The sequence below is a fragment of the Manis pentadactyla genome, chromosome X (genome assembly GCF_030020395.1).
Source record: "Manis pentadactyla isolate mManPen7 chromosome X, mManPen7.hap1, whole genome shotgun sequence".
NCBI classification, from domain to species: Eukaryota; Metazoa; Chordata; class Mammalia; order Pholidota; family Manidae; genus Manis; species Manis pentadactyla.
This window is the reverse complement of record NC_080038.1, coordinates 107,819,174-107,963,352: the sequence shown is the minus strand read 5'-3', so window position 1 is coordinate 107,963,352 and position 144,179 is coordinate 107,819,174. Positions and strand designations below refer to the sequence as shown.

The window sequence follows — 144,179 nt, the reverse complement described above, 5'->3', positions numbered from 1 at the left end:
CCTTCTCAGGATTGCTTTGGCTATTCAAGGTCTTCTGTGGTTCCATATGAATTTTAGGATGATTTTCTCTAGTTTGTTGAAGAACACTGTTGGTATTTTAATAGGAATTGCATTGAATCTATAGATTGCTTTAGGCAGGATGGCCATTTTGACAATAATAATTCTTCCTATCCATGAGCACAGGATGTGTTTCCATTTATTGGTATATTCTTTAATTTCTCTCATGAATATCTTGTAGTTTTACAGGCCACACTGGGGAATTGAAAGGACCATGGGTGGGCTTTATAATACCCACTTTTCCAGCTCCTGGAGAGTTTCTCCAATCTCTTTCTGCCCTCCAGGAAGTTTGTATTGTTTGGTATTAGTCACCCACCGAGGCACAGGCAAAGCTATGGGTGGGTGCCTAGCGTGTCCCCTCAGAACTGCCTTCACCACATGTACCCTCAGTCTGAACTCACCTGCAGTGGTCTGCAACCATACACCCTGCAGGATATCAATCCCCCAAATATACTCAGGAATAGGAGATATATACACAATACACTCTTCTGGGGTAGATGCCCTATTCCCAAAGGGATCTAGGCTTTTTTCACTCTGATAGCCTTCCCCCCGTATCCATCTATGACAGTGGGGGTCACAGAGAACTGCTCAGGGTTACCATGAATCAGTGACCATTCAGCCCCTGCATCCACCAGAGCCAGGACACATTGTATGTTCACTGGGGACCAATGGATAGCTATTTCAACATGTGGCCTCCAGTAGCCCCCTGGTCCCTCAGGGCAGATACCTTGACCTTTCCCTCAGTCAAACCGTGTTCCCCAATCACCTTCCTGTGTGGGGTCAAGTGAGGTTGACTCGTTCTCCAGCAGGAAGTCTTGCAAAGACAGAGGCCAGACTCGTGGCTCTGTCTCTGACCTCTGCCTCTTTGGTCTTAATGGCTGGAACTGCTGCTCTGGTTTCAGCTGTTGCCATAGCTATAGTAAGATCCTATTGGACTTTCCATCCAATTTCCTTCCATGTGCTCCTGCCCATATTAAATCAACCCACATCTGGGTCCTTGTAACATTCATAGGGCCCTATAAGTTCTTCTTGTGAGTTAGAGGTCTTATTTCTTTCTGGATTCTCTTTGCTTCTGCCTCTCCTAAGTCTGCTACTGTACATGTCACCTTGCTTATGGGCTGCCCTAAGTGAGGGGAAAGAATGGCCACTAGAGACCCAAAGAGGGATGTAGGAGCCATTTGAAGTACAATATTTCTCATCCCAGTAGTGAAAATCTCTTCATCTGGGCCACAATTCTCTGGACTATAGATGGCATTTCTTATGCCTAACTCTCATAGCACCTGTTGGACTTCAGCATATGTCTGCCATCTAACAGGAGAGGATGGCAGATCACCTGGACTGGGCCACAAAGCACGAAGTGCAGCCATAAGCCAATTGAGGAGGGAGTGACTCCCTGGGGTCTGATGTGCATTTTGTAATCGCTGTCTCAAGGCGGGTGCACTGTCAGGGAAGACAGCTTTCCCATCTCTGATCCCAACAGAACAATTCCATCCACCCCTAAGTCCCACAGACACAGGAGCCAAGCTGACATTGACTCTGAGGGCTTCTGCCTAAACCAGGAGCCCAAATCCACCAGCTCAGCCTGAGGATAGGGGCGGAGCATAGAGTGCTCCACGACCTGGGGAGGGGGCTGCCCCTCTCCTTGGGGAACTTTCAGCTGCAGGGTCTTCATTTTCTTTACAATCACTGGGTGTGCTTTCAGTACAGGAGGAGCCAGTGCCTCCGGCACCACCCCTTCATCCTTCCCCAGCTCCTCCATTTCTGGGGCTGATGGCACCTTTCTGTCCACTCCCCCGAGTGCCTCCTCTGCTACAATCTTTACCTTTTCTACTGTGCCTCGCAGCAATGCTACCTCTGTCTTCAGAAGGTCTCTTACCTTCAGCTCAATGCTTTGCAGCTGACGTTCTCGTGCTACCTCCGCCTGTGCTTCCCTCAGGAGTTCGTCTTTTTCCTTGATGGCCTCTTCCTCCTTCAGAATACCTGGCAGCACTGCCGTCTCATCTCCAATGGCACCTTACTGCCAGTGCTCTCCTGCTGCCTCCTCCTGCATCAAGGCCATCTCCTTCCTCAGGGCATCCACAGAGGTTTGCAGCTCACATTCTCATGCCACCTCTTGCATCAACGCCATTTCGCTTCTCAGGGAATCTACTTAAGTTTGCAGCTCGTGTTCTCGTGCCGCCATTTCTTGGGTTTCCTCTGTAGACCTTTTTAATACTGTGAGAAACAGCCAACCCACAGTCCCTGCTGCCTCACGGGCACTCTGCTTCTCAAAGGATCTGCTTACTATACCAAGAGCCACCCCTACAGCCTCAGGTGTCACCTCCACTTACCTCCAGTCCTGGGGTGGGGCCCAGTCCTCTAGGAGACAAGCCACCTCAGACCATATACCCATTGGGGGATTATCCACTGTTTCCCCATTCACAGGGGCAGCCCGCTGAAGCACCCCTCCCATAAAGGCAGCCTGTCTTTTTCCTTGCTCAACAGTGAATCCTGCCAACTTTCGCCAATTGTCTTGCCAATGGGTTTCAGCCCCAGGCAAGTTTGCTATGGATTCAGTGTGACCAAAGAAATTGACAGCAAAACGTTCTTTGGGGTGAAAGGGTTTATTACCCGGCTTGTTCTCCAGCGGTAGGTCAAGCACTAGTGGCTCTGCCTCTGCCCAGGGCACTGGGCCAAGCTCTCTATATAGCACAATAAGGAAGCGGCAGCTCAGCAACAGGCCAGTTATATCATCAGGTGGTTTAAGTTCAGTGAGGATCCTGGCCATAGGAACCCCACTTCCCCATATCTATTTACTACTGCAATAATTTCTATAAATGTTCCAAGTAGTAAAATGGCAAGGTTCTTCCAATGGGCACTGTGAATCAATTGTAGCTGCCTGGAAATACTTTTTCTCCCTCTGCTATGGTGGGCTAAGATCTCTGTAGGGCAGCATTTCCCAAACTGTAGTCCACACAACACTGTCTTCCAGAATGTTAATAAATATTCCTCACTAACAATGAAAAAGAGTTCTGTTGTCAAATGAGCTTGGGAAATGGTGGGCTAAAGAAACATAAATAAGTTTCATTATTGGAGTGATTCTCAACACAAACAGTATACTAATATTCAGGGCAAATGCCCAAAAGAATATTCAGTCTACAGTATTTCCAAAATTAATTATTTATTATAGAAAAAACACAATAAAATTTACCATCATAACCACATTTAAGTGAACAGTACAGTAGTGTTAACCATATGTCCACTGTTGTGCAACAGGTCTCCAGAATTTTTTCATCTTGCAAAACTAAAATTCTATAGCTTTGTAATTCCCCTTTTCCTCTGCCCCTTAGCCCCTAGCAACTACATTATGTTTTCTGTTTCTAAGAATTTGACCACTTTAGATACTTCATATAAGTGTATATGCACTATTTGTCTTTTTGTAGCATAATGTCCTCAAGGTTCATCCATGTTGTAGCATGACAGGGTTTCCTTCTTTTTTAAAGGCTGAATAATATTCCATTATGTGCATATACCACATCTCCTTTACCGATTCATTCACTGATGGACATGTAGATTGCTTTCATGTCTTGGCTGTTGTGAAGAGTATTGTTATGAACATAGGAGTACAGGTACCTCTTTGAGATCCTGATTTTGATTCCTTCAGATAAGTACCCAGTGGTGGGATTGGTGGACCATATGGTTGTTCTATTTTTAATGTTTTGAGGAAACTCCATATTGTTTTTTATAGTGACTACACTGTATACTCTTTTTCCCAAATTAATTTTGAACATGCTAATATTTTCTCTTGAAATGTTTATTAGCTTGTCATGGAAAAATGGAAAATCAAAATACCATTTTTAGAGACACTATTATTGGGCATCCTGGATTTTGACAAGGAAAATAATGAGTTCTGGGCTGAGTGCTACCTCAAAAACTATTGTTCCATCATGCTAGATATATTCTGTGTTTTGCTACCAGACATCCTGACCTTGGGAAACTCACAATAATATAGGGGTGACAGAACTCATTCACATTAAAGAATTAGAACAATAAAAGTATATACTCAAGGCTTATACTTAAGAGATAAGTACTTTTTTTTCATAGTGAAATAGAGAAAAACTGCTTTTAGGACAAGTAATACTGATCTCATTTGAAGGCTCTAAATTCACTTTGGTTTGTAGGAAACACAAGAACAGGTGGTCTTTATCATCTAAGTATCCATTATCCATGTTCCTGAAATTTAAAGAATATGAAGAGAAGTACCTATGAATTTAGTCTCTACTCAGGCATTTCTTCCTGCTTAGTATGAGCCTATGTTGATTACTGTCTGACAGATTTTTTGATATTGTCAAACAACACAATGCAAACCAGTTTCAAAGTGAAAGTGTGAATCTTGCAAGACATTCAGGATTGCATGCAGATGATGACAGTTATAATGAAGAACTGCCCCAATCACATGCAACATCATTGACAACTAAAACTAGTACAAGACTAATCAACAAATGAGGAAAATAAAACTAACAAGGATAACACCAAGGTACGCTGAAGAGAAAGTGAAGGCTCCTATGGCCAGTATTCTCACCTGGCCCTGGTCGGCTTGCCCACTGCACATGTGTGGGCAATACATTATTATTGACTCTATATAAAGATCTCCACCCAGTGCTCTGGGCTGCATGGCTGCAGGAGAGCAGAGACTGGAGTAGTGGCAGTGCCAAGGACAGAGACTGAGATGGCTGCAGGTACAGAGAGGCCCAGGGGCAGAGACCTTCTTGTTGCATGCTGAGGCAGATAGAATTCTAGTGCTTGACGTGCCATTGTGGGAATAAAGTTGGGTATAAACCCTTTCATCCCAAGAACATTCCATTGTCATTTTTTGGTCTCATCAAATCCATAGTGAACTTGTCCAGGGCTGAAACCCACTGGCAAGATATGGGCATATAAAAAAATTATTTGAATATCAAAGGTTTAAGTCCTTGGAAAATTAATTAAGTCCTTGACTATTTCAGTCTTTCAAGCATTTTGTTCTATTAATAGGGCAAAACTGCAAGTTTTGCCCAACTTTTGATATGTTTTGGTGAAAATAAATATTATTTTCATATTTTTTGTTTCCATTTTGTGAAAATTGGAATATGCTGTTACTATCAAGGTTTGACTTGTATAGTCATCATCAGTCAAAAAGAATAGTCCTTTATTCTGCCTGGAAAACTAGCCAAACACATTGCATCGTCTCAGTTATTTTGGGAAAGAATGGTTACACTTGGAGGCTTCTTTATTTACTTCAGTTTGCAAATATTCTAGATATTTGGCAGGTGCCAAATATCTGTGCTCTAAATAAACAGGGTGGCATTCTCCTTTATCTCCCATTTCAGATGCAGTATCTGGCATAGTACTGAGCATTTAGTTGGTGCAAAAAAAGCAAAACAAAACATTAACTTGAACACCTTCCCTGAAGATTCACAGTCAAGGAAGTTTAGCCACTTTGATTTCCCAAGCTTGAAAAGCAAGTCCCAAAGCACTTACTTACAACTGGATACCTGTTTAACAAAGAACAGCTAGGCTTTCTTTCAAGATGCATTGATTATGAGGACTTTGTGGATGCTACAACCTATAAGGACAGAATCAGTGATTCCTAGACACTGTGACAGTTTGCATATGTAGATGAGTATGTAGATACTATTTAATTCCCTCAGATTTATCAAGGACCAAAGCATTTAATTTCTTAATTAAGATTAACATTATGCAGACATGACCTAAATTGGAAAGAGCCAAAGGGTTTTAATTTCCTTTCTATCTTCTCACAACAGTCATGTCTTTACAAATACATGGTATTTAGATGTACTCTTAGTGAAGTAAATTACTTAGTTTCATAGAGGATAGCAAATGTATTAATGCATTTTAGAAAATGAATTATGTTTAGATTTATTTTATTCTTCTCAATGAAATGCCTGAAAGGAATTGTTGACTAGCAAATTTAGCTCAGAGATTCACGATTACCATATTTACTTAAAAATCTCTCCCTTTGAGGTGGGAAGGCAAATTCTGAAATGATTGCTATTCCTAGAAGTATTTCCTCAATGGATAAGTTTTTGAAGGCATGATCAAGGCAACTGAAGAGGCCTAAACAATTTTTCGGTTATCTTCCCTTTACATTCTGCAGTTGCTTATACCTTCTCAACTGCTCTGACCAAGCCAAGTGGGGTTACTGCTAGTAAACATGGTACTTACCCAGGAGGGAAAGCAGACAAAATAATTCGTATATTTCTCCTCATCACTGGGGAAGGGAAGTTATGAGGGAAGAGATTTCTATGAGAAAAAGAAATAAGGATCAAAATTGCTTCTGCCTTTGGTAAATAATTGATGCCTCCCTTCATTAAATGTATGGAACATTTAGGGATATTGATAACTATGCCAGAAAGTTCTATTAAATATATTAATTCTCAAATATTCTCATCCTTCCAGAAAAAAAATAAGCAAACAATTCTTCAAGCAAAATTAAAGTTGCACCATCCCTACCCTACCACTCTCATCACTTCTGCATTCCCTTCAACTGGTCTATTTACCTATTTATGTAACCAGTGTCATTTATTGACCAGCTTACTATTTACCTACTATCTTAAACTGGAATTTTGAAATGGTTTAAAGATAAATCAGTATCCAGAAAATGTCAGGTTCTCTGAGATATTCAAAGGCCTTATGATAGCCGGAAAGTTCTTAGAGGTATTTCTTTCACAGAAGTTTCCTAATGCCTTTTATTTCAGTTCATGTTATACTTATTCAGAAGACATTCATAGTAAATGCTAATTAAAGAAAAAAAGCATTAGACTCATACCTCTTTTCGGCTTTGCTATAAAAATATAATCCTCAAAAGACTATATGCTCAGTGTGCCACATGCATAGGAAAAGGAACATTCATCAAGCTCATTTCCTGCAAAGCAAACCCTCCTACATCATTCAAACCAGCCACAACATCTGGATAATTGGCCCCAGCCTGGTGGGACCCCACCCCCACAGGATTTCTGGATAATTCTCGATCGTTAAGCTTGCAAACTCTCTTCATTAAATGTCTTTTCTCTCTTCTCTCTCATCCACTGTCTGTAGTTTCAGCTGCTCACCATGTATCAAAGCATCTGAAGAAATTAAAGATAATGCTGTTTGAAGTAAGTTCTTTTTAATTTAGGAAAATCCTAGAAGAGATATGAAAGTTTCTTTTCCTATGATGATGCACATGATATTCTCTCTCCTTTCTAGACACTACTCTTAAGGGTTTAGTTAACTCTTCCTGTACAGCCTTTTGGGTTCCAGAATGGAGAAAAAAATCCTAAATCCTTTTCCTAGTGATATTATGAAAAGGAAAACCCAGCGCTTATCATTTTTAAATTGTCCAAATCATTAGGATCAGAATTTCCCATCAGCGCAGAATATTTATCTTTCAAGATTTAACAGGAAATTTAAATTAGTTTCCGACCCACATATTATTCTAGGATTAGCTTGTAAAATTCCTTTAACTCATAGGTCTTATTATAACCAGTTCTTTGCCTGGTGTGTGACATATAGCAGGTTTGCAATAAATATTTATTGAATGAATAAATGAATTATTTTGCTTGTAAAATGCTCTAGGATTAATCTGGTCTAAATATTATGGCCAAGGCTGATATTCAGCTAATATGCATAGTTACAGCCTTAAAAGTTTTAGGATCTGGAGAGTCACCTTTGACTGTAGGTGCTTATTATGTTCTGGTTACCAAACATTTTTAATATCTCTCTTAGCAACAGAATGCCATAGTAAAAGAGAATTATACATTTTTTACTATAGACATGTTTTCATAGAGTGTTTAGGACCCAGGCCCTACCTTCTGAGTAACAGTGGCTGGGTTTATCTGAGCTTGAAAGAGGTCAAATTAGTAGAGAGCAAAACTATCAGGATAAAAAGGGTGGAGAGCAAGGGGAGAAGGGAGTGAAATTATTGTATCATGCCTGGACCTTTAAAATGGAGATTAGGATGTAGAGTTATGGTTTTCCAAAGGTGAAAGTGTCAGGGACACAGGAAGTCAGAGTTAGATTGCTATTTATAGGTTAAGACTAGGGGAGGTCAGATATCTCTTCCAAATCCTGTTTTCATTTCCTTTGGGTAAATACCCAGACGTGGGACTGCTGGATCATACGGTAATTTCCATTTTTAATTTTTTGAGGAACATACATATTGTTTTCCTTCCAGACTGGCTGACCAATTCACATTCCCATCAACAATGTGTAAGTGTTACCTTTTCACCAATTCTCACCAGCACCTTTTTTCTCTTGTCTTCTTGATAATAGCCACTCTAACAAGTGCAAGGGATTATCTCATTGTGGTCTTGATTTGCATTTCCCTGATGATTGATGATGTTGAGCATCTTGTCATGTGCCTGTTGACCATTTTGATATCCTTTTGGAAAAACATCTATTTTGTTCTGTCCATTTTTAAATCAGATTGCTGTATGTTCATCAGTGGATGAATGAATAAAAAGATGTTGTAAATATACACAATAGAACGTTATTTACTCAGCCATGAAAAAGGAGGATATCCTGCCATCTATGACAATGTGGGTGGGCCTTGAGCACATTATGCAAAGTGAGATAAGTCAGAGAAAGTACTGTATAATATCACTTAGATGTGGGATATAAAAAAGTCAAACCCATAAAAAACAGAGTAAATGTCGGTTACCAGGGGAGATGAGGGAAGGGATAAGATTGATGTTGTTTAAGGGTACAACTTGCAATAAGTAGTAAATAAGCCCTAGAGATCTAATGCACAGTATAATGAAAATAGACAACAATATTGTACTATAATTATGTGATAAATATTGCTACAATGGCAATCATATTGTAATAGATAAAGGTATCAAAGTCAAAGTAACAGCTTCAATGTAATGTTGTACAGCTTCAAATTACACAATGTTATATGTCAAACTTTTTCAGTAAAAAAAATTACAAGGGAGGTGTGGATAAAATGAGAGTGCCTGTGGCCAGGACTCTCACCTGGCTGTGGCTGACTAGCTCACTGCACACCTGTGGGCAATACATGGCTGTTGACTCTATAAAAAGAGCTCCACCCAGTGCTCTGGGCATGACACGGTGGCAGGGCTGCGAGGCTGCAGGAGAGCAGAGTCTGGAGTGGTGGCAGTGCCAAGGACAGAGGCCCAGAGGGCAGCTGTGTGGGACGACTGTGCAGAGAGGCCTAGAGGACAGCTGTGCAGACAGAGGGGCCCAGATGATGGCTGTGCAGGACGGCTGTGTGGACAGAGGGGCCCATAGGCGCAGAGACTGGCTTGCTGCATACAGATTTGCTCTGAGTGAATGGGATTCTAGTGACTGACCTGCCACCTGGAAATAAAGTTGGGTATAACCCTTTCACCCCAAAGAGCATTCTGCTGTCAATTTTCTTCGGTCACATTGAATCCATAGGGAACTTGCCTGGGGCTGAAATCCATTGGCAAGACAGGTCAGAAGTACAGTCTAAAACAGGCTAGATCACAATAGGTTCATCCTGTCCCCAGCAGAAAGTTCAGCTATGTGACACCCAGCACCCACTCTTTATCAGCCTAGGTCAGGTTAACCACTTGTTGCCCCATCAGCCTACCGCCACTTGGCCTTTAATAACATCTCCAATCTAGACTGCCAGCTAAAGAGAAAGTTTCAGCTTGTGTCCTTCAGGGGCTACCAAATTTTCCTCTTCCAGGATACAAGGCAATAGTTTGTATAATGTGTGTATGTTGGGGAGAAGGGATGGTACTGTGGTGCCAGGTTAGTGGTGTTTCTTTGCATTCTCAGTGAAGTCAAGTGTGCCGAGATACTCCATTCTATCTTAAAATAGATTTCTTAAATGCTAGACAGAATCATGCAGTGTTTTTACCATGTAATCCAGGACTGGAGGCAAGTGGAGGTGACACCTGAGGCTGTAGAGGTGGTTCTTGATATAGTAAGCAGATCCTTTGAGAAGCAGAGTGCCCGGAGGCAGTGGGGACTGTGGGTTGGCTGCTTCTCACAGTCTTAAAAAGGTGTACAGAGGAGACCCAAGAAATGGTGGCATGAGAATGCGAGCTGCAAACTTCAGTAGATTCCCTGAGGAGAGAAGTGGCATTGTTGCAAGAGGCAGCACGAGAACGCGAGCTGCAGACTTTTGTGGATGCCCTGAGGAGGGAAATGGTATTGATGTGGGAGGAGGTGGCACGAGAATGAGAGCTGCAAACCTCTGCGGATTCCCTGAGGAAGGAGATGGCATTGATGCAGAAGGAGGCGGCCCGAGAGTGCCGGCAGCAAGGTGCCATTGGAGACAAGACGGCAGGGCTGCCAGGTGTTCTGAAGGAGGAAGAGGCCATCAAGGAAAAAGACAAACTCCTAAGGGAAGCACAGGCAGAGGTGGCATGAGAACGTCAGCTGCAAAGCATTGAGCTGAAGGTAAGAGACCTTCTGAAGACTGAGCTGGCATTGTTGCGAGGCACAGTAGAAAAGGTAAAGGTTGTAGCAGAGGAGGCACTCGGGGGAGTGGACAGAAAGGTGCCATCAGCCCCAGAAATGGAGGAGCTGAGGAAGGATGAAGGGGTGGTGCTGGAGGCACTGGCCCCTCCTGTATTGAAAGCACGCCCAGTGGTTGTAAAGAAAATGAAGACCCTGCAGCTGAAAGTTCCCCAAGGAGAGGAGCAGCCCTCTTCCCAGGTCATGGAGCCCTCTATGCTCTGCTTCTATACTCAGGCTAAGCCAGTGGATTTGGGCTCCTGGTTTAGGCAGAAGCCCTCCAAGTCAATATCAGCTTGGCTCCTGCATCTGTGGGACGTAGGGATGGATGGAATTGTTCTGTCGGGATCAGAGATGGGAAAGCTGTCTTCCCTGACAGTGCAGCCTGTCTTGACGCAGCGATTACAGAATGTGAGATGACACGTACAGTAGCTGAAGCACCAAGAACCCAGAAAAAAATGAGACCTGTTACTCACAGTAGGAATTTGAGGGGCCCCATGAGGGTTACGAGGATCCAGATGTGGGTTGATTTGATACGGGCAGGAGTAGATGGAAGGAAATTAGATGGGAGGCCAAATAGGATCTTACTGGAGCTATGGCAACAGCTGAAACCAGAGCAGCAGTTCCAGTCATTAAGACCAAAGAGGCAGAGGTCAGAGACAGAGCCACAAGTCTGGCCTGTGTGTCTGCAAGACTGCCTGCTGGAGAGGCTGGAGAACAGTGTTCGAGCTTCCTTGCACAGGGACCATTGAAGAGGACTAAGGGCACATAGATTGAGAGGACAGAATCCTGGAGGCGTGGAGTGTGGATAAAATGAGAATTCCTGTGGCCAGGATTCTCACCTGGCCCTGGTTGACTAGCTCATTGCACACCTGTGGGCAGTACGTGGCTGTTGACTATATATAAAAAGCTCCGCCCAGTGCTCTGGGCGCAACAAGGTGGCAGGGCTGCAAGGCTGCAGGAGAGTAGAGCAGAGCAGAGCAGAGGCTGGAGTTGTGGCGGTGCCGAGGACAGAGGCCCAGACGGTGGCTGTGCGGGATACTGAGTCCATAGCGAACTTGCCTGGGGCTGAAACCCATTGGCAAGACACATGGTCTTAGCTTGTAGACACTTTCCACAGCTCTGCTTCAAAGGACCATTCTCCAAGGTCAATGACTCTTCAGGAGTGAAACAGTAATAGAGCTGATATGGCTGGAAGCTTCCGCAGATAATATGCAGTGTGACCTCCACAGTAGAGAAGGTGGTACAGAATCTCTTAGGAAGTTACAAGGAAAACATCCATATGTTTAGAGGGCTGGTTATAGGAGGTGACAACAAATTTCCTAAAGTGTCTGCCAGAAAACTGGGAGGTTACTGGAAATTTGAGCTATAGAGACCATTTATATGTATTTATTATCCACTTCTCCCTGCCAAGGACTTGAAGTCATAAGCATGCATAAAAGAAGAAAAACAAATAGTAATAGTTTAAAGAAACAAGGCAAATGGAAAATAAAATCAAGGTGAAGATCAGCAAGCAGAAATGTATACCTATGGTCATGTGAAGTTACTGAAAGTGGGCTTCAAATCTGGTTTTAAGCTATGTACTGGGTGAAGTGAAGAAAGAAATTTGATCCATTTTGAAACTGGGAGGAAATAACCATTTGAATGCAGCCTTGGCATTGAAAGTGCTTGAAAGTTAAGATTGTGTCATTATGTTAATAAAATGTGGTAGCCTCTTAGCCTCAGGAATGCATACCCAAAGGATTATAATAATGTCCATCTTAAATATACTAAACAGAAAGGACAAAGATGTCAAAAAGTAACTTAAGATCCATAAAAAATAAGCTTGATAGTTGATGAACAAATTCTCAAAATCACGTCTTGCCGTACCAAAACAAGAAGCAAAAAACCTTGAAATTTTCAGCAACTGAAATTCAGACTTTAAGCCAAAAAAATCAAGAATTTTTAAAGAATTCTCTTATTGCCATAGAGCAGAACGTAAGGGAAATATCATGAAACACTGCAATGAAAAAAAATTAGCTTTTGTCATTAACTAGCCAATACAAAAGCTACAGGCTATTACAGAACTGAAAGACGCCCCAAGTATTAAACTTGATCCAGACCTAAAATAGCAGGACTCATGAATTGCGCCATGAAGCAAAATAAAAGAGATCTTGAGGATAAAACTTAGTGGTTAAAAGCTATTTAACTCTCTTAATACTTCCTGAAAATCCTCCAATCCCACCAAAAGAGAAAAAAAAGTAATATTTCTCATATGGCTACTACAGCTGCGGAAATAGAAACACCAAGAAATTTCTAAGCAACCTCTTCTAACAGAAACATTCCAGGGTACTTCCCCCAACACACACACATTCTTGCTGATTATAAAACAGTGTTGTCAGGGTGGGATGAGTGGTGTGTATTTTAGAAGACTAGCATAATTGATGTGTCTGCTAGAGGAGATGGGAACTACATGATTGTGTAGTTCTTAGCTGCACTTGAGTTCTAGTGCCAAAACCAGCTCAGCTTCTTTCTATTAATCCCCAAACTCTAAGGAAACGGACCAAATCAAGTTATAACTTTTGGTTCAAGATTTAGCCCCATTGCTCCCATGCAGCCCTACACTAAATCCTTTCCTCCTGAAAAAAGAAATGATGAAGCAAAAAAAATTAAAACACAAAAACAAAAAAACTTATCAAAAAACTGTTGAACAAAGGCTGATTAAATTCAAAGCCTGGAATCCACAGGACTACAAATGTGATAGTGACTTTTGCAAGGTGTGTGCCTATAAACCAGTAATGTACACATTTGAATTACTGTCATGAAAATATTAAACTCTCGCTTCTCCTAGATTTAAAAATTGCCTTAGTGTTGAGAGAGTAAATGAAATAAAATTAAGTATGCTCTGCCGAAGTGACCGTTGATAATAATGAACCTTCTTGGAACTCGACGTGATTTTACACTATTTTTTAAAAGCGCTGCTTGGTTCTTAAGAGACTTATCTGTATTTTCTCCAGCTTTACTATTAATGACTTAAATTATTACAAGTGTACAAAATAGCCTTAGGAAAAATTTCAGAACCCAGGGAATACATGAAAGCCTTAGCAAAAAAAGGCTCAAGCCAACTATCCCCATACTCCTCCAACCCATAGATCAGAGATAGTGTTCTGTAGAGTTCTCAATCTTTCCCATTCAAATTCCTAGCCCCACCCATCCTCTCCAACACCAAGAATGCTTAGATCACCTGAAGTGAGATCTCTCATGGCCTCTCCTAGCTCCAAACATCTCCTTTGCCACACCTTCCTTTCCTAAATCACAATATTTTTATATCGCCACCATCCTCTCTTCCTCCTTCCTAGAGGATGAGGTGCTGCACTTGTGCTCTCTTCTCCCAGTCCTATTTCTCCAGCCATCCTTGTTCCAACATTCACCTCTTCTTTTACAGCATCTTCAATCTCTTCCTCCCCACTGATAAAAACATGCCTGGTTGCCCATCACCTTCACACTTTTTTAAAAGTCTTTTATTTACCCTGTGACTTCTCCCAATTACCATCCTAATTCTGCCACCTATGATATAACTGATATAACCATTTTCCCAAGTGGTATGTTCCATCTTCTCATTATACAATTTACTCTTTACCTTTCACAATCTGATTTATCATGAAAACTCCATGGAAATTCCTCTTTCTAACATCCTTTTCATTCACCTATTTAATAAATATACATTGACCACCTACCATAAGCCAGGCAACTATGCTGGTAAAATGAATGTTAAGTATTGATAATACTCAATCCTTGCTATTGAGAAGCAGTCTAACAAAAATGAATAGGCTTCTCAGCCTAATCATCCTTGATTCCTCTGCCCAAGAATTTGAGACTGTTGACTATCCTTCCTAAAAGGTATCTTCTCCCTTGTACTTCTCTGACCCCTCTACTGGCTTTGCTGTCTTTTTCTCTGACTCCATAAATGTGAGTTCTCTCCAAGGTTCAGGCCCGATGCCCTTTCTCTTTCTGCATTCTCTCTTAAGGTATTCTCTTCCTCTTTTAGCTTCAGCTCTCTCCTCTGTAGAGCTTTCTCCTTTGTCCTTTCCTTATAATTCAGTTATTATCCAAAGACACCGTTGTATGTTTAAAAGAAACTGCTGGATGTCACTACAACACATTAAACTCACCAGCACTTTTTTTTTACCAGCATATTAAACTCAATGTACCAAAAACAGACCCATCATCTTCCCTAACAAAGCAGCAGCACTTCTTCTAGACTTCATCCATTGCCTAATAAAACTCTTTTAAAACAATAATAATGGAAAAAATAATAACAGAAAACATTTACTGAGCACTTTTGATGTGCCAAGCACTACTATAAAATGATTTATGCTTAACATCATACACACCTCATAATAGCCTTACAGAATAGACACCATTATTTTCATAATATTAAAGAAAAGGAAACTGAAACACTAAACAACTTGCACAAAGTTAATAGCAATTAAGTGAGGGAGGCTGACTTCAAACCCAAAAAAGGCAGGCAGAAGTATTAACCACCAGTAATCCAAGCAGCAAGAATTTGGATTTTTAAAAAATTAGTGCTCTGCAGTGATTCATTTTCAAACAGTCTATTTTGCTGAATGCCAAGGACATCATGACCCAGCAGCTGGGGTTATAAATTGACCACAGAAAAGAAGATTATGATAATGTTTTCTTTCTTTAATCGGTGCATTATCCTTTATTGTACAATATAATTGCCTCTGAGTTCATCCATTCATTCATTTATTTACTATACATTTCTTAAGTAGCTGCTAAGAGCCTAATTGAACTAGAATTTGGGGTCAACCTGCAATTTGCCATGAAAACACAGAGAAACAATTGAGGGGGTGGAAGACTCTATTATGAATAGGATGCTTTTGAATTTTCATGACCAATAAAGACTTTGGCATGGTAACTCAGTGACTCTGCTTGTACCCTTTGATCAGAAGGGCGGTAAATACTCCCTTTTTATGTAAATACAAGTAGTGACATATGAGCCTAATAAGAAATGTCTTCACGTTAGTTCTTTTCATATGGGGAAGAGAAGAAATACACTAAGATTTATCCAGTCTATGTATATCCCACACCCATTCTGTACTCATAGAAGCCCTGAGGGAATAGATCAGGAACAACAAACATATCTTGACTCAAGGTGCACAATGATAATAATAATTCATATTTACATTGACACTCCAAACTTCAAAGTATGCTTACAAAGAGACATCGTCTCATTTTATATAAAAGGAAACACAAAGTTTGCCTTCGGCAGAATAATAAACTATTCTAAATCAATCTTTTAGGCATCTGTCCTGGTCCCCCAAGTTACACCCTCAAACTCATCCCCACACCCCTCTGCCATATGTTCTTCTCATTCTATATATCCTCTGGATTTTTTTCTCTGTCCCTACCCAACTCAGGAGAGCAGGTCTTTAAGTGAGAATATGGGAATAAAATTGTTTGCAGAAACGTATAGTGCCTTTCTTAATTGGCGCTTGCTCTACCACCAACACAAAACTCTACAAATTGTCCAGGAGATAAGTGTCCTGGCTCTTTCATTGGTTCTCATGCCAGATTTGTCCCTTCCAACTCTGGTTTTTGTTTGTTTTTGCTTAGGCCAGGAGAGTCACTTTCTTGACTTGGGTATCTGAGCTTGATTCATCGGCAATTCTACTTTTACAGTATATCCAGTCTTTGGTACCCTCTATCCTGTCCATAATATTCATGGGCTCTGCCAATCTGGTTTTGCTATTTCTACCTCAGCAGCAAGAGCTCAACTAGTCAGCAAGCCCATTATGAAAACTAAAATAAAATCCTTATCTCCTTTCTTTAAATTCTTGCTTTGGCATCTCTTTTGTTCTACTTTCATCCATATTGGTTTCATCTTCCCCTTCCATCCCTCTTGCTCCACCCTCTTTGTCTGCTGGCCTGCACCCTTTAAAACCCTGGCAGTCTCCTGTGTGACTCTATGATAAAGCATGGAAACTCATAACACATTTCTTAATGGACTGTGCATATTTTCAGGCTTTCTGGATCCCAAGGCTAACATAGCTGTCATAGAAGCCAGTTTGCCCAACCAACCAAACCTACTTCAGTGAAGTCATCAGTCTCTCAAAGCCACCCGACCTTCCCTGGAAGGTGGGAATCTTCTTCAGCAGTCAACCTTCTTAAAACATCATCATCTGGGTCATTTGCTCTTCATTATTTGGTCACCATTATCGTTGGGCAAATATCCAAGCTTCCTGGTTTGGTAGAGATAAGGCTTTGGATGTTGGTCCTCTCCAAGAGGTTTTAAAACCTCCCAAATTTCATGGCATAAGAGGATGTTTACATTGCCTTTGAGGGAGGCTGGACTCTAGTCCTCAAATATCCCCTGGAAACATGGTAATGCAGTAGAATGAACACTGGATTGGATATCCAAAAATCTGGCTTCTCCTCCTTGCTATGCCACTGATTTACTTAGAGACTCTGGATAAGTCCTTTGCAGCAGGCTTCTGGTAACTCATTTGCAGAATGTGGAGGCCATTCTTGGTCATACTCATTCTAGGTCACACTCATGAGCTCCACAAATCTATTTTGCAGCCTCTGTAACCAAAAAGATAGATGTCTATAGCCATTTTATTCTATTTGAAAAGCCACATAATGTTTATGCTTTCCTTGACCATTGTGGCTGTTCTGAGTAGAGCTTCATAAAAACAAATAAAAGAGGTAAAATGCTGGCTGCAGGTGCTTCTGTTTTACATTCAGATACAGTGGAATTCCAGAGTAACAGAGTTCACAGTGGTCAGTGTCCTGGAAACTGCCACCTGGGAGTGTTCCAAGAATCACCAGTAAACCAAAAGCACCATTGCTAGTTGGGGAGATAGAAGTGGAGAGACCTCTGTGCCCACAAGTTTCTTCCTTTAACGGAACCACTCCAGTAGCAGGAAACAAACTGCAACTCCCTTAGACATCTAAATGATGTTCATATTTTAGTGCCTGAACATCAGCTCTGTGAATACCTAAAATGGGGCTAAGTGAAAATTGGATAACATTTACCTGACATTGTCACTGGCCTTTCTCTAATGTCAAAGATGGATTTGCATAATTATGCTGAAAGCTAGGAAACTGCACACAGCAGGAGGTTTCCTGACTTGTGTTAGGTTTTAGTCATGCTCCAGCTGTGACTCTCAAGATGAAGAAAATCTCCTTTCAGAAATGAACAGAGTGCACACTTTCTAAGACAGTATAGTCACAGTTTACCACCAATTTAACTTGCATACTGATTTCCAAGGTATAATTAAGATAAGTCTGATAAGCAACTGTCTGAACAACCTTTTGCTTGGTATCAAAAGGGCTTCAGAGAAGAGAGTCCAAGTGATGTTACCTCATAAACCTCTTCTCGATTAAAATTCCTTTAAGCTGGCCGGTTGCCTGACGGAAACTTCTAAAGACTTTCACTGTACCAGGTGTGTGTAATTGTGCAATCCTGTCTTTCCAAGGTCACTGCAGCCATAAAATGTCTCCTCTGACTACGTCTGCAAGGGAAAAATGCTCAAGTAGGGGAGGCTTCCTTCGTCTCCACCTTTCACCCCTGCCATGGGGGCACTCAATAACCTCAGGCTCTCCTTCCCCAAGTGCTTTTTCATGATCTAACTCTGCTCTCTCACAAAAGGAGCTGAGGCCCCTAAGCCTAGAGGATCAATTCTCTTTGTCAAAACATCACCTTATTTCTTTACTTTCAGTTGTAAATAACAGGTCCATTTTGTATGATTTTAATTAACATACAAGTACTTACAATACATTAATAAGAGAAATTATGGGAAGAGTAAAATCCCTAAAGTACTGAATGAAACTCTAACCAAAAGGGAACATTCAGATTGCAGTCAACTCGTGAACAAACACATTTGTGAGGGCAGCAAGCTCCGTTGGTGCCTGGGAAATCATAGCATTTGAATCAGCTATAAGATCAGCTTGCCAAAAGAATATGCTCAAGCAGACCTCACAATACATTGCACATTCCACAACTTAGAAAGCCTATGCCTTTCATATATTGTTTGTTTCTCATGTCCCATTGATTAAAAGGACTTCTCCACAATGTTTGGGTTTCACTACAGAATTGATAAATATATAGGATTATTTCATGGGGAGAAGCAAAGATGACAAGTAACCCTTTTTCATTCACCCACACTACTTGCTGGGTTCAAAACGTGACTTTCTTTTTGCTTATATGGCTCAATGAAACAGAATCTGCATGTGTAGTTCTGCTCTGACCATGTTATCCTGTCCTGTATAGAAAGAACTTCTACCAGACTTCAAACGCCACAGAGCATACCTTCCAGTTTATTTGTTTTGAACCGGAGGCTGCAGCTTGTGCAATTTGCTAAACAGCAGTTCTCCTTGGAACAACCTCATAAACACAGAGTAGGCAGGTAGATTGACTCAGAATTTCTGATTTTTTAAAGGGCAAGAGGGCTCATGTCTAGCTTCTCTAAGGCAAAAAAGGAAGGCAGCAGCAGAAACAAAAGCCACATCCATTATTTAATAGATGATGATTATTATTATTAAAACATTGCACTTGTACAGCACTTGACAATTTACAAAGCCCTTTTACAACCATTCTCATTTGATACTCACACCAACCCTGTGGGACAGATGTTGGTTAATATAGGCATTCGACAGATGAAAAAATTCAGGCACATAAAGGTTAAGTGACTTACTCAAGGTTGCACTATCAGGTGGTATGCACAAGAATCAGTTGCCTTTTGTGCTAGATAAGAGGTATCTGAAGAACTCAGTTCTGTCCCCTTTGAGTTCTGATTGAGAGGAAAGCTCACAGCAATGTGTGGCATGCTCATCTTTATTTCAACTAGTGTTTTCGGTATGTTAACATGCAGAAGAAGCAGACATGCAGGTTGCTCAGTGAAATTGGCATGATGCAGATATGACCACTAATGTTCAATAATGAGCTGATGTTCAACATGATGTGCCAAATAATCAATGTGCAGTGTACCCTAAGCACCACAAAATACCCTGATTAAGGTGTGAATTCATGTGGATTTCATGATTGTTTATTTTCCTATTAACCTGGTAAATTAAAATCTACCCCTCAAGCAAGTCAGGGAGTAATTTTTTATGGCTTGATTATTATTAACTATCAGCCAACCTACCTAACAAACGTTGCACGTTAGCCTGTTGTTGACTACTCACTGTGAAAGACACATCTCAAAACTGAGATAGTCTGTGAGCTCTATAGGGACCAATTCCAAGACCTAAAAAAGCCATGTTCCCCAATCTCACTGGAGTCTAACAACAAATACCAATTAACGATAATACAGGGATAACTTCCGCCTCCCCTCCTGCTAAATTTTTTTCCAAAAAGGAAAAAATTATGAAATGGAGGTTCCAGCATATTGACAAAGGCAGGCTTTCAGAAATAAAAAATGGGAAGTTTGCAACATTCGTCACAAACTTTGTTTTCCTTAGAGATGTTGTTAAGGTAACTTGATAATCTGTATTTTAAAGTCTATTTCTATGGGGAAAATGAGGTTTATTCGTCAAATTTTATTGTTGAAAAATAACTACTAAACTTGCTAGCTGAAATTTGTTTATGTGAAAAGCTATGCTTTGAAGAGGGTAATTACTACTTTTATGTTTCCATTGCCACTGCTTAATTCTCATTTTCATAGTTTAGAAAGAAAAACAGGTTTAAATAATGCAACGCTTATTAATGTATGAATATGGACCTAATTGTCCCTTTTTGACTCTCTGAAGTAATTGGCAATGTCTTCTCTGTAAGTGGGTTAAGGAACGTGCCATGTATGCAATTATAACTAAAAACTTTCATTTGGAAAATTGCAACCTTATCTTCATTGTCTTTTAGCAGCACAATAGCTGCCTGTCACGCTGCACTGTGCTTAGATCTGTTCTAAGACTATGTGTAGAGCAGTAAAAACAAGTATACCCAGTGTACTGAATTATAGCCGTCATTCTACAACTTGTAGCACTCTGTAATACCGCACATACTCAGGTTGCACTGAACAAAGCCAAAAGGATAGTTGAAAAATAAAAGCAAAATTATTTGGCATGAAGTAGACCTTCAGATAACTTCCAGTTTTTTTTTTTATTGGATTCAGTTTCCTTTTCAACTGGACAAACCAATTCAGGAAGTAGCATAGTCTGAATGTTCTAGAATTTTCTCAGAAATCTTTTCAGTGACCTTTTCTAAGACAACAAAAAATGTTTCCGCCTAACACTGCAGGTTTCTTTTTCCTAACAGCTTAGAAAATCCCTGTCACATTTCAAAACATGTGCTAGAAATTGATGAGAGTTTAGTTAAATTTGCTTTATGATTATAAGCACTCATTTTAAAAATACTAGGCTTATTTCTACATATGACTTTTTTTACCTGTAAATGTGAAAATTTCAAATAACTAGATTTCTTTTTGGCTGCATATTGCCAAATACTGGTTTGGCTCATTGTGTTTGTTGGTTTGGCTGGGATGATCATCCAGAATGACTAATCAAATTGCCATGTCACAGACCTCCATACATATGAATTTCAAAATATCCTTGCTATGCACACTTTATATCCCATAAAGCCAGTTTTCAGTGTATTTGTTTTATGTTATACTGACATCTATGGTCTCCATAAGAGAAATTCAGCTTTTCAGAAAAAATTTTATCAGCTGCTTGTAAGCAACTTAAAATGTGACTCAACTATGCAAATGAAGGATCTCTGAATCTACTGTAAGGCATTGGTTGACCTTTGAACCTTATCACTTAGATCAAAATCATTACAAAACTCTTCCCCCTACCTGCAATCAAAACTTGAGGGAGATGCACACTGAGTCTCCATTAGTGAAGAATTAGCATCTCCTTTTTAATGAAGTGTGGTCATTATTAGTGAGACAATACGGGGGATCCCATTTGTGCATATATATACACTTATTGTATTCTTACAGTAATATCCAGCATTGTAATTACTGTGTGCTAAACACTGCACTAAACAGTAGGGTTACAATGCTAAATAAATAGACATGGGCCCTGCTCTCAAAGAACTCACAGTCTAATGGAGGAGACAAATAAAATGAAATTTACAATACAGTATGTAAATACTATGATGGGATGTATTTTTCAGGATAGGCTAAATGCTACAACAAATCTCAAGGTATCAGTGCCTTAACTCAGTAAAGGCTTTTTTTTTTTTTTTGCTTATTCAAATCAAAGTCTGATGTGGTCAGAAGGAGAAAGAGGGACCTTTACCCCAGCCAGTCATTCAGGGACCCAGGCTATTCAATCTTGTAATACAAGCCTCTTCAACACATGGTATCTAAGATCGTCATGGAGTGGGGAAGAAAGAGAGTGTGGAGAAAGCACATTCACTCTTACCTGCCTCTGCCCAGAAAAACACTTCTGCTCACATTCCCTAGGGGAGAAGCAGTCAATGGCCCCACTTAGACAACGGAGGACTGGAAAACGTAGTTCCCCTGTGTCCCTAAGAAAAGAAAACAAACTTGGTGAACAACTATTGAAAAGTGGGTATAACTAGTGGCAACTAGGTAATATGTTAGCTAGAGGTAACTAGAGATAACTACATAACTAGAGGAAGCTAAGAAACTAAAAAAAATATCCTCTCAAATCTAACCTCATTTTTTGTTAGAATAAATGAGAACTATAGAATAGAGAAAATAGAAGAGAAAGTTAACTAGTAACTAGCTAACTAGAAAAACTTTAGTAAACCAAGAGGCTCAGAAATAAACATTCCACTTAATTCTAATGTCCCATTTCTTATTTGAATAACTATGGATTACTAGGTATAAGTAGTGCTAACTATGTAAATAGTTAACCAGCAATAACTAGAATAACTCAAGGACAAAAGACTGAAAACCATATTCCTCTCAACTTTAACTTATTAATTTCTGAATTAAATTCATGTTCTGAATATTGTCCACTTCTATATTTCCTCATTATTGTAATGTGCCTGCTATTAGGATATCCTGCTGTTCCATTGCAAACAGCTCCTACTTCAAACTATCCTAATGTCAAAGACCAATTTCTTGACTGAATGATTACTTCCAAATTGTCTGCTCCATTACCACTTAGAGTCTAATATGACTGGATTGGTGCTCAGAGGTAGTGGGCCACAAAAACCCGGTATACAGTGAGGTTCTGTGTACACAGCAGAAGGAGTTGCTGGAGTACAGAATATATCTGAGGGATGGAGAGAGCCAGGCAAACAGGTAGACAATGGCAGTTATAGAAAAATACACTTGCAAATGACATAATCCCAAATCAAAGTTACTTGAAGAGAAAAAGGAAATGTGAATGGCTTATACAATTGAGAAATCTGAGGTAGATCTGGAATATCTGGACCAGACACTCAAATGATGCCATCAGGAATATGTCTGTCCATCTTTTGCCTTTGCTTTCCTTTGTTGACATCATTCTCTTCTAATAAGGCAGGTTTACCTTATGGCAAGGATTATTACTACTTAAAGCTCCCTTTCTTCTAGATTTATGACCTATGAAGCAAGGCCATTTTTCTTTAGCTCAAAATGGAAAACCTTAAGGAAGTTCTTGAACTGGCTCAGTTTGGTCACATACTCAACTCAGAACAATCAATATGGTTAGAGGAATGGAGTTTTATGTTTGGAGGGTGCTAGACCAAAAGCCAACCCCTGTGGCCAGTGAGGTAGGGTTGATTAGCAGCTGCCTCACCAGAATCATATGATTGGACAGGAGGAGGAGCAGTTGCGCAAAATAGAACCACTACAGAGTCCACGCACTTATAGCCCAATTTTCTGAGCGGAAGTGTCCAAATTCGGACTTCTGTTCAGCTGTTCTCCTGAACATCTCCAAGTTTGACACGGGTGGAACTAAGTTTATCCTAGGATGTTGCTTGCTGAAGAATATTTGTACTGTTAGAATCTTTGTCAGGTAATCGCATCTAATGAAGACAGCAGAGGGCATGGCTGGAATTAGAAGATACAAATGTGATACACATGTGGTGTATAATGGAGTATTCCTGATAGATATGTAATCTTACTAGAAGACCAGTGAGAGTGGTAAGGCAATCTGCATATTTGCTATATAACAGGTATAGAAATGGAGTCATTGATCAAAGATCTGGGGATGATGTACAGAAGAGAAGTGTAATATAACATGTAAGATATCAAAGATGAACCCACCACATCCAAGAGATGAATCTGGGCCACAGTTGGAGATTTAATAGCCAAGGAAAGAGAGGAACAGGATGTTTGCCTAAGGATGCCTTTATTTGTGCATATTTTTAAAAGAATCCAGTTTCAAAACAATGAATGCCATCATCGCTCCAAAGTGGTGACACATCCACTGATCAAATCCAGAATTATGAAGGCCCATACACAAAACAGTGTTGGGTATATTAAATTATATAATACATATAATGTACTTAGCAAAATGAATATATATTAGGTAATTAGGTATGCAGCCAATGATTCTGTTATCATAATATGTATGATATTATGCTGGGTATTTTATATACATTATGTGACAATAACCATATTTAGATATGGATTGCTACTCTATTTTCAATAATTTGCCAAGATAACAGAAATGTTCATTTGCAAAGTTGGAATTTAAATCAAGTCTATCTGACTCCAAGGTTTGTGTTCCTACCATTATGCCACAGGGCACCCATGGAATGCTGGTGATATCCCATGAAACCTAGAAAGACTAGGCAATTTATGGTGTACTTTTGATGCTTAGAGCATGGTGTGGACCTTGGTAGGTAGTACCTTTCTTCTTTATAGGATGAAAAACCTGATGTTTAGAAAGGTGAACTGACATTTCTGGAGTTTCTCCATAGAACTGATGCTGCTGCTAAATCTATTCAGAATGAGGTGTTCTGTTCACTAAAGCAAAGAAAGACATTAGTGTACATCACATTATTGCTAAAGCAGACTGATAACTCCATGCTGTTCTAGTCCACAATGATATATAATGTTCATAATCACTGGGAGACTTCAGGGCTGTTAAAAAAGGAAGGTGAACTGGTACTCACATCTGTATTCAATTGGAAGGTGGCTTTCTCCTCATCTTCCTTCTCAATTTATCAATTTGTATGTCTTTAAAGACCTAGGAAAAAGAAAATGTAGCCTAGGAAGTATGGGTATGAAGGTTCAGTCATCAATCCTTCACTGAAAGAGGTTTCAGAGAAGGCGCTGAAGCCTCAATTACAGTTACAGAACTGGAGTCGGGTATAGGAAGTGGTAGGTTGGCTCTGTGTAAGCAGTTTTAAAGAACTTGACTTTATAGATTTGAAATTTAATTAAACCTTTTAGCAGAAATCATCACCCCAAGCATTTTGGAGTTAGTCTAATCACACTTGAAGTTGAGGATACCTCCTTGACTTCTTGCTTATTGAACCCAGTTCTGAATCCTGCATATCTGGGATGCTGCTTCAGGGCAGCCTTTTTAAAATTCCTGGATGGCTGATAAAGCCTAGCCAAGATGCTACCTACTCACTGTGCATGTGGGCTCCATAGAAAATTAAGGTCCTACTACATAGATATTGATGCTGCTAGGGAGAAAAGTAAAAAGAAGTATGGCAGTCAAAATGTTTGGGAAATAGTGGTTTAAATATTCGATTAGTTTATTATTTCTTACAGGACTTCTCAGAGGTTTTAGTAAGCTCACATACACTGAATCTTTAAGAGAAGCATCTAGTATGAACTGTTTTCCAAATGTGTTTGACTAGGGATGTTCTGTTTGTTTATTTTCAATGACTACATACTAACATGTTATAGAAAACTAGTAGGTTTCCAGGAAATGTGTTTTAAGGAATGCTAGTCTAGGCTAATGTAGCATTAGGTATAATATATATCAATTGGTATCTATACTGGAGGATCAAGATGCTGTCAGAAGTTTCTGGCAGTCAACATAAAAGTTTGTAAGGCAACCCAGAGAAGGCTTTGTAAGAGCCCTGTCCCCACCAGGCAGCATGTCTGACAAGTCTTTTCAGCTCAGGAACCAGGGTTTCTGAGGAGGGTCCTGTAAGTTCCAGGCCCACCTGGCTATATACCCACTCCCTGCCTTGCTCTGCTCTGTTCAGTGTTGAAGGCTGGGCTTTCTTGACTACTGGAGTATATTCCAGTTCTCTCACTGGCATGGAAGCTCTTCTCTACATTCCAGTCTTTATGGCATTAACCCTGACTGCTTGCCTAGTTCTCATCAGACCCCTCACCCTGGGGATTGTAAATGATTAAATTGATAAAGTATGATGAGTAAATGAAGTCACATATGTCTTAAGGGGTAAATTAAGTTACATATGTAAAGCACTCAACACAGTGTTATATGGTATACACGTGACAAATGTTAGATCCCAAGTGAAAACTCTAACAAAATCTACCATCCATTCCATGCTTTTACTTCCCATTTTGCGTATTTTGATATTATTTGGATTTTTTAAACCAAAAACATGACTTACCCTTATTTTTAGAATTACAATAACTAAATGAAACCTTTTCTCTCCCTCTTGTCCTTCTTAAAAGAACTCTCCCCCTCTTTTGTCTCCCATTAACCTATTTACCATGCTTCACTAGAATGGTAAATCTGACCACAATACTCCTCATTAACCACTATAGGATAAAATGCAGTCTTCAGCTTGACATATAAGGCTGTTCACTTAAAGCCCCTGCTAGCGCCATCTCCTAACACTACCCTATTTTGTATCTCTGTTCAAGCCATACCAAATTTCTCTTATTTTTCCACACATGTGGTATTTCATAACTTCTTGATTTTGCCTAAAATGTCATCTCAGAGTTCCTTATCAGCCTGAGGAACACCTCATCGTTCAGACCAGGCTTAGTGTCTGCTTTGTGGAGCCTTCTTTAATGCACACCCGCCCTCCCAGGCCAAAACACTCCCTCCTTTCTACCGCCAATCTACCTAGTAGAGCATTCTTTCACTGCCGGTAGCACACTGCATTGCAATGGTTTGTTTATATGTCTGTATCCCCCACTGCACTGGGAGGACCTCACGGTCTCATTTATGTTGGTCTCCCCCAAGGTTTAGAGCACAATGCCTGCTACATAGGAATTGCTTCATGCATTGTTGAGTGAATGAATATAGAGAAGTGGAAGCACAGGTCTGTTCATTTGTATCCCTGTTTCCATCACCATCAATAAAAATCCTAAAACAGAAACCGTTGGGAAGACTGTGTTGTCAAGACAACAGACAGGCCAATACCTGATGATGGAAAAGAAAAGGGGTGGCCAGCCCCTAACACCTAGAAGTCTCTACCTTCCTTCTTCTTTCCCGCCCCTAAAGAAACTACATCAGTCTTGGGGCCATGAGTGTTTCCCTTTCACACTGCCTGACTGATTAAGTATTCAGAGTTGGGGTCAGGGACAGAAGGGAGTCACTGAAGGAAAGGGAAATTGATTCTGGTCTTCCCATGTTGGAACAGAACTTCGTTTTTCACAGAAATGTTATTATATATGATGTAGACTACTTCAAGTACATTATGGGTTAAGATGTGCGTGGACTGGTTCGGAAATGTGCTCATAATTTATAACAACATTGTTTATATGGGAAAATTGTTTCAGAGTTCAAAAAAGCAAACCTTTGGAACTTGGAGACTTCCGGAATTCTTGGAAGTACAGCAAGTATATCAATGAGAATCTAGAGACGTATGAAAATGAAGAGTTTTAATCAAGTGAAAAGTGATCATGACTATATTTAACTGTACCATTACAGGTATTATGACCAAATTATACCAACTCTATTCTGTAGTTCTCAAATTACCCATTATTGCAACTGGTATATTCTGTTACAAGGTAATTGAAGTAAAGTTAAAAAATGAAAGTTTCCATTTTAACCCAGTCTCATAAAGGTCCACAATCCAATATAATCTGTGAATGTCATACATGATGCCTGCAACTTTGCTCCAGGACACAAGCAGCCCGTGAAAGTGACGTACCCCCTCTCCAGCACTTTTACAGCAAAATGTCAGGCCATGAAAATGATTCACTGACTTACAGTTTGTCATCAGGGTAAAACATTCCTGAAATAAAACAGTCTTCTGTAGGGACCCTCTGTACATAAACAGATGCATTTGAAAGCCCATATGACCTAAATGGTTATTTCTGGCCATTCCCCTTCCCACATCCAAATGTTTGTGATATATTACTACGCAGTTGAAGGTTGCAAGGCAATATGCATGATTTGAGAGGAAACAGTTCATCTACTGACACTGCACAGAAAAGCTGAAGTAAGAGGCTTTCTTCTCAAAAAAAAAAAAAGGATCAGGACTCTAAAACTGCTTTTAAGAATCACCATTTTGCTGTTGGAAAAAACAATCATGGATACCTGTCAAATATTAATGACAGTCTGTCGATCACACCCCAGCCCCACCCCTCCTTATTTCTAAGAGCTTCTTTCTTATTGTAAAACTAGCTTTTACCTATTTCCAAAGCAACAAAATTATATTGCTGCTATGTGTGACTGAAATGTGTGACAGATTGTTTGGATTGTAATTCCAAGGCCCCCGTTATGACCCTAGCAGTGAACACACTTTCCTCATTCAACAGAGCCTTGTGTCTACATAATGTCAAACAAACGGTAGGGCACTAAACAAATAATGAGCTGATTCAGTGACCTGTGGTGTGTCTCAGGTTGTGCCTACACCATGGGTTGGCAACTTGAAATTATTCTGAAAGGCACAGTCAAGCCAGTCAAGCCTGCCCTGTGAAGCTGTGGAATTGTCTGGGCTATCCTCCCACATCTTGTCTTCATATACTGTACTGAACACAGAACACACTGACTCACTTAATACTTAAATGGTGAACCATAAGGGAAAACTTTCAGGTCGTTCTGAGATTAACTGAAGTCCCTAATTTTTTTTTCCTAATTCAGCCATCTGATTCATACTCATTTAAAGGAATCACCTGCTTAGACATGCAATATTTTTTTAGATGTTTCCCCAGGGACATCTTAAGCTAAGGCAAATTAAGGGGATTGCTTAGGTTGTCTGCTGACTCAGAGCAAGGCTGGATTCAAAGGAAGCCATACATTAAGGGTGGGGCCTGTGGAGGGTAGAAGAAGTAGGCAATGGGCTGAAGTGTTATGGGGTGATAACCAAGAAGATATGGACCTTGGGTCCTTCCATTTAAGAGTAAACTCATTCTATCTCTGAATTCATCTTTTCATCCTTCCCTCCAATCTCAAAACAAGACGTGCACACCCAACCATTGATCAGGTTCCACCTTCAGACCTTTCCAATGAACATTTCTAGCACTTATTGTCATATTTCAGATGTATAGATCTACTGACTAATACAGGCAGTACCATGGTTTGTCTATACAACTGGATTATAATCTGTCTGAGGAGAGGGGCCTTGACTTCTACTTATTAGGATAGCTATATAGGGCTATGCATCTCTGCTCTTCCTGCTCCTGCTAGATGTTGTAACTTGCTTTTCTTTGCTTCCCAAAATACACAGGACCTTCTGACTGATAAAAACAACAGAAACATGACTCTGCCTTCCCTAAGATTGTATCATCAACCTGCTTCTCTTCTTACTATATTCTCTTCCCTGGGTGATATCCACTCTCAGGATTTCAACTATCAACCATGAAGATGGTTTCTAAGGGGCAGTCTTCGGCTCTGATTTTGCCTTAGACTTCCAGTCCTACCTCTCAAAAGTGACTGATGACTTGCATAACTTGCTGTCATCTCACACTTGGCCTAGAAACAAAATGCCCCTCTTCCTCTCAAAATGACTTTTCTTCCCTGACATACAAATTTCTCCTAGTGGAGCTTGAGTTCCCAAGTTATTCTATTAAGTTCAGTTTATTTCAACAAATATTAATTAGGTGATTACCATGAAGAAGACATTGAAATCATGCTGGCATGTTTAAACCTTCCCTCTCATTCTCTGTCTTTATTCTATCCTGAAGTTCAGCAATTTCCTCCTTTGAAATGTCACCCATATCCCAACCTTCTTCTCTATTCCCTTTACCACCCACTCCAGCAGTTGCAGGACTCAGGATCTTAAGTTTGTATTATAATAGCCTTCTAGCTGGTCTCCATACTAGTATTTCTTCTTCCTCCATTGCTGTGGTTCTCAAGCTTTGCCACACATTAGGAATACCTGAGAATATTCTTTAAATCCTGAGACTCAGGCTATGTCCCATACCATTAAATCAGAATCTCTGGTATTAGGACCAAGGCATCAGCACTTTGTAAAGCCCCAGTTGATTTTAATGTGTATCCAAGACTGAGAACCAGTGTTTATTTTGTTGTACTCACTACTGTCATTCTACAAACACTGCTTTAATTATGTAAATTCCTTGCTCAAAACCTTCAATAACACTCCATTGACCAACTTCAAGGCTCCTTAAAATCTATTCAATTCTATCTCATGAAAGCTATGCCTTTCCATCTTCATGACCATCTGCTGAAATGCTTTTCCTCTGCCTATCCAAATCTTACTCATCCTTCAAAGTCCAGTTCCCCCAAGAAGAAGCTTTCCCTAAGGAATCCAGACCACAGTGATCATCTACCTGCTATGTACTTACAGCACTTTTGGCCTATATAGTCATTTCCTAAACATCACCTTGTATTATAGTAATAGTTTCTGTTTTTATGTCTTATTTTCTGAATTAGTTTCTAAGTCCTGGGGACATAGTCTATATCAACCATATGCCCCTACTGTATTGAGTCCAATGCCATGAACACTCTAGACATTCAATAAATATGATGATTGGTTTATGACTATCCTATCATAAATGTTTCTATCAACATAAACTAACTTTATACGTTTGTACCACATTGTAATATTATAAAGTTAAATAGTATGGTTAATTTCTATTCTTACCAGTAGAGAGAATGACAGAAAACAGAACAGCATCACTTTCAGATGGGACTGCTTGTCTTGACTACCTCCTGGGTATAGCTAAGGCATGTAAATATACTGTATATAATAAACCGAAGGGAGGCTATTAACAATTCAACATTTCCTGTTCATGTGGGAATGCTAATTCCATTTATCAAACAAGAACAGAAACATTGTTCCTTTAGACTGATCCTCCCTTTTTGGCTTCTCAGGGCCTGAGGCTATAATCACTAGTGAAGCCAGAGAAGGGAGAAAACCCTCCCACTGACCTTCTGACCGCTGGGTCAGAAATTCATGCTGACAATAGTTCAAGATTTCTGTGTTCAGAAATGTTGAAATGAGCCATTTGTAATTGGAGATAGCTGGGGAGTATTGTAAAAAGCACTAGATCTGGGGTCAGAGGAGGTGGGTTCTGTCACATAATTGCCTTGTGACTTTAAGCTCATCACTGGGCCTCTATGGACCTGTTTCTATATCAGTAAAATGGGATTAATAATACAAAGCATGGTGTTTTGGAGATTATTAAATAACACAATATGTGTAACCATCCCTCACACATAATAGACACTCAATAAATGTTATAATAATGTTATATTTAAATAATAATGCAAAAATATGCTATTTGCTTGTTTAGAATGAAATGCAAATACTTTAACAAAGGGGAGCCATCCAGTTCCCCAATGACTGTTCCATACATTTAAAAAAATAGCGTTTTATTTGGAAAAAAATCAAACTGAGAAAAGTTGCAAGAATGAACTGGCACAAAGAACATCCAGATTCACCTATTATTAGCATTTTACCCCGTTTTCTTTAAATTATCTATCTAATCTATCTGTTACTGAACCATTTGAGAATAAAGTACATGCATCATGACCCTTTGCCCTTAAATGCTTTGGTGTGTATTTCCTAGGTGTAAGTATGTTCTCTTACATATCACATGTATAGTTAACAACTTCAGTGAAACTTCTGTTGTTTTAAGTCAGGAAGTTTGGGCAATTTGTTACTTCAGCTGCTACAGAAAACTAATAGAAACATACATATTCACTCACAATCTTGTAGATTTCAGGTAGCCTGTGAACCTCAGTTTGAGAAGCCCTGGTCTCATCCTACCTACCTCCTATTTACTGATTAGGACCTGAAGCTAGGTTTTGAACTAGGGAAGGCTGATTGTGGCAACTCAAAAGCTCTGATGTGGGATAGGATATAGAAGAATCTCAGGGAACACAGCAATGCTAGCTGGGCCTAACAAATCAAGACATAGGACTGGAACATTTTTCCGTGGGTTTCATCAGCATCTCAGTCCTTCCTGCTTCTTTAAGAGCCGTTCTTTCCCCACTTCCAATATTTGCAAACCAAAGAAAAGAAGCATATTGTCACACTGAAAGAATGTGGACAAAGAGCACTTAAAAATGAAAGAAAGCAAAGTTAATACAATGGGGGTGGGCATACCGTTTGCCCAAGTAAATGAAGATATTAAAAACATGGCTGTTTAAAAAAGGTTGTGCATAAAATTTTCCCAAAAATGAATGTTAAGGAGAGAAAATGGGAGCTTGACCTTGGTAGAGATCAAGCCTGAAGCTAGGTTTGGAGAAAGATTCTGTTCTCCAAACTTAATAAACAGGAAATGCTATTAGGAACCTGAGCTCATTTGTGCCCTGTTGTGAGATGAATTGTGTCTCCGAAAAGATATGTTGAAGTCCTAACCTCCAATACTTGTGAATGTGACCTTAGAAATGGGGTCTGTGCAGATGTAATCAAGTTAAAATGAGATCATTAGGGTGGGCCCTAATCCAGTTTGACTGTGTCCTTACAAGAGGAGGAGACAGACACACAGAGGAAAACACTATGTGGAGACACAGCAGCACACAGAAGGAAGATGGTCCTGTCAAGATGGAGGCAGGGACTGAATTTATGTGGCCTGAAGTCAAGAAACATCTGGGGCTACCAAAAGCAAGAAGAGGCAAGGAAAGACCCTCTCCTAGGAGCTTCAGACAGCACATACTCCTCTGAATACCAATCCACACTTTGATTTTGGACTTTTGGCCGTCAGAACTGTGAGATAATCAATTTCTGTTCTTTCAAGCCACCCAGTTTGTGGCACTTTGTTACAGCAGCTCTAGGAAACTAATACATGCCCTTATTTGAGTATCCATGAAATATTTATGAATAGCTACTATGTGCCAAGTACTATGCTAGGCACTGGGGAAATACAAAGACAAGACAGGCCCAATTCTTGCTTTAAAGCAGACTTCAGTTTTCTATAATGGATGAGGTCATTTCCAAGGCCTTACTGATGACTTTCCCTACCCTGTGACCTGAAAAACACATATTTTTGTTTTATTTGCTCATGTGAGTAGCGTATGTGGGTGCTCTAAAGATAACATTTCTCCTGGCATTTCTGACTATTCCATTTATCCCGGGACACAGTCATTCACACAGCTCTGTCTCCCACTGAGGTGGCTATGGTAGGAGAGTGCGGGAGTTTCTAGGACAGCTTTCTTGTTTTTCCTGCCCATATCTTTCCGATAAATCTATATTCCCAGTGACATTTCTCTCACTCTAAAATAAGGAGCTCTTCACACATTTTAGGAAACACTGTGCAGAGACCACACTGTGGCACTGTTTCATTCCCAAAATTTAACAAAATACACAGTTGCTTTTGTGTCACAAAATGATGCCTTCACCCCAGGGTTTATGGTATGTGGCAGGGGAAACTATATATCTAATTAAATGTCAAACTCAGTAATGGAGCCCAGACCTTCTCTCTTGGACCTGGCTGACACCATGGTAAGCCCTCGGAAAATTGGTGAAGTTGGAAGAATTTGTCTTTATTTCACCCCCACATGGGTTAGAGACCACATTTTCTATCATGCCCCACCTTCTCCCCTCTTCCTACTCCAAGTAAGGTGCCCTTACTTGTGTCCTTGTCATATGCTTGCTTTGGCTGGCTGTGGTAACTTGTCCTGCTAAGGTGTCAGCTTGAGCTGTGACCCTCAGAGACATATTTTATTTTTAAAGGGGGGTATCTTAGAGAGCAAAAGCCCTCAAAAACAAAAGGAATGTAGCTCTAATGATGGACTGACATACAGTGGATATAAATCTTTAGGGGAAGGGGTCCTGTACACTGTCATATTGATTCATTCAGTTCCAACTGACATGTATTGAGCACGTACTCTTTGCCCTATCATGCCACAGACTTTCTTTCAGTTACTCAGCTCATTGTATTATTCACAACCTTGTAATGTAGGTATTGAAATAGTAATTTAAAGAAAAAGGAAACTGAGGGACAGATAATTGAAATGACTTCCATGGTCAGACAGTCTAGACTAGTTCCTCGTGTCTCTCTGACTCCTATCCAATACTCTCTCTTCTATACCACACTGCCTCATTAAACATGTTGTAATCTAAAGAATGCCTCCTTATGTGCAAGATTCTGCCTTGAGCCTTATGGGATGATGCAGAAATAAGTACAACATGCCTGTGCCCTCTAAGAATTTAGTATCTATTTCCTTCAAGTCATACAATGTAGTCGGTGCCTCCAGGCCAGTCCTGTATCCCCTAGAATAGCTCATAGACCTGTTGTACACAGGTCGAAGGAATGTCCATTCAGAGAGTCACTCAGGGTTGGGGGTGACAGGGGAGGAGGCTGATGATGCTTTCATTTAGATGCTTTCTCATGACTGAAAGTTTGAAAGTCTTCTTCCTTCTATAAGCGCTGTCTACTTATTCTGGGTAAGAAATAGCCTCCCATTAACCTCCAGCATCCTGCTAACTGCCTGTCTCTCAGGAAGTCAGTGGTCTCTCCTAACTAAGCTGCACTTCTTCTCTGTTGGAACAGAAATTGTTGTATGGCCAAGGCCTTCTCTGATGATGGGAGTTTCTGTGGGCCCTTCAGTGTGACTTTCTCTGCTAAGGAAATCCCTTAATACTTCACGTACCAACATCCCCCCACCCCCATATTTCAAACCTTCTGTCACAATCATGCTTTTCCTGCTCTATACCAATCAAACCCGCTCTCCAGAAGAGATAGTAAGATGGCACAGAGTCACTATTTGCCTTCTCTGTGCTACACTGTTTTCCCCATGATCCCCCCCAACACCATTTGTATCAATCACAACACCCCTGAATCCCCTTCTCTCTCCCTCCCCACCCGCCCTCCCCCATCCCTCCACTTTGGTAACTGCTAGTCCCTTCCTGGAGTGTGTGAGTCTGTTGCTGTTTTGTTCCTTCAGTTTTGGTTCATTGTTATGCTCCACAAATTAGATAAATCATTTGGTACTTGTCTTTCTTCGCCTGGCTTATTTCACTGAGCATAATATCCTCCAGCTCCATCCATGTTGTTGCAAATTGCAGAATTTGTTTCTTTCTTATGGCTGAGTAGTATTCTATTCTGTATATGTACCACCTCTTCTTTATCCATTCAACTCTTGATGGACACTTAGGTTGTTTCCATATCTTAGTTACTGTAAATAGTGCTGCAATAAACATAGGGGTACGTATGTCTTCTTGTATCTGAGAAATTATATTCTTTGGGTAAATTCCAAGGAGTGGAACTTCCAGCTCAAATGGTATTTCTATTTTTAGTTTTCTGAGGAACCTCCATATTGCTTTCAACAATGGCTGAATTAGCTTACATTCCCACCAGCAGTGTAGGAGCGTTCCCCTTTCTCTTCATCCTCATCAGCATTTGTTGTTCTTAGTCTTTTTGATACTGGCCATCCTAACTGATGTGAGGTGATATCTCATTCTGGTTTTATTTGCATTTCCCTGATAATTAGTGATGTGGAGCATATTTTCATGTACCTGTTGGCTATCTGAATTTCTTTGGAGAATTGTCTGTTCATATCCTCCACCCATTTTTTAATCGGGTTATTTGTTTTTTGGGTGTTGAGACATGTGAGTTCTTTATATATTTTGGATGTTAACCCCTTGTCGGATATGTCATTTACAAATATATTCTCCCATACTGTAGGATGCCTTTTTGTTCTGTTGATGGTGTCTTTTGCTGTACAGAAGATTTTAAGTTTGATATAGTCCTATGTGTTCATTTTTGCTTTTGTTTCCCTTTCTCAAGGAGATGCATTCAGAAAAAAGTTGCTCATGTTTATATTCAGGAGATTTTTGCCTATGTTATCTTCTAAGAGTCTTATGGTTTCATGACTCACATGCAGGTCTTTGATCCATCTCAAGTTTACTTTTGTGTATGGGGTTTTACAATAATCCAGTTTCATTCTCTTCCATGTAGCTGTCCTGTTTTTCCAACATCATTTTTTGAAGAGGCTGTCATTTCCCCATTCTATGTCTATGGCTCCGTTTATTGTATATTAATTGACCATATATACTTGGGTTTATATCTGGGCTCTCTAGTCTGTTCCTTTGTTCTATGGCGCTGTTCTTCTACCAGTACCAAATTGTCTTGATTACTGTGGCTTTTTAGTAGAGCTTGAAGTGGGGGAGCGTAATCCCCTCATCTTTATTCTTCCTTATCAGGTTTGATTTGGCTATTTGGGGTCTTTTGTGGTTCCATATGAATTTTAGAACTATTTGTTCTAGTTCATTGAAGAATGCTGTTGGTATTTTGATAGGGATTGCATTGAATGTGTAGATTTCTTTAGATAGGATGGCCATTTTGAAAATATTAATTCTTCCAATCCATGAGCTCAGGATCTGTATCCATTTATTGGTATCTTCTTTAATTTCTCTCATGAGTGTCTTTTAGATTTCAAAGTATAGGTCTTTCACTTCCTTGGTTAGGTTTATTCCTAGGTATTTTATTCTTTTTGATACAATTATGAGGAATTGTTTTCCTGATTTCTCTTTCTGTTAGTTCATCATTAGTGTATAGGAGTACAACAGATTTCTGTGTATTCATTTTCTATCCTGCAACATTGCTGAATTCAGATATTAGTTCTAGTAGTTTTGGAGTGGATTCTTTAGGGTTTTTTATGTATAATATCATGTCATCTGCAAACAGTGACAATTTAACTTCTTCTTTACTAATCTGGATGCCTTTTATTTATTTGTGTTGTCTGATTGCCATGGAAAGGACCTCCAGGACTATGTTGAATAACAGTGGGGAGAGTGGGCATCCATGTCTTGTTCCCGATCTTACAGGAAAGGCTTTCAGCTTATCACTATTAAGTATGATGTTGGCTGTACATTTGTCATATATGGCCTTTATTATGTTGAGGTACTTGCCCTCTATATCCATTTTGTTTAGAGTTTTTATCATGAATGGATGTTGAATTTTGTCAAATGCTTTTTTGGCATCTTTGGAGATGATCATGTGGTTTTTGTCCTTTTTGTTGATGTGGTGGATGATGTTGATGGATTTTCGAATGTTGTACCATCCTTGCATACCTGGAATAAATCCTACTTGATCATGATGAATGATCTTTTTGATGTATTTTTTAATTCAGTTTGCTAATATTTTATTGAGTATTTTTGCATCTATCTTCATCAGGGATATTGGTCTGTAATTTTCTTTTTTTGTGGTGTCTTTGCCTGGTTTTTGTATTTGGGTGATACAGGCCTCAGAATGAGTTTGGAAGTATTCCTTCCTCTTCTACTTTTTGCAAAACTTTAAGGAGGACGGGTATTAAATCTTCACTAAATGTTTGATAAAATTCAGTGGTAAAGCCATCTGGTCCAGGCATTTTGTTCTTAGGTAGCTTTTTGATTACCGATTCAATTTCATTGCTAGTAATTGGTCTGTTAAGATTTTCTGTTTCTTTCTGGGTCAGCCTTGGAAGGTTGTACTTTTCTAGAAAATTGTCCATTTCTTCTAGGTTATCCAGTTTGTTAGCATATAATTTTTCATAGTATTCTCTAATAATTCTATTTATTTCTGTGGTGTCTGTAGTGATTTTTCCTTTCTCATTTCTGATTCTGTTTATGTGTGTAGACTCCTTTTTTCTTGATAAGTCTGGCTAGGGTTTATCTATTTTGTTTATTTTCTCAAAGAACCAGCTCCTTCTATCTCTGATTCTTTCTATTATTTTATTCTTCTCGATTTTATTTATTTCTGCTCTAATCTTTATTATGTCCCTCCTTCTACTGACTTTGGGCCTCATTTGTTCTTTTTCTAGTTTCGTTAATTTTGAGTTTAGACTGTTCATATGATATTGTTCTTCTTTCCTGAGGTAGGCCTGTATTGCAATATACTTCCCTCTTAGCACCACCTTTGCTGCGTCCCACAGATTTTTGCGGTGTTGAATTATTGTTGTCATTTGTCTCCATATATTGCTTGATCTCTATTTTTATTTGGTCATTGATCCATTGCTTATTTAAGAGCATGTTGTTAAGCCTCCATGTGTTTGTAGGCTTTTTTATTTTCCTTGTGTTATTTATTTCTAGTTTCATACCCTTGTGGTCTGAGAAACTAGTTGGTACAATTTCAATCTTTTTGAGTTTACCGAGGCTTTTTTTGTGGCCTAGTATATGATCTATTCTTGAAAATGTTCCATGTGCACTTGAGAAGAATGTGTATCCTGTTGCTTTTGGGTGTAGAGTTCTGTAGACGTCTGTTAGGTCCATGTGTTCTAATGTATTGTTCAATGCTTCTGTCTCCTGTCTTATTTTCTGTCTAGTTGATCTGTCCTTCAGAGTGAGTAGAGTTTTGAAGTATCCTAGAATAAATGCATTGCATTGTGTTTCCCCTTTTAATTTTGTTAGTATTTGTTTCACATATGTAGGTGCTCCTGTGTTGGGTGCATAGATATTTATAATAGTTCTATCCTCTTGTTGGATTGACCCCTTTTTTATTATGTAATGTCCATCTTTGTCTCTTGTGACTTTCTTTGTTTTGAAGTCTATTTTGTCTGATACAAGTACTGCAATGCCTGCTTTTTATTCCCTATTAGTTGCATGAGATATATTTTTCCATCCCTTCACTTTTAGTCTGTCCATGTCTTTGGGTTTGAAGTGAGTCTCTTGTAGGCAGTATATAGTTGGGTCTTGTTTTTTTATCCATTCAGTGACTCTATGTCTTTTGATTGGTGCATTAAGACCATTTACATTTAGGGTGATTATTGATAGGTATGTACTTATTGTCATTGCCGGCTTTAGATTCCTGATTAACAAAGGTTCAAGGGGAACTTCCTTACTATCTAAGAGTCTAACTTAACTCACTTAGTATGCTGTTACAAACACAATCTAATGGTTCTTTTTTTCCCCCTTCTTTTTTTCTTTCTCCATTCTTTATATATTAGGTATCATATTCTGTATTATTTGTATATCCCTTTTTATTACCTCTGATGACAGCTATTTAACCTTAGGAACACTTCTGCCTATAGCAGTCCCTCCACAATACACTGTAGAGATGGTTTGTGGGAGCTGAATTCTCTCAGCTTTTGCTTATCTGGAAATTGTTTAATCCCTCCTTCTAATTTAAATGATAATCTTGCCAGATAAAGTATTCTTGGCTCGAGGCCCTTCTGCTTCACTACATTAAATATATCATTCTACTCCCTTCTGGCCTGTAAGGTTTCTGCTGAGAAGTCTGATGATAGCCTGATGCATTTTCCTTTGTATGTGATCTTATTTCTCTCTCTGGCTGCTTTTAATAGTCTATCCTTATCCTTGATATTTGCCATTTTAATTATTATAGGTCTTGGTGTTGTCCTCCTTGGGTTCCTTTTCATGGGAGATCTGTGTACCTCCATGGCCTGAGAGACTATCTCCTTCCCCAGATTGGGGAAGTTTTCAGCAATTACTTCCTCAAAGACACTTTCTATCCCTTTTCCTCTCTCTTCTTCTTCTGGTACCCCTATAATATGAATATTGTTCCTTTTGGATTGGTCATACAGTTCTCTCTGTATTCTTTCATTCCTAGAGATCCTTTTTTCTCTCTGTGCCTCAGCTTCTTTGTATTTTTCTTTCCTAGTTTCTATTTCATTTATTGTCTCCTCCACTGTATCTAATCTGCTTTTAATACCATCCATTGTGCTCTTCAATGATTGGATCTCCATCCTAAATTCGTTCCTGAGTTCTTGAATAGTTTTCTGTACATCCATGAGCATGTTTATGATTTTTATTTTGAAATCTCTTTCAGGAAGATTTATTAATTCAGTCTCATTCAGTCCTTTCTCTTGTGTTGAGATTTTGCTTTGAACCAGGTTCCTTTGATGTTTCATATTTGTATGTGATGGCCTCTAGTGCCCATAAGCTCTAGTCTTGGAGCTGCTCAGCCCCTGGAGTGATGTCAGGGGTCGCAGTGGAGTGGTGCTGGTGCCTGGGGGGAGGAAAGAGCTGTTTTCTGCTTCCCGGCTGCTATGCCTGTCTCCACTGACAGAACCAGTGGGCTGAACACACAGGTGTAAGCCTCTGTGCTTTGTGTTTATAGCTTCCATAGGCAAGGCTTCCCTCTGGCTGGCCTGATGGCAGGGCAGGGGTTGCCGGTTTGTGAGCCAGGCGCAGGATAGCTGAGAGGAAGACACAGCAGGCTGCATATCATGGTTGGGGGCCTTGGAGCTGTGTAGCCAGCCAGGGGGATGGATCACCTGAAGATTGTGAAAGCTCCCAACCTGCTGGGCAGAGTGCACCCAGACAATTTTGTCTACCTATCTTTTCTCCTGAGCAGTAAGCTCTGTGCAATCCTTGCTCCTTTGCAGCCCTCTTGCTGTTAGGAAGTCTCTCAGACTGCCCACCCAGATCAGCCATATATGAATTCCTGTTTTCCACAAGCAGGTGGAATCTCTGTCTCTCCAGGTATTTCACCTGTCTTAACTTTCCAACTCCACTAATCACCAGAGCACCATGCAATGTATGTTCATGCTCCCAGAGCAGATCTCCAGGGCTAGTTTCTCAGCAGTCCCAGGCCTCCACTCCCTCCCCACTCTGTTTCTCTTCCTCCCACTGGTGAGTTGGGGTGGGGGAAGGGCTTGGGTCCCTCCAGGTCACAGCTTTGGTATGTTACCCTGTTTTGTGAGGTCTGCTCTTTTCTCCAGGTGTATGCAGTCTGGTGCAGCCTTCTTTCCTGTTGCTCTTTCAGGATTAGTTGTATAAATTATATTTTTGTATTATATGTGGTTTTAGGAGGAGGTCTCTGTCTCACCTCTCATGCCACTATCTTTAATCCAATCTTCTAAGTCAGCACATGTTTTTATTATGCTAATCATTTGTAATCATGTGTAAGATTCACTTTAGTATCCTAAAAGGCCTAGGCCTATGTGCTCTCTTTCCTCCTGTAGAGCTGATGAGGTGATTTGCAAATTGAGCAGCTAATTTAGCATGCAGGCCCAGCCATAAATAACATAGTAATAGGCAGGAAGGATTCCACATTAAAGATAAGATTGCATTTTAACACCCAGGAAGTTAAGAAGTAAGATTCTTAACTTGGTCTTTATCAAACAATATCTCAGCCCACCTTGGGGGTTGGGCAGGTGGCCTTGTTTGATATGCTCCCAGACCAAGATGCTGCTATCTCAGGGAGAAATAATCAAAGCAGGAAGTTGCTTGTGTTAAATTAATTCTAAATATTCAGGGACCACTTAACAAGTCCACACCCCTAAACCCTTTATGTGGTACCCCAAAATCCTCAACTGCCTATAAAACCCCTAGACAACACACCACTACCGGCTCTCTTGCTCTCTCCTGGCATGAACCAGGAGCTCTGTCCTCTCACTGTATCTCTCAACAAAAGCCTCTCCCTGGCTCTCCCACCTTGGGTGTTTGCGAAATTCATTCTTTGACTCCACAAACAAGAACCCCGGCATCAATTGTTTAAGCATTTTTCTTGCCAGCTACACAAGAGTTATTGGAGGCTGAGTCCAAGTTTAGACTTCTTTGTACCCACATGGCACCAATTCTATGCTAGATATCTAATAGTCATTCAGTATGTTTTTGTGTTTGGTCTAACCTCTGATATTCTTTGAGACTGGCAACATTCTTTAGGTGTAGCCCACCCTCAGTAACTATGAAGGTAGTGCCCAAGGAAAACCAGAGAGTAAGATTAAATTCGGCAGAAAATACATGCTAACAGAGGAGATTAGCCCCTCTGCTGAGTAAGCTGAGCCCTAGTAAACTGATCCTGCCTTCATCCAAAGAGCTATGGAAATAAATCACCTTGTGCGTGAAACAGAGTTAGTCTCCATTTGCAGGGGGATTTTAAGTGTCTCCATGGTTTTAGTCCTCCCCAAAAATATCCCCATATTTAACATCTGCTCTGTCTTCAAATTACCTTTGGCATTTTTCTAAGACTCTGTGAAAATGAGCAAGGAGCTCTTACTTTCCAAAGTGTCCACCAAAGCCAGAGGGATATTAATTAGAGGCAGGAGGGGAGGGAACAGGGAACTGGTCTTACCAAAGGAAGTTCGTTTATTCCTGGGAAAGAAATGAAATGTGAGTTCAGGAGGTAGAACAGAGACCTTTTAAACTCTCCACAGCTAGACTAGAAATTGAATGGAAGAGATAGATGAGATGGGAAAATGTGGCAATAAATAAGTCAGAAATTTCCTGTAACCTTGGGAGAGAAGGTGATAAGGTCAAACTGCTTCAAACTTTGTTTGGGGATATCGAGAAAAGCTGTGGTGGGAGTCAGCAGTTTTTCTGTGAAAGGTCAGATAGTAAATATTTTAGTCTTTGCTAGGTAGAAACCTCTAGCCTCAGCCACACATTCTCCTTTGTTTCTTTTAACAACCCTTTACTGGGCAGTTTGCCTGCCCTTGCTCTAGAAGATAAGAGAGTGTGTAAATTTCAATTTGATTTCAATGTGAATAATTCTCATTGTGGTAAGATCAACTCTGCCAAATCAGCCATGGAAATAGGGTAAATGTGAAGAGGATTCTGAATGAGAGAAAGACTAAACCCAAGAGTAGCTAACCAGGGATCTTCAGTCTACAAACACGGCAACTACCCCCATCACAAAGAACTAGCTGGAGGTAGTGAGCAGGTTTGGATGAATCTAACGGTCTGTGCAAAAGCTATTCAAAGTGAAAAAGAAATGTCAGTGTGTGTGATCTGAGCAAGACACTGAACATCTGCTCATATTAAAGCTGGGGAATTCCCCCAGGAGCTTTCAGAGCAGACCCAAATACAGTCTGGAAGCTGGGGTCAAGGAGAGGCAAGCGCTCAGGGTGTGTTTTCACCGCAAAGGAGGGGGAAGTTCTGGGCTTTGTAATTACCAAGCAGCTGAGACTGCACTTGGGGAATAAGTAAAATCTCTGTAAAATGTAACTTACCTGCCTGGGATCAGTCTAAAATACCTTATGGGGTAGACCCTGATGAATATAAAGAAATTATGCCTGAAAAATTGGAGTCTGGAGACCCCAGGAGTTCTGGGGCAAGAGGTTAGAAGTCTTCCCTTTCCCCTTCCCCCATAGGAACCACTTTTCAGTAGGGAGGACAGAGCCTGCCTAAAGGTAGAAACTATGGAGTATCTAAAGAGCACCTGACAAATAGGCTTCTGAGAAACCAAGAGAGGGGCTTCCCTCAGATGCTGACTGAAAAGACCTGAGGGCAGCAAGTCTTAAGCCCAGATCAACTTGTCAAGAAGATAGGAAGAACAATGCTTCCCCCACCCAGCTATAGCCCATGGCTAGCACGTTTAAGACTGAACAGATGCTTGGTGCCTAATTGGGGGAGGAAGGGTTAGTGTGGGTGTGGGTGGTAACCAAACTAACCACAGGTGTACTAAATATAACCTTATATTTCAGTTTCCAAGGTGTTTTCACAACCAATGTTTGATCTGAAGCTCACAACAAGTCAGTGTGATCCTAAGACATGACAGAGATTGCTCTCAATTTTTACAGATGAGAAAGCTACGGCTCAGAAGGATTGAGCTTTGTGCCCAGGATCACACAGCTTGTAAGCAGCATAGCCACACTCAAATCTCTCAAGATTCCAAATCTGATGCTGCTTTTTACACTGCTGCCCATGTTATTGGTGAGAAAACACCAGGTGGGGAAATGGCTGGCAAAAAAGGACATCCCTGGGAGAGGTGACTCACTTGGGGAGCTGGAGAGGGTGGGACAGAAATGAAACATTAGGAGAGGATGGTGGACTTATGAAAAAAGTTAAGGCTTTTGGAAGGCTGAGGATTGAAAAGGCATTTAAACAGTTCTGAATCCAGTCTGCATTCCGAGGAAGATAAGCTTTTAAAATGCTGTGGTAACCTGGTGTCTTGCCAATGGGTTTCAGCCCCAGGCAAGTTCGCTGTGGATTCAGTGTGACCAAAGAAATCGACAGCAAAATGTTCTTGGGTTGAAAGGGTTATACCCAACTTTATTTCCAGGTGGCAGGTCAGTCACTAAAATCCCATTCACTCAGAGCGAATCTGCATGCAGCAAGCTGGTCTCTGCCTCTGGGCCCCTCTGTCCACACAGCCATCCCGCACAGCTGTCCTCCAGGCCTCTCTGCACAGTCGTCCCACACAGCCATCCTCTGGGCCTCTGTCCTCAGTGCTGCCACCACTCCAGCCTCTGCTCTCCTGCAGCCTTGCAGCCCTGCCACCGTGTCATGCCTCGAGTACTGGACAGAGCTCTTTTTATAGAGTCAACAGCCATGTATTGCCCACAGGTGTGCAGTGAGCTAGTCAACCAGAGCCAGGTGAGAATCCTGGCCACAGGAACCTTCATTTTATCCACACCTGGGAAGGCCACTGCAATGGAGTTGAGATGGCTTAGAGATGTTTTCACCTGGTGGAAGCAATGACTTGCCTGCCTGGGTGATCACAGGTGCTGAGCATAAGGGCTTGGATTTTGGTTTTAAACACAAAGTAGCATGGAGAATTGAAAGGCTCATAAAGGACTCCTTTACACAAAGACGTTTCATGAAACACATTATTTCCTTCACACAAAAAATGTTACCTGAGTACCCCCCATGTGCCAGATACAGCATGTGCTGGGTATTGGAGATAGAGCAATGAATAAGATGCTGTACATGACTTCTGGGAAACATAACATCTAGTTGGTGATGCCGGGGTTCTTGTTCACAAAGCCAAAGAATGAGCTTCACAAACACTCAAGGTAGGAGAGCAAGGTACAGGCTTATCTTTAAAGATAAAGTGAAAGGACAGCTCTCCCAGGTCATGCCAGAAGGGGACAAGAGAGTCTGTAGTGGTGTGTTGTCTAGGGGGTTTTGTAGGCAGTTGAGGATTTTTCGAGAACATGAAAAAAAGCTTAGGGGTGTGGACTTATTAAGTGGTCCCAGGATACTTACAATTAACTTGATACAAGTAACCTCCTGCTCTGTTGCCAGCATCTTGGTCTGGGGGCATATGAAACAAGGCCACCTGCTCAGCCTGACCCCAAAGTGGGCTGACACATTGTTTCTTAAAGAGTAAGTTAAATGCAATCTTATCTTTAAGGTGGAATCCTTCTTGCCTTTTACTGTGTTAAATTAATTTGCCCAGTTTGCAAAATCACTTCATCAGATCTGAAGGAGGAAAGACAGCACATAGGCTTGGGCCTTTTAGCATGTTAAAGTGAATGTTACACATGATTACAAATGATTAGCATAAAATAAACATGTACTACTCTTCTTTATCTGGGGTACACTAACTGATCTCACTGAACAATGACTCTAGAGCTGAATGTTTAACACAGAGTTTTAGTAGGGGGTTTCCTTGCATGTAGTTACATTGCTCTAACTGCAAATATCCTGCCTTGCTCTTTCTGGAGGCCCTTACCCTACTCTGACTACACCCACGGTCTCTATCTCATTGGGATTCCAGAGAATAAATAGCTACAAAACAATGTGACAAGTAATCTGATGAAGTGAGGAACTAGGATGAGACCTGAAGCCTAGGGAAAGGGGGAGGAGGCTTGAGACGTAGGCGGGTGATGCTAGCCTGCCATGCACCATGCTCCCCTAACACCCTGAATCAATGCCTGAACCAATCCAGTGGGAGGGGAGTGGTAACTGAAATGCTGGAAACGTGATAGCACATGAAAACATGACACCTCCTGAAATGCACTACATAAATTGTGAAACTTAAGTCATGGTTCTATTGCTCTGCAACAAGATAAAAATTGCTATGTTCTATCAAGCTGTAAACTATGCACCATGAAAAAGTAAGAGCAGCATTCCCTTCTTTCACCTCTTCTGGCACTATGCTTCTGGAAAGGGGGCTATGGGATCAGAGGGGTGTGACATGGAACTTATGTTAAAAGTTTGGTTAATGTCACCTGGGTAGCAGCACAGCAGGAATAGTTTTAGGGGAACGTCAGGATCCCAGATTTATGCTCTCTGATCTCCTGGAGATAGTGAAGGAGAAAAGTTTCTCCAAATGGAGGGTAAATGTACTGGTTAGGGCTACCCTGGGCTAAATTTTGCCACAGACAGAGCTCTTACTGAGGAAACCAGAGTAGACAAAACTACTGCTACTTAGGATGGGAAAAGTCATACAAGCCACCTGCTACTACTGTATTACAAGAATCTAAAGTACCTTTTTCAAGCAATCTATTATCACTTGTGTAGAAATTACCTGGCTTCACCTGATTTTTCTTCGTTGTTTCTTTTTAACAACAATTTGTATAGAAATTTGAATTTGCATAGAAATTACCTGGCTTCACAGATGGTGATTTATTACAAATATAGTAATAGTAATAATGGCTATTATTTATTGAGTACCTACAACATTCCAGGACTGTGTGGACAATAACACATCACGAAACCTCCCAGATCATTTTTATTATTATTATTTTTTTATTCATTTTGTTATCATTAATCTACAATTACATGAAGAACACTATGTTTACTAGACTCTCCCCTTCACCAAGTCCCCCCCAACAAACCCCATTACAGTCACTGTCCATCAGCATAGTAAGATGCTGTAGAATCACTACTTTTCTGTGTTGCATATCCCTTCTTATGCCCCCCCCATTATACATGCTAATCATAAGACCCCCTTTCTTTTTCCCCGCCATTATCCCTCCCTTCCCATGAATCCTCCCCAGTCCCTTTCCCTTTGGCAACTGTTAGTCCATTCTTTGGTTCTGTGAGTCTGCTGCTGTTTTGTTCCTTCAGTTTTTTTCTTTGTTCTTATACTTCACAGATGAGTGAAATCATCTGATACTTGTCTTTTTCTGCCTGGCTTATTTCACTGAGCATAATACCTTCTAGCTCCATCCATGTTGTTGCAAATGGTAGGATTTGTTTTCTTCTTATGGCTGAATAATATTCCATTGTGTATATGGACCACATCTTCTTTATCCATTCATCTACTGACAGACAGTTGGGTTGCTTCCATATCATGGCTATTGTAAATAGTGCTGTGATAAATATATGGGTGCATATGTCTTTTTGAAACTGGGATCCTGCATTGTTTGGGTAAATTCCTAGGAGTGGAATTCCTGGGTCAAATGGTATTTCTATTTTGAGGTTTTTGAGGAACCTCCATACTGCTTTCCACAATGGTTTAACTAATTTACATTCCCACCAGCAGTGGAGGAGGGTTCCCCTTTCTCCACATGCTCGCCAACATTTATTCTTGTTTGTCTTTTGGATGGTGGCCATCCTAACTGGTGTGAGGTGATATCTCATTGTGGTTTTAATTTGCATTTGTCTGATGATTAGCGATGTGGAACATCTTTTCATGTGTCTGGTAGCCATATGAATTTCTTCTTAGGAGAAGGGTCTGTTCAGATGCTGTGCCCATTTTTTAATTGGATTATTTGCTTTTTGTTTGTTGAGGTGGTGAGCTCTTTATATATTTTGGATGTCAGCCCTTTATCGGGTCTGTCATTTATGAATATATTCTCCCGTACTGTGAGAAACCTTTTTGTTCTATTGATGGTGTCCTTTACTGTACAGAAGCTTTTCAGCTTGATATAGTACCACTTGTTCATTTTTGCTTTTGTTTCCCTTGCCTGGGGAGATATGTTCATGAAGAAGTCACTCATGTTTATGTACAAGAGATTTTTGCCTATGTTTTTTTCTAAGAGTTTTATGGTTTCATGACTTACATTCAGGTCTTTGATCCATTTCGAATTTACTTTTGTGTATGGGGTTAGACAGTGATGCAGTTTCATTCTCTTACATGTAGCTGTCCAGTTTTGCCAGCACCATCTGTTGAAGAGACTGTCATTTCCCCATTGTATGTCCATGGCTCCTTTATCATATATTAATTGACCATATATGTTTGGGTTAATGTCTGAAGTCTCTATTCCATTCCACTGGTATGTGGCTCTGTTCTTCTGCCAGTACCAAACTGTCTTGATTACTGTGGCTTTGTAGTAGAGCTTGAAGTTGGGGAGCAAGATCCCCCCACCTTATTCTTCCTTCTCAGGATTGCTTTGGCTATTTGGGGTCTTTGGTGTTTCCATATGAATTTTTGAACTATTTGTTCCATTTCGTTGAAGAATGTTGTTGGTAATTTGATAGGGATTGCATCAAATCTGTATTTTGCTTTGGGCAGGATGGCCATTTTGATGATATTAATTCTTCCTAGCCAAGAGCATGGGATGAGTTTCCATTTGTTAGTGTCCTCTTTAATTTCTCTTAAGAGTGTCTTATAGTTTTCAGGGTATAGGTCTTTCACTTCCTTGGTTAGGTTTATTACTAAGTATTTTATTCTTTTTGATGCAATTGTGAATGGAATTGTTTTCCTGATTTCTCTTTCTATTAGTTCATTGTTAGTGTATAGGAAAGCCACAGATTTTTGTGTGTTAATTTTGTATCCTGCAACTTTGCTGTATTCCGATATCAGTTCTAGTAGTTTTGGAGTGGAGTCCTTAGGGTTTTTATGTACAGTATCATGTCATATGCAAATAGTGACAGTTTAACTTCTTCATTGCCAATCTGGATTCCTTGTATTTCTTTGTTTTGTCTGATTGCCGTGGCTAGGACCTCCAGTACTATGTTGAATAACAGTGGGGAGAGTGGGCATCCCTGTCTTGTTCCCGATCTCAGAGGAAAAGCTTTCAGCTTCTCGCTGTTCAGTATGATGTTGGCTGTGGGTTTATCATATATGGCCTTTATTATGTTGAGGTACTTGCCCTCTATACCCATTTTATTGAGAGTTTTTTTCATGAATGGATGTTGAATTTTGTCGAATGCTTTTTCAGCATCTATGAAGATGATCATGTGGGTTTTGTCCTTCTTTTTGTTTATGTGGTGGATGATGTTGATGGATTTTCGAATGTTATACCATCCTTGCATTCCTGGGATATATCCCACTTCGTCATGGTGTATGATTCTTTTGACGTATTTTTGAATTCGGTTTGATAATATTTTGTTGAGTATATTTGTATCTATGTTCATCAGGGATATTGGTTTGTAATTTTCTTTTTTGGTGGGGTCTTTGCCTGGTTTTGGTATTAGGGTGATGTTGGCTTCATAGAATGAGTTTGGGAGTATTCCCTCCTCTCCTATTTTTTGGAAAACTTTAAGGAGAATGGGTATTATACCTTCTCTGTATGTCTGATAAAATTCCGAGGTAAATCCATCACGTCCGGGGGTTTTGTTCTTGGGTAGTTTTTTGATTACTGCTTCAATTTCTTTGCTGGTAATTGGTTTGCTTAGATTTTTTGTTTCTTCCTTGGTCAGTCTTGGAAGGTTGTATTTTTCTAGGAAGTTGTCTGTTTCTTCTAGGTTTTCCAGCTTATTAGCATATAGGTTTTCATAGTAGTCTCTAATAATTCTTTGTATTTCTGTGAAGTCTGTCATGATGTTTCCTTTCTCTTTTCTGTTTCTGTTGATGAGTGTTGATTCTCTTTTTCTCTTAGTAAGTCTGGCTAGAGACTTATCTATTTTGTTCATTTTCTCAAAGAACCAGCTCTTGGTTTCATTGATTTTTTCTATTGTTTTATTCTTCTCAATTTTATTTATTTCTTCTCTGATCTTTATTATGTCCCTCCTTCTACTGACTTTGGGCCTAATTTGTTCTTCTTTTTCCAATTTCGATAATTGTGATGTTAGACTGTTCATTTGGGTTTGTTCTTCCTTTTTTAAATGTGCCTGGATTGCTATATACTTTCCTATTAAGACTGCTTTTGCTGTGTCCCACAGAAGTTGGGCCTTTGTGTTGTTGTTATCATTTGTTTCCATATATTGATTGATCTCTATTTTAATTTGGTCATTGATCCATTGATTATTTAGGAGCATGTTGTTAAGCCTCCATGTGTTTGTGGGCCTTTTTGCTTTCTTTGTACAATTTAGTTCTAGTTTTATACCTTTGTGGTCTGAAACGTTGGTTGGTAGAATTTCAATCTTTTTGAATTTACTGAGGCTCTTTTTGTGGCCTAGTATGTGGTCTATTCTCGAGAATGTTCCATGTGCACTTGAGAAGAATGTGTATCGTGCTGCTTTTGGGTGTAGAGTTCTGCAGATATCTGTTAAGTCTGTCTGTTCTAGTGTGTTGTTTAGTGCCTCTGTGTCCTTATTTTCTGTCTGGTGGATCTGTCCTTTGGAGTGAGTGGTATGTTGAAGTCTCCTAGAATAAATGCATTGCATTCTATTTCCTCCTTTAATTCAGTTATTATTTGTTTCACATATGTTGGTGCTGCTGTATTGGGTGCATATATATTTATAATGGTTGTATCCTCTTGTTGGACTGAGCCCTTTATCATTATGTAATGTCCTTCTTTATCTCTTGTTTCTTTCTTTGTTTTGAAGTCTATTTTGTCTGATACTAGTACTGTAACACCTGCTTTTTTCTCCCTGTTGTTTGCATGAAATATCTTTTTCCATCCCTTGACTTTTAGTTTGTGTATTTCTTTGGGTTTGAGGTGAGTCTCTTGTAAGCAGCGTATAAATGGGTCTTGTTTTTTTATCCATTCAGTGACTCTGTGTCTTTTGATTGGTGCATTCAGTCCATTTACATTTAGGGTGATCGATAGGTATGTACTCATTGCCATTGCAGGCTTTAGATTCATGGTTACCAAAGGTTCAAGGTTAATTTCTTACTATCTAAGAGTCTAACTGAACTCAGTACGCTGTTACAAACACTATCTAAAGGTTCTTTTCTGTTTCTCCTCCTTTTTCTTCCTCCTCCATTCTTTATATATTGGGTATCATATTCTGTACTTTTTCTCTATCCCTTGATTGACTTTGGGGATAGTTAACTTAATTTTGCATTTGCTTAGTATTTAGCTGTTCTAGTTTCTTTGCTGTGGTTTTGTTACCTCTGGTGACAGCTATTCAATGTTAGGAACACTTCCATCTATAGTAGTCCCTCCAAAATAGACTGTAGAGATGGTTTGTGGGAGGTAATTTCTCTCAGCTTTTGCTTATCTGGAAATTGTTTAATACCTCCTTCAAATTTAAATGATAATCTTGCCAGAAAAAATAATCTTGGTTCCAGGCCCTTCTGCTTCATGGCATTAAATACATAATGCCACTCCCTTCTGGGCTGTAAGGTTTCTGCTGAGAAGTCTGATGTTAGCCTGATGGGATTTCCTTTGTATGTGATCTTATTTCTGTCTCTGGCTGCTTTTAATAGTCTGTCCTTATCCTTGATTTTTTCCATTTTAATTACTATGTGTCTTGGTGTTGTCTTCCTTGGGTCCCTTCTGTTGGGAGATCTGTGCATCTCCATGGCCTGAGAGACTATCTCCTTCCCCAGATTGGGGAAGTTTTCAGCAACTACCTCCTCAAAGACACTTATCCCTTTCTCTCTCTCTTCTTTTTCTGGTATCCCTATAATGCGAATATTGTTCCTTTTGGATTGGTCACACAGTTCTCTCAATATTCTTTCACTTTTAGAGATCCTTTTTTCTCTCTGTGCCTCAGCTTCTTTGTATTCCTCTTCTCTAGTTTCCATTTCATTTATCGTCTCCTCCACCATATCCAACCTGCTTTTAATACCCTCCATTGTACTCTTCAATGATTGTCTCTCTGACCTGAATTCATTCCTGAGTTCTTGGATGTCTTTCCATACCTCCATTAGCATGTTGATGATTTTTATTTTGAACTCGCTTTCAGGAAGAGTCACGAGGTCCATATCATTTAAATCTTTCTCAGGAGTTATATTAATAATTTTACTCTTGACCAGGTTTCTTTGGCACCCTCTAGTGTCCAGAAGCTCTATTGTGGAGCTGCTCAGCCCCTGAAGCAATGTTGGGCATTGCAGGGGAGCGGTATTGGTGCCTGTGGGGGAGGAAAGAGCTGTTGCCCACTTACCGGCTGCTGTGCCTTTCTCTACTGCCTGAACCAGTGGGCCAAGCACACAGATATAAGCTTTTGTCCAAGAGCAGCTGAATATGGATCCCTGCTTTCCACAAGCAGCCAGAATCCCAGTCTCCCCAGGAACTCCGCCTGTCCCAGCTTTCCAACCCCATAATCAGAAGAGTATGATGAAAGCACCATAAAATGTAGGTTTGTGCTCCCAGCGCAGATGTCTGGAGCTAGGCATTCAGCAGTCCCAAGCCTTCCACTCCCTCCCTGCTCAGTTTGTCTTCCTCCCACCAGTGAGCTGGGGTGGGGGAAGGGCTCAGGTCCCGCCGAGCCATAGCTTTGATACGTTACCCCATTCGGTGAGGTCTGCTCTTTTTTCCAGGTGTATGCAGTCTGGTGCCGTCCTCTTTCCTGTTGCTCTCTCAGGATTAGTTGCGCTAACTATATTTTCTAATTGTATCCAGTTTTAGGAGGAAGCCTCTGTCTTTCCTCTCATGCTGCCATCTTTAATGTCAATCTTCACAAATGTTTAAATGTCTACCCATGATTCCATTCCCACATCGCTCCAAAACATAAGCTCCGAGATTCTGAATATTTTGCTCACCAATGCATTTCAAGCACTTAGAACAGTGTTGAACACATAGTGGATGCTCAGTATATATTTGTTCAACCAATAAATTATAAAATTGACACTTGAAAGGTTAAGTGATTTATCCAGAGTCACATAAGTAGTTGAATATGGGGATCTTAAACCAGTTCTATCTGAATGAAAGATCTCTTTGTTTCTTCTGCTATACTAGGCTGCCTTTTGATAAACCTATTCCTGGTTTACAGTTCTGATGAGGGTGCAGGAAGCAACACCATCCATAAAGTCATCTGGAACCATCTTCTTACCATCAAAGGCACTGAGCCAGCCAGTCACACTCTAATTAATCTGTTCCTGGGCACTCAGGCCTGCACTGTCTTTCGTGGGATCTCACAACACTCATTTGCTAGGCACCAAATAAGCATACTACTTTCTGCTTAAACAGTTCACACCCACATTTCCTCACCACACTTCAAAAGTCCCCATTATACACCAAGGTCAAGGAATCAGGTGGCAGGGGAATATGGATGATATATTTCTGATAGAGCTCCCACTTTCAGCTTTCAGAAAACTCCTCAGCATTCTTACAACAATCGGCAGTCAAGAATTGCCAGGAACCCTAAAGATCATCTGGTTCAACGTCCCCACATTGTGCAGGAATGATTTGGAAAAATTACTGACTTGGGCCAGCCCATGGGTATCCCCTAAAGGAGCAGGAGGGAGCCAGGACATACTCAAAGCTACAGGATAAACCTGAAACTTCTTGGACCAACGATTTTCTAGATTGGGAGATGAAGTTAAATAATTGACCTACTGAATAAATTAAATATTATTTTTATATTTAAACCATTTCTAATACAGTTTATCACATAGAATATGTAATTCACATGAATGTTTACAGATGAACAGGAGATGGGGGTAGAGGTTATGGCTCAGGGAATCTTTCCCTGAAGAGGTGACATTTAAATTGAGGCCTGAGAAATAAGATTGAATTAGTGGGGAAAAGACGGGAAGAGAGGGAAGTGAAGTATGGTATGTATAGTGCCATTGGCAGAAATAATGGTATGGACAAGGGTTCTAAGGCAGGAGAAAGTGGAGGATCTACAGAGCTGGAGGCCTGAGTGTCCCAGACCCACACTCCACAGCAAGGCTGTTCTATTATCTGAAGATCTCCTGCAGCACCTCCTGGGAGGCCGTCTTTTGGCTCGCATCCTGCCAAAACACTGAAAATCTTGGTGAGAGGAAGACCCACAGCCTGGAACTGAGATGTCTACAGCTGCTCCAGCACCACCCCAAATTCCTTAGCCAGGAACACAGCTGTCATGGCCTAAGGATTTTCAGCACTCTTGCTAAAATGATTCACTAGTTTAGATGAGAAACTGCTTGGTCTCTCAGCCCATTGCACAAATTCTTACAAATAATAATATTTGTATATGGCCATCATTTTCTTTCCACCACCACCCTATGAGATAAGTGCTGTTATTACTCTTGTTTTACAAATGAGGAAACAATCTACAGATGTGCCCAAAGTCAAATAGCTAATGAGCAACAGAACAGAGGCTATGACACTAGGTCCTTTTGGTGCTAAAGCCCACATTCTTAGTGCCACACTGCACTGCTAAATAGAGTTAGTAGGGAAGAGTGATTATGAGGGTCTTAATCCCAGTAGGCCACTAGGCAAACCCATTCTTCTACCCCCTGGAATTCCCTAAGAACTTTGAATGCAGAGGCGTAAAGAAATACACTGTGTTAAGTGACTACTAAATGCTAAGCATCATGATAGGGCCTCTAAATATGTTATTTCTTTCACTCCTCACAGCCACTCTCATGGTAGAGAAATTATTACTCCCACTTCACAGATGAGGGAACTGTGGCCCAGGGTGATTAAGTAATTTAATCATTGGTAAGCACCGGAGCTGCAACTGGAATCCAGGCTTGAGTGACTCCAAAAGTCTAGACCCTTTCCATCAGAGCACACCAAAGATGGCTTAATATTTAACCCTTCCCAGGTTACATATTTGCACATTAATCAGGGTCTTTCCTGTGTGAATCTCACAGGACAGTGGCCAACCGGAAGAGATGGCTGATTGTGGACTACAAGGTGGGCCTGCCTTAAATAACATCCGAATGGCATTGACCTACCTTCTCCATAGTTCCTGAAGTGGGGCAGCATGCCAGAGAAGATAAATCTCTACTCCAGTCACAGCCTTCTTCTCTTCCAACTGGGATAACAACTCTCAGACACTTCGGCAGAAACAGAGAGAGAGTGCCTAATCAATCCGGGTTTTTTTGCAAGGGGTAATGTCAGAGGATGAACTTCCTTTAAATCCTGCTAACTCTGTACATTTAAAGAGCTTACGGGCTCAGAAATTTGATTTCCCTCCGACTTGCTTTCAGTGATTTGTTTATCATTGACTAAAATCATGTTCTCCCTCTCATCCCACCACCATTTAAGGTGCAGACTTTGAAGTATGTTCCTCAGTCTTGCTACCTCCCTCTTGCTCCAGCTAACCTAGGCTTTTGCAAACAATCTCTACTGAGAAGTATGGGCTGTCTGGGCCTTTCCAGAAACTCAAGCTGCTGAAGGAGATATGGTATTTAGTTAAGCTTAAGTGAAGCCCTGTATAAATCATAAAGAGGCGAACCCAGGCTACTCAAACAGGACCTTCGGAGGACCTTGGGGAATAGACTTGCAGGCAGCTTTATTTTTCTATAGCCGATTTACTTCCAGAATGCTGGGGCCCACAAGTACCCCAGGAGTAACTTGGCTCTTAAATGCTGGAGCAGGTCTTGGCCTTGGAGCACAGTTCTGGTGTTGTTTCCTGAATTCGCACATTGCTGTTTTCCACACATGGATCAAGCTTCACACTTCCTGTGTCTGGACTGTGTCTGTGCATGCGCACGCATGCATGTGTGTTAATATGCTTGGGAAGGGTGGAAAGGGAGAAGGAGGGGACCTAAAAGGAAGAGCTTTTAACTCCATACTTGTATTGCATATGTATCCCTTTGTTCCTTTCACGTACAGATAAAATTGCTATTTTTGCTATTTTCTGATCAGCTGGGTCTGCATGTTCAGGGCTAGTATTCTGGTGAATAAATAGACTGACTTCAGGAGTTGTCCTGGAGAGCCTGCTTTTCACTGTTTGGCTGATATATTTGTAAGGTGTGTGGCTTGTTTTTTTTTGGTGGAGGAGAGTTACGTGGAGCCATAAATCCTTAGGATTTATTTTCCCAGGTGTATGTGCTTGCCTCTGCTTTTGTTTCTTAATGCATTTAAATGATTTAGTTTCTGGCCAGGCAATTAGAGGAAGATGTGCTCATTTCACACTCCCAGCTGACTTGGTTTTGTGGTCTTTCCTTCTAGAAAAACCTAGCCAGGGACTGAGGGTCAGACTATAAGCCATGTTTTCCTTCCTACTTTTCCTGTACATTGATTGGGCCCAACTATTGCATGCAAAGGACAGACTTTTTAAATTAAAACATTTATTAGTTGCCAAAATTAAAAACCAGGAGAGTTGACATTAAAAACATTTGGCTTCTGGGTTCTCTTGAAAATCTCAACTCCTGGCCACATTGGGCCTGCATTTGCCATGATGTTGGCCAAGCTGCTCCCCTTTATGGGGGTCCTGTCTTCTTGGCAGTATCCATTATTGGTCTTACCCCCTGACAGCGAGCCTGAGGGTTATTACCTTAAATTTTTTTCATTGTGGTATAAAATATACGTAACATAAAATTTACCATTTTAACCGTTTTTAAGTGTACAATTCAGTGGCATTAAGTACATTCCAAATGTTGTATCACTCTCACCACTCTCTATTTCCAGAACTTTTTCATCATCCCAAACAGAAACTGTGCTCATTAAACAGTAACTCTCCATTTCTTCCTTGTCGTCTCCTTCACCTCAGGCCCTGATAACCACTATACCACTATGTGTCTTACGCATTTGCCTACTCTAGGTGCCTCATGTAAGTGGAATCATGCAATATTTGTCTTTTTGTGTCTGGGTTCTTTCACTTAGCATGATGTTTTTAAGGGAGACATTGATTTTTTAATTGCCTTTTTCAGAGCATAGACACTGACTTTTATTGCATATTAAAGGAAGAGTTAGATTTTCTTGAAAAGAAAAATGGCCAAACAGGACAGGTAGTTTGGGATGGATACTCTTGACTTCTAAGCTTAAAAATGATCATTACATCCTTTATTGATACATGGAGGTTCGTAACGTCTGTAGGCAAGCCAGCATCTTTACACAGGTGTTTAAGGGTTTGTGGCTAATTCCCCTGGTATCCCCCAGAGGCTTCTCCGTAGTTTACAGTCAGGATATAAAGACACAGGGATGCTCTGGGGATTAGTTAAATGTGTGTGGCATACTTTGCTGTATAAACTCACTCTCTGGAACTAGATTTTGCTCTTTGCTCTCAATGTTCACAGCTTTTACTGTCAATCCCATTCATTGAGCATTTAGCATCTACTTCTTAGCTGTCTTTTCTACGTGTAGCCTGGAAGGCAGGAGCTAAGTCTCATCCCTCTTTATTTTTTCAGTCTTGTCCATAACAGCAGCTCCACTGATGTTTGTTAGTGTTGGTGTCCCCAGCCCCCTTCCTTCTAAAGAGCTGGCAAAGTGTAGCTTTTAATTCAAACTCAGTTGAAACAGACTAAAGGTTTTTCAGGGAACAACCAAAAGAAGTCTTGTGTGGCGGGAGAGAAGGAACACCTAAGACACTTAGAAGACTTGGGCCAAGCTGAGGTACCAAAAAACCTGTTGTTGCCATTGGCTAAGAAGTGACTCACCTGCAGCCTGATCCACCATTAAATTCACAGCTATGCTCACGCCACTCTATGGAAAGTCAAATCTGGAGTAGAACAGTAATGACCAAGTTGGATTTGAGGATTGGGTATTAAAGGAATCAAGTGTTTTGGGGGTTTTGAAGATTACACACAGGCATTGAGAGAAAGGGACTATTCGAACAGGCTGGTGGAGAGAAACTCTTTTACTGTATTCCTTTCATACTGTTTTTATTTTACCACGTGCCTATTTTACTTTTTCCATTTTAACAGCACTGTTAATTTTAACAAGCATCCTGTTGCCACTGTGGTCAGTAATAGTCCGCATCATAGACCCACCCTATCTCACTCTGCTGTCCACCCCTCCAAAGAACAAGGCTGGAATAATCCCTTGCTTTACAAACCAGGTGCCTCTGTGTCTTCAATGCTCAAAACCCCACCTTCCCCATGAAAAATCGAAATAACTTCATTTCACACATAACTGAATCATACCAATAAGCTATGTTGGCTGTGCTCCTGCTTCAACATCTTTCAATAGTCCTAACAGAGCACTCACATTGAGGCTACCCCACAGCAACGCCACCAGCCCACTACTTTTCCCACACTGTCATATTCGGAGACCCTGTTCACCGTGAGATAGTGTTCCCTTTGAGTGCATATCCTCTTGCACACCTTGAGCTATGGCCCTCATAAGGCTCTCATTAGGGAGGCTTGAATTGGATGTTACTTTTTCATTGGCATGAGTTCATTATAATGGCTGCGTGTTGTCAAGGCCTTTACATTTAGACTTGCTTTCTCCTTGCAACATTTTATAGGAAATATGGATTTGTAGAGAACGGTGGTTTCCATGGTAAATGGTCTCTCAAATTTGTTTTCTCAAGTTCACTTCAGAGGTATGCAGCATGATTTCTTCTTTCAGTACCAGCACCACAATACATTTAGGTCTTGGCGCCACTGCAGAACTATTTAAAAAAGAAATCTCACACACCCTGGTAAGAAAAGGGGTAATTTTTTATTCTAACTGCAGGGAGCCAACTTCCTATCTACCTCTAAACTGTAGGAAAAGAGTTGACTTTTTAAAATAAATCCACAAAACCTACACACCTTAGATGCAAATGCTAAAAACAGAGGAGCATGTTATTTGATTCTCAAACACAGGCAATACTCTCCACCACGGGACATACACAAGTAGGAACACATCCATGCGTGGAGTGCTTTGTGGTTTAGTTTTCACACATAATTCATTTTACTTTCATATGCCAGTTTCATTAAGTTAATAGGGTATGTCTTACAGCCTTGATTTACAGTTAGGAAAATTAAGGCTCAGAGAAGTTAAACAACTTAACAAAAGTCACACATATGGCTGACAAGTGCTAGAGACCAAAATGAGTTCTTCCTTTAGTTTCAAATTCCATGTTAGCCTGCTGCCCCTATATTGTTTCTTTGTGCTTTCATTTCCCAGATGTCAAATGGAAGATTTTCAGTGTCTCTGTATGCTGTTTTCAACGATCTGTGTTCTTAAGCAATATCAATTTTTCGCACCGGGAAATGCGACCACATTGACACTTCGGGTACTGTTTCCCCACCTCTGGCTTAATGAATAAAGAGGCAAGAAAAGTTACCTATTCCCAGAGGGCCGGCCAATAAAGGTGTACTGGCGCCGGCCGACACACTGTTGCACTCTCTTAGGAGGGTGAGAAAGCAAGCATCTCATCTTTCTCTTCTCAGCAGTAGCTGGGGGGGAACGGAGAGCTAGACAATAGCCTCCTGTTTAGTTTTATTAATTTTGAGAGCGGGTGGGACAAAGGATCGTATCGACGATTCAAGTGCCCAATCTCAAGCAAATCCTGGGCCAGGATTTGCCAACCGCAGCTGCTCAAGAATGGTGGGTGGGATTTACTGTGCGGAGTCCGCTCCTCCCAGGCGGGCCCTCCTACTCGCCCAGGGGTGCCTGAGGCTCCGCAGAGCCCCGCCCACGCCACCCAGCCGCCAGCTCGGCCCGCCAAGGGGGTGGGGAAAGGGGAGGCGAGGGGGAGCGGAGGAAGGGGGAAGCGGAGAAAGAAAGGAGGGTGTCTTGCAGAGCTGCGACCTGGGTGGGGACCTGCTCGTAATAGGAAGCAAGAGGGGAAGGAAAACGAAGGAGCGCTGCTCTTTCCTGCAGGATTTTAAGCAGGCTTTGAGAGAAGCTGTTTTTCAGCATTTCTGTTGTTTTTCTTCCTCCCGCTGTGGGGCGGGGAGCGGCACTGGCTCTCCCACGCGACTCCGCTCCGCTGCTGCCGTAATTATTATTGGTCTTTGCAAAACCCCTTCCTTCTCCCCAGCCAGTCCTTGAGTAGACTCGCAGGGAGGGCTGCCGTAACCCAGTCGGGCCACTGTAGTGGGAGAACGAGAGGCCAGAGCCCCGCTTTCATCTCAGCTGCTGGACCCGGCCGTTCAATTGTTTGAAACTTCCCCGCCCCCTGGTCCCGCCTCTCTTCCGCCCCCGCCCCCCCCTCCAGGTCCCGGCCGCTCCCTCCCTTCTTTCCCCGCCCTTTACTCCGCCCCCTCCCTAGTCCACTCCCCGCGCCTGGGCGGTCCTAGCCGCTCACCGCTAGAAGAAAAGCCACCCATTCGTCCCCCTCCCTACCTCCCATCTTTTGCCCAGAAGCTGCCTTCATCGCAGTCACGCCCCTTCCTTCCGTGGAGCTCTCTGGCTGCCCAAGCTGGTAGAGCCCCTGATTCATTCCTCCGTCTCTGCTCTCTTTCGCCTCTTCTTCTCTTAGTTCTCACCGCCCCCTGCACCCCCGCCTCCAGTCTGTCTCGCCTCCGACCATCCGCTGCTCCACCCTCCGGCCCGGTATCCAGCCTGTCCGCTGCCACTAAGAAGAGCCTGGACGGAGTGCAAGGAGGGGAGCAGCCGGGAGTTGAGGCTTCCCCCTGCCCATCCCTGGCCTCCGGCCTGGGACCAAAGCCACTTGAGGGAGCAGAGAGTCGTCACCTTGTCTTCGCTGCCTTCAGGGGTAGGAGATGCGTGGTTACTTTTCGCGGGGAATTGGGGCAGGTTCCACGGTGGTATGAACTTGATCGTGCCCTCAGCGTGAGTGAGTCGATCTAGATGCGTGTGGGAATGCCCGTGTGCCGTACTTTCTTTGCAGCTGGCCATGAGTTTTCCGGGATGTGCTGCAATTTAAATCGGTTCAAGAGTGTGCACTTCTTTTTGGTGCTGCAGAGATGCTAGTGGGTACCACTACTTGGTGGTACTTTTGTTTCCTTGCCTCCTAGGGTCCTTGTAGGTCTCTAGGTATTTGAATACAAAAAGAATTAAAGACGCGAGGGAACTTGACATCTACATTTAACTCAGCAGGAATGTCTGCGCTTATCTCAGATGGCTAGATGTGTTCCTCCTATTAAAGACTTAGGGTTGGGGTGGGGGACTCACACTCCCCTCCCTCGGGGTCCGTGAATTCTTGAAGTTTTAAAAGTCAGAGTCATCTACAGTGCTACGTCTTTTTCGTGTCTGTGTGATGGTGATGGTGGCTGTAAGGAGGGGTTGCCCCCTTACCAAAATGAAGAGAAGGGAAAGTGAGTCTGTAGACTGTGGGCTGTCCCTGGTAAATTGCCACTAATAATAATAATATAATGATGTGCATCAAGAATACAATTAAATGAGAGAGGAAAGGAAGAGTTTGTGAGAAACGGCATTTCCAGTCCATAGCATATATTTTAGAAAGAAATTTTTGACACCTTGGAGTGTCTAATTTAGTTCTCCCTCGTCCTGCTCTCCCCTCACCCCTCATGAAGAATGGAAATAGGGAGGCATTTAAAACTTTTTAAAAATATAACCACCTCTCCCCTTGAGAGAAGATAATTAGTCACCATAATCTTCAATAATGGAGGGCTAAGGGTATTTAAGTCTCGGTTGAAATAGGTTTTGTGAAAAGTCCTTTCCCAGGCCAGCCTTTGGATGCAGTCTCAGTTTTAGACCTTTCAGCGCCCTCATTTAGTCGCTAAGAACAGTTTGAAATGCCATTTTGGACAGGGAATAAATCTTCACCTATCTCCAACTGGGCAAGCTTGTGGCAAACTTACAAGAATGGTGGTGTCTGAAGACCTATTACCAAGATATCCCCAACCCATTGCTTATTTGGGAACAAATTATTTACTTATATTTTTAAGTAATTTCACTCATCGGTTTTAATGTAGGAAAGGAAAGCAGGAAGGGAGAGAACAATGTTACAGGGTGACAATTTCAAAGTCTTATCTTATTTCAGATCATCTGGGAGGGAAAAAAGTTGGCCTGACCAAACTACATTTTATAACTGGCCTGGGATATTTTAATAGCCAGGTGGTTGTAGAGTAGTCGCATCTATTTACAGATGATAACTCAGGTTCCAGCTATGGGTTTATCCGGTGTCATTTACAGACACTTTCTGGCACTACATCATACTTCATTTTAAGATACTTCTTTCTTTGGAAAAGTCTGTGGCTCCATATAATTGAAAGTGCTTTTCTAACTTCATAGTCTGGATATGAAGTAAACCTCTGACTGTGCTTGTATGTAGAATAACTTTTATGTGAAAGTTGTGGATCTGTTTAACTACTTGAAAGATTTTAGAAGGGAATGTAAAATTCCTATTCAATACTGTTTTGGATTTGGAAATCGAACTCTCATTTCTGGTTTATGAAGTAGGATTTATTAGACTAATGCATAACCAAGGCATTTTGTGAAGTTGCTTTTACTGAGGTTTTGTAAAGAACGAATCAGACTTTCTAGAATGCCTTAAGAACAGTCTATTCAGAAAACAGAGGGATGGATGCTATGACCTTGAGGTCCAATTGAGTGCTAGAATTCTAAGTGGGTACATCTGCCTCTGTGCCTCTCCTAAGAGCCCTCTCTCATGGCCTGAGCCTTCTTTAAAAGGGTGTCTTTGTAATTAAACAGCCCTTTCTTCCTTTGATCCAGCTTTTTATGGACTTTTTTCCATTTCAAGACAAGAGGAGTTTCTCACAATCTCCTATTCCCTTCTTAAGGTTTCCTTCTCTTTCCCCCCAAAAATGTCCCCTGAAGTTCTCAGGATGGTTAGAAGTTGTTTTGTTTTATTGTTCTTGGAGGGAGAGGGGGTTGTTACCAATGAGGAGGAGTAGAGGATATATTCCCTCTTGGGAAATGCTTGTGACCAGGTAGCCTCCTCCATGGAGACTGAACATTTGGAATGCATGAGAACTCTCTGAAAGTTGTCTGGAACACAAGTTGTCTGGAAGAAGTTGTCCTTTGCACCCATTAAGCCCAGTTTAAACCCACTGAAAGAGGTGGAGAGAGGTGTGTGTAATTGTGGCTGAGCCATTTAGGATGGTAAATGGGTAAATGTTCCCAAATCTCCTATTACTTCACCTCTTTCCCCCATGGCTTCAGTGGTTTTGGAGATCTGTTTGACAAGTTAATTAGCTTGGGACTAAACCAATTTGCTGAGAATTATGCTCCATTGGTTTCCTGTCCCCAGGAATTTTTGTTGGTGGTTTACTATGACGTGTTGCTTTTAGTCTTGCTTATTTCTTCGTTCCTTGCTGCCTTTTGTGGACTTTGGTCCAAAATCTAGTGTCCCACCCCCAAGTCAAAGGTTAGAATTTGGTCCCAGGAACTAAGGAGGCATTAAACAGACTGCCCATACTGCATTACTCTCCTCCATGGTGGGCTTCTGACCCCTTTTAGCCCAGAGAAAGGAGGGAAGTTGCCTCCTCCCATACAACAAACAAACTCTGAACTAAAAACAACAACAACAACAACAACAAACAGTAAAATAGGAAGTCATTTGCTTTATGAATGAATCCACTGCAGGTTTCTTTGAAAGAACTGGCTTTCCTTGTCAGTGTCTTTGAACTATGACTTAATACATAAAAATTCACTGTAACTGAGCCCTCTCTGAAGCATTTATTGCATAAAGGAAAGCATTAGTATTTTGTTATAATAATTATTGCTTGAATTAAGTGAGACCATTATTTGGCCTTTGAAATCTTTCTGTTATATGGGATGGAGTTAATTGTCTAAAATCATTAGACAATTAGTGTAGTGTTTAGCTCTAGCCTACAACCCCTTGTGGAAGGGAGCTAGTATGACTTTCTGGAAATCCATCACACTTCAGGTATTGATAAATCTAAGGATGGGACTTTCTGCCTAATACAAATAAAATATTTTAATTCTAGGTATTGCATTTGAATAACCCAAGGATCTAGAAAATTGTTTCTGGTAAATAATAGCAACTGATGCCATTTTTATTGAAGAATCTACAATGAACTTTCCTACTAAGTGCATTGGTGAGAGGGCCCTGGCCTCTATGCCTACCTCTAACTCAGTTTACCACCCTTGGCAAATTTCCTTTTCCGTAAATTGTGGGGAATTGGACAGGTTGACTTTGAGAACCAGTTCCCAAAGTTTATGGTTCTCTTCCTAGGCCTTGATGGGCGGTGTGAATGGGAATGATGCATATTAGAATGAAGTGCAAATATCAGAAATACCATCATGTAGTCATGTGGATGTAAAAAAGGAAAACAAAAACCTGTAAGGATATATTAAAATAAATGTATTGTGTTTTGCATTTTAACATTATCAAATTAAAAAGCTAAGACCCTGCCCAAAGCTTCACCACACTAAGTATCCCATCATCTTAACAGATAACCTGCTTTCATTTTTCCTAGTCAAAGCCTTATTTCTGTATTTATATGAATTTTACATAGCTGGGGTCATAGAAATATACAATACTGCTTTTAAATAAAAGCCCACCTAAGATTTAGCTTTGTAAATCTGTGCGGGAGGAATGAAGTCAGAGTCTGAATATGCATGAAGATTCACATATGTTTGTTTCTTGAGTGTCAGGAGAGACTAACGGATTTAATAAGTAATCCCTAAACCCTTTCTGTGATTTAGGGGTCTTCCTGTACCTAACGAAGCTGTTAATTCTACTCCCTTGACCTCCTGTCCCCCCGCCCCATTCTTTTTAAGCAAAGGGAAACTAGGGCTCACTGTTTACTTTGTCTAAATAATTTGCAGTGCTTCTTAAATCACTGCATCATGATATCCCATCAAAAGAGTACAAATTTGGGTAAACTATGAAATCTCCCAAATAAAAAAGGAAAAGCACAAATGTTTTGTTTTGTAGCTTTGAAAGGAATGTGTTTAAATTAGACTGAAAAGTAGTAAGGAAACTAAGGATTTTAAACAATGAAATAAAAGACATGTAGGTGTAGCAGGATGACCCACACATAATCGGTTCTTTGTTTCAGGCCTTCCTCATATAGTGAAAGTTCGGTTACACAATCCTTTAATTTTCCTTTGATAGCGAAGGCATACTATACATATGATCTCCATACTGTACCCTTCAGTCTATACACATAGATTCCCTGATCTCCAATTTTGGATGGACTCATTCCTGGAAACCAGGGGCTCATCATATAATAGATTAAGCGTCTTTAACTGAAACAGGAAAGTGAAGTATAGGTTTTTAGGACTTAGAAAGTACCAAGTTAAGTACAGGAACATTTTTTATGATACATATTCATGGGGAAAATGCAGATGGCTATATTTGGTAATTGTTTCCTGAAGTAATTTTTGAAAATCGACTTTTTTTTTAATTCTCTAGGTTTCCCTTGACATTTGTAAAGTCACTTTCACTATTGCCCCAACTCCATGAATATCATTAGACTTGAAGCCAGGATCCGGGTTTCTCTGCATAACCCTCTCTGACTTGCCGTGGCACCAAGGGTAAATGAATTAGCTGCTCTGAGCTCCAGTTGCCCTTCTGGGAAACAAGGGTATTACTACTTCACAGAGGTGTTTAGGCATGCTTCATATTGGGCACCTGCTTTGAGGCCATTGGGTGAAAGGTGTTTGCAGCATGGCAGAGCAGGCTTATTATATAGAGTCCTGAGCAGGTGTTCACTTTTAATGAGTTCTGCCCTCTTCTAACATACAGTGCCCTTTGGTGCCTCATTGCCTTACTGACTGTAATAGATTGTCCCAACATTTGTATTATTGACCGTTTTGGCTTTTTAAAAAAATGAAACATTTTCATTCTATGTGGTAAGTTGAAGTTTTAATAAGAGGACTCTAGCATCTGCCAGGGTGATGAAAAATAGCTTCAAAAAGAGACATTAGTTGAAATGTGTCATAGAGATCAGTGAGTTCTTCAAAGCTCTTCCAAACGATTAAAAAGAGTAAAGCAAATGTGTGTGTGTGTGTGTTTGTGTGTGTTTTAAGGGAGAAAGTTTTGAGTAATATTTGCTTGTGACACATACTGATGATAGCCAGTAACTGAAACCCAGCCATTGTAGTGTTTTATACACAGCTGGGTTTTATTAATGATGGAATATTTATGCTTGCTGTACAATTCGTGGCTCATTTCCATGTGTATGTCAGAACTTAAATACCCCCCAAAGCAACGTTAAGATAACATTAAATGTGGCCAAGCTAGAAAGGGTGGATTTGGAGGATGTCTCCCTTATTCTTACTGGTGTTGCTTCAGATCACAATAACTGGCCCCGAACTTTAGCCATTGATGCTGATCTTTTTTCCCTTCATGTATCCCGTAGCAAACTTCACATTTTGATCCTTTTGATATGGACAAATGATCTTTCCCCCCTTCATAATGCATATGAAACTGATGTATGTGTTTTTTAAGAGCATATTTTCCCTGCACATGCTTCTCATTATCCGAGAGGCCTGGACTCAATCAGTAAAGGAGCACAGAAACCACATAATTGAAAGGAGAATGACGGTGTTGCATACTTGGAATTTTTGTGGGAAGGGGATTGCTGACATCAGAAAATGTAGTGGCCTGAGTGTTAACAGCACTGAAGGGAAATAAGCTTTCTGTGTTTCTGTGCGTTGAGAATTATTTTTATGGGGATAAAAATATGGGCCAGGTTTGACATCCTTTTATGAAGTTGCCCTGGAAACTTTGATGAAGGTTGTTATAGAATAGTTCAATTAAAACCTTCCCCATTAGGAAGCTAATTAGTACATCACTTACTCATTTTGGTTGTTTTCAAGGGGCATGGATTTGCATTGAATTAATGACATTTTTTTCCAAGTGATGGCAAACTAAGATAAAAATCACAGATGGGGAAAATTATTTAGATTGCCTATTTTGAAGAAACCTAATTTCCTCTTTATTACATTTAGGTTTTCAGTTCAGATTTTTGTTTCACTCTGCTTATATACAGTGATCACATTTTAGTTTAGTAGCCAGGTTTACTTTCTGATCATGGGCTGGAAACCAAAGCTTATAAATGTGAGTTTCCTGTATGAATTGGAGAAATGTGACGCATGACAATAAACTGTTTTATTAAGGTAACGTTTGTTTTTTTTTCTCTGCAATTAGTTTCTCTTTGCTCTGTGTGTGTGTGTGTGTGTGTGTGTGTGTGTGTGTGTGTGTGTGTGTGTGTGTGTGTGTTTGGGGAGGCAAACTATTGTTTCAAAAGCAAACAGTTTTTGGAGCTGAGAAAATTTTGATGACCCTCTTTGTCCCGGAGAACATTCTGTCTCCCTCAGGCCCTTAGACTTCCATTAGAGCAATGTGATGACTTTTCTGACATGGTACTTTTTGTGAGTAGGCTAAGCGGTTCTCGCTTAGCAACCTAAAGGAGAATGGTTATGATGGGAAATGGAGTGCAGGATTCCCAGCACGGTCTTTCTACGGTACTCTATCTTTCTTAGGGAAATGAATACTTGCTCCTGAAGTTTCAGAGCCATCTACAGTGGAAGTGCTCTGTAGCTAAATATGTAGTATGGGTTTGCCATGCTCCTTTTTTCCCCAAAGCTCATAGGGGACAGTCATTCTGCACATAGATTCCTTGATGATGCTGTATATGCCTGCACTGGTTTCAGAGAGTGGGAAAGCTGGCTGGGTTCTATCATGTGTAGTTTAACTGATTTTATCCTTGCCCTTCCTGGGCAGTCAGGGCCTAGCTTTAGTTTTGCAGTGGCAACTCAGTCAAGACAGGTTCCTGGGGCTTGCATGTCAGCGGGAGGAGGAGGGGCTGCTACTGGGGAGTGACTCAGGCCCTTTGGTATGAAGATAGGAAATACTGGCTCCTGTCCATGCACCTGCTGGATGCCACACCTGCAGGCAGCACCTGAGGCCCACTCAGGCACAAAAACCAAATGGAAAGCAGATGGGGCTCCCTTCAAAAGGGGTACAGCAAAGCAGGGAGCTCCCAGTTATGTTAGTGGAGCACTACTGTGAATCACATTTAGCCATCCCAGTGCTGGCATGGGGAACTGTCTTAGATACTTTCTCATAGGTGCAGTGCATGGCTTACTCAAGGTACTGTTGGAGTCTCGACAAAGCAAAGAATTTGCTTTCCTAATGAATTTCTCTCTTGAACTGTTCTCTTAGAAACTAGAGTAAGTTCTGTGGGGGGTTGTGTCTAGTAAGCTAGTACAGAGCGAGAAGTCACAAGACCTGGGTTCTGATCCTGGCCCCCCTGGTGAGCCACTATGAAGCCTTGGTCAAATTAGTTATCATTAGCTATCGGCCCTGGACTTCAGCTTGTCCAGTTGTAAAATGGAATTAATCACATCTGCCTTTATTTCCTCACAGAACTGCTGAGGACGACAAACAATATAATAGAAGTGAAAGAGCTTTTGTCTCCTTAGAAGAAAGGCTGAGAAATTAAAGGTAATAGTATTATTGTTATTGCTATTCGATGTCTTTCATTCTTTTCCTTCTCTTTCTGTTGCCTCTGGCAAAGTCTTTGGGAAGTTGTTATTTATTCAGTATGCAATTATTAAGCATGTTTTATGTACCAGGTAATATTTTAGATATTGGGAAGGATATAGAGGAAAATCATGCACCCAGCCCATGCCCACTAAGATCTTGCAGTCTAGCAACCTCCATTTCCAGCTTAACCTATTACAGTGAGTTCTGTCTGGGTACTTAGAAGCTTAAAAGACAAGCATTAACTTCTTTTTTTTCTTTCTTTCTGCATTGCAACCAGGGCCTTCTTTCCCCCGAGAGGCAGTGTATTCAAGGGTCTAGATTGAAGGTATATGGGGGAAAAAGCCTTAGGGTAATAAAAGAAATTCCTCTCTCACTCCCACATTTGCAGAGTATTGGGCCCTTGAATGATCACTTTTTTCAAGGATCCATCCTTAATTTCATCCTTGGTTCTCCTCTGCAGCTCTTCTGTGGGATCCAGCTCACCCTTGACCTTAACTGTTTTTATATGCTAATGACTCCCAAAGATATATCTCACCCTATCTGACTCCTTCCTTTCCAACTTACGCAACATCAAGTTGGCTATCAGATTCCATGTCTCCTACTCAGCTCATAGGTCTTTCCTCTGGGAAGCTTGGCTAAGGTGGCCCAGAGGTTTTTTGCAGAGTCCTCGGCATTGCCAGAGCCGTCTGCTCATACTTCTGGTTTCCTGTTGGACTGTGCCCCCTCTGTTTGACTGGGATCTCCTTGAGGACTGGACTCTGTTTTATTTCTCTTTTTCATTCATTCCATGGCCTATTCAGTGCCTTGCTATAGTAAATGCTCAGTGTTTGTGGAAAGTATGGTGTGAGAAGTGCTGTAACAGAGATGTGTACAAAGCCCAGTAGCAGTACCAAGAAAGGAGAATTAATTTTCCATGTGGAGCATTTTTGGGGCAGGGGAGAAGATGGAGAAGGATAAGGGAAAACCTTCAAGGAGAAGATGGAAAGCAGAGCTGCCCTCCTCTGGGAGTTCTAGCTAAGCAGCCCAGGAAAGAAATGTGTGGGGTTTGCCCTTGCTAAGCCAGGGGCATCTCGGGCCTGTTGCCTCCCCTGCCTTAGGGCTGGATGACTTTTATGGTCAGGTCTGCAAGTAAACCTCTGTCTATAACACACTGGCCATTTAGTCATGTAATATTAAACAGGGCTGACCTTAAATGTGCCACATAAATGTAGCTGAAAATAGAGGTACACACACAGGCTCAGTGGTTATGTATGCTTAGTTCTATAACATAAAATATCCTTTAAAATATATTGAGTGGTATCTGAAAACTATAAATTTAACCATCAGAATGGAACAGGCTGGGTCACTGGAACTGAATGTCTTCAAGCTGACTGTCAGATCTTTCCAAGGGTAAAAATGCAACATGATATAAGCCATTACAGGCCATGAACCTGTTCTCACCCACCTGATGCTTCTACTAATTAGCTGCTTGGCTGGGTGGCAATTTGGGGCAAGTGCATGCAAGCTGGATTCCCAGGGGAGCCCACATTCCACTCTGCCATTTCGCAAGCCACTGGGATACTACATTGCTTCTCCTGGCTTCTTTGCCTCCCAGGAGTCCTGCTGTGCCCTGGTGGAAAAATGGGGGCAGGAGAACTGTTCATTAAATGAAGGAGAGATTTCATGGGGCTTTGGGGTTTTGCTAGTTGGATTTTTTTTTAGTGAGCTGTCTAAAAATGTTCATGCTCATTGACCCATTCATTCCACTTCTGGGATTCTATCCGAGGAAATAATCCAACATATTGTAAAAGGCTGAATCACAAATATGTTTTTGTAACATTATTTACACTAGGACCAAATGAAAAGCAATTTAAATGTCTCAGTAATTGGGGAATAGGTAAGTGAATCTTGATACACTCACATTTAATGGACTATACACAGCTATTGCAGTGTTGGTTATTAAGTCTATGCCACAACATGGAGAAAGTGCTTGTGATAAAGTGAAATATAGGATCCAAAGTGACATGTATGTTAATATTTCACTGCTTTGCAAAAACACAAAAACATGTAGAAAAAAGCTAAAGGAAATATTTTATAAGGCTAATAATGTTTGGGTTGAGATCCTGGGATTGTGAGTGATTTTTTTTGTCTTTGTTAGAAATGTCTGCATGTTGTGCTTATATTACTTATAAAATGAAGGAAAAATAAAAATGAAAGTGGGTAGTATGCCATTGAAGATAGGAGGTTGGTAAAGCAGGAAGCTTCTAGGTAAATTCTTAAACTTCTCAGCTTATGCTCAATCTGATTTCATGGACTGCTTATACTTTTTCTGAGACAAGAAGAAATAGGACATGATGGGGAACCTATTTCTCACTTGGAATGGATGTGCGTGGAGGAAGGTGGAGGGGTGGTAGCAACAGGATTCTTCTTGTTACCCAGTATTTCATTGCTCATGTACACTTTAGGGTTAATCACCTTTGTTGCCTACTAATCATGTTCGAGTTAATTGTGTTAGAGTACAGAAAAGTAACAGTGGGACCAAACTGACCACCCCTTAGAGTTACCATCTCAGAAACAGATAACTGACACTGACCTGCCATATAATTTGGAAATGCGGAGGCCTTAATGTGGTTTTTAAAATAATTTTCCAATCTAATCTAGACAGAGGTAGAGATAGAAACAAAGAGGTGGGGCTGACTCAAAGCTTTTTCTTAAGCTAGTGCTAGACTTTAGTAAGAACAAATGCCAAGTTGGTACAGTGTCAAAAAGCCCTGGAACAGGGGCCTGGAAATATTGATCAGTGGAGGTTTACGTTACTCTGTGACTTACTTGCATATCTTGGCCTAAAGAGGAGAGATTTTACAAGGTCCTGCCATACTTCTAGCTAAACCTCTTACCTCTTTGAATTTTCCCTCCTGCCATTAATGTTGAACTTGCAATGGAATTGGAAAATTGGTGGTAGCACTGAGCCAGGTTTATCATCTCTTAAAACCAGAGTCAATTCAATAGAGATTTATTAAGCATCTTTTATGTATAAGCCAATATGCTAGATAATATATTGTAGTGGAAAGGCTATTGCCTTAGGAGTAATAAAATCTGCATTCTGGTCCTGGCTCTAACCCCTTTTAAGCTCTGGCATCTTCATCTGTAGAAAGTGGGGTTTGGACCTCTAGGTGGTCTCCCAAGAGTATTTCTAGTTCTGGCCTTTGCTGATCTAAGGACCCCTACTCAAAAGGCTGAGTTGCAAATAAAGGCTTTCTAAAAGCTCTACTTCAAAAAATTGGTGCTGCCTTCTTAAAAATTGCCACTTTGGAGTAATCATATTAGTACCTAAATTTTATTGACCCTTTACTATGTGCTAGGCTCTGTGCTTATTAGTACTTCGCAGATTACCTCCCTTAAGTTTTATAACAACCCTATGAAGTATGAGCACCATTATCTCTATCTTGCAGATGATGAAATTGAGACTTGGGGAGGTCAAGAGACATGTATGAGGTCAGTTAGTAAGCCAGACATTGAGGATTTGAACTTAGGCAGTGTGTCTAGGCCCAGGCTCTTAACCATGGTGCCTGTTACCCCTTCAAAGTTTAGGGATAACCTGCAAAGGGATCATTGTTTCTTACCTCCCAAAGGAACTGAATTAGTATCCTGAACAGTTGCAAGACTGTTGGGAAAGGTGTTCTCTAGGACACTTCAGCTGCTATATGGACCAACCTGAAAGGGCATGAAAGAACTCAGTGGGCCGTTTTGCCTCCCTCCTTGTGTGTTTGCCTCCCTCCTTGTGTGTGTGTGTGGGAGAGAGAGAGAGAGAGAGAGAGAGAGAGTATGTGTGTGTGTGTGTGTAGGTGCATGCATGTGTGTGTGTTTCACACACACACATACATGCACAAAGATACAGGGAAACTGAACAGGCTCCTTTCCATTTAGCTGGAAGTAAAATCGTATGAAACAACTGACCAAGATTTCACAGAGGAACAGGTTTCTGTTTCCTAGACTTAGATCCTTCATTCTGGTTGGTAGAATGAGGGGTGGGGCAGAATAGGAGGAGGTGGGTAGAAGGGATAGAAAGAAGATCTTAGAGGCGTATTTTAAAATTGATTTGAAGGTTGGGAATTTGGTCTGCCCTGGCCACGTTGTAATGTTGATTGGGACGTGGCTCGGGAAACATTTGGGCTCTGACAAATGTGTTTTGGCTCAACCTCCCAGGTATACTGAGAGAGGCCAATGACTGCAAATGGAGTAAGAATTTATCTTCGCCTTGCTGCCCTGTTGTTACAGAACAGTTGAATAGATAGATGCAAATTACATATTTAATGAGAGAACTGTGGACATCCTTTCTTCCGCTACCAAATATCCTCAGGGACAGCTTGTTTGTCCAGGAGAAATAAGGTTATTTCATTGATCAAAGAAGATGTCAGAACCCTGGCTCCGGGCAAATTAAAGGTTGCAGAGTTCATACTATTTTAGTTCTTGTGCATGAAACAAGGAATCTTTTCCTTTCTTTTCTCTAAAAAATATACAGAGTAGTGTTTTCCTCTGTGTGTGCCTCTTAACGTGTAGATGAACATAAAGAAGAAAAATCAGTAAACTGGAGAGGAATCAGCAAAGCTTTTCCTTAGGCTGATTTCTTTTCCTCTGTTAAACAGAAACAAAAAAGGCCAGGGGGTGGGGTGGTGGAGTGGTGGGGAGGGACAATCTGTGTCCGGTTGACATAAAGTGATTGGGGTTTTGAAAAGGATATGAAGTAAAAGGGACAAAATTAAGGAAATAGGGTAAGACTTCGGGCAAGAAGTTTTCTTGCTGAGGAGCTGGGTGTCAGGAGCAAGCCAGTCAAAATCAGCATGAAGAATTTAACTAGTACTGGAAAAGAATTGTATGGTGGTTTCTCGCCAGGGGCTCAAGTTTAAAAGCCTTGGGTTGCTTTCTGCAATGTTTCAGTTGAAAAAAAGACAACTGTTTTGTTCAGAATTGGACAGTAGAAGCACGGTGATTATTTATCATGTTCTGTTAACAGTCTAGCTTTGACTCCAATTAGGAGTTGTTCCTCTGCTTTGAAATTAGGGGAGACACCCTAAAACAATTACCTTGCAAACTGAAGATGATGTTGCTTTTGATGGTGATTATACAATGGGCCTAAACAAGATGGAAAGACAAATTTCTGTGTTTTGTTCACTCCGTATCTGTTCACTTTATTTTTGGCAACATTACAAGGAAATAATGTTAATTAATCACTGTGGTTTTGTAGATTAAAAAAAACCTTGGATGTTTTGGACATGCTCCCAAGAAACAGAGGTGCTTGTATGCTTCCTTTGCATTGCCTTGCTCCTCAAAAGGCATCCGTGGTGCAGATTAAAGCTTTTCCTTCAAGTGATATGAGTGAGTCATGGTGAGGCCAGGACAGAAAATAGGAATGTGTATCATGTGCATTTCACCTAAACACAAACTCCTCACTTGCATAACCATTTTGGTTGGACCTGCAAGGCTTTGCAGAGGATCAGAGCAGTAATTAGATACGAAATGCATATCTGGAGGGCACGTGCAGCTAGTCTCTATAATGGGAGTCCTGAAGTTCCTTCTTGCTGGGAAAGCAACTGGAGGCGTCTTCTCCTTGGGGAAGAGCTGCTGCTGTGTGTTGAGAAGGGCAATCACCTTTCCTACTTCGGTAAGATTGACTGGGCCATCGAGGCCATCAATCCTCTAGATTGTAAGCTCTGTGAGGACAGGAACTATATGTTGTGTGTCTTTTGTATCTCACACTGTGTCTAGCATGAAGCTGGCAAATGTCTGGAATAGCCCATATGCAACAAATACTTACTGACTTGGTGAAAAGGAAGTTTTGGTTCTCTTCAGCCCATCTGAGGCTGTGGCAGTTAAATCGGGAGCTTCACTGAGCTGTGTTTTTATGACCAAAAACCTATCTTCTGATGACTGCCTTCCCTTCTGCGATGTGGGGCAAAGAGCATCACTCAGCTGCCCTGCTACTGACAGGTGTTTAAAGGTGACAGTGGGTATGGCTTTTGTCAACACCTACCATTCCAACTGAGAATGGAAGTAGTGACTTTCGGGGGCTGGGAGGCCAGAACAGAGCTATCTTTTCCAGTCTCAGACCTGAACATTTCCATCCCCTGGAGACTGGTTGACCTCTTGAACACAGCTGCCGGATAGTGAGGTTTCTCTTTGTCCTAGTGGAAATGGACTCTGCCATTCATATAAAAGACAAGGACAGGGGAGGACAAGTCATTCCCTTGGAAGGACTGGTTTGGTTAAGTGCTGGCCATTGGTGGCAAAATAGAAACGACGTTTTTATTTCTTCCTCCCTCCCCTTCCTGAACATTTCAGAGTGACCAGTGGTTGGACTCTTGGCGGCGCTTACCCTGAACCTGAGTGTTAGGGGAGTGGGAATCTGCCGTTGCGGTTTCTGGAGCTGCTCATAAGCAAGAATTCCCTATCCTGATCAAGGCTTTAAGCCTAAAAGAAAGCAGAAATAGGTATGAACCATCGGTGTGTGTGTGTGTGTGTGTGTGTGTGTGTGTGTGTGTGTGTGTGTATGTGTGTGTGTGTGTGTGCAGGGTGGGTCTGTTGTGGAATGGGAGGGGGTGGGGTACTTGCAGGGTATGGGGCAGCTCAGTGGCTGGATTTCCCTACCTTGCAGGAAGGGTTTGTAAGTGATTTTTTTTTAACCATACATGCTCCCGTTTCCATTTTTTGAGAGAGAAAGGTAGTTGGACAGTCATCTTTCCAGTTTCAGGCACCAAAATAGATTGATATGTTGTACTTGTAAACTTACTAGAAAATCCCAATCTGACAGTTTAATTACAGGAGTCTCAGAGGGTCACTGGGAAGGAGGGAAAGGGGGCTTGAAGGGAGGTTGCTCAGCCCCTTGGTGTGCACATCCCCAAAGAATATGATGAATGGGACTTAAAAAGGCTTTTGGAAGGTCAACTGTGGGGTCAAACTTCTCAACAGAACAGGTGGAGACCAGGTAGCAGTAATCATGCAAGAAGTGTGAGCCGAGGAAAGATGACCTTTCTCCATCTGCCACATACATCTTCACGGTCACTCTGCAGGACTAAAGGAAAGGGGGCCATGTTTCCAGAGAGACTGGAGACTGTTTAATATCACAGGAATTAGGGCTTGGGGCCAGGATTCCAGAGTTCTCATCTAGGAACCTGAGGCTGGCTAGGTTGACCTTTATTGTGACAATTTGTGTGACATCATGTCTTATCCTCCAATACTACTTAAGACCCTTAGAGTGAAAGTTTCATTATTGAACATTAGTACTGGATTGCAGTACTTACCATGACAGATTCTGTCCACAGATTTTATGAGCCTCTAAAGAGTTCATGTGTACTATTCAGAAGGGGGAGAGAACCAGAGAGAGAGGTCACCTGCTACTTTTTTTCAGGTGGGGAAACAGAAGACAAGAAAAGAGGAACCAATTGCTTAGGCAGCCCTATAAGCCCATATCATGATTAGAATTTGAATCTTGAATTGTCTTACTACTGATAACTGGTTCATTTAACTTGTATCACTTTCTTAAGAATTAATGGTTGTGCGGGGGGAGGGATATGGTGATCATACCCTTTCCAGAAGGATGACCTTTTTCTTTTTCAATTTCTAATGTCACACGAACACTTCAGAGAAAATAGGATTTCCCCCTTAAGGTCCTCCTACCCAACAACAGCAAAAAATTCTCAGTGACCATTCCCGGATGGCTGAAAGAGAAACTTTGTCAGTAACAATTATCCCAGACCCCTCTCTTATTAAGCCAAGGAGCATCCAAAACAGACAGTGCAAAAAGGATTTTAAAATATATATATGTGTGTGTGTGTGTGTGTGTGTGTGTGTGTGTGTGTGTGTTTTACGAATTTTATGAGATGAGAAAAAAAGATTGGCGTCACACAGGGATCATTTCTGCCTGGTGCAAGCCACATGCTCTTCACCCGTTACTTATTTTAGCTATTATTTGGCATTTTGTAGCTCCCTTCACATGCTGAATTGCCTTACAGATCCTGTCTGTGGGGTAACTTCTCACTACTACCCTGCCCCCATTGCCACAGCTGTAAGAGTTGAATTTTGCATTTAAATCGAATACAGAGAGATGAACCTTGTGAATGAGGACCTGGGGGAATTGCCCTCTCTGATCACCCTACTTGACTGCTCCAGGTTTCCCCAGTCTTCTTAGGAGTTAAGTCAAGATTGAATGTTTAACCCATGCTAAAAGTGAAAGAGGAAACAGAAAGCTCTTATGCCTTCGAGTTCCTCCTCATGTCAATGCTAGAGCCAGGAGTAGCCACCGGTTAACCTGTTAATTCTAGATTCCATCCTCTATTTTCTTCTGCAAGGGAATCTTGCCCCCAAATACCCATTTTCTTCCCTTTTAGAGGAATGATTTATCCATCAACTGGGTGTTAAGCTTCCTGTTTCCCCTTCCCAGGTCAAGGGCAGCCCAGGTGCCCAATTTCTCTCTCTCTTCACAAGGCACCACCAGCAATAGAGATGAGAAATTCTGAAGAACAACCAAGTGGAGGAACCACGGTATTGCAGCGTTTGCTACAAGAGCAGCTTCGCTATGGCAACCCTAATGACAATCGCAACCTGCTTGCCATACACCAGCAGGCCACAGGGAATGGCCCCCCTTTCCCCAGTAGCACTGGGAACCCAGGCCCTCAGAATGATGTGTTGAGTCCCCAAGACCACCACCAGCAGCTTGTGGCTCATGCTGCTCGACAAGAACCTCAGGGGCAGGAAATCCAGTCAGAAAACATCATCATGGAGAAGCAGCTTTCTCCTCGAATGCAGAATAATGAAGAACTCCCCACCTATGAAGAAGCCAAGGTCCAGTCCCAGTACTTTCGGGGCCAACAGCATGCCAGTGTTGGAGCTGCCTTCTATGTCACTGGAGTCACCAATCAGAAGATGAGGACGGAGGGACGCCCATCAGTTCAGCGGCTTAATCCGGGGAAGATGCACCAGGATGAAGGACTCAGAGACCTTAAGCAAGGACATGTCCGCTCCTTGAGTGAACGACTAATGCAGATGTCACTGGCCACAAGTGGAGTTAAGGCCCATCCACCAGTTACCAGTGCTCCCCTTTCCCCACCACAACCCAATGACCTCTACAAGAATCCCACAAGTTCCAGTGAATTCTACAAGGCCCAAGGGCCACCTCCCAGCCAGCATAGCCTGAAGGGCATGGAACACCGAGGCCCCCCACCAGAGTATCCCTTCAAGGGCATGCCACCCCAGTCTGTAGTGTGCAAGCCCCAAGAGCCAGGGCACTTCTATAGTGAGCATCGTCTGAACCAGCCAGGGAGAGCAGAGGGGCAACTGATGAGGTATCAGCATCCCCCTGAGTACGGAGCAGCCAGGTAAGAGAGTTCCCTTTCTGTCATTTCCTGACCTCATCCCCAACCGGCTTCTGCTGTGCGTTGGGAATCTTCAGGGAACGATGGGGCAGGTGTTTGGTGTAACAAACTCTGCAGTGCATGGCTGGCCCCTGGCTTAGTAAATTTCCTGCCAACCTGAATTTCTCACCTCTTTGGCCATAATCAGCCCTATGTTAACAATCCCTTGGCTTTTTAGGTTGAGCACAGTCCCAACTGCCTAGTGGAAAAACAGGAGCACAAGTCTTGATTTCAGCAGCTATTTGTTGTCCGGTGTCCTAGCATATTACAGGAAGGGTTGATATTCCTCTTCTTGTGAGTTATTAAGCCTTCCCTTGGGGAGCAGAAGAAGCAAATTATCTTGGGCTTTAGTCTGGAATACCCTATTGCTTTAATTTATTTCCCCCCAATGTAAAACTGTCATCCCTTATTTTTGTGAACAAATCTTTCTGCAGAATTACTGTGATCCTTTTGGACTCTAAACAAACACCCAAATATTACTGAGGGTGGGGGGAACTATCTGTGTACAGGTTCAGAATGTCACTTGCCTTGTACTTCCTTGCAGTTCACAAAGTCCACAAAGTCTGGACTGCTTCATCTTTCATCTGTAGAGAGTTCATTAGTAGCCTGTCACCTTTATTTTTATTTTTTTAGGTTAGAGACGTTTTTATTTCATTTTACTGCAGGATTACTCAGAGCTTTGAGTACAGTAATGCACATTTTTAATTCCCAAATGGGTGCAGGGAGAGAAGTGCTTCCCACTTCTACTGGACCCCTGATTTCATGGAGGGGCTCAGGGAGCTAGGGAACTAGTGACCTATAGATCCCCCGTCCTTGGAACATGCTGCTTCTAATCTAAGAACTGAATCCTAAACAGGTGGGTTCACATGCCTACTGTGTACTTAGCATATTTGGCCTGTCATGTTTTTAAACACTGAGCTTAAATTCACATCATATCATATTGAAATTCTGATCAGATGCTAAAGTGCAAAAGGAATAATATTCCCACGACTTCTGTACCACTTGCCGTTAGATCTGGGGGATTGTTTTGTGTATTCATTATTCCTAAATATCCTACTGAATTATTCAGGGTCCCATTGTCCCATTGCTGTATCAGTCAGACCCTGTGATTCCATGATTCTGTTTGCTGTTCCTATCATTACTATTAGGGCCATGTCTCTCAACAGTAGTATTGCAGTATACGGGACGAGGGAAGGTTTCAACCATAGGCAACAATGTGTTGTATTCCTGCCCAGTTGCAATGGGTAATTATGGGTGGCCATGAGGTTTGAAGTCCCTGGACCTAGGGTGGCCTTTTTCCATAGGTGGCCCCCAAACTAGGTCTGTGATCTCTTTGATGTCTAACTCTTTGCCTCCTGTCCCCTTCTCACTCATTCGGGAACAAGCCGCTTGGCTTGAAGTTCATTGGGTGACTCAGGGGAGAAGGCAGTCAGGGGGTGGAGTAGGATGAAGGTAAGGGAATGCACCTGGCAGTCCCTGGTGTTTCTCCACCCATGCCCCCTCCTTCAGGTCTTGCCTTTTAGCCAGAGTCAATTCACCTTGGGCTCCACCCCTAACTTTGCCAGTTTAGGATTTTTTTCTTCCTTAACCCCAGGTTGATTCCTTAACTTATTTCAGCCTCTTCTGTGCAACTTTCAAAGGGCAGGAGCCTAAGTTCTGATAAGTGCCTTGGAACAGGAAATGGGGTAAGGGACAGGGCCTTTCCGTTTTAAATGAGAGCAAGAACCCAATTCCCATCTGCCCAGTGAAACGGAAAACCCAGGGAGGGGTTGATCTGTTGGACTGCTTAGCTTAGTGGAAACCCATCCAAGCCAGCAAAATGTCAATGAAGCTGGATTTTTTTTTCCTCTTCCCATCAGCATGGAAGCGTCTGTGGGACTCCCTCCCTTCTGTGGATGGGCTGACGTCCGTTGCCTTGTGGGCGGGGAGTGTGCTGGCTGGGGTGTGGAGCAGAATCCAAAGCCCTGCTCAGCAAAGGGCCCGCCTTCCCAGGAAAGCTATTTGCAGAACTCATTCACCAGTATTGTTTGTGATCTGAAACGACTCCCACAGTGTTTGAAGCTGGATGGAAAAGCCCTTTGATCTGCCTAAATAAGTAATAAGGAGCCCAAAGAAGGTTTTTTTTTCTTCCCATACCGATTAAACCACCAGAGAAATGTAGCTGCATATATTTTACAGGAAGGTATTTGTATTTTCTCCTCCCTCCTACGTAATCTGTGGATCCCTCTCCCTATGCCCCCAAAGCAGTAGAGCCAGTGCCGATTACCCTCTCTTGAGGAGTATTTTAATACATAGGTTTGCTCTAACAACTTTTTTTTTTCTGTGTGAGAGGAACAGGGTGTTTGGTATCCTCAGTGAATAGTCAGACCCAAAATGGTCCTAATCAGAAGATGCCCTGTGTGAAGTTTGGGGCTCACCCGACAAATCTCACCGCTGTAAAGTTTTTGCAGGGCCTGTGGTGAGGGAGTGGCACCTATTGACAATTACTGGCAAAGGGAGGTAGTTGAACTGCTTTCCCAAAGTGTACTGCTTTAAGTGGTGACACGTTTTTCCTCCTTCATTTCCTTTAACCCTCCAGCTAGATAGTTGGTGAGAACCTTTCCAAGTAACTGCTGCTAGTGCTAAACAACTAGAAGAGAAAATTCTTAGTTCTTAATCCACAAATTACAGATAAGGATTCAAAGCAAGCTCTTTGAACAAATTGCTGTTCCAAAATCCTTTGTTTGCCTTTAGAGGTGCAGTGAAATGCTTAGAGATTTGCTGTTAAAATGAACAAAATGTTACAAACAATCTTTTTATTACTTCATCTTCCCTATGCCCTCCATCCCACTTTAAAGATAAATATCCTGAATGCCCAGAACTCCAGATGGGAAACAAGGCCAAGCCATTGGAAGAATTAAACGTTTTCTGAATCTTTGTCTTTCCAAGTGCTGAGCCATTTCTGCATCTGGGGTTTATACATTTATCAACTACTTTTAAAAATTAAGTCCTTTCTGTTTGTAAAGCAGCCACCTCCTTTCAATTGTTGAAATCATGCCCGGATCTGAGGTTTCTTGAAATCCTTGTTTGGTGGAATCTAAGGGTGACCTAACTCTGTAGTTCAGAGCAGAGCTGGTTGTGCAAGAGAAGCAATCAGGAATTTGCAGCCCGCTCCAGGATTCACAGATTCACCATCACAGAGCCTGGGGAAGGCACAGTTTCTGTGGGGAGAATAAATTGGGTTCCAGACTGTTGGTGGCACCTGCTCCGGTGAGAGTGCACACGTGCGGGTTTGCACATGTGTGGGCCAGGAGCATGTAGGGGGGCTGAGGGGTGTGCGGGTGGCTGTGTGGTTTATGAGGGCGGGGGCTCCCAGGCAGCCAGGTGGCAGGGTGGAAGGTGCTGTGTCAGCTCGGTAGGCAGTTCTGCTTTCCCCTTGTGTCCTCACAAGCCGTCTCTGGGAGGGAGTTCCCTGGCTTCGGGTGGGTGGGGAGAATGCTGATTTTGGTCTTTGGCCTCTGTCCTGCCGTGTATGCCATGTCCCCTTTTCCAGAGCACTGGGGGCCCAGGTTGTCTTAGGAAGGAGCAGGATGAAGGGAGGGAAGGGGCAGAGAGGCTGGTCAAGGCTTCCATGGGATCATGTGATTCTATTGTCTGCAGCCGGCTGGCTGTTGTTCCTGGTTAATATGTCAGTGGGGAGCGATTCACACTGCTGTGCAGCGGAAGGATCTGGGGAGTGTGCCGCTCACCCAGCTGCCACCTTTATTATTACTATGACTCTTATTATTATTTCATCTTGAGTGTATTTTTGCTTCCTCTGACTCCCCTCTCCCTCCCCCAGCTCTCCCAGATGCCTGGCTTTCCTCAGTCTCCTCCTCTGGGGGGAGGTTCACATGAGTGCTAATACTGTCCTGCTATTTTTGTGGTGGGTGGATGCTGGAGCCCAGATGGAGTTCGTTGGCTGGAGGGCTTTCTCTCCTTTTGCAACTGCCCAAGCCTTGCTTTGTGTTTGCAAACCTGCCAGGGCGGACTGCCTTGATTTTCCGAACATCACGCTGTGCTGAAATCTGCTTCCTCTTCCAGCCTGGAGACCCCAAGGGGCAGCTGCCTTGTCTCCAGTTACCTCCAGGCAGAGCCCAGAGTCATGGCCAGAGCCACTGCCATCCTGGGCTTATCAGACGCTGAAGACCTCCTTCTGGAGACCTTGTGGTCTCCTCCTTTCTGAGGCCCCTGGGAGACCGTATGCTGTCGAGGGCATGGAGGGGCCTTTCCTTCCAGGCAGCGGGAGGCCAGTGGCCAGTCTGTTGGAGAGAGAGGACTAGGTTGCTGATGGGATGCAGGGTTGCTGGGGGGAGGAAGTTCAGAACTAGGTGTTCAGAAAGAGAACACTGTCCAGGCCTTGGGTTTCCAAATCCTGGCAACAAAGTTGAAGGTTAATAAGGTCATCTTCCCTTTAAATTTTGAGAGCTAGATTGGAGAAGAAGAAATTTAAGCCCCTCTTTTCTGCCCAGGATATCCAAAAGCCCCAACAAATCCCAGGACATATTTTAACTCTAGGGATATATATTTATAGGAATATATAAATATTATAATATTTATATACATTATATATGTATCTATTATACATATAAATACCATCATAGCTTGTATTCAAAATGAAAGAGCACATATTCCATTTTACATCAGAGGAAAGTGCAGATCCACAGTACAGAAAATGGGGAAAGACTCTTCCTCACATCCTATATATATAAATAGGTTTTTGGTTTGATAAGCACTTTGGGCTCTTCAAAAGAAAGATTATATATGGTCGCAACTTTCCAGTAGTAATTATGAGAACCATGTAAATTCTTCTGTCCAGAAGTAGGTTGCATGACCTCTCCAGTATTCAGCACTTATTTCTAATGGCATATGTATGAAATTAGAAGAATGTGGGTACAGCAGAAGCATTGATGTGGCTGAGAGATGGAACCTAAGGCTGGAACAGGTTTGAGGGCTCTGGCAAGCATCTGGTTATTGGGTATCCATGAGCAAGTGTTTGGAATGATTTTGTAGCTGTCAAAAGCCCTGCTAGTGAGGCTTTCTTATAGAGATAGATAAATGAACAATGATAGCTGGAATGTGTATGGGGGCAGTGTGCTTTTGCCTCTGGAATACCAGTTAAAAGTTAATTGCTCTTGGTGATTTGTCCCAGTTCCACCATGAATTTTATGCAATTTAGTGCAAAGATTAAGTGGATATCCCATAAGTAAAATCACTAACAGGGTCAACTTGTCTCACTGGAAAGTAGATAAGAGACTCTATAATTCTTAGTGAGTCTAAAAATGAAAAGAGCTCAGTATTTTTGTAATTCATTTGCAACCTCAGGAATGAAACACACTCATGCTAATTAAGTAACTTGGGCAAGGTTATGAAGCTAGTAAGCGGTAGAAAAGGTCTCCAAACTCTTTGGAGAGCCAAATCCCATGTTCTTGGCCATCTGTCTTTGCTGGATTGAGAAATATCAACTGTAGGACAAGCATTCACATGCAGGAGTCTGTGAGCTTAGACGAACATGGGCTGGGGGGGAAGGGTGAACAAATGTTTTGTTTTCTGTGTATCCTGACAAATGTTCTTCCTGGTAGTGGTGATGTGGAAGTGACCCACTCATGGACTCTGATTGTTTCACTTAATGGCTAATATCCAGTATTAGGTACAAAAATGGGAGAGCCACATTTAACAATGTACCAAAGTTGTCTTTCTGGAACTTTCATAAGCAATAGGCTGGGAATCTGAACATGAGTGTGTGGAAATCAGTGTTGCGTGGTAGTGGAAAGAGCTCGAAAATGGGAATTGGGAAATAAGGGTTCTACCCTGGCACTATCACTAACTCACTTTGTAATGTTTGGCAGATTGCTTCCTCTCTGTGGACTTCAGTTTCTGATGACAGGAGTTTGAGTAAAGTGTTTAAGGCCTTTCCATTCCTTACATTTTGTGATTCAGTACATCAAAAATAGTATGATGATAATCCCTGCCAAGTGTTGGTATTATTGCAGCTAAGAGGCATCATTCAATTATTAATAACTCTAATCAACAGTAATTATTTAGTGCCTCTAATGTAATATCTGCATATCCTCAAGTCACTTTTTGTGAATATATGAATTATCAAAGAGCATTGCAGATAGCAAGATGAGGAGGTAGTTAGTTTTTTACTGTGATTTGCTGTTTCTTTGTGGGCAAGTGGAACATATTTTCTAAATTTGGCTCTTTACATGTACCGGACCACATCTAGGATGTCAGGAAAGGTTTCATTTAAAATAATGAGGTGAAAATTACCTTGTGGAACATTCATTGAAAATGATTAGATTTGAGCAATGAGCATACAGTCATGCATTACATAGATTTTCACAAAGCAACCTTTGAAGTCATGTGGTTCAATCCTCTATGGAGTCACAGCTCTGTGTGTCAGGCAGTCACAGAAGGTCAGGCCTGGAAAGGACTTGTAGGGGTCTCTGCAGCGATTCCGTGGTCTAACCTTGCCCATTCCTCATTTTGCAGGCGTTTTGGGGCCACTGGAAGCCCTGTCATCTGCCTTCCCTGTGCCCTTGTCTGCCACTGTGTTCAGAGAGAGCTTAACTTGAGTGTGCCCTCCATGTTTTACAGGCCAGCACAGGACATCTCATTGCCCTTGTCAGCCAGGAACTCTCAGCCTCACAGCCCTACTTCTTCCCTCACGTCTGGGGGTTCCCTGCCCTTGCTGCAGTCTCCACCATCCACTAGATTGTCTCCTGCCCAACACCCCTTGGTTCCAAGCCAAGGAGATCACTCAGCTCACCTGCCTAGGCCACAGCAGCATTTCCTTCCTAACCAGGCTCACCAGGGTGACCATTACCGTCTCTCCCAGCCTGGCCTGAGTCAGCAGCAGCCGCTGCCGCAGCACCACCACCATCACCAGGCACAGCAGCCACTGCAGCCAGGAGAAGCCTATTCAGCTATGCCTCGGGCCCAGCAGTCATCGGCTTCTTACCAGCCGGTGCCCTCGGACCCCTTTGCCATTGTCTCCAGAGCCCAGCAGATGGTTGAGATCCTCTCAGACGAGAACCGGAACTTGCGGCAGGAGTTGGAAGGGTGCTACGAGAAGGTGGCAAGACTGCAGAAGGTGAGCCCCCACCCTCCCCACTTCAGGGATCGAGAGTGAATTTTAAGCCTTGTTTAATAGCAATATAAAGGTCTCCACTTCTTGGCAACTGCGTGACTTATGGGCAGATCTTCAGGATTCTTATATCAGAAGGTGACATGTGCATCAAACTTTGGAGAAAACCTTCTGCCTATCTTTCTAGGAAAAGTAACATTTTACATTTAGGCGAGGAGAAAAAACCATATTTATACTTTTCCCAGATGCTGTAGCCCGAAAGAAAACTTAATTGATTACTTTAGAATTTCAGAAGGCAGAGAAGCTTCTTCATGAGGCCAAGAACACTGGGAATGTCTCTTATAGGTGAAGGACCTGCCAGCTTCAACACTTTTGTCTTGATTATATTTTCCCACATACAGTATTTGCATCTTAGATATAAAACTGTAGTTCCTACAGAAATGTCACCACTGAAGTTAGATCCCACCCTGCCTTGTCCTGGAAAGGGCTTAAAGCCCTGTTCCGAGTGGGCATTCTCCTACTAACCCTGTTTCAAGCACCCCCTCCATTTCCCCTTTTTGCTTTGGTTTTTCCCTGCAGCTCAAACTCAATATCTGCTCTCTTTCTCCACTGTGTGTGGGGTGCAGGAGGGACTTAGCACCACAGCTGGGTGACAGGTGACAGCCTGAGGCTGAGGAAGTAGGAAAAGTAGTGCGTGTCCCAAGTTCATGTTCTTTGCTGGGCCCCTCCTGTCTCCTGCAGCTGGGACTTTACTGTTGAGCGCCCTAAGCTAGGAATCTTAGCTCTTGGCTTCCAGTGGCTATTGGTGAACAAGGTTATGCCTTTGGCAGCTTCTCTGCAGCTCTTGTCATTGCGGAGCTCATGTGGTTTGATCTCCCGACAATGCGAACTGTTCAGGGAGGTGAGGGTGAGGGTGGGGAGTGGGGAGGGGAGGTTGCTTGCCATTGTTCAGCAGCTCTGTCCTTAGAAGACACCCAGGAGTGGAAATTTCAAGGGCCTGAATCAAGCTGAGAATTCGTAAACACCAGATCTGGGTCTTAAAGGAGAGGAGAGCTTACTATCAGCTAAGTATTTTTATGTAGCAACCCCCTTACACACACACCCATGCACGCATGCTTGACCAGTGGATCTGCTCTTCTGTGGCTTTTTTTTTCCTGGAGGTCTTGTTGATTCACTACAGCTTGCCTTTTTGGAGGGTACAGTATCTACATGGGGGATAGGGAGAAGGGTTGGGACAAGATATTGAAATAGTACTCTGACCCGTTCAAGTAAGGGACTGCCTTCCAGGTGTGGCATTCTGTGGCAAGCTGCAAAGCCTTGCACTCTATAGCCTGCCCAGAGCACAGGAACACCAACCTGCTCTTTCCAATGGAAATGTTTATTTTCTCTCTCCAGCACTTGAATTTCATGCAAAAGCTTTATCAGGCTCAGGCCTTGCAGATCTTGTCTCTAAATGCCATTCACCAGTTTTCACCTTCTGTGCTGCTATCTTGGTGCCATCTGCAAGGAGAAAAACACTCTCAAGCCTGCTCTTTTCTGTGGTGTAAGCCTCCTTTGTCTGCAGGCAGTCCTGCCTCAGGCATTATTTGGGAGCTGGAGCAGGAGGAATCTGTGTTGCTTGGTCACCCCAGCCTCCCCCTAGTCTGCCACTGGGGGCCTGATATTTCTCGCATAAAGTCCCTGAGCTTTGTTAAGGAGGACAGTGGAAAACTAAGAAGGAATGCAGAATGCTTGCTGGAGTCAAATTTAATTTGAAAATTGCTTACTAGGCCATGGGATTTATTTATCTTATACAAACTATATGCAAATATCTCTGTGGTTATTATATGTGTAATGAAGCTATACTGTTTAGAGAAAGAGTCTGGAGTCTAATTTCTTCTTTGCTTCCCGATTCAGGCTGATTCAGGGCAAGATCCCTTCTTTGCAGGGGTGTCATAAACACAATTCCAATCAAGAATTTCTGTTCAAAAATCTGTACTGGTTTCCTACTGACTGCGGGATAAAGTCCAAATGCCTGGCATTAAAGCCCTTTTATGATCTGACTCCAATCTGTCTTAACAGCCAGATCTCACCAGCTTCCCTCTGTGTACCCCACAGTGCCCAGCCAAATGAGACTACTGGTCATTCTGGGAATGTATTCGCTCACCCAGAATAGAATACCCTTCCCCTCACCTCTGCCCATTGAAATCTGACCCAGACTCACCCCCAGCCAGGAATAACCACTTCTTCCTCTGCACTTTATAGCACTACTCCTACTTTCTTAGTAATGTGTCTTTCCCTGTATTCTTTTACTTGATTAGATTGAAAGCTCCTTGAGGGCAGCTATAATGTCCTCATGCAGGTATACACATCCCACAGTGTTTTAAAGAGTTCTTGTAAATATTTGGTCCTTGGTAAATATTTGTTAAATTGGGCAGAACTACTGCATAATTTGTGGCTGAGGCTTGGAGGTTTTTGGGTTTGCCTCTGCCATTGAGTTGATCTCAGAAAAGGCAATTTAACTCCTCTCTGCTCAAAGGGGGGAGAATATCCTTATGAAGGCCAATATTAGGGTGAATCGAAATAAACACGTGAAAGCGCTTTGAATGTCCCGTATTATCTACATATTATCTGGGTTATCATTATTTTCAAAATTAAGAAAATTCTTATGCAGAAATGAGAATCATTTATAACTATCCCGACGAAATTCCTTCTCTCCCACCACCTCCTCTGAAGGCAGAAACTGTGTTTGTTTTTAACCTGAGGAAATCTCACGCTCCTGTGAGTTAATTCCTGAGCTGATGGTTGAACTTAGGAATTCTTCCTAACTTTTCTCACTTGAGTGGGTTATCTGGTCTGACTCTATCTGTAAAGTTCTGGGAGAAGCTGTCACTAAGGATTTGTGTGTATGTTTTCCAACCATCTCTCCCATGAAGCTCCTACCATCCCCACTGTGTTTCCTTTTTCTGGTTCAGGTGGAGACAGAAATCCAGCGGGTCTCGGAGGCATATGAGAACCTTGTAAAGTCATCCTCCAAAAGAGAAACCCTGGAAAAAGCCATGAGGAACAAGCTTGAAGGAGAGATTCGAAGGATGCACGACTTCAACAGGGATCTGAGAGGTGAGGCAATCACTTCTGAAGGGTGGGCCACCGTAGTGAAGGCAAGGGCTAAGGCGCCTATGTGGAGGCTCCTAGGGCCTGTCCAGCCCATGAATATGGTCTGTAAATTGCAAGGCATAGACCAGGCTAGGTTTTTGTGACTGTGATAGTACTTGGTCCCAAGCTTGCTTAGTCAAAGTGTAATGAACTGATGTGTCAATCAAACAGTATCCCTCCCGGGACTCCTGGTCCCACCTGGCCTGCCCCCACAATCTGTGTGGCCTCTCTGCCTTTCTGAGTTTTCCAGAAGTCTGGCTTTTAGCTATGCAAGCTTGAAATAGTGATATCCTCCATTTCTTCTAGGACACCTTCCTTGAATTTTACCTTAACATGATACTGTTGGAGATGATGAGAAATGACCCACCTTCAGCACCTTCAGAACCGAGGACATTGCAGACTCTTTCACTGAAATTTAAACTTCTGCACTTAGGTTTTGTCAGTGAAAGTGTTAAGTATTCACCTCCTCTGTCTCTTTCATGGGCTGGTATTATTTTGGGATCCACATTTGCAAACCTATGCCTGTACCACCCATTCCTGTGTAACAAGAAGCAGCAGACTTGTTTTGCCCAAGCTCAGTATTGAGAGGGCAAGCAGCAGGTGCTTGAAAGTTTGTAAATGGGGCTCTACTGATAGTCTCTGAATTCCGCAGAGCGTCTAGAGACTGCCAACAAGCAACTTGCGGAGAAGGAATATGAGGGTTCAGAGGATACGAGAAAAACCATCTCTCAGCTCTTTGCAAAAAGTAAGTCAGAAAACTTCAGCAGCAGGTATTAATGCGTGGATGGGAGCAAGGTGTGTGAAAAGTCACACAGTGCTACTTATCCTTCTAGAATAGTCAGGACAGAGTGAATTCATCTAGGGATTCTTTTTCTTGTTCAAGCATGAAGTTAGGAGATTTCATTCTGTTCTTTGGGACCAAGAAGACTGCTTGCCACAACATCTAGTCATATCAACATGGCTCCTTTGGTATTAAACCAGAGAAGCCCCTTGAAATCCTTGCTTTTGTCATGGCTAACTGAAAAGGAGCTTAGTGAATGTGGGGACACTTGATGTCGAAGGGATTTATTGTCGAAGGCTCCAGTGCTGGCTCTGGTAGAGATGGGATTAACCTGCAGGACGGATGGTTAGTGTTTGAAATAGCTAATCTGCACCTGGGGCTCCCTTAGTTAAACACCCTCTCTGGTATCACACCACTGCCCGTTGGCAGACTGCAAGGGTAGCTAGAGGGGGCCCGCTACTGTGGCCTGAACTAGTGACTCTGGTCGTGGACTTAGAGGGTGTGGGGGAGGGCAGGGCTATGTCTTCCTCATAATAGTGTTTCTTTTGTCTGGAAATACTTCTAGGACCGTGACAATGAACTAAAATGAATTAATCCTCATCTTTATCAGTCCCTAATGGACTCCACCCAGCTAGACAATGCCTCATTCTTTCCAATTACCACAATAAAACCAGCAATAAAAGCTGCACAGTGGATTGAGTCCATAGGAAGAATGAGTGTGGGGGGAACAGATGAACTCCCCTCACTTCTGCAGATGTCCGAAGTTGGTGCTCCCTGCCCCCACCTCCCTCAGAGGGGCTCCCAGTTGGAGGAGTGCTTGGTGGGGGCTTGTCAGGCCCCATTTTTGCTGAGCCTCCACATGACCCTTTCAAGTCATTCCATGCAGCTTCCAGTCGACTTTTACAAGTTTGTTTGATCTTCACTTACGATATTCCCCTCCCTTCCTGGCTTGCTCTCTTGTGCTCTGGCTTCAGAACTGGGGCTTTGTTCTTCCTCGTTTCCCTGAGCCTCCTGTTCCTTTGTCAATATGTCTTAAAGAAGAGAATATAGTTTTTCTGGCATCATCAGGGCCTAGTATAAGTGGTCGTGAAGGTGCTCCTGGGGTCTCACAGTGATCCTGGAACCTAGTTCACCAGTGGAGAGGTGGCAGCCTCCCTGGACAGAACAAAACAAAATGTGTAGCTTCTTGCCCTGAACCTGCTTGCTCACACTCCTCTCTGTGTGGATGTGTGTATATATTCTTTTTTGTAGTACTTTTCGTAACACTTTTTACATCTACTTTCTTATTACTTCTGCACAACAACCGTTGCTCAGTGACTTTTCTGAGTTTACACAGCAAGATAGTAGTCACACTAGTGGTAGAATCCAGACTTCGGGTACCCTGGTTCTTTCAGCTGTGTGGAGCACTGTAATGGGTTTGATGGTCAGTTTTGCTCAGGTAAGGGTTTGAGCCAGCTCCAGCATGGCAGTAATTATATTTCATGTCCTGATAGATAAGGAAAGCCAGCGGGAGAAGGAGAAGCTGGAAGCGGAGCTGGCCACTGCCCGTTCTACCAATGAGGACCAAAGGCGACACATCGAAATCCGAGACCAGGCCCTGAGCAATGCTCAGGCCAAGGTGGTAAAGCTGGAGGAAGAGGTACGTGTAGTTCCCTCAGGTAGCATATGAGCCTGAGGGTGGAAGAGCTGGGAAATCAAGGGCACGGGGGCTCCCTGTTTTGGTGAACTGGCAGCTGTATAATCCCCCAAGAGGAAGGTATCATCTGCTACTTCTAGTTGTAGCTGTGCTCATGTGAGTGGACTTTGTGTCTTTTATCTTCTCTGCAAGTTCCTTTCTTTTGCTCCTGAATAGACGATCACTAAGGTCAAGGAGCAATTTCCATTTGCTCATTCATACAGTAAGCTAACCACCGCCACCCCTCACCAAGTTCTTATTATTTACCTAGCCCTGCCTTAAGCCTGTTACAGATGTGTATATATTTTAACTCATGCCCTTACAAAGCCTTTAAAATTTTATTTTGGAAAGGGTAGAAAATGATTTCAGATATTGTTAAGTACTCCAAGGACCTTGAAATCAGAAGGTTCCTTGTCTTCCCATGCTCAGTGGGAAGTTGGTCCCCTCAGGTGAAAAAATGAATCCTGATGGCCATGTGTCTTTCCCTTTAATTTATTTTGGAGATTAGTATTGGAATAGGAACAATCTTGGGGGTCTGGGAAAGGATGGGACCCGCAGCAATTAAAAGTTTATGGCAGTCCAAGAGCTGCGCCCTGGCTCTTACTGGCTAGGTTCTGGAACATAGGTCTGTGGTGTGGCGAGGTGGTCAGCTATTTGTGTTCAAGGATAGGGCCTTCCCTTGACAAATGCAGGGACCCCCAAACTCCTAAGCATATGATTAGTATGTATCTGCTTAGCCTTGATGTAGATATTACTCGATTGCAACATTAAACTGTGTTCATGTGAAATAGAGAGAACTTTGCTGCTGGCCTGGCACTAGTCTTGGATGTCACTTGTCCTAGTAGGAATATTCTTACTTTTAACTCCTAGATGGTTTGCACTTCAGGGAATGGGTATGTTCCAGCAAGAATTGATGCTAAAGTATACTTTGGTAAAGACTGACTTCTCTGTTCTAAAATTTGAACCATTTTAAGAGAAAAAAACAGACTCCACTATAACAAGTGGGAGGCTTTATAAACTTGAAACCAAAAAAAGAAAACCTATTTAGTTGACGAAGCCCTCAGCTTTCTGGCTATTGTGTGTGAGGTAGCTTTCCCACTTTCATTCATTGACTGCCTTCTGTCCCCCAGTAAGAATGGCCCTAGTTCCTAGAGGTCTCCTGAATTATAGCTATACTTTGCTTTCTTCTCTGGGGTATTAAAATGCTTGTTGGAGCTGGATTGTGGGTTCATACTCTTCCAGTAGGTAATGCCATCTCACCTATGATGTCCTTGAACTGAATTGCTTAATTGCTAAACTTCAGGTTGTATAAAATCAGGCTAATGTCCTGCTTCATCAGCTGTCTGAATCAGAAATACTGCTAAGTTGCTTTATTGAAAATGAGGAATACTTACATATGCCTGGTGTGCAGGTCTGAGGAGCTTAGCACACCCTTTAAACTTTTGCTACACCTCCTATAGTCCTTCTCTTCCTTCTCCTTTTGGTGAGGAAATCACAGAGCAAATTACAGGACGAGGATAAGACTGTATTCTTTTAGAGAAGGAAAAGCTAAGAGACCTGCCAAGAAAACGGAGCTCGCTGGTGGTCACATGGCAAGGCTTGGGTAGAGCCAGGAATAAAACTGGGATCTCATGACTCTTCATTCCCTGGACCCTGCTGCCTATCTCCCTGTCTGAATCATCTTTTGGTTCCACTCCCAAAAAGAAAATGTGGGCGCTAGCTCAGATTTAGTAACCTATGCCTCTTTTAATTTAAAAAGAAATTGCTTTGCCCATTGGGCCTTTCTTTTTAAACAAACTATAAGAAGCTTGTCCAGATTGCTTTGATATTGGAGTATCTACCGACCCCCACTGCCCCTCCAAAAAGGGTGCCCATGCAGTTGGAGACAGACGAAGACTCTGCAGCCATCTTGGGTCACGTGTCTGAGAGCCTAGGGTTAACTGGTTGTTAATCATGAAAATGATACACATGTATGGAGAGGAGGTTAATCTGTAGTACCCACTGGGCAGTTGCCTGAAATATAGCTCTGCCTTCTGTCCCCCAGTAAGAATGGTTGGTAAAGACTGACTTCTCTGTTCTAAAATTTGAACCATTTTAAGAGAAAAAAACAGACTGCTGTACTTTTCTGGGTATTTGTTCTACAGATTTTTAGTTGTTTTCCAGGGCGCTATCCCAGAATACATAGATTTACAGTTTAAAGAAGATGTTTTAAATCTTGGGCTAGGATCGAATGATGGCATCTAGTGGCCAGATATCTCAAATGAACTCATCAATTACTGTTAATTTTTTAGTCCTCATCCAACATATACTTTTGCAGGGAGTCAAGTTGTTGGGTAACTGAGTTGCTGTTGTTAAAGGAGGTAGAGCATTTGATGGGGGCAGCAGGCTGGGAGCTTTCTCCTTGGCAGATTCACAGAGGCAGAGGCTGGGTCATGTGTTCTGGACTCAAGCCATCTCAACTCTAGCACATATGGAGGCTTGAAACCATGTCTCATGGAAAATCCATTGATTCTTATTTTCCTTTTTGTTATAGCAGCCTATCAGAGCAGGCTTTGCTCCTGAGTGGTGTGTGACTGGTCTCCTCTGTAATATTCAGAGGAAAACATTCCTTTTCCTTATCCTCAAATATAGTAATTGATAATTGAATTTTTGATTTTCTGCTATGACTCAACCCCATTAGGCCCGTTCTTCCCAGGGTAAAATTTTTAGGTATGGAGTATTAGGGACGTATTTTTAGTGCATAGGTAGCTCTGGAACTAATATGATAAAGGGGGACACTCATGAATAGAAAATGTGTCCCTGTCTGTTGGAGATGGCTGCTGAAGTAATGTTATGTTTGAAGGCAGAGGAATATGTCAGCGTCTGCTTATATCTCATTTAAACAGATAATTTAGCTTTGTTTTACAAATGGTACCGTGAATTTCCCTTAGAAGTTCTTCCAGGGAAAACCTCTCTAGTCTACTTAGCAAATGACAATTAGGGAAACTTTCCCAAATTAAGCCTTTTGTCTTGCAAGTATTTTCTTAGTCTACTAAGTACAAGGTCACTCAGGTGACTATTTTGCATTGCATCAAAATGGTCAGGTTGATAACATGTATCTAATCATTACATTGTACACCTGAAACGAATACAATGTTATAAGTCAGTTATATCTCAATTAAAAAAGGGGTCAGGGAAAGATTATGATGACTTTAATGGTCTGAAGACCTATGCCTGCATTTATAGCCTTGTCTCTTAAAAAGTCCTCATTTATGTGCTTTTCCTGAAATCCTTTCCATCATTCTAATCCCATTAAGTCTCTTGCCCTTACTACTCTATAATCACTCGGCTCTGAGCTCTACATAAAAAATGATGGCTCAGGTGTACAGAGAACTTGCTCCTGCAATCAAAATTTTGTTCCTCTTCCAAGTTCAACACAGATTCTCTCATGGACCCTGCTCTACTGACATCGAGGGAAGTGTCTTTCTGGGAAGGGGCTAGCACTGTAACCAAACAGCAGACCTGTTTTTTTAGTGAGTCACTATGATCCAGGTCTTGCCACCAGTCTGCAGCCTATGCAGCAGGCAGCCAGCTGAGATAAATGGCACCTTTCCATCTTGTCCTTATCTTTCAGGACACGTAGGTCCTATTGAAGTGGAGGCTCATTAAACTCCAAGTCAAAAGAACTCTGTGTCCCACAGCAATCATGGTATTCTCCCATTCAGAGGGACCTCTCCCTGCCCCCCAACTAATTTGACCTCACTGGAGAGTTTCGACAGATGCCTGGCATATCCTCTCACAAGGCTCAAGGCTGCCCAGGCTTCTGGCTGGCTGCTGTCTTATGATGATCCAGAGCCGAGCCACCGCTTGGGCAATTGTTTCGGAGATGGTGGGAAAAAGGCCCTGAGCAGATCAAAGAGGGAAGATGCTGCGGGTGGGCTGCTGACTGAACAGAGTGCCCAGGAAGGGACAGAGCGGAATGTGGGAGGGCTGGCAGAAAGAAGCAGTGAGCCTTGTTCTTTGGCTTTAGGCTAGAATGGCAGCTAGAGATTCAGGAAAAAGGAGCACAAGTGTTAACCTTTTCTGAACTGCCATGCTGTGATGATTTAGACACTGCAGTGATAACTTTTGGTGACAGTGCATTTTCAAGTCCTTTTGCCACTCCACTCACAATTCTCCAAAACTAGATTTATCTTGTTGCTCTCCATTTCCCCATTATTCTTCCTGGCTGCTATTTTCTCTTATTTCTAGATCCTTTGCCACTTAACTTTACTTGTCTTTTTTGGTTTTAGAGATACACAGTTTTCTGCTATCTTACCTATGCATATACCATAACTGGTTTGCTCCTCTCCCAGTATTAGAGGAAGACATTGGAGGCATAGACATGTATATGTCTAATCCAAAATAATCTTCAAACAGTAGGATTTTGTTGGTGTAGGTAAAACTCACACAGTGGTTATGATGGATTACAAATGTGCTTGGAAGATCTGAGGGTATGAATTATGTGTGCATTTAGAGTGTTGATAGGAATTCAGATAGCATAGACACCTACACAGGAATCTTCCAGAGTGTTCTGCTGATAAATTGCTCACTTAGTTGAAGGACATTTCATCTAAGGATGACATTTCCCATATTTATTGCAGCGTGTTGTCTTTGAAGCAGGTGTTCCTCCACCTAATATGTTGGGAAATTATGTTCTCATACCAAAAAGAGATGGCGACCCCTCGGAGCTTGATTTCCTCAGTTATTCCTATGATTTTTGCTTTTAAAATTCCCAATTTGAAAGCCTTGTATATTTGCCTTTAGTCTCCTTAACAGAATGAACTCCTTTCCCTTGGTAGCAAGTTTCTAGAGATGGCTTTCTACTCTTCAATTCTTTTAATATCCACCAGTGAACCACAGCCTTATGGCAATGGATAGAGGCAACTTGCTAATACCAGGGTAGTGTTACCAAACTGCTCCAGAGGAACTCTTCCTTGGAGCCAGGGGCTCCTAGGTAAGGCTAAATCAAATCAAACGGAAATCACCAAAGGCTCACAGAGCAACACATCACTAGTTGTGTGAAGGAGAGCAGCAAAGAAAGTGCACTTTAGTTGTGACACAGTGAGTGTTTGGAGTTGTGGGCAATAGAAGGGAAGATGAAAATCAGATCTAATAAAGGATGTCCTCTGTGGCACTGGACCTAGTTCTGTATTATTGGTGTCATTGTTCTTTAGCCAGTGGAGTGTGAGCATATGTTGGTGTTCATCCAGCTAGTAATGATAGTTTGCCCCTTCTACTTATCCATCTGTATATCATTTATTCTATATTAAGACTTTACTTTCTTTAGAGCAAGTCTAAAATTGAGGAGGGATACAGAGATTTTTCCATAAACCTACTGTCCTCGCACATATACAGCCTCCCCCACTATCAACTTCCCCCTCCAGAGTGGTGCATTTGTCACAATCGATGAAGCTACATTGACACATGAGTCACCCAAAGTCCATAGTTTACATTAAGGCTCACTCTTGGGGTTGTACATGCTATGGCTTTAGATAAATGCATAATAGAATCTTTCCATCATTATGATATCATACTGAGTATTTTCACTGCCCTAAAAATCCTCTGTGCTCTGCCTATTCAATCCCTACACCCCAGCATGTATGTTTAAAAATTTTGAAAATATTTCCGAATATATTACTTTGTCCCCACTATGAGCCTTGCAAGTTTTATCTTCTTTTGACAAATTAGGACATCAAAGTACACACAGATTATACAGCTAGTAATAAATCCTGGAGAAAATCCAGAACTCTCAGTTCCAGAATAGCTCACCCTCTGCTTTGTCCACCACTGAATAAATGGAGAAGGTTAATGATTTAAATTACTTCCTTGGAAGTGTCTGAGACAAATGGATAGTTTTAGGGGCCCTAGAAGTAAGTTTGTATATAGCCATCCTTTAAAAAGTAAACTTGAAAGACATCCACAGTTGTTGGAAGGAGGGAAGGGATGCTATCACCTGGTATTCATTTGCGGGGATCAGATTTTCCTGACTCAGAAGGGGGTTAAGAGATCTACCAGATGCTTGGGAATGGGTTCAAATTATTTCAGAAGTGCAGTGGGAAAATGTGACGGATTGCACTCAAGAGTCCTTGCCCTATTCTTCAAAAGGTGGCCTTCAGGCTGTGCTACTTCCCATTTCATGATTCCCCTCTAAAAAATTTATCTTTTCTTAGGGATGATTTGAAACTCTGATCTCAACTTGCCTAGCAAAGTAAATACATTTATGAATGTGTTTGTTTGTATATTTGCAATGTTATAACAAAGCTCAGTTTTGTTCTTACATTGACAGTTACTTAATATGAACTGGTCACCAAGAGTATAGTGAGCAGTAAGCTAGAATGAGAACCTAAGGAACGCACAGGAACAGAGAAGGGTCCTGCCCTCAAGTGGCTTATGGGATTCTGCTTTCTAGTGTGGCTGGGACTTTCTCTTGCTTCCCATTACATCACTACTGCTCTCAGATGTAGAATAGGGCCTGGCACATAAGCTTTCAGTAAGTATCTGTTGAATGAATGAGTGAATGGGTGTGAGTGAATAAATGCACACATTAATAAAACTCGTGTCAAATGACTGCTAATAGAGTATATATTTCAAGAGGTTCTTGGGAAAAGCAGCAGTCAGGGTCAGGGAAGATTACCCAAGGAAAATCTCCTGGAGAGTTTAGTGATATGGTAAGGAGGGATGAAGAAATGACCAGGTGAATACAAAAGTTGATCATTTGTACGGTAGTCCTGGTAGAATGTTAAGGCAGTAGGAGCCTAGAACATTGATAAAGACATTTTAAGAGCCATATCTAGGCTGGACAGGGAACAGTGTGACAGTAGACTGGGGGTGAATTGAAAAGCATCAAGTGGTTTGAGATATGGATGAGAGGAGCTCTGGTCTAAAGAAGTGAGGGAAGATATAGAAAGGTGTCTTGAATATAGTCGGTACCCAGTCAATACTAGTTGATTGGATATGCTAGTAGTAGATTGCTTTTGTTCTTAAATAAGGCAGTACCATAATGTACTACTTGAGGAAGTCTGTTTTGCAGCTGTATGTAGGATAGTCTGTGTGTGTGTGTGTGTGTGTGTGTTCATCTTTGTGCTCACGTGTGCTTGTGTATAGATGGGAGAGGGCAACTGAAAGAATGGAGATCTGTTAGGCTATTATTGTAATTTAGTTGTGAAATAAGGTCTGAAAGTATGTAGGCCATGAAAATGCAGCTGACCTTTGAACAGCCTGGGGAATTAGGGACATTGACCCCCCATGCAGTTGAAAATCTATATATATATAACTTTTGACTCCCCTAAAACTTAACTGCTAATAGCCTACCTGTGGACCAGAAGCCTTACTGAAAACATGAACAGAGTTAACACATATTTTGTATGTTATATATATTATATACTGTATTCTTACAATAAAGTAAGCTGGAGAAAAGAAAATGTTTTTTTCAAATTGTTACAAATCCCCAAAAAGTTTTCCGATACATTTATTGAGAAAAATCCATGTTTAAGTGGACCCACGCAGTTCAAACCCATGTTGTTCAAGGGGCAACTGTTTAAGGATATGAGAGCTCCAAAGGCAGTGAGAGGTGAAATACCATGGGATCCCCAGGGACTTTAAGTTATTTAGCCATGCCAAAGTGTCAAGTATGAAAAGATGATGGGGCAAAATTAGACAGGAAGCTCATTTCCTAGGAAAGATGGGTAACACACAACTATATATATATATTCAAACTATATATGTATATATGTATTCAAAAGAGTAGTAATTACTTTTTTTTTGAAATTAAGTTTTATGTAGAACCCAAATATATAAAACACATAAAAGAGGAGCCATTTGGTACAACTCACCCACCAGGGTTCTCTGAAGTGTTCCACCAAACACTAGGACTCTGGCACACAGTTTGAAAATCACTCCAGGGGCTGGCACCTTATCTATAAAGGACCACATAGTAAATATTTTAAGTTTTGTGCACCATACAGTTTCTTTTGCAGCTGTTCAACTCTGCTGTTAAAGCAGAAAGGCAGCCATAGCCAATACATATATGAATGGGCATGGCTGGACTTGGCCCACTGCAGAGCATTTTGGTTTGCTAGCTTCTGAAACCCCCTTCATTTTTTACAAATGGGGACCCTGAGATTAAGAAAATTACTATTAAGAGCATAGTTAGGACTAGAAGCCACATCTCCTGATGGCTACCTTGTTCTTTTACCTTTAATTTTGCTGTCAAATAGCAATTTCTGATAATGTAGTTGGGGAAGGAGCTCTGCCTCAGGGTCTTTAGTTAAACAATACCTTTGAGCATAGGTAGAGTATTTATTCCTCATAAAGTGGAAGTGCCGCCCCCCCCAATCATGTCATTTTGAGAGAATATGGTCTCCTTGTAACTACTAAGTGCTTGCTTCTAAAATGTATCTCCAATGAATGGCTTTGCCCTGTAAAGGTATCTAGAGCTCCACTACATGAAGTGTTTGAAGTCTAGTGTTACGTGTCTTCCTGGGGGAAAATGGCTGTGTTTTGAATGTCTTAATTAGACATTGATGTGATAATTACAGTTACTGAGATAATGAGAATCATGTCAAGGCTATCTGGAATAAATGTTCAAAGTTGAGGGGACTAGAGCATGTGTGACGTGGCTTTAACTTTTTCTTTAAAAAAGAAACACAACTCTGAATACTTTTTGTACCAGATGCTCTAGTGAACACTTCATGTGTTACCTCATTTGATCCTTATAGAGGTATACCACATTATCATCATCTCTCCATGTTACTGATAAATGAGTAAGTGGAAGCTAGGGGGAGATTAAGTAGCTTGCCTAAGGTTGCATATCCAGTAAGTAGGAGAGTCAAGATTTGGACTTGGGCAGTCTGAAATCAGAGCTCAGAGACCACATCCATTTTACTGTATGGCTTCTCTTTTTACCTAAGAAGGAACCACTGACATTTCTGATGACACTGGAAGGTGAAGCTGGGGATCTAGGATGTCCTAATTACTGACCTAACATTTGAGAAGCTTAGCCCAAGAGATAAGTTTATAGAGGAGAGACAGAAAAGAAAAGGGGATTTATCATGGTGAATATAAAAAGGAAGCATATAATATCTAGGATAGTAGAAGAGTTAATAGACCATACAGACCTTTGTTCCTTTCCTCATATAGATGAGATCTAGAAAACAGAATGTATGTAACTTAGAAGATAGCTGACTCTGTTGATTGCATCTATAGGGTCTTGCAATGGTAGCATCTAAGAGTTGTCCTTTTCTATACTAATTTTTCTAGGGATTAAGCATTTACTAGGTGATTGTGGTGTTTATGAGTGAGCTGCACTCTTCCTTCTTTTATAGGATATAGGAGAATTATACCAGCAACAGCAGTCCTGGTAGCTTGTGGAAAATCATCCCAATGGCAAGCATAATGGGATTCTTCTTGGCCTGCTTTGTGGAACTTGTCTGACCTACACGCCTAACTTCAACCAGCTCAGAAAACTCCCTGGACCTTTATTGCTTTTCCCTTCCAGAGGGTTGGCTCAGGGACCTCTATTGCTGGGGACACTTTTGCTAAGATAATGAGGTTTTCTTTCTCAAGAAAGGCAGGGCATAGAGAAGTTCACCTCACCCTGGGCTGCTTATTTTTCAGTTCTCTGAGCTTACATTGCACTACTTCACCATCAAGGCAAGAACTGCATGCTATCTAACTTTAATTGCCTTTAAGTATAACTGCTGTAAGCTTCAGTAATTATACTTAACATGCTCTGCATCGACATTGCACTGCTCCCCCTAGGGTTTTCAGAGCAATTTGCAAATAAATGCATTCGGTTTTAAATAGCTCATGAGGATTATAGAACCCAAAAGGTGAGGGATAGAGAATATTCCCTGCTCTCCAGTTATTCAAAGCTCAGCAAATAGGAAGGCAGAGACATCCATGACCTAAAGGTCTTGATTGCTCTAGTCCGTCTGTGTTGTTACAAATAGTCACATATCCCAGGAAAGAAAGGTTTACGCTTATTGAGAGAAACACAAAGATGATTATTGTTTGTTTTATTTCCTAGGAATATGTTTAATGGATAAACACATCTAGACTTATAGATTGCCTCAACTGGTTTAAAGGCTAGATTGAACGAGGCCTTGGAATGAAAGGAAATGTCAAGAAAGTATAGAAAACATTTTTAAAGTTTTCTTTTCCCAGTCACCCAGGCAAAGCATACCACAGGTCTGGTAGGAGAATATGTCTCCTTCCACTTAGATAAAATTTAGCTATTCTAACTTGGGGAGAGGGCAGTTATGAGACAGGGAGAGTTTCTTGATCAGCACATGCCCCTGCTGTCTGACTGGACATTCTGGATAGCAGTGATTTGAACTCATTACCATTAAGGAGTTACCTGGTTTCTGCATTGGGCATGTCAGGTTGGTCCTGGTGGCTTGGCCCTAGCTAAATGGGCCTGGGCAATGCTTATGGGGTGGGTAACCTCTTACATTGCAACTATCTACCTGAGTAGCTCAAGGACTTGGAAATTTGTTGAAAAGTTAAAGTTGAACTGAATTCTTGAATTTCCTTTGGACCAGTTTTGAGTAGTATTTTGATTTAGCTCTTAAAAATGTGAAAGTGCCAGTAACCTCAGCTTCCATGAAAATGACAATGACACATGTGACCAGCTTGGAAGAATTTCTGCTGGAAAGAGTCCATGGGTTGATTTTATTATCAGGAGAGGCACTGTATTATGAAAAGCATAATATGCTGCTTTACTAACAAGTTGGAAAGGCTGCGCTTTCCCCTGTCTTCATAGGTTTTGAGATGGGTATGCCTTCTTTAAAGAGCACTGAGATCCTTTTCATGCCTTCATCCCATTGGAGCTAGGATTTGGCTTATAAGTTACAAGGGTACGAAGAACTCAACTGCTTCATGTCAACCTGCTTCTACCTTTGATTCTGGTTATGGTTCATAGGCTTACAAAGAGGAAAAAAATGTGCTTGGCTCATTTAGTCTTGGATTTGATTCATTAGTTTGAGTCTTCATATGTCTTTAAAGGTCCCAGAGTAAAAGGTGAGAGATTACAGTGCCATGTTGTCAACTCAGGCTCATGAATGGGGCAGAAATCACAAACTACCTGTGTTCTTTTAATAAAGAGCTAGTGAGACAGAGCTGGTCAATGAGATTAAATGCTCTTGAACCATTGCATGGCAGCTTCACTTTTGAGGGGCAGAAGCTTTCCAGGAGAGCAGTGATGGTTATATCGGGTAATCACTAGGATTGCAGACTTCAAAAAGATAATTCTGACTTCCTTGGACCTTCAGCAGTTGACAATCCTTTTTCTTTCACTTGGAGAGGAGATGGCTATATAAAGGGGGTGGGCTTCCTTTCCATACCAAGTTCAACTTTTCTCCCTGGGGAGCCCCCCTTTTTATTCATTTAGCATTTCTCTAATGTAATGACCAGAATAAGATAATACCTTCATCCAGAATATTCCAGTTTAGAGTGAAGAAGTACAGAGGTGAGGACCTTTCTGTAAGTGAGAATCTTAAAAGCTTGCCATCTAAGACATTTATCGATGGGAACAGACTTGGGGAAGATATACAGATGGGGAAAGAGGAAGAGATTAACAAGGAGCTTCTAATTCCTATTCCTTATCACTTTCTCTGTATGCTAAATACAAGGCAGCCTGCTCCTCATCATGAAGGACCTTCTTGCCATTCATTCTTTTTGGAGCTGCACAGGAAGATACCTAAACACAAGGCTGGATTTGGGGGCTCTATAACTGATCCTGTGGTTTTTCTTTCCTTCCATTTTGCAACTCTCCCAATGGGATTTTCAGCTGAAAAAGAAGCAGGTGTATGTAGATAAGGTAGAGAAGATGCAGCAAGCCCTTGTGCAGCTCCAGGCAGCATGTGAAAAACGTGAGCAGCTAGAGCACCGTCTCCGGACACGACTGGAGAGAGAACTGGAATCCCTCAGAATTCAGCAGGTATGGAGAACTTAAAGAAAATGACATTATTCCTGATTGCTCATTTTTCCACTGGTGTCTGATATGAAGACCAAAACCACACTGTTGCTCATTTACAGGTTTTTGCCCCACCTGATCTTACCCCCAGAATGCCTTCCAACCGTAAAGAAAAAGTTAACTTCTTTAGCTTCCTATCCCAGCAAAGTCCTTAATAACTATTATCTTTACCTTTTTTTCATATGAACCCCAGAAACAGTAGAGCCTATAAGAAGTGAAGATACCATACAAATAGAAGTATTTGAAAAGATGGATTTGAAGTTTAAAACATCCATCTAGATAGTTTGCTTCTATCAGATGACAGTCTATTTGAATTGGAAATGGTCTTCAGAATCATTTGTCCATACTACTCATGTTTGGATGAGAGTAACTCAAGACCCAGAAAAGGTTGCATGACTTGCTTAGCGTCACACAACAAGCTAGGAGCAAGGTAGGGACCAAATCCTAGATTTTTAATGTCCATCTCTATTGTGTACCACACTGGCAGGCAGAGATAATGGTTTTTAAAACCTGGTCCACTTTCTGAGCAGTATGACAATTGGATATGCCAAGCTCCTTTCCCAGTCGAGAGGGTCTCATAAAGTCCAAGATATAAAGTCCTGTGGCCTTAGGAGGAAATCTGCATTCTCCTTGCTTCTGAAGCAGAATCCAAACTGAAATGGCTTGGGCAGTAATCCTTTCCAAGAATAGGGCCTCTTCCAGTGGGATGCAGCCACTTCATTCCTTCCCTCACTAATCTGAGGGGTGTTGGCATCTCCCCCCACAGCGCCAAGGCAGCTCTCAGCCCACCAATGTCTCAGAATACAATGCCGCTGCCCTGATGGAGCTCCTTCGTGAGAAGGAGGAGAGGATACTGGCCCTGGAAGCTGATATGACTAAATGGGAGCAGAAATATTTGGAGGAGAACGTGATGAGACATTTTGCTCTGGATGCTGCAGCAACCGTAGCTGCTCAGAGGTCAGTAACTGGCTGTTAGAGTCACTGCTTGAAGGGCATGGGTCATGGGAGAACAGAAAGGTGACCAGTTAAGATCTTCCAGGTTTTATTTTTTTCATTAACATTTGCCCCCCTGCCCACCACCATCCCCCCAGTTTCTGCTTAAATGTGTTTTCTTTTATCTGGTTATGCAGAGACTGAATGACCGTGTGGGCAGAGAGTCAGGGATTTGAAAATTAAAGCTCCTTACGAACTTACAGGAGTCATAGGTCAGCTTTCCTTTGGAGCCAGAACAATTGCAGATGGATGAACTGAACATTTGCACACCTCCTTCACCAGAGCTGCCAGAACCACAGATTCTTTCAGCCACATGTGTAGGTTTCTTTGTTTAGCCCCAGGACCTGAGTGAAAGCCTCTCCAGAGAAATGCCACTCAAAAACTAAATGTCACTTAGGAGTGGCTGCTGCCATTTGATAGCTCTGGCTTGCCCGAGGTATGCCGAAGACTGTGCTGAACATGAATCCATCCCTGCCCTTTGAGAAGGTCTATATTTGAAGGCCACATTCTCTGAGTCCATGAGTTCATCACATGTAAGCAGTCACATTCCATTTGGTAAGGGAGAGAAAGTGGCAGGTGGATTTTTTATTTTTTGTGTCTTATGTGTTCCCCTTTTCACATTATATACACTGATTACTGATCTTTGGAGGAAACAGCACTCTTAGTCTGTCTTCCTCCCTGCTGTTCATAATCATCAGCTGAGAAAGAAGGAAACTAACAAAAACTAAATTCAAATCAGGAGGTGACATGGGTTGATGGCGATACAGACAGAGCCTTGATCTGGAGTTAGGTATGTAAGTCAGGCTGTAGCACACTGCACCAGACAGCTCTCCATTCAGCAAGTTATTAAAAACCACTGTTCTTTCTAACATTCTCCTAAATGCAATGAGCCAGCAGAGTCTGGAAGCACCTTCCAGACTTTGGGCTGGGATGTGTGTGTGGAGTGGGGGATGGATACATTTATTTTTGAGTCCTTTTCATGCCAAATCAAAGGAAGGTCAGTGCTGGTAACTCTTAAACCTATTCACAGTTCTCCAGGAAGACATCTTATGTTTCTCTAAGGTGCTGTGTCTCCAGATAGCCCCTATAAACTTTGAATAGATTGAAATTGCCTTTGCCTTGATTGTAACGTCCTCATGGGCTTGACCTTACCTATCTTTGTCTTCTGAGAACAGTGTGTTCAGTCTTTGCCAGTGTAGTTCTAGTACATGGACACCCCAGCTGTGCTAGAAGGTGGTCGAGAAATTTGTAGGCAGATTAAAAGCATAATTAAGTGTAATTTTAGCTGCTAGCTCGCAGACAGCACCTGTGCCCAGTGCTCATTCTCAGGTTGTTCAGGAAACCTGAATACTGAAAAGGAGATGCAGGCCAATTTGGTCGTCTTTGGGCAGAAACTTAGAAAGATACAGTTCATGAAGCTGTGCAGTGTGAGGAAGTGTTGGAAAGCCAAGATTCTTGGTGTTGGGAGGTTCACTCCTGAAATTGACTTCAGAATAGACTCCAGGTCAAAATTCAGGAAAGGTAGGAGGTTGTCACTGGGGGGTCTTGTATAAAAAAACTACTACCCCTTTCCTTCCTCCCTGGGAAGTTTTGTGAGTATTGGGGGAAACCCTTTTCAGATGGCGTTCTTTCCAGAATCTGTTGGCTCCCATAAGGTAGATTTAAATTCCTTTAAATCACCAGGTGGAAAGTTTCCATGTAATCACTATTTGCAGTAAAATACGCATGCTTATCATGTAATAGGATAAAAAGCAGCCAGTTCTCACCTGGTAGGAGCACCTTGTGATAGTTCCTCGGGCAAACATTCCGCAGCTGGACAGTACCTTAAAACAGCCCACTGCCTGTTTTTCCTAAGATGGTGCCTCTTACCTTCTGCCACAGAGATTGGTTTCCTTCTCCTCCCTTCTTTCTTAATGAGACTGCAAATGAAGGCAGCACTCAGACAAATTATTTCAGAAGCTGCGGGCTCTTCTGCCTTCCCATCCAATGCCTCTTACCATTCCTTTTCTTTCCAATGGTTTCACTCCCTCTCCTCCCAACCCTAAAAGTAGGGATTGATCAAGGTTCTGCTCTTTGCTCCTTTCTGTGGTAAAATATTTATATTCTATTTTATTCTGAAATAATTTTTAAGTACCTAGGATATTGGCTGCAGATGACAAGTGCTCAACATGCATTTGTATAGCAAGGAAGGAAAGAAAGGAGGAAAAGGAAGGAGAAAGGAAGAAGTGAAAGAAGGAAGGAAATGATTTCTAGCTCTATAACTTAAATCCCTAAATCTGGTGCCACATTTTAACAGCCTGCTTGGTTTCTGTGTACTCTGCTTTAGTAAATCAAAGTTAATATATTCTCAATGCAACTGCTCACAGGTAAATACCGGGTTGCACAATTAGGAAACGTTGCCTGGGTGGTATCAATAGTAGTTGGAGAATTTTTTCAATTATGGTGTTATTTACATATTAAGAAACCACGTGTTTTGAGGTTTGATGAATGTTAGTAATTTTTTACAATAAGCCCCCACTATAATCAAGATAGAGAACATACTCTAAATTGTCCTTGTGCACCTTCAGCTTGATCCGTTCCTCCTACACCTGACCCCAGTCAACGGCTAATCTGAATTTTGTCATTATAATTTTGCCTTTTCTAGATATCATATAGAAGGAGTCATATAGTATATATGTTTTTTGTTTGATTTCTTTCACTCAGCATAATTATTTTGAGATTCATCCAAGCTGATGCATGTATCAATACTTTACTCCTTTTTTATTGCTGAGGAGTGTTTAGTATAGATGTAGTATAGATGTTCTACAGTTGTTTATCCATTCACTTGCTGATGGGCATTTGTATTGTTTTTAGTGTTTGGCCATTGTGAATAATAAGCTACAGATTTTCAATATAAGAATAGACAACTCTCTTTTCTCAAGTGTAACACTCTATTAGTTAATCTATTTATATCCCTTCTAGCACTTTGATTCTCTGAAGCACGTCTTGTGTAGGGGAAAACTGTCGATGCAAGAAAGCACATGTAGTGTTCACTATATAAGTTACTTTTCTAAGCACTTTACAATGATTGCTTATCCTCACAATAATTCTTTGAGATAAGTACTATCCTCCATTCTGTAGATGAGGAAACTGAAGCACAGACAGATTAAATAACTTGCTCAAGATCACACACAGTGAAGAAGAAGAAAAAGCAGGATTTAAATCTATATTTTTGACACTTTAACCATTATACTCTGTTGCCTTCCCAATATGGTTTCAAAGATGGTGAAATAGGGATTATTAACTGTTCAAGAGTTACTATTTGAGGCTTGTTATTTAGTTATTTAGAAATATTATAAATAATCACAATAATACGGCCTATACTCTAACTTCATATTACTGTGTTCCTAGAGATTCCTCTCTAGATGCTTAATATAGATGCAGGATATTACTACCAAGTAGGAGTTCATCCTTAGGAGGACCAGTTTGGCAATGCAGATTTTTAGTTTCTGTTCAAAAATAGTGAACTTATTTCTGAATAGCAGCAAAAATATAAAAAGACAACAGACCCAATCAACCATGTAATTTAGTTTGCGTTTACTAAACCAGGCTGTTACTATTCTCCAAATGCACAAAGTTTCATTTTTATTTTGGGTGAAGTAAGTTTGGGAAAGCAGGAGGTAAGGAAAAGGAAAACAGAAGGTAGAAGCTGGCTACATGCATGATTTATGTCTACTTATTTCTTCATTGTAGGCCTTTCTTAGTTTCTATCCTCAGTTTTCTCCTCCTTCTACATTCTGTCTTGTTTCCTACTATAGCTTCAAATAATAACTCTGATATCTCGAAGATTAAAGTTAGAATGTTCAACAACTTGTTGAATATTGTCGTATGGCTGTTCATAAGACACTTTAACTCCAGTGTAACTCAATTCAAACCTCATCATAGTGTATTCCAAAAAAGAATCTCTCCTTGGTTCCCTATCACAGAAAACAAGCAGTATGCCATGTTTTGCAGTCATTTGAATTAGAAAAAACAAAGTTCTCATTCATTCTTCCCTCTTACTAACACCCATATTCAAATAGTCTCCAAGTTCTACCAATTCTGACTCCTATAGCCTGTTTCCATTTCCCTTGCCACTTTAGTGTTTCATGTTTTTAGTACATTTTGCTGGGGTTGTTATGATAACCTTCCTGAGTTCTCTGCCTGATTCCAGTGTATTGCTCCTCTAATCCCTTCATCATGTTTCAGCTGTCTTCCTAAAACACAGCTTGGATCATTTCATTACTTTCGAAAACTTGTAGTAATTTTCAGTGCCTGTTGGAATAAACTCCAAACTCATTTCTGTAGTCGTTATTTATTTTTTTGTTTCCCTTGCAAATTTCCTATAATCGGGACTAGTCTTTACCCATGTCTGTCTACTTTCCGGCCTCCTAGTAACCTCAAACACAGTGTTCCACTCATGGTCAAGTTCACATATTAAATAAACAAAAGGACGTACTGATAGGAAAAGATGGATTTGAGGTTTAAAAGGCTACTACATGTTTTACTTAGGAGGTCATGGGTGACATTCTAGAGACCCATGTAAGTGATGTGATGGGGACAACTTCTTTGGATAAAGGAAGGAGATAGAAGATGACTGTAGGGTTGATTGCCAGAAACTCTTTACTTAAGGATTTGAGATGCTAGATGTCAAATTCAGGTATATACCATTTTGGGTCTGCAGGTTATGTTTTCAAGCCCAGCATCACACTACTGATGTGCTTGAAGGATGGTCTCAGAGTATTGGAAGTTAGCAGGTCAAGTTGCTCCTTCAAACCCTGCTTGCTTGCTTTTGCCTAAGGCATTGGCCCCATCTTCTAGAAGGAAGATTAATGTTGGAGGCCATTCTGGCAGCTCTAGGAATTCACTAAGTGCCCCACATTTTCGGGCTCCATTCCTGAGGAGCTCACAGTGTCCATATCAATTAGCTGGCAGGTCTCTAAGTCCCCAAAATGGTCTTTTATCCAATGAAAGTGGCAGTGAGCCAGCACTGGCTCCCCCAGTGACAAACTGTATGCTCAAGTCCCCAGTGTCCATAGACACCATGCACTTTTTAGAGAGGCCTGGCTTTGAAGCCTCAGCCATAACAATGGAACTCTGCACTGCCTCCAAATTGTACCAAGTGCTAGAATTCTTTCAAGTTATGCTTTCCTGTGGGTTTTTCTCCTTCTACCTTTATACTTTTCCCTCTTACTAATGGAGGCCTTTGTTAGTGTTTTTACTGTGCCTGGCACTGTATTTTTACATGCATACTTTTATCCCCTGCAAACCCCATGAGATATAGGTACAATTATTATTTCACTTTTGGATATGAGGAGACTGAGGCTTAGAGAAGATAACTGACATCCTAAGCTCATAGAGTTTGTTAGTGGCAGAGTACTTGGGACAGTGGGATTTGACCCTCGTGTGGTCTGCTATCAGAGCCTATACTCACAACACTATACAATGCCAGCACCTCTTGGGTACTTTGAAACACAGGGTCATTCCCAGTGGGCCTACAAGCAAGTGAGCTGTACTAGAGCAAGCAGAGTTCTGAGATGCTAAAATATTTTGAATTTAACAAGTGATGAGAGCCACTGTTGTCCTTCCCCTTCTTGTTCTCTAGTCATTTCATCATTCAAATCAATTGTTTCAGCTTTGAATATAAGGTACATGCATTTGGGGAAACAGTAGTTTTATAGAAGCTCACACCAGTTCCCCAACTTTCATACTAACTTACTGTTTGCTTCTTCATTCCCCTGCCCCTTCACGCCCATCCACCCTGGTCACAATGTCTAAGCTAAGGGAACATAGCTGGCTGCCAGCAGAAAAAATGCCTGGCGTTCTCCCACAGATCCTGGTTCTCATAGGAAGCATAAGGAAGCAGTGCCAATTCATTGTTTGCTCAGCCTATTGTGTGATTTCCTCTAAGACCAATATAATTATATCAATATTCTTCCTAATCCTTTTTTCTTTCCCTCCAAGTTACTCAAATAAGATCCAGTTTTCTTCAGTCCCTTCCCTCTCTTCTCTACGACTAGTTCTAAGTGAGCTAAAGAAAAAAAAGCATGATCTCATTTTGCAGGAGGACATAGGATTCCCATATGCCTTTGACTGTGACTTGTGTTGGTTAGACATGGGCTAGACCCTCTCCTCCCCCTCTCCCTCCCTCCCTCTCTGCCTCACACACATACACACATGCACACACATACACAACACTTTCCCCCTTATTAATTAGTCTTTGAGTTCATAGCCTGAGACATTTTCAGATGAAACATCATTGTCCCTCATGTAGTTGGGACTCTGGCAAGAGAACAGTCACTTAGTTGGAGGAGACTCATGGGTTTGGCACTAGAATGTTTCAGATGTAGGTTAGATGGGAATCAAGCTGGACTGACTCAAAGGCCCTGCTTCTCAGTCAGCTCACATGCCCTACCTGATCTTTACTATTGACATGTCGATAATTTGTTTCTAGTGCTCAGGTGTAGTTACCCCTATTTGTCTGTAGCAGTAGTTATTTAGTACATTCTCTGACTTCCTTCGAAGTTTAGCCTTTCCCTTTCATGACTGTCATGAGAATAAAGTGGAAATATCTTCTTGTATACAATATAAATTAAATTTAAGTATAATATACACTAGAAATATAAATATGTCTTCCTATTGCCAGGCTATGATGTAAAAACTTGAAGGGTCTGTCCACTAGATTTTGGGAGGATGTCCATCTAGTCCTGAAGGCAAGCCTGTGTATATCTCATAGAATCCCTCGCTGGCTTTTGCAGCTTTGTGCATGCTAATAATCTCTTCTAGCTCTGAAAACTGAACCTTTGTTTCTTGGAGGCTTTTATCTGTAAGTTGCGCAGAAACCAACCATACGTAATGAATTTGATTTCAGCTTAGGGCATTTCACCAAAACTTTAACTCAGGAGGATGATAGAATTCATTGATTCTGCTGCCTTCATATAATCATCACTGCCATTTTCCTTCCCAGGGACACAACAGTTATCAGCCACTCTCCTAACACCAGCTATGACACAGCTCTAGAAGCTCGCATCCAGAAGGAGGAGGAAGAAATCTTGATGGCTAACAAGCGTTGCCTTGACATGGAGGGCAGGTAAAATGTCCCTCTGGACCCTGGTGGATCTGAGAAGTTAGTAATGGAGACTAGATATGTCATTAGGGAAGGGCAATCATCTTCATAATAATGCAGCCTCCCCCCATTCCTGTACTCCTGCCCACCTGTTACTTAGGATTTGAGATGCAATGACCTTTACTTTGATCATTCCCACTAACTGTGGAATTCCAAGTAGCATTGCTTTCCCTATTGGCCTCGGTAATTGCTTTTCATCTGCCCTCTGCCAGAACTGAATTATTGTTGTTTGCACTCTGGGGTAGTCTTTCTAAGACTGTGCATTAACCCTGTGATACAGCAGAGTGCTCAGTAAAAGAACATCCATTCAAAGAGGTAGGGCTCCTGATGCCTCTTATAAACTCATAATCTTTTCCTTATTACCTGATTCAGGACCATTCATAGACATTCTCATTTTTTCACCAAATATGTATACATCATTTCCACTGACTCAGATTCTTCAGCATCATTCACTACCTTAGTTTACTCTCGCATATCCAGCCTTTCTTTTCATTGATACTTTACTTTGGCCTCCTAATGTTTAAGCAACAACTCATGGATGCTCTGCTGTATCCATTCGGTGTGAAGAAAGGCATTTAAAAAAAAAATGCTAGTATACTGCCCCTTGTCTTACAATTTAAAAATAACTAGACGACAACTTCGTCGAAGAGGCAATGCAAGCTCAAATCCATGGAGGCAGTGAAGCCAGAACATGGAGTGGCAACAAGGTCTTTAAATGTTCTTTGTCTTTTGCTCCTAGGATTAAGACCCTCCATGCCCAAATTATTGAGAAAGATGCCATGATAAAAGTACTTCAGCAGCGTTCCCGGAAGGAGCCAAGTAAGACAGAGCAGCTGTCATCCATGCGTCCAGCAAAGTCTCTGATGTCCATTTCCAATGCTGGAGCAGGCTTGCTCTCCCACTCATCCACCCTGACTGGCACCCCCATTGTAGAAGAGAAGCGGGATGACAAGAGCTGGAAGGGGAGCTTAGGTAATGACAGGAAATAATGACATACTTAAAGAGAGCCCCAACTTGCCCACACAGCAAGGGAAAGGAGTGATGGTCCGGATTCTAGAGAGCAGGGTGTTCCAGGTTGGCTTTTTGTTCTCCTGAGAGGCCAGCTGCATATTCAGGAACTCCTCTGCACTGTGAAGTCTTACTGAGACAACACTGATTGAAACCAAGGCCTTAGAAGATAAGAACCTGAGTTCTATTTGGGTGGGAAGGGAGATAACTTCAGTTTCCTCTAAAAAAGTTCTCAGATTTGGCCTTTGCTTTGCGAGACCTTTTGTCTTTGTCCAAAGCCCATGTGGCCTTCATGTCATTGAAAATTTCAAAATTCCAGCTTTTTCTCTGTTTTTTCCTTTCTTCTAATAGGACTCAGAGTTCCTGTTAAGCTAAGTGGAGCTGGGTGGCAGGTTTTTGTTACCAGAATGTTATGAGATGAGAAATGAATGTACTTCTTCATTCCATTCCCACCCATTCCTTACCCTCTAATCAAAACCCCAGAAGTATTGTGGATACCACGAGGCACATGTTTACAGCCTGAGGAAGCAAGCTATATATATTTTAATTAACTCTGTTTGTTGCTTCTAATACTCTTCTTGGTCCTCTGACACTTGAAGTGACCTTTGGTTAGAGCAGGCATTTTAGGGACCATGGTCATGATTAGAACCCTAGATCATACAGTGATCACACTCATCTGTGACCCCAGACCTCCTCCCCCCATGCTCTCCAGTTGGCTGGTAATGGATGGTGGTGATTATAAGTGGAACCGAGGAGAAGCATTCTGACAGCTTGGTGGAACCCATCAGCATTGGAAAAATAAATCAAAGCAGATACCCAGGACACTGAAAGGCTTCATACATTGTGCTGGGGGTTGGAAAATGGGGTCAGAAGGGATGTGCCAAGTCTAAGAGAAACTTTTAGCCATGGTGGGAGGTGTGTGACAGTTGGATTCCTGGGTTTGCTGGAGGCACAAAAAGAAGTTAGACCCATTCATATTTCTCCTGAACCTGCTACAGGGAAGAACTGGTAATCCGATGTCTCCATTTGAATCACCTGTCATTTTCTAACCCCTTTCTGTCTTTCTCTTGTAGGTATTCTCCTGGGTGGGGATTACCGTGCGGAGTCTGTCCCTTCCACGCCCTCGCCTGTGCCGCCCTCCACTCCCCTGCTCTCTGGTCACTCCAAGACAGGCAGCCGAGACTGCAGCACCCAAACCGAACGGGGCTCGGATGCAAACAAAACTGCAGCTGTTGCTCCCATCTCTGTTCCTGCTCCAGCTGCTGCTGCCGCCACTGCTGCTGCCACCGCTGCCACCACCACCACCACCATGGTAGCTGCTGCTCCAGTTGCTGTTGCTGCTGCTGCGCCAGCTGCTGCCACCGCCACCCTGTCTCCAGCAACTGCTGCTGCCGCTGCTCTTGCTGTGGCTGTTTCTCCAGCTGCTGCCTCTGCTGCTGCTGCTCCTGCTGCTGCTGCTGCTGCTGCTGCTGCTGCTGCTGCTGCTGCTGCTGTTCAGGTTGCTCCAGCTGCTCCGGCTCCAGTTCCAGCTCCAGCTCTACCTCCGGTTCCGGCTCCAGCAGCGGCTCAGGCTTCTGCTTCGGCTCAGACTCAAGTATCAACTCCAGCTCCGCCTGCAGCTGTTACTTCAGCTCCAGCTGCAGCTCCAGCTTTGGCTCAGGCTGAGGCTTCTGCAAGTCCAGCGGCCGGGTCTGGACCACATCGTTTGTCTATACCAAGTTTGACCTGCACTCCAGATAAGACAGGTAATAATTCTGCATATCACATAGCTTTCAGCTCTGCCCTAAATGATCGACAAATGTGTTGGCATCTGCTGTTTAGGCACAGTGGCCATTGGGATGGACTGTTTCAAGTGCTAAAGGGGAATGATCACAAGAGATAAGGGCTGAGGGTCTGTAATTGACATCTTGGACACCAGGATGGCAACAGAGATGAGTCAAGGCCATTCTCCCAGGAGAAACAAATGCTCAGGTGAACAAGGAGGAGGTGACAGGCAGGTCTCATTTGTCCATTGGCTTCATGGGGGCTCTAAAATTGCCTGTTTCTAAAAGCTGGAAGTTTTTACCTTCTTAAGTGCTTTCTGTGTACTTATTCCCATTTAGATGGCCCTGTTTTCCACTCCAGCACTCTGGAAAGAAAAGCTCCCATTCAAATCCTGGGACAAGAGCCTGATGCTGAGCTGGTGGAATATCTCATCTAAACAGCCTAATCAAGAGCTGCAGTTTCTCAGCAACAATGCTCGTAATCATTTCTCCCATGTTTGTTCTTATTTTGAGGGTGAGGACGAGGGTTGGGGGGTGTTAAAGGGACTTTTTATTCGAACAGTATAGTACTTAAATACCATATGAACTCCAGTCTATTCTGGTACACACTTAGGCCATACCTCTAAAGAGAGATTAATCAGAACATGCTCTACAGTTTATTGTTTGGCTTTATACAAATAGTGGGACTGTCAGTAGTTGGAGATACATCATTGTTTTCAATGTCCTTAAATGTGTTTAGCATTTCCATATTCCACATCATTTTTTATTGAAGAGCACAGTATGTTTGGAAGATAGTGTGTAACATGTAGTTCAGAAGTGGGAAGCCAGGGAGAACTTGAATGTGAGCTGCTGTGTATAGGTACAACCTAGGCAGCACCTTGGGCTCATGAAAGGGAATAGTTTGAGGAGCTATGTCAGCTGGAGGAAAGATAGGGAGTATTGGGGTATGGAAGGGTGCTGGAGCTAATTTTCCCTCCCAGTGTCCCAGCTACTCTGTGCCAAGAGATTATGTTTCTCTTCGTTTCTGTGGTGCTGTGGAAGAGGATTTTTTGGTCCCCTCATGGAGGCTCATACATTCATATATATACTCTGGAGTAATTTATGCATTTGGATAATTAATATATTGCTTTCAGATGCTAGGAGAGTAAATTAGCTGAATGATGTACAACTTCTCTCTCATAGGGAGTTAGACCATCTGAGGCCTGAGTGGAGAGTTGCATAAGGTGCTGTATGCAGACGTTTCGGGTCTGTGTGTAGCCATGAACACAGCTCCCTTGCCTTTCCTGAGACCAATCTCCTTGGTGTTTCTTTCTTCTCCAGCACAAATTCATTGGCTGTGTCACCAGTCTCAAACTGCCAATCAATTGCAAAACAAGGCGGCATTTTTGTTGACAGGTCAAAAGCTTTGAAATTCTGGTGACTACTTTGAAATAACTCCTTCGGTTTTCTCAAGTTCTTAGCACATGTCTTAAGAGGCATCTTTGACTATCACCTCCAAGAGAATAGCATGAGAAGCCCAAAGGACTGGGCTGCAGTGGGGGTGGGGGTGCCTGCTCAGCAGTGCCTGTTACTCCTTCCCACAGCAGTGAGGCCATCTTGGGGACACCTTTGGAGAACAGCAGGAAATGCACACGTGGACAGGGACCAAGGAGGCCAAGGCTCTAAGCTTTGCCACAGGGCTGCCTCCAGGGACACAGAAGGGCTGCCTATTGCCACAGGTCCCTGCTCTGTGTCACCTTTCTGTCCTTCCTTAAGGTGACGAGTCCACAGACAATGTCATTAAGATAAATTTTCAGGGGTATGGGGGGTGGGCTAGGGGAGTAGGGGATGTTAGGTAAGGGTGGGGGGTAGAGGTTTGGGGATGTGTTAGTTAGAAACCAGATTAATAGAACAGTAGGCCTGATAGAGTACATTGTGAGGCATAATGGCTGGAAGGAAGTTTAACATTACAGCCTGACCCCCTCATTTCAGTGATGGGGAATCTGAGATGTGGAGAGGTTAAGTGACTCTTTCAAGATCACACAACACAGCTTTCCACTCCACCAATTCCCATGCTTATTTTGGGAAACCCTCATACATAAAGCCCCATTTTAAGAAAAGGTGTCTTCATGGTCCAGGGCATATGTATTTTATAAAATGTCCCTGGCTTGAGTAGTTTGTTCGGGTTCTGAATTCCTACCTTGCCTCTTCTGCAGTGCCTCTTGCAAAGTTTTCCATATCCTGATCCTCATTTCAACATTAAGTCACATGAAATATCTCCTCACTTCTTTTGCTGTCTCAGATCATCTTTCAGGGCTCTTCCATGACTACAGGAATGGCACATTTAACAGTATTCTTATGTTGTTCCTAATTATCTCCCAAAGGAATTAGTGTGTGTGCGTGTGTGTGTGTAGGGAGACATGAAGGAAGGTGATGTGATTTTCAGCAAGTCTTGGCATTTTCAAGAATGAAGTGATCATCCTACATATTAGCCCTCAGTTGTCAAGTGAATCCCAAATACAAATGAAAAGTACAGTTGTGTCAATATTTACACTGCCTTTTAGTCATTAAAAAAATCCATCCTCAAATCATAAAAGCAAGAAGTAGCAAACTTCAGGACTGCTACTTTCTATCCAAATAAATCAAAATAAAGGCAAAACTTTTTATCTCCTTTCATGGTTACAACACAATGCCAAAATTTTTCCTAGCCCTGAGAGCCATGATTTTAATCACATTCTGTAAGGTAAAAAATGTCATGCATTCCACATGGTGTGGCAGCCATCTCTTCAGACTCATATATTTTTCGGAAATCAGGAAGTTCTTGGCTTAGTACTACTTTGAAATTTCTATTCTCCTCACTGTAGGGACAGTCCCTTTTGGCTCAGTTTTTAATCCAGATAATTTGCTAAAATAATAGCACACATCCAAGAGATGGAAGAAGTCCATGTCAGTGTATTATGTTTACAAAGAAGATAGATTCAGCCTTTTCAGAAAATCGCTAATAGGTGTCATTTTAACAATTCAGGATTTGGGGAGAAATCTCAAGTTAGCCACCTTTTCCACAATTGTGTGGGTGTAATATAATGGGGGATCTTCCTGGACTCCTACCTATCTATGCATTTTACTGGCACCTCAGGACAGAAGGGTGACCTTGTTGTCTTAACTTGTACTGCCTGGTGGTCTATGGGGACCTTCTAAGTCAGCTATACCCCAATGTCCCATGTACAGGAAAACTTCATTAGAACAAACATTTCTTGTTGCCATTGCAGGCTTTAGATTCATGGTTACCAAAGGTTCAAGGTTAGCTTCTTTACTATCTTACTGTCTAACTTTACTCATTTATTGAGCTATTATAAACACTGTCTGATTTTTCTTTATTTCTCTCCCTTCTTATTCCTCCTCCTCCATTCTTTATATGTTGGGTGTTTTATTCTGTGCTCTTTTGTATTTCCTTTTATTGCTTTTGTGAGTAGTTGATTTTATTTTTTGCCTTTAGTTAGTATTTGGTTAGTCTGCTTTCTTTGCTGTGATTTTATTTTCTCTGGTGACATCTATTTAGCCTTAGGAATGCGCCCATTTAGAGCAGTCCCTCTAAAATACCCTGTAGAGGTGGTTTGTGGGAGGCAAATTCCCTCAACTTTTGCTTGTCTGGGAATTGTTTAATCCCTCCTTCATATTTAAATGATAATCATGCTGGATACAGTATCCTTGGATCAAGGCCCTTCTGTTCCATTGCATTGAATATATCATGCCATTCTCTTCTGGCCTGTAAGGTTTCTGTTGAGAAGTCTGATGATAGCCTGATGGGTTTTCCTTTGTAGGTGACCTTTTTCCTCTCTCTAGCTGCCTTTAAAACTCTGTCTTTGTCCTTGATCTTTGCCATTTTAATTATTATGTGTCTTGGTGTTGTCCTCCTTGGGTCCCTTGTTTTGGGAGTTCTGTGTGCTTCTGTAGTCTGAGAGGCTATTTCCTCTCCCAGTTTGGGGAAGTTTTCAGCAATTATTTCTTCAAAGACACTTTCTATCCCTTTTTCTCTCTTCTTCTTCTTCTGGTACCCCTATAATGTGGATATTGTTCCTTTTGGATTGGTCACACAGTTCTTAATATTGTTTCATTTCTGGAGATCCTTTTGTCTCTCTCTGCATCAGCTTCTATGCGTTCCTGTTCTCTGGTTTCTACTCCATTAATGGCCCCTTACATCTCATCCATTCTGCTTTTAAGTCCTTCCAGAGAATGTTTTATTTCTGTAGTCTCCCTCCCTACTTTGTCAGTTAGCTCTTGCATTTTTCTCTGCAGGTCCATCAGCATGGTTATCACCTTTATTTTGAATTCTTTTTCAGGAAGATTGGTTAGGTCTATCTCCCCAGGTTCCCTCTCAGGGGAGGATGTCTGTGTGATTCTGGTCTGAATCAAAGTCTTCTGCCTTTTCGTGGCGATAGAGGTAGTTGTGGGGAGTTGGCGTGTTTGTCAGCTGGGAGAATGTCCCTTCTTGCTAGTTTGTGTCCTTCCTCTCCTGTGAGAATGGTGACCCCTAGCGGCTTGTGCTGAGCAGCTGCATGCAGATGGGGTGGGGTCTCTGATTCTTGTCCGGGCCGCTGTGGAGTTCTGCGCGGCTGCTGTGGGCGTGGCCGGCCTCAGGCTGCTGCTCTGCTATTGCGAGGCCACACAGGAGGGGGAACGGGTGGGAGGCTGTTTATCACCATGAAGGGCCTCCGAGCTGCGCTGCTGCCCAGGGGTTTAGGGCACCCGGAGTTCCCCGAGATTCCCAGCTGCTTGGCTGAGTGCGCCAAGATGCTTCCATCCAGCTGTGAGGCTCCTGTCCCTTTAAGACTTTCAAAAAGCACTCACTTTTCTTTTGTCCCAGGGGCACCGGCTGTGGGGGCCCACTCGCAGGTTTTACTGTCCCATTTCCCTAGTATCCAGCACCCCACACACTGTGTGTCTGTGCTCCTGGTGCAGATGGCTAGGGCTGGGTATTTAGCAGTCCTGGGCTCCCTCTCCCTCCCTGCTCCGACTCCTCTCCTCCCGCTGGGAGCTGGGGTGAGGGGCGCTCGGGTCCCACTGGGCCGCGGCTTGTATCTTACCCCCTTCGCAAGGCTCTGGGTTCTCGCAGATGTAGATGTAGTCTATCTGTTGTACTGTATCTTCTGGTCTCTCTTTTAGGAATAGTTGTACTTGTTGTATTTTCAAAAATGTATATGGTTTTGGGAGGAGATTTCCACTGCTCTACTCACGCCACCATCTTGGCTCCTCCAATCCTCTAAAACAAACATTTCTTGATATAAAATTCCTATTAACAATTTTTTATTAAATAAATGTAGTGTAAGCACTCTTTTTAAAATCATGTATCTTGATGTTTTAGTGAAGGATTTATTTTCATGCTGCTTTTGAGCTTCAGTATGATAGGATAGCAGGAACCTAAAATATCTACCATCATCTACCATCATCTACCATAGGAAACATACCAAGAGACCCATCATGTTCTCTTTTTCTTATTACACAGTTGGGTGGGTACAGCAATTGGAAAATGAACAAAACTGATTGTACAACTACTTTTTACGAAGAGCCTAAACACTTAGAATGTGGCAGCTTAAAGTGTATACATATGCACTAACTTTTATAAATTATATTCTCATGTCTGTTAGCTGTACGATCTCCTGTTGTCTCAATTGCTCTTTCACATATGGAATGTGTTACTTAAAATGTGTGCATTCTTACTGAACATGTTTTCAAAGGAAGGCATCAGCTATGGGCTAATTGCCACCAATGTCAGCCCACCACAGTCCTTGGAAATATATCTTCCAAGGGCCATTCATCATCAGTAGGACAAGCATCAGCAGTTTGTTTATTTTTTTCCAGTAGCAATGGTGGGTTACATGGAGCCATCAAACCTCCTTCTGGCCTCCCTTGTGATTAATGGCATGTGTTTGTGAAATGGATAGCTGGGCTTGACAGATGGCTAGAGAAGAACCGCCTTTGGTTTAAAATGTATGTGGCCCCATAATGATTGTGACCCCAATCTGTAATCAACTGAGCTAGTTCCAATAAAGTTAAGCAGGTTTGAATCCACTTTGTGCCTATCTTTTCACTGACAATAAAGTTAGTTCTTTTAAAATGCAGTACTGTGTGGAAAATGCCTTGGTGTTTACTCAACAGCGGTTTCATTTGTGCTTTATCAGTGATTATTTTCAATTTAGGATGCAGAGAAATTGCCTTTTAAGGGCAGCATGCAGCAGAATTTGCATTTGCTTCAAGTATGGAATGTGATTATAAAGTAGTAAGACACCACCACGGGCCACATGCTATAATTGGTTCCTTTATATATTCAGACAGCATATATTAAAAGCTTTGCATCTTTTTATCTCCCGGTTCCAAGGGATAAAATGATGGCCACCCAAAGCAGAGAATTCATCCTTTGGTTAGTATTTTGGAAGGCCCCTTGATGTTCCTTTTGTGCCCTTGTTCTTATGCCAACTCATCAGTTTTGGTTGAGGGAGCTTCGTATTAAAAGCAAATCAAAACCACAAACAAGTTGGCTCTTTTCACTGAAAATGTTCAGGCTGCCTTGCTGCTGTCCCCCTGAGCCTCCTTTTACCACTGCATCCCAGCCTGACAGAGATCCCCACAGGCTTTGAAATGACACTTTCACAGTGAGATTGGCTTGATGGGTGTTGCAGAATGGATGGGAAGAGAGTACAGAATTCATTCAAGTCTATATTTGATTTTTTTATTAGGTTGGGCTACATTCCCTCCATATTTCTGATGGGTACATTGAAAATTATATGTGTGAAAGCCCATCCCTTTTATCAGGACAAAGAAGATGATGTAAAGTTAAACATGCTGTCTTACAAAGCTTTGTAAAGCATTCCATTCAAAAATATATTGTGCCCACAAAAATCTAAATCATAATATAAGTTGGTCACAGGGATGGAAGTACAGCATGGAGAATATAGCCAATGGTTCTGTAACATCTTTCTAAGTTGACAGATAAAAACTACCCTAGTTGGAGTGTGGATTTAATAGTGTGTGTAACTGTTGAACCACTGTGTTGTGTATACTTGAAACCAATATGATATTGTATATCAACTATACTTCAATAAAAAAAGTTAAACTACAACCATGAAACTATATATGTATATATTGTGCCCAGTTCTTAATGAACAGTCATTTGTGGGAAGAAAAAGCAAGTGCTCCTTTAAAAGTGACTCAGATCACATTGTAGGAGTATTTCTAGCTATCCAGTATTATAAGTGATCCGATGATCTGTGTGGTACTTCCTTCTGCCTTCCTGTGGGCCTCCCCTACTGTGATGAGCAATCTGCACACTCAATGTGAGCTACGCAGTTGCAGAAAAAAACACCTGCTTCCCACCTTCTCCACCTCCCTCATAACTGCAGGAAGGTTTTTATTGGAGGAAAAAAAGTGTAAGTGATTTGGTTTTAGAACACATCCTACATTGCTTGGCAATCAACCTGTTAGTTGAGTGAAGACCCCTGAGTGATAAAACGAAGTTTCCAAAAGGAAAAATATTCCCCCAACACCAAAATTTCATACCACATCACAAGTGCTCCTCAGATGTTCGAAACGGTCAAGTCCAGGGTATTTATTTTGGCTGCCATGTTTTTTTCAATTGCCTATTGCCTCTACCAATGCTTGCAGGCATGTGTGATATGCTGAATAACTACATATTTGATGTTGCCATTATGTAAAAGTCCCCAAAGCTAAAAAAAATGCAGTCCATTCTAGTTTATTAGAGAAAACTGTTCACACACAATATTTATAATTCATTGTGATAAATGCAATGAAAACATTTGAATAAGATAACTGAGCTCCAGTGCAAAGAAGGGGATGATTGCTGGGATGGTACCGAGGATGTGGGGGGGAGGATTTAAGTGGAGCTTTGGAGGATGTGGAGGTGTTAACCTGGTGAACTGGGGTTGGGGACAACCATTCCATGCAGAAAGAAAAGCATGTGCAAAGGACATCTCACTTGTCAGACCTTCAACAAAGTGAAGACTATTTGCAAGATCAAAGGCCCTAGAGAACTACTCTGAACTTCAATAGCCTCTTAATGGGGACTGGCAAACTCACTCCATTAGGTAGTCAAACTTGTCCAGAATTCAAAAGAATATGGAGTTCGACTCCTAAACTGGCCACCAAACTTGTTTACTTTTGGACAGGTCCCTTAACAGGATCACAGAGGTTTATCAGTGAAGTGGGGTCAAATACCTATCCTAGTGAACTTACAGAGAAGGGATAAGAGAGCCTCACAAAGTAAGAATATAAAAACATGTCAGTCAAAACAATGGGCTGACTCTATGAAGATGAAGTGGTTTCTTCAACTTTTTTTTAAGGTATCATTGATATACACTCTAGTGAAGATTTCACATGAAAAACAATTCAACTTTTTATTAAAGAAAAATTCAAACATATTCAAAGGCAGAATAGTGTAAGATACCTCTACGTGTCCATTACTGGGCTTCAACAATGTGGCAAATCTTAGTTCATTTATCGCCCCCTCCCATCCATCCTCTATTATTTTGAAGCACATCCCAGACATAATAGTATTTCATCCATACATGTCTCAGTATGTAAAAAGATGAAACTTTAAACAATGAAAACTTTAACATGCTACTACTGGAAACAAAATATATAATCCACCAACCAAACAAAATGATAGCATGTTTGTGCTTTGCCACTCAGAAACCTTCTTTGATCCTACAACTCCTGCCTGAAACTGAAACTTACTGTCTCAAAAGCAGTGGGATTCATTCTCCCACAATCCACATATGAAAGGGAAAGGTATTTTCTTTAAAGGCTCCCCAGTGCAGGTTCTGAGCTATTAGTCCTCCTCCACTCATGTAAAAAGCTTTAGCTCCTTTAAAGTTCCTGCCATCTGGCTGTTCCTTGCTTACCCTCATCTACTGATTTGGTCACCATCCGAAGTGCATTGATGATTTGGACCATGGGTCACAGTTGTCCTCTCGAGGCCACAATGACACCATCAGTATCCTGGCCTATCAGCTCGTTGCCCTATCCAGTTCCCCTCACCTGCATGTCCAGTCCACTGCAGCCCACTCTGTGTGTGGCTAACCAAGACCTGGTCATCATACAGAACTGCTCCCACATGGGAATCACGTATACCAGTGTCTCGTCTCTGGCCACAGTTTCCTTTCCTCCCAGTTCTGCTCTGACTCCACCTGCCCTATGACTTCCACAAGACCTTAAGTGCCTTGATGCCTCATTTCCTCCTCATCTTTTAACCCTGCTCTACCTGATCTGTACCTTGTGCTCAATCACCTGAACCCTCAAATTATTTATAGTCCTTAAAACCTCAACCTTTCATCACAAGCCAGAAACTCATCCTCAACACCTCCCTCTCCTTCATAGCTGATATCCAGTCCATTGCTGATTCTGACCAAGTCAACTGCAAAACCCATTCAGTGCTGCCCAACTCTACTGTCAACAACCTATTTTAAGCTATCATTATCTTTCACCCAGCTTATTTCAATAGCATATTCACTGGTCTTCCATGTTCTACTCTTTTATTATATATTCAGCAACAAATACCATTCATCTCATGTCACTCTACTTAAAATCTTTCAAAAGCTTCCCGTTGCAATGTGAAAAACAGTAGGGCCACAAGAGGTAAAAACAACTAACCCTAAGTTTTATAGTTGATGTATCTTGACACTAAAACCCAGCTATCTTGACCTCTTACTCCAGTAGAATCATTATCATGCCTTGTTCTGGATATCTTCTTTTTCTTCATCTTACAGGACACTACTGCTATGGCATCATTATTTTCTCTGATATTAACCTAGAACAATATTTCTTGAAGTGCTCACCAAACCATCTGTCTGAGAATCACCTCAGGTCTCATTCAATGAACACCCCCTGGTTTTGTCTTCAGCAAAATCTACCCTGTAATTCTAGGGTAAGACCCTGGAATTTTCATTTTAACAAGCTTCCTAGGAGATTTTTGAGATAGCCCATCCTGAGACTGTATATTTTGAGCAACACTGGCTACAATAATAGACTCCCAACTGCACAGAGTTAAATAAATAAGTCCAGTTTGTACGTTAGCTCCCACATACACCCTTACATCAGTACGCAGCCATTTTATTTTCTTCATTTACCCTCAGGACCTATAGTGAAATGGCTGCCTATTCTCCCCAGATATGACTCTTAAGTGGCTGGATTTACTGCTCTGATCAAACAAGACATGTTGTTGGTTACTTCTGTTATTGGTTTACATGGTTTATAGTCCTTGAAACAACCACAGCCATATTTATGGTCTTGGCCAGCTCATTTAACTCCAGTGACCGTTCTGTAATATGAGGTCACTGGATAATGATTTCTAATGTCCCTTCTGGCTCTTACATTCCTTAATTCCGTGAGACTAAATACTACCTCTGAGGTCATAAATCCTTTCTCATGGATCCAGAATTGGCTATGCAGTTTAGATAAAAGACATTTTAAAATCTGAATATACTGAAAATATTTTACAGACCTAAGTTCTAGTTATAGAGCAACAATTTTTTTCCATTGGTTCTGCCCACACTTCACATTTTTTTCTCCCATCTTGGCTATCCCTACTCCATTCTCCTACTACGCATGACGCATGCCATTTTCCAAAGAAGACATGTCCACAGGAATAAATTTCCCAGAAAGATCTGAGGAGATCAAAACAGAATGACAGCAGGACAGAGTACACTTCTTTTAAGTCAGAGCCTATGGTAATTTGTGTTTACCCAGTTATAAGAACTGAGTGGCACCAATGAGGGTAAAAGGGATATAATCAAGGCACGCGTCATGTTGCAGTAGATGGCCAAGAGAAGGATGACCATTGCTCAACCACCATCATACTCATGGGACTAACTGGAACTAGGAAAACGGGGAAAGGAAAGCACTTTGTGTAACCTGCTCAGCATTAGCAACTAGTTGTGTGACAAACACATAGCATGTGCATGCTTCCCAACAACCAAAGCTAAAAGATCCAAAAGCCAAAGTGCATGTATCTTTTAAAACTCCTTTCTTTCTCTCACACCCAGGGGCAGAATCATATCTTGTGAGTCTTGAAGTTTAGACAATTTGGAAGGCCCTCTTTATGAAAAACAGTATTTAAAAAATTATGAAAACAGAGCTAAATATTAAAGTACTCATTTAGAATGAGACATTACAACTAATTACAAATGTTTAAAAGCCAACAAATACTACAAACATGATAATAAAGAAGGAAAACAACACAGTATTTTTTTAACTGTCTAACATGGCCATAGTACTTTTTCCCTACACTTTTGGCTTAATATATTTGGTTTGCTTCTTCATATGACAACGGTTTTGTAATATCATTTTCTATCAAGAGAACAGGAAGATAATTTAGTTCTTTCCATACTATGGTTGATCAAAATGTATTGTTATTATTGATAGTTGGAAAGCTAGATAGAGCATGCAACTTCATGCACTTGAAGCAGAGCCGACTCAGATTTGTGCTCTACAAACATAAGAATTCCGATAGATCATATTGTATTGCAGTTCCATCACAGAAGAAATAAAAGTACTATGCGTAGTTGTATGCTGTATTATTGAGTGCATCCCTAACAGAAGAAAATATCCTCTGAGTTTAGGCATTAGTGAGAAATGAATGCTCACATATCATTTTGCACATCAGGAGTTTAAAGGAGTTTCCCACAGATTAGCTTCTGGATTCATACATTTCCAACCTTATATTAGTACCCCCATAGTTTTAGTACCACATACCATGACACATTCATATAATGCTAAGACCTCTGGCTTTGCATCTTTTTTCTTTTATTATGCTTGGTAAATCAGCAGAGTGAACAGCAGGGGTATTTCTGGAAACCATTCCTTCACCAGGATGGTTTAGCAATGATTTATCTATACACAGGATTGGCTGCAAACCACATAAATATATGTCACTAAACACAAACTAAATATATCTCCAACTAAACCTCCCCTTGGCTGTATCTCAAACATGAGAGAGAATGTAACAAAGGGAAGTCAGAATGGAAAGAGGTAGCAGTTATATTGGGGCTCTCCAGAGAAACAAACAAGGGGGCAGGGGGCAGAGAGGAAGAAATAGGAAAGCTGGCAAGTCTGAAATACTGAGGCAGAATTGCTTTGACTGTGGGAAACCTCAGTCTTTGCTTCAACAGGCCTTCACCTGATTGGAGTGGACCCACCAATATTGTGAGGAGTAATCTGCTTTACACAAAGTCTACTGATTTAAATATTAATCACATCTAAAAAATATCTTCATATCAATATCTAGACTGGTGTTTGACCAAACATCTGAGCAAAGGTGGCACATAAAGTTAGTGATCACAACAATCTTAAGCCACCTTTAACCAGTAGGGTAAGCCCTCCTATTTTTTCAAATATTATAGAAACGCACTACTGAATGAACACATTGCTAGGGACCTTCACAGGGCATTGGAATGTGCCCATGCAATTTACACACCACATCCCATCCATCAGCATATCCCATCAGTTCCACCTTCAAAATATATCCAGAATCATCACTTCCATTGAGCTCCATTAGTTTCACCTTTTTCTGTTGTATCACCATCTGTTCCAGAGTTCGTTCATCTCTGCTTTGTGCTCTTCATTTAGAGAGTTGATTACTGCATGATTCTTTGATTTTATGGAAGAATTTTGGAGACAATTTTCATCTACTTTGTGGCAAAGTTTTTATGCTGCTTTGTTTTTGTTGCCCTTGTCCACCTTTTAAAAGATAGAACACTTTTCATCAATACTGCTTCAGTTCCTTTTTTACTATCCACCCTTGAACCATTTGGATGATCTTATCTCAGCTATTTGCAGGAAATTCCAGTAATATGTCATTTTCTATCAAGTAACAATAACAGTGATGGAAATGGGTCAGGGTGGCCATCCATGCTTCACTATCTAAAACTCTATTCCCTGCAGGCAGAGAGATGGCTATCTTCCTGCAAATATGGCTCCTCTGTGTGGTTCTTTGGCTAGCCCCACGTCGTCAGCCTCTCTGAGCCAAGCTTCATTCAGGAGGACATCTTCCTCTGTTCTACTCATCCCAGTCCCTGGACCGGTTGTTGCAAACTAGGGAATTAGCCTTTATGCCTCAGCAAGTACCAGTCACCTTCAGGAAGCATTGTTTTGTTGAATCTTCCTAAGATCTGATCTCACCTTTCTTCTTCTCTTCACTCCCCATCCCTTCTTCCCATTCCTCCCCTGTCTGAGCTACTTTTGGCAGCTTCAATTTTATTTTTGGGTCTGGTCTGTAGATTACATCTGTCTTAGTAGATGGAACTTACAGGGTTTTTTTCATTCTCCTTGCTGCTCTTGCATGATTTCCAGGAACTGAAAGGGAAAATGATGACTTACGCTTCCATTTTGATATTGTAAATGTCCCTATTTTTTGCTCATTTTTATACCCTCAGAGCCTAGAATAGTTCCAGATATATATATATATATATATATATATATATATATATATATATATATATATTTGATAAATGAATGAATGATCAATTCAGCTTACTGCATTCTCCACTGCATTCTCCACTCATGAGCTCTTGTAGTTGTTGGAGAAAGATGAGTAGATTGGCCCCACCACACATTCAGAGGCTCTGGTTTCAGCTGGGAACATCTGTGTTTGTCCTTGGCCTGTTTCCTGTTCCTCTCAGAAAGTATTCCACACATAGCATTCCTGTGCCGCCTGTAAATACCCACCACCCTCACTCACAGCCTCAACTCTCATTTCAGTGTGGAAGCAGAGTCTTCAGTTGGGAACCTGAGGTACATATTAAAAATGTGTAACAATAGGTAGGGCACACCATTGCCTGCTCAGAATGCACTTTAGAAGTAAAGAGCTGCTATTGCCATGCTGGCCTTAATCAGCTCAAACTCAGCCCCAGGAACTCAGCCCTCTCTAACAGCAAACACCTACAGCTCTACCCAACTCACCTTTCATCCTCCAGTCTCTGAGGATAAGGCATGCTTCTTCCAGATCAAGATCAAGCCCCTCCACCTCTTTGCTCTGGACTTCACCCTCATTTCCTTAAGCCCTTTGATCCATCCCTGAAGCCCCCTCTTTCCTTTATCTGCAACCTCTCCCCACTACCCAGCTTCCTTTTCCTTATCTAATAAATGTGCTGAAGCTTCAGGTTCATCTCTTGCTTTACAAACTAGACCACAGTTAGGGAAGAGGCTGGGATTCAGAAACTAACAGAACAAGGAGAGCTCCCTGATGCAGAGCCCCAGTGATTGGAATTTGGAATGGCAGAGGCTGAGGCTGGCCATTTGGGTGCTTCCTACTTCAAGCCTCAGTTGTTCAGGAAAATGGGGCAGGACTGAGTCCTTGGAGTAGATCTGGGGGCCCAGCTGTCGGGGCACTGGGGTAGGCAGAGGCAGAGACAGGGAACTGAGGAAGAGGTGGCTGATGATCACAGTGGCCTTCAAATATTTGAAGAGTTGTCAAGTGGAAAAGATTTACATTATGTGGCCCCAGGGCTAGATCTAGGAGTAAGGAGTGAGAACAAAGGGGAGGAAGATTTATGCAAGGTGAGAAAGAGCTTTCTGTCAGAACTATCTGAAAATGAAATAAGCTGCTTAGAGGATGATTAGATCCTCATCGTTACAGCAGTACAGTCCAGAGACCAAACGATCATGTCAAAGGATCCACTAAACTGCGTTATAGTTACTTATTCACAAGAATTCTTCAAGGCAGGGACACATATGATTTAGTTTTGTATTCCCGGCATTTGGCAGTGTCTGGTTCAAGGCCTGTTATATGGTCGGTGCTCAGCTACTGTTAGTGATTAATGAGAAGAGTCGTGATAAGTTCTCCATAAATGTTTCACAAAAACATCATGAGGATAAGAAGACAAAATGATCTTTTCCTAAAATAATATTCTGGGGATTGCCATAAAGACGACATAAAATAACATATGTGAAAGCACTTTGCAACCTGTGAAGTACAATACCAACATTTAAGTATTTTCAGTGAGGTCCTCTTGCCCCAGCCCTATGCAAGATCTTATGAGCAATTCATTAACATACAAACCTATGTCCCTGATCTGGAGAAACTCAGTTCAAGGAGACCACCTAAATGTATATGAGATAATAGGAGAGAATTAAGTGCTAACTTGTGTGGTCTATGTAATAGCACTCTGGTGTCCAGAGGGCCAGTGTGGCCCTGTTACTTTATTGATGACTGCTGATGTTCTTGAAGGCTTCAGAATTGACTCAAAATTACTTGGTTTGTGACCTTGGGCACTGTCAGAGCTCATTTGTATCTTCTTGTTCATCTGCAAAATGGGAACAGTAACTCCTGGTTTACTTCAAGGATCAAATGGGTAATGTACTAGAATGTACTTAGTCAAGGTAAACCATGCTCTACAAATTATGTTCATTATTATACACACATTTTATGTCTCTGCTATTGTGATACATAGCTAATGCTCATTTTTTGAAGTTTTTCATGCAGGTAATTAGTACTCAGTTTATCCAATTTCTCCTCTTCCTCCTTGGTAGGAGGATAATTGAGCCTTAGAGAAACTAAATCTACTGTCTGGGGTAGCTACTGTAATGTGGGTTAAAGCAGACATTCCTTGGCAGAGCATACATATCTAAAGTTGGAGATGGCAACAGGTGGGTGTGGGGGTAGAGGGTGGGGGCTGGGGAGTGCAGACTGGCCCTTTGAGAGCTGATTCTTTCCCTTGTCTGATGTGTGCTTCTCTTTCCCAGCTGGGACCTTGCAGAATTTGCTTGCAAGCTGACCTAACTGTCTGTTTTCAGTCTCTCTACACTGCCTTCTTGTTATGGACTGAATCATGGCCCCCAAAATTCATTATGTTGAGGCTCTAATCTCCAACATGACTGTATTTGGAGATGGGGTTTTTAGGAAGTTACTAAGGTTGAATGAGGGCATAAAGGTGAGGTCCTAATCCAGTAGGATTTGGGGCTTTATAAGGAGATGATGTCTCTTTCCCTCCATGTGCAAGCACTGAGGAAAGGCCATGTGAGGACACGGTAAGAAGGTGGCCATCTACAAACCAGGATGAGAGCTGTCACCAGAAGACAAACCCTGCCAGACCTTGATCTTGGACTTCCCAGCCTCCAGAAGATGAGAAAATGAATTTCTATTGTTTAAGCCAGGCAATCTATGGTATTCGTTATGGCAGCCTGCGCTGAGACACTTTCCATCACACTTTGGGCACAGGCAGACTTATGCACAGGAGCAGTGGAGGAAAGGGCTACCAGGCAAGAGGAACAGTAACTCCACCCTGATCTGAGGCCCCTAAACATGGGGAGATGCAGCGTGGGGTGTGTGAAATGAGTGGTGGCTGCATCCCCAGACGGGGATTGCGGAAATTCACTGTTGGGTTGTTGGAATCAACAACTGTTTTCCAGCAGGGCATTGTTTGTGTTTTAAACCAAAGCCACATTTCTGAGCAAATTTTTGAATCCTTCTGTAGTAAGGCTGGTTGAGTTGAACCATGAGAAACTGAGCTGCTGAAGCAAGGAACAGTCTGTTTCTATTTTTAGTGGTCAAATTCTATAGCAGCCTTCTGTAGCAGATGGAATTATTTCTGCACTGTCTTCTGCTATGTTTTTTTCTTCCTGTTTCTTTAAAACCAGAAGTAAATGAAAAATTGACATCAATATAGAAATTAAACTATTTTTCTTTCCATTTTATTTTTCTTAAGTATTGCTATTGCTGCTTCCAATTCTGTGCTCCATTTATCAAGTCTGTTTATTTCCAGCATCGAAAGGACAGTGACTCCTTAGATTATATCACCTTAGCAGTCAATGCATCAAGATGGAATGACCAACCATAGGCTTGGCAGACTGCTTCCTATGCAGGTTTCACCAAATTTTCTTCACCAAGATGCCCGGGAAAACATTTGGTTTCCAGATGCTATGTGTGATGGGGCCCCTGTTCTCTCTCACGGTCCATGTAACCTGAGCTCTGGATGCCTCTGTGATATGGTCAGAGCTACATGCTAGGGACAGTTTTCAGGGAAGCGTGTAAAGGTTAAGACAACAGGACAGATGGGTGATGTAGGCTCGGAAGGATTCAGTGACATCTACTGGCCAATCTCGACTATCTTTAAGGCACTGCTTCAGAGTCATTTGGGTAGAGTTCTAAAGACACAGAGTCCTGGACCTCTGTTCCCAGAGAATGTGATTGAGTAGGTCTGTTATGGGACCTGGGTATCTGCATATTTGATAAATCCCCAAGTTATTCTGATGCACAATCATGATAGAAAACTCTTGCCTTAGAGGTCCTTCAAAATGAAGAGGTAGACATAACTGCACAAAAGCTAACCTCAGCTTTCCTTAACCAGATCTGTTCCAGACCCTCGGCAGCCGTAGTTTGAAAAAAGGCAGCTATTGCGCACTGACACTTGATATATATATAAAGCAAAATGAGTGATCTGCTGTTCTTGCTTTCAGATGAAGAACTATGAAGTAGCACACTGAGCTAAATGAAATGGAATATGCCATTTGCATATTGCTATTTATGTGTCATTTATTAAATAGTCAACAAGTCCCCAAAGTGGGCAGGGAGGAATATTCCATTCTACTGTTTGTTCAGAAAAAATTGGTCCTACTTGATGTTGTAACAGTCCCAGAACTTCAACCCAATTTTTCATTCTTTTGTTTATTTATTCATTCATTTACTTGCTCATTCATCAGACCATTTTTGAGAGACTATGCTGGTTTGGGGGAATGTAGTGAAGTCAAGTCTCTACCTTTTAGGACATTGATGGTTAAAATAAAGGAAACAAAAGGCAGTCTGACACAGATGTTGCCAAAACAAAGTTGCATTGAGGGTTGACCATACATCTGGGAAGAAGAGGCCAGGGCCTTAAAGAAATATGTTTGTCATCATAACCCAAAAGTTATGTAGTACTTACTAAGTACCAGGCACCTGTTTGAAATGCTTTACATCTATTAACTCATTTCATCCTCAAAATACTCTTAAGAAATGGATACTATTATTATTCCATTCTGTAGATGAAGAAACTGAGACACAGAGAGGTTAATTAACTTGCCTAAGGTCATTTAGTTACCAAGAGGCAGAGCTAGGAGTCAAATTCTCTTTCCGGACCACTTTTCTATATTCTCTTCCCTTTGATACCTGAAATGACCAAGAGTCACTGTTTTCATTCACTATGACAATCATCAATGGTAGCATTTATTAAAGACTTAATATGTATCAGGTACTGCATTAAACACTTAACATATGTTGTTTATCTGATTTAACTTTTACCACAACTACCCTCATTTTAGAATGAGGAGGCTGAGAATCAGAGAGGTTAATTCACTTGCTCAAGGTCTCAGAGACAGGAAGTGGCAAAGCTTTGATTTGAAACAAGTTCTGTCTAAAATACTCACACTCTTAACTGCTATGCCATACAGCCTTCCACAAAGTGGTGACACAGTTAAGGCGATGTGACAGCAAGAGAGCTGTAGTTAAGAGCATACACTCTGGAACCAGAGTTTGAATCTACTCTACCACTTAAGTGCTGCTGTGTCCATGATTTTGTGTTTTCATCTATAAAGTGAGGAAGATGACAGTAGTACCTACCTCATAGAGCTGTAATGAGGATTAAATGGGTCAATATAAGAAAATCCTTAGAAAAATGCCTTTATAGATATTGGCTATTATCAGTATTACTCTTTGACAAGAAGTAGCCACCAGCTATCTCAGTATGAATATCTATCAGATGTTAGCTACCTTATCACCTAGCAAAGCTCTGACAAGCTGTGCTATAGGATTTGGGGTGATGGTTGGTTATGGAGACAGGCATTCCAGGCAAAGGCATGAAAGTTGGAAGGAGCATGGTGTGTTTGGAGTTGAGGAATGCAAGGTGCTCAGAACAACTAGGGCAGGACATATTTGAAGAAGACTTCAAACAAAAGACACATCATGCAGAATCTTAATGCCACACCCAGGGATTTAGACTTGACCTCTGTATAAATAGAAGGTTTTAAGCAGGAAAGGGACATGGGCAGCTTTGCATTTTAGAAAAATCGCTCTGGCAGCAGTCTGGTAGATGGATTGAAAGGGGTGAGACTTGAAGCAAGCTGTTCTCAAACTTGTCTTTTTTAAATTTTTCAATGAGTAATAATCGATGCCTGAACTAGGGCAAGCAGCAGTGCAGTGTTGAGAGTGGAGAAGAGGGATGGACTTCAGGGATAATTAGGAGGTGGCATTCATGGGACAGAGTAAGTGATTGAATGTGGTGGAGGAGGGTAGAGAGAGGAATCTAAGATGACTCCCAGGTTTCTGGCCTGGGTGTCTTGGGGAATAGTGGGACAATGCACTAAGAGTATACACAGGAAGAAAGGTTTTATGGGAGGCAGTAGAGGTAACTGGTTTAGTTTGGGACATAATGAGTTTGAGGTGCCTTTGGGACATTCAAGCTGAGATGACCAGTACTGGTTGATGAATATGTGGGTCTGAAGCTCAGGATAGAGGTCTTTAGACTAGAGATAAAAATTTTGTATATAACCTATATGTTGTAGTTAAGGCCACAGGAAGTGGTTAAGATTCCGTGGGAAGAGCATATATACTGTACAAAAAGAAAGGGACAAGGAGAGGACATTTGAGCAAAGCAGCATTTAAGGAGTGGGCACAAGAAGAGGGGTTCATCCAAGAATGGACTAACAGTTGCTAAAGGGAAAGGGACTGCAGAGGGTGGGTGGGAAGGGAGAGATACGGGGATTAAGGGGCATTATGATTAGGACCCATAGTGTAGGTGGGGCACAGGGAAGGTAGTATAGCACAGATAAGACAAGTAGTGACTCTATAGCATCTTATTATGCTGATGGACAGTGACTGTACTGGGGTATGTGGTGGAGACTTGATAATAGGGAGAATATAGTAATCATAATGTTGCTCATGTGATTGTATATCAATGATACCTGAATAAAAAGAAAAAAGAGGGGTTGGTAATGGAGCCTGAGGTGGAACAGCTAGAGAGGCAAGAAGAGAACCAAGAGAAGTTTCTGTTGGGAATTATGGTGAAATTTTGCTATTGTTTAGGTGGCATTTGTTGATAGTACCTGAGGATGTTAAAGTCCTTCACTGCCAACTAGCCCTTTTGCTTCATGAGATTCCCTAGGGAAAGATTTGCAAAGACTAGTAACCAACGGTGGGGGGACAAAGTATCACTTTAATAGAAAATTGGAAAACTCAATGCATGGCTCTTTAGGAAACCTGGGTGGAAGTACATAGCTTAAGTCAGAGGCTGAAGTAGGGTTGCCACCTCCTCCTAGAACTTATCACTCTCTGGGTAGAGTCTGGAGGAAGCTGCAAAAACAACAGATCCAAGGGCAAATTCTGTGACCCCTCAATCCACTTAGGTTTCTGAAAGACTGGTAATAGGAGAGAGAGAACTCCAGTTTAATGGAAGAGAGAAAATAGATAAGAGCAGAAGAGGAGACAGAGAAAGAAATAGTAAAACAGGCCAGAGAGGGAGGAGAAAAAGCCAGAGAGTGTGGATAGTTTCAAGAAGAGAGTGGTCACCAGTATGAAAGGCCACAAGCGATGTCACATGGATAAGGCAACAGAGGGAAATGTTGGACTTGTCTCCTCAGTTTCATTTCCAATCCTCACTCCCAAGCACTGTGGTGTCTGCAGTGGAGCAGGCTATCTTAATGAGCTGTCACTCTTAGTCTGCAAGAATGGTGGAATGTGGCTGTGACACACAACCTAAACTGGCTCCTTGCACATTAGAAGACCAAGAGACCAAGCTGTAAACTGATAGTTGGCAGACATGATTTATTTGAACTGAGCAGTGTTTGCCAACATAAAAAGATCAAGAAAGTTCACATAAAAATCTGGATTCCAGTCTTCTTATGAAATATTAGAAGATTTGGCAAATCTGAATGAATACCATGAATGACCACAAGCCATGGCTCTCACCTTTAGATAGATGGGCACTTTATAGTTTGCCACATCCATCCCTACTGCTTTATGCCCAGGATGCTTCACTCATTTATGTCAATAGCCTGGCATTTGCCAAAGACAGAACTTTGGGAGAACACTAGTAATTAATAGATGGGTATGCACTAGAGTAGGGGCAGGCAAACTTTTTCTTTAAAAGGACAGATAATAAATATTTCAGGCTTTGTGGGCCATTCAGTTTCTGTATCAACCACTCAACCCTGTCATTGTACTGCGAAAGCAGTCATGGACAAATTTGTAAACTAGTGGGTGTGGCTGTGTTCCAATAAATGTTATACATGGATTCTAAAATTGGAATTTCATATAACTGTCATTGTCATGAAATATTATTCATTTTTTTAAACATTAAAAATGTAAAAAAGCCCCACCCCAGAACATTTTTAGCTCGTAGGCCACACAAACATAGGCTGCTTGAGTATATTTGACCTACTGGCTGTAGTTTTCCATCCCTTGGGCTAGAGAATCAATATGCAAGGTAGGTGGTATGTAGATCAGAGGTCCCATTCCCCCAGTTAGGACATGTGATCATGCATATAAACTGGAAAAAATATGGTTATGGCTACGAGAAAGGCAAGACTGGTTGAGGGCGCAATTTTGGATAGAGGTGGGTTTCTACACAGACCTGGCTCTATAAACAGCTTCTACTCTCTATGGAAGTCCCAAACGCAAGGCAAGACTAAAGAATCCAGAAAAAGATACCCATTAGAAACCAATCAGGCAGAAGAACGCTGGTGTCAAAATGGCATGACAATTCCCCAGGTCTTAGGAAACTTTCAGTGAGCAAGCATCTGAGAGAGACCAGCCAACCCTTATGAGGACAATACCAAGAATGAAAAAGCTGTTAAAATGATCAAGTAGCCAACTGGATTGGTCTGAATTAGAATGAAACCAAAGGGTAGGTGTGTGTGGAATCTGGGACAGGGACAAAAAGGCTTTGTGAGGAGGGCATGATTCAACCTAGGCTGGAGTTTATAAATTGGTAAATGACAGAGCACAGCTTATAGCTAGCAATGCATCCCAGGGACCTTGTCAGAATCCACTAGGGTACCAGGTAGGGGAAGGTATGAGCATGTACCAAAAGATGTCCCCTCACTTCCATGTGGAGCCAGAAATGGGAATCTTTTCTGCTATAGATGGAATGTTTGTGTCTCCACAAAGTTCATATATTGAAATTTCAACCCCTAATGCAATGGTATGAGGAAGTAAATCCTTTGGGAGGTGATTAAATCATGAGGTTGGAGCCTACATGAATAGAATCAGTGCCCGAGAGAGATCCGTTGTCCTTTTCACCATGTGAGGACACAGAGAAGGTGCTGTATATGAACCAGAAAGTAGGCTCTCACCAGACACTGGATCTGCCAGGGCCTTGATCTTGGACTTTTCAGCTTCCAGAACCATGAGAAATAAAGACACTTTCCTTCTAGCCAACTTAAAAAAAAATACTTTGTTCCTAATTATCAAAATAATACAAGCTCACCATAGAAATGCAGTAATAAGTATAATGCAGAGAAGTGTTAAAAAGCAGATTAAAAGCATGCCTTATTATTCCTTCACCTAGATGCAAGCCACTGTTCATGCTTTGGTGCAGTTTTCTTACAATGCCTTTGAAACACCTCTACATGGTTGAGAATTGCACACATTATTTTTAGCTTGCTTGTTTTCCCACTTGATCTTAAAACTTTCGCCATATCATAAATATGTTTTGCAAATTTTTTTTACAAAAGGTTTGTAAACAGGCCCAACACTGTTGAGCGTTTAGGCATTCTCAAAGGTTTTCTATTGTGAATGTTGTTTCAACTGATATTTTTATTTACCTCTATCTACATTTAAAATTATTTTCTTAGAGTAAATATAGATAGAGGTGGAACTACAGGGCCAAATGGTATGATATTTTTAAGCTCTTGCTATGTATTTTTGTCTGATTTTTAAGATGTATATAAGGACCTTCATGAGGGTTTTCATTAACTTCATATTTTTCATTATCTTCATTATTTTTACTTATTTAACAAACATTTATTAGCACTACTCTATGTCAGTGCTCTGAGGTAGATACAAATAATTTAAAGATACAAACTGTGTTTTTTGGAATTTGAAGCCTATCCAAAAAAACAAGACCCACACATAAAAGTTTGTGAAATTCTACTAATAAGAATTTCCCCTATAGATAGATGAGCAAAAGTTCACCAAGAAATATGAAAAAGGATATTCACTGCAACTTTGTAATAGCAAAACAAAATAAAACACATACAAAACTAACAAAAACCAAATCCCCATACCTGGAAATTACCAAAACGTCCACTACCTGGGGACTGGATAATTAAGTATTCATACAGCCATACATAGGCATGGTGGGGGATAACACTGAAAAGAATAAGTTGGATCTCTATGGGCTGATATGAAAAAATATCTCTAATAGATGTTATTTAGGGGCAAGGGAAGCAAGAACAGAACAGTGTGTATACTATCCTCTTTGTGTGTGTGTGTGTAACAGAGAAAGAGAGAGAGAGAGAGAGAGAGAGAAAATATGAATATAAAAACAATCTCTTATCTGCTTTTCTTTAATCCTAGAAGCTATGAAAACAGAACACTTTTTCCCCCAAATTTGGCACAAATTCAGTTTGGGAAAAACCTGATATTAACTGACATGTGGCTATTTGTAGCCTCTGTTTATCCCAAATAGTGTGAATATTCAAACACTTTGCTCCATAAATGTGTTGATTAATTTTGAATATGTCTAATTTATGTCTTTGCTGTTCCAAGCCCAACTGAGGAAGTGACATACTAAATATTATTAGCACTATATCACCATGTTAAAATCTTTAAAATATTGGATTCCAACATATTTCTGGCCTCAAAGATTTAAGATAAGGGATTAAGTCCTCTACTATAGATATGTGGATATACGTTGATACATGTTACTTTCTTTTTTTTCCTGATGATGCCGCGTGAATCCTTTACAGTGAGCCTTGGGAAAGGGACTGAGGATGGTGGGGAGAGGCTTCTGCTTTTCATTTTGGTACCTTTCCATAGTTTGAATTTTCTAAAGTTTACATGTGTACTACTTTTAAATTAAAAAATTCAGCAGAGTTAGAAGGGGGATGATTATGGCTCATTTTTGTTTCTTTCTTTGTATCTCTCCATATCTAGAGTCAATATGAAACTAATTGAAACTTAAAAAGAAAGTGTACTTAAAACAATGAAAATAAAGGTAGCTAAAATAGAGCAGTCTATGATGAGAATGAGGGGCACATCCCAAGAACCACACACATTTAGGAGCATGAGTGATCCCTGCAGCCTGAGAGAGCTACAGAGAGCCTTCACAGGCGTCAGGGAACTAAAACTAGGCTTTAGGCATATATAGGATTTGGTTGGTGGAGATGATCTGGACTTCAGATGGGGAAAGTGGTCCACATAAAGGAAGTGATGAATACCACTTACCCAGATGGTATAAAGGACAGAGGAGCGGAAGGCGGCTCATTTCCTACTTACATTTGACCCTGAGTATCCTTCCACCAGACTGGATGGTATGAAGTTAGAGTTTGTTTCCTACTCCCAGCCATGCCCAATCCTCCATTTGGTTCCTTTCTCCTGCTCCCTTCAGGGCTTTTCATTAAACAGCTTCTTTTTTTAAATTCTGAGGACCTCAGCTGATGCTCATGCTCTGGAAACAATTACCATAGACATTTCTGTGCATGTTAAAGATACGCACGGAATCATTTTGGGGAGAGAAAAGCCTTCAGAAATAAGCTAGGTTCCCCCACCCCTGTCCTTGTATACTAGAAAGGGAATATGAGGTCATGAGAAGTGAAACATCTTGCTAAGTTACATAGCCCAGAAATGCAGAGTTCCAAACAAAACCCAGTCTTTCATCTTACAGACCAGTTTTAAGCTTGCTTTTCTTCTTACCTTTGTGTTTACTGGTGGTACATTTGTTTCCCAGACTAGCTGTGATCTGCTAAGACTCCAGCATGTTATTGCAAAATCCAGAACAGGTGAAACAAATATAAAAACTATGGAATCCAGTGATCACTAGAGAAGCATCATGCTTGTGTAGATTGGAGCCTGAGTACTAGAGAGTTACCATGGCAACATCTGGGCATGCACTGCAGGCTCAGAGAAGATAGAATTCTCACATACTGCCTGGCCTCTCATTCCTGTCAAGATGGGATTCATCACTTGAAGGAAATGAGCCTCCAACTGCCAAGTACAGGCGGAGGGAATGGAGGAGGTGCGGGGAAGGTGGACATCCTTTTCTTCTGTTTGCAGTGTCCTCATTTTGAAGGTGAAGGAAGGGAAGGAAAGAAGGATGGAAAGAAAGAAATAAAGAAGGAAAGAAAGGAGGGAGGGAAAGAGAGAGGGAGGAGGGAGAGAGGTTTTCTTTTTATTGATGTTTTGCTTGCAGTATAAAACTGGGCTGTCTAAAACTTCTGAGCCTAGAAAAATTTGTTCTGGCTGTAATCTCCTTCCTCAAAATTCCAACCCCTCTTACTCCCCTCTCTTGGTTGTATATGCTGCCATAGGATTCCACCAACAGTCTGACATGGTTGAGAGATTCACAAGTCTTTGGCAAAAATAAATGCTATTTTTCATAAAAGGCTCTCCCTATCTAGGGAAAAACCCAAGGGTCAGGGTCATCAGTGAAACAAGAGATTTAAATGAGGACAGGTATGGAGATGTGGTAAGGTTCCTGTGCCCATTTGAGTTATTTTGGGATCCTAAAGTAGGGAATGAGTCAGCTTTAGCTTCTACATAACCAGGCTCACTTTCTTGCCTAGCCTGTGCACCTTGCCAGATCTCAGTGGGGTGCTGAGGAGGAAAGATTGTGGCCTTGGGAACAGGGTACACCATGTAGTCATTTTGGGGGAATCCCAGAGGGATGATTTTTAAAAAAATTGAAGTATAGTTGATATACAATATTATATTGGTTTCAAGTATATAACATAGTGATTTGACAGTTATCTACATTATTAAATGCTCACCCCAACTAGTGTAGTTACTATCTGTCAACATGGAAAGATGTTACAGAATTATTGACTATATTCTCTATGCTATACTGTCATCCCCATGGCTAATTTATATTATGATCAAGATGCTGCGCCTCTTTATCCCCTTCACGTATTTTCACCAATCCACCTCAATCTCTCCCCCTGGTAACCACCAGTTACTTTTTAGTGTCTATGAGTTTATTGCTGTTTTGTTCATTTTGTTTTGTTTTGTTTTTAAGATTCCACTTATAAATGAAATCATATGGCATTTGTCTTTCTCTCCCTGGCTAATTACACTTAGCATAATATCCTCTAGCAACATCCATGTTGTTGTAAATGGCAAGATTTCTTTCTTTTTTATGGTTTAACAATATTCCATTGTGTATATGTACCACCTCTTCTTTATCCATTCATCCATTGATGGACAATTTGGTTGCTTCCATATCTAGGCTAATGTAAATGATACAGCAATGAACATAGGAGTGCATATATCTTTTTGAGTCAGAGATTTTGCTTCTTTGGGTAAATTCCTAGATGTGAAGTTATTGGGTGATATGGTATTTCTATTTTTAGATTTCTAAGGAATCTCCATACTGCTTTCTGCAACAGTTGTGTCAATTTGTATTCCCACAAACGGAGTAGCAGGTTTCCCTTTTCTCCACATACCAATAGTTGTTATTGCTTGTCTTTTGGATGGTAGCCATTCTGACTGGTATGAGGTGATACCTCATCATGGTTTTGATTTGCATTTCCCTGATGATTAGTGATGTGGAGCATCTTTTCATATGCCTGTCAGCCATCTGTACGTCCTCTTCCAGAGGGATGATTTGGAAAGTATGGTCATCTAAAATGTGTAGAATGAGGCAGAAAAACAAAAAGTTGCTTATTTTGGATCTGAGTGACTGAGTGGTGCTGTTCCAGTACCAAGGTTCTGGTTTTTCAATCTGTTAACCTGGGTTCCTCCCTTTCTCCACCACTGGCCTCTGGAACAGTCTGGGCATCTATTCTTTTTACTCCACACACACCAGGTCATTTCCACCTCCCATTTACATTGTTTCCTCTCCTTGGAATTCCCTTTCTCCTTCCCCTCTCCTTATTCAAATTCTGTAAGTGATTCCAAAGCAGACTTCTACCTCCTCCATAGAGCATTCATTCCTTTATTGCCCTACCTCAAGATAAGTACCCCTTGCACAAAGCTCACTTTGATTTTATATTACATAATTATTTAATCTCTCTGTGCCTAGATGAGGAAAACAACAGCACCCACTTAGGTTTCTAGTGAGTATTAAATAACATACTGCATTTAAAGTGTTTAGGGCAGGTCCTGAGGCATAGTATATGCTCTATAAGTCATATCTGTCATTATTATCATGGCGGAGCACTGCACAGTGCCAAATTAAAGCTATGACATGTTGCTCTATATGGTTCATAGTAGTGACATTGAAAGTAGCAGATACCTATTTGTGCTATGGATACACAAGATGATTCCTTTCTTCCAAGAATAGGTAAAGAATAATAGTTAAGGGTTTATTGTCATTCATAAGAGTTTAGGGCTATCATTACTATCTCCATTCTACTGATGAGGAAAGAGGCCCAGAGTTTGAGGATCTGGCTGCAGGCCATAGAATTCAGATAGCAAGCTGTAGCAAAGCTGGATATGAACCTAGACAGTGTGGCTCCATAGCCTGGACTCTTAACCACTGTGCTATTCCCTTGCAAATTGGGAGCTAAAACCTCAGGGAAGGCTCTGGGGAGAAAGTAGGCTATTTAGAAAAGTGAAGGGAGTTTAGCTGGAAACTGTCCAGACTTTTAAGAGAATACAAGCTCTCGGTGGCCCATATCTGTGGAGAACGAGCAAGCATTGCATGTGAACTCGGTGTACTTCTGCTCTCCTTGCTGTCTGTCCCAGAGTAGTTTCAGTTGCACTCAGGGAGCCCAGCCAGAGTCTGTGGCTGTCCTAGCGACTCCCTGTGAAGGGGATGGATGATAAGGGATGTGGAGAATGTCATTCAAAGGCTGTGGGCACCAAAAGAGCCCTGGTAAGCCCTGGGGTGGTGGCAACAAAGCTGTCAGGGAGAAGTCTTTCAGCTGCCACCCAGCCACTGAAGTATATGAGCAGCTTTCAGAAATTCAACTTCATAAATCAAGCCTTGAGGTCTTATCTCTCACTTCTTTCTTGGCTCCTCTTGGCCACAATCCTGTTGTTTATCCGGAAGGAATTTCAAGTGTTACACAAAGCTGAGAGGGAACATAAATACTCGGTTTGATGAAATAGTGCTCAGAGGGAGATAGGGAAGCTCCTCAGAGCCAGGGCCAGGTGGGGGCTTTTGGAGAAAGGGAAGCTGTCACAGCTCCCAAACCGTCAACCACAAGAGCTAGGTGGTTAGGAATCCTGGCCTAGCTCAAAGTTCACAACTCTGTGGTGAGTTTCTGTTACTCACTTTGCTTTAGGCTATTTTCAAATTTCTGGTGACTTCACGAATACTTGGAATAGTAGGTTTCACCAGAGAATAGAAGTATTCTTCCCAGTAGAATACTTATATGGTTTTCAATCATAGGGGATATTAGACAGAGCCTTGTCCCTAAAACAGTAGCCACCACCATATCTGTCATCTTACTATTGGCATGTAATGTCTTTGACTCTTCAAAGTTTTTCTGCATCTTCAGGAATGCCCATCTAAGAACTAGAAGGGCATCTGAAGCTCATCTGATTCCAACCAGCTCATCTCTATTAAAGTGTTTATACCCTTTGATGCATGTAGCAAATAAATTAACTTGAGGTTTATGGGTGCTCTGAATTCCCTGAAAATGTATGCAAAGTTCCATGTGCATGTGCATGTGCATATGTGCATTTTCTTCATTTATCCATTGTAAGCTTTTATCAGGCCAGAGTATAGTTAATTATGTTAAACATGGGAGTCAGTGTGGCACAGTGGAAGGCATAGGCTTTAGATTCATAAAGACCTAGCTTTGAACTCGGGCTCCACATTTAGTAGCAGTGTGATCTTGAACAATGTAAGTAAGCACTCTGAGCATCATCTATCTTTAAAATGGGGGAAATAATAGTGCCTAACTTGAATTTGTATTGTGAGGATCCAATGAAATAAGGTAAGTCAAGTGCAGAATCTCATTCTTGGCACAAAGTAGATGCTCAATAAATATAAATATATTCATCAAGTATCTTGATTACTATAGTTATCATAAAATATACTGATGCTAAAACCACAATGAGATATCACCTCACACCAGTAAGGATGGCCATCATCGAAAAGACAAACAACAACAAATGTTGGCTAGGTTGTGGAGAAAGGGGAACCCTCTTACACTGCTGGTGGGGATGTAAATTAGTTCAACCATTGTGGAAAGCAGTATGGAGGTTCCTCAAAAAACTCAAAATAGAACTACCATTTGACCCAGGAATTCCACTCCTAGAAATTTACCCTGCAAATGCAGCAGCCCATTTTGAAAAAGACAGATGCACCCCTATGTTTATCGCAGCACTATTTACAGTAGCCAAGAAATGGAAGCAACCTAAGTGTCCATCAGTATATGAATGGGTAAAGAAGATGTGGTACATATACACAATGGAATATTATTCAGCCATAAGAAGAAAACAAATCCTACCATTTGCAACAACATGGATGGAGCTAGAGGGTATTATGCTCAGTGAAATAAGCCAGGCAGAGAAAGACGTGTCAAATGATTTCACTCATCTGTGGCATATAAGAACAAAGAAAAGAACTGAAGGAACCAAACAGCAGCAGACTCACAGAACCCAAGAACAGACTAACAGTTACCAAAGGGAAAGGGACTGGGGAGGGTAGGTGGGAAGGGAGGGACAAGGGGGAAAAGGAGGCCTTACGATTAGCAGACATAATGTGGAGGGGGGATGGGGAAGGCTGTACAACACAGAGAAGACAAGTAGTGATTCTATAGCACCTTACTATGCTGATGGACAGTAACTGTAATGGGGTATGTGGGGGGGACTTGGTGATGGAGGGAGTCTAGTAAACATAATGTTCCTCATGTAATTATAGATCAATGATACCAAAATAAAAATATATATATATACTGATGAATATATTTATATTTACTGAATGCCTACTCTGTGCCATTCACTCTTCTATGTTCCAGAGCTACAGCCGTGAACAAAAATTCCTGTTCTCATGGGGCTTACATTAAAAAGTGGAATAAGTAAAATAGCTATGATTATGATAAAGGCCATGAAGGAAGCAGACAATGGGGGTGAAAAGGAGAATAAAGAGGATGGAGGGAAGAAACTCATTATGAGTAGGATGGCCAGCACAGGCCCCTGGGACATGGTGACATTTAACTAAGATCCAAAATATGGGAAGGAGGGAACCATGAAAAGAGAAGGAGAATATATTAGCATTCTATTGCTGTTACAACAATTTACCACAAACTTAGTGAAAAGAAACAAGACTGATTTATTGTCTCACAATTCCCATGAGTCAGTAGTCCAGGCACAGTGGGGCTCAGCTAGGTTCTCTGCCCAGGGCTTCCCAAGGCCAAAATCAAGGTGCAGTCCAGACTGCATCCTTATGGAATGACTGCATTACTAAAACCTGTGGAGACTCTGGGGAAGAATCCATTTTGAAGCTCATGCTCTTTCTGTGTTTTCCACACAGCCCCTTCTACCTTCAAGCCAGCAAGGGTGGCTCCAGTCCTTGTCGTGCTTCTCATCTCTCTGACTTCCTTTTCAGCATCTCTCTCTTTTTCAGGCCTATGTGATCTGATTGGGCTTCCTTGGATAATCCAGGGTAACCTTTCAATCTTAAGGTCAATTTATTAGGAAGCATAGTTGCACTGAATATTTCCTTTTGCCATGTATTGTTGCACAACAACAAGTGTGACATAAAGGATGAAGGTTATTGGGTCAAAATTCTGCCTCCCACACATAGAAAGAACATTCCAGGCAGAAGGAACAGTAAGAACAAGTGCAACGGGATGGACTCCAGCTTGGTGTATCTGAGGAACTGAAAAGGCTAGTGTGGCTGGAACATTGTGAGCAAGGAGGACATGGAGCAAGATGAGGTCAGAGAGGGGGACCCAAGCAGGGCTCATGCAGAGCCTGTGGGCCATGGTCAGGGATCTGCATTTTAGTCAAAGGGCAATGAGAAGCCATTAAAGAGGTTAAAGCTTAGAAATGACATGATCTGTTTAACATGTTAGAAAGATCATTCTTGCTACTGCTAGGTGAATTGGAAGGGAGCAAAAATGAAAGGGAGAAAATCATCATGCAGAATAAAGATAATGATCTCAATCTGTACTCCTAGAGCTTCTAAACCTGTTTCAGTGACACAGCACTTTGTGGGATATCATGAAATATTCATATTTAAGTCATAAAACATCTATAAATATAATTCCATGCTGAGATGCTAACTTTTATATTGTAATATAGGCACATGGATGTAGGCACCAAGTATGTCAGCAAAATTTATGGGAACATTTCTATCCATTAACTTCCTGCCTTTCCTTGAAAAATGCTGGGGAAAAGACCAACATTCCATTTCATTTTATTTTTAAAAATTTTTATTGAAATATAATTGATATCCAACATTGTATTGGTTTCAGATGTATAACATAGTAATTCGATGACTATATACATTACTAAATGCTCACTATGATAAGTGTAGTTACATCTGTCAACATATAAAAATATTATGATATTATTGGCTATATTCCCTATGATGTACTTCCATCCCTGTTTCTA

General features: G+C 41.6%; 1 protein-coding gene across 7 annotated transcripts; it reads left to right on the top strand.

Moving 5' to 3' along the window:
- Nucleotides 1–59,407: 59,407 nt before the first annotated feature.
- AMOT (angiomotin) lies at nucleotides 59,408–114,316 on the top strand. Of its 7 annotated transcripts, XM_036917286.2 has the most exons (14): nucleotides 59,673–59,812; nucleotides 67,388–67,465; nucleotides 73,826–73,974; nucleotides 75,924–76,857; nucleotides 83,512–84,007; nucleotides 86,956–87,100; nucleotides 87,789–87,881; nucleotides 89,411–89,556; nucleotides 101,402–101,551; nucleotides 102,354–102,544; nucleotides 109,566–109,688; nucleotides 110,464–110,696; nucleotides 111,806–112,477; nucleotides 112,835–114,316. In XM_036917286.2, the coding sequence occupies exons 4-14, from the start codon at nucleotides 75,986–75,988 to the stop codon at nucleotides 112,930–112,932; spliced, it is 3,219 nt and encodes a 1,072-aa protein (XP_036773181.2). In that variant the 5' UTR covers nucleotides 59,673–59,812; nucleotides 67,388–67,465; nucleotides 73,826–73,974; nucleotides 75,924–75,985; the 3' UTR covers nucleotides 112,933–114,316. The 7 variants fall into 7 exon arrangements, with proteins under 7 accessions (XP_036773186.2, XP_036773181.2, XP_036773183.2 ...); XM_036917288.2 differs by lacking the exon at nucleotides 73,826–73,974; XM_036917290.2 differs by lacking the exon at nucleotides 67,388–67,465 and having other exon boundaries at nucleotides 59,723–59,812.
- Nucleotides 114,317–144,179: the final 29,863 nt, after the last annotated feature.

What these genes read in the sequence shown, in the direction of transcription:
- AMOT (XM_036917291.2), top strand. Translation starts at nt 75,986, where the DNA reads ATGAGAAATTCTGAAGAACAACCAAGTGGAGGAACCACGGTATTGCAG. An exon ending in TGGTAAAGCTGGAGGAAGAG is followed by an intron (nt 89,557 to 101,401) that starts GTACGTGTAGTT and finishes TGGGATTTTCAG; the next exon opens with CTGAAAAAGAAGCAGGTGTA. An exon ending in GCAACCGTAGCTGCTCAGAG is followed by an intron (nt 102,545 to 109,565) that starts GTCAGTAACTGG and finishes TTTCCTTCCCAG; the next exon opens with GGACACAACAGTTATCAGCC.